This window comes from Lutra lutra, chromosome 10 (genome assembly GCF_902655055.1).
Source record: "Lutra lutra chromosome 10, mLutLut1.2, whole genome shotgun sequence".
NCBI lineage: Eukaryota > Metazoa > Chordata > Mammalia > Carnivora > Mustelidae > Lutra > Lutra lutra.
The window spans coordinates 910,916-1,050,644 of record NC_062287.1 but is presented as its reverse complement, the minus strand read 5'-3'; the positions used below and the strand labels follow the sequence as shown (position 1 = coordinate 1,050,644).

At 49.2% G+C, this 139,729-nt stretch overlaps 7 protein-coding genes across 9 annotated transcripts in view; all 7 read left to right on the top strand.

Annotated features, from left to right (window-relative positions):
• The window catches only part of MMP12 (matrix metallopeptidase 12), a 14,282-nt gene extending 11,600 nt beyond the window's left edge, over window positions 1-2,682 (top strand). The window contains exons 9-11 of the mRNA XM_047691804.1: window positions 1-137; window positions 826-929; window positions 1,850-2,682. The exon at window positions 1-137 is cut by the window's left edge and continues 23 nt beyond it. Of these exons, the coding sequence (XP_047547760.1) occupies window positions 1-137; window positions 826-929; window positions 1,850-1,950 (342 nt within the window). The 3' untranslated portion in view covers window positions 1,951-2,682. The remainder of the gene's footprint in view (window positions 138-825; window positions 930-1,849) is intronic.
• A 15,750-nt stretch (window positions 2,683-18,432) lies between these two features.
• LOC125078732 (stromelysin-1) lies at window positions 18,433-26,149 on the top strand. The gene is made up of 10 exons (XM_047691805.1): window positions 18,433-18,585; window positions 19,132-19,376; window positions 19,471-19,619; window positions 19,750-19,875; window positions 21,379-21,543; window positions 21,726-21,870; window positions 22,684-22,817; window positions 23,202-23,361; window positions 24,460-24,563; window positions 25,763-26,149. The coding sequence occupies exons 1-10, from the start codon at window positions 18,484-18,486 to the stop codon at window positions 25,861-25,863; spliced, it is 1,431 nt and encodes a 476-aa protein (XP_047547761.1). The 5' UTR covers window positions 18,433-18,483; the 3' UTR covers window positions 25,864-26,149.
• A 16,012-nt stretch (window positions 26,150-42,161) lies between these two features.
• LOC125078735 (interstitial collagenase-like) lies at window positions 42,162-49,511 on the top strand. The gene is made up of 10 exons (XM_047691807.1): window positions 42,162-42,330; window positions 42,773-43,017; window positions 43,109-43,257; window positions 43,470-43,595; window positions 44,262-44,417; window positions 44,531-44,648; window positions 46,366-46,499; window positions 48,016-48,178; window positions 48,706-48,809; window positions 48,990-49,511. The coding sequence occupies exons 1-10, from the start codon at window positions 42,214-42,216 to the stop codon at window positions 49,088-49,090; spliced, it is 1,413 nt and encodes a 470-aa protein (XP_047547763.1). The 5' UTR covers window positions 42,162-42,213; the 3' UTR covers window positions 49,091-49,511.
• Window positions 49,512-57,176: 7,665 nt separating this feature from the next.
• MMP10 (matrix metallopeptidase 10) lies at window positions 57,177-67,335 on the top strand. Its single transcript, XM_047691806.1, has 10 exons — window positions 57,177-57,278; window positions 57,892-58,136; window positions 58,231-58,379; window positions 58,510-58,635; window positions 60,024-60,188; window positions 60,390-60,534; window positions 62,303-62,436; window positions 65,042-65,201; window positions 65,863-65,963; window positions 67,024-67,335. Exons 1-10 carry the CDS (start codon window positions 57,177-57,179, stop codon window positions 67,122-67,124), a joined length of 1,428 nt encoding a protein of 475 aa, XP_047547762.1. The 3' UTR covers window positions 67,125-67,335.
• A 12,552-nt stretch (window positions 67,336-79,887) lies between these two features.
• LOC125078737 (interstitial collagenase-like) lies at window positions 79,888-85,505 on the top strand. Its single transcript, XM_047691810.1, has 9 exons — window positions 79,888-80,103; window positions 80,194-80,342; window positions 80,558-80,683; window positions 81,446-81,601; window positions 81,763-81,880; window positions 83,374-83,507; window positions 84,056-84,218; window positions 85,107-85,210; window positions 85,381-85,505. The coding sequence occupies exons 1-9, from the start codon at window positions 79,952-79,954 to the stop codon at window positions 85,488-85,490; spliced, it is 1,212 nt and encodes a 403-aa protein (XP_047547766.1). The 5' UTR covers window positions 79,888-79,951; the 3' UTR covers window positions 85,491-85,505.
• A 3,197-nt stretch (window positions 85,506-88,702) lies between these two features.
• On the top strand, window positions 88,703-107,477 carry MMP8 (matrix metallopeptidase 8). 2 transcript variants are annotated; one of them, XM_047691808.1, is made up of 13 exons: window positions 88,703-88,942; window positions 94,629-94,848; window positions 96,456-96,779; window positions 96,954-97,193; window positions 98,988-99,232; window positions 99,861-100,009; window positions 100,088-100,213; window positions 102,685-102,846; window positions 103,194-103,311; window positions 104,029-104,162; window positions 104,688-104,841; window positions 105,715-105,818; window positions 105,979-107,477. In XM_047691808.1, exons 4-13 carry the CDS (start codon window positions 97,083-97,085, stop codon window positions 106,077-106,079), a joined length of 1,404 nt encoding a protein of 467 aa, XP_047547764.1. In that variant the 5' UTR covers window positions 88,703-88,942; window positions 94,629-94,848; window positions 96,456-96,779; window positions 96,954-97,082; the 3' UTR covers window positions 106,080-107,477. The 2 variants fall into 2 exon arrangements, with proteins under 2 accessions (XP_047547764.1, XP_047547765.1); XM_047691809.1 differs by lacking the exons at window positions 88,703-88,942; window positions 94,629-94,848; window positions 96,456-96,779 and having other exon boundaries at window positions 96,942-97,193.
• Window positions 107,478-110,430: 2,953 nt separating this feature from the next.
• On the top strand, window positions 110,431-121,090 carry MMP27 (matrix metallopeptidase 27). Of its 2 annotated transcripts, none has more exons than XM_047692012.1 (11): window positions 110,431-110,550; window positions 111,340-111,578; window positions 112,661-112,809; window positions 112,902-113,030; window positions 115,571-115,732; window positions 115,912-116,032; window positions 117,274-117,404; window positions 118,234-118,351; window positions 119,138-119,241; window positions 120,552-120,825; window positions 121,032-121,090. In XM_047692012.1, the coding sequence occupies exons 1-10, from the start codon at window positions 110,449-110,451 to the stop codon at window positions 120,794-120,796; spliced, it is 1,500 nt and encodes a 499-aa protein (XP_047547968.1). In that variant the 5' UTR covers window positions 110,431-110,448; the 3' UTR covers window positions 120,797-120,825; window positions 121,032-121,090. The 2 variants fall into 2 exon arrangements, with proteins under 2 accessions (XP_047547968.1, XP_047547967.1); XM_047692011.1 differs by having other exon boundaries at window positions 118,192-118,351.
• The last annotated feature ends 18,639 nt before the right edge of the window (window positions 121,091-139,729 follow it).

Genomic DNA, 139,729 nt, shown 5'->3' with positions numbered 1-139,729 from the left:
AATTTGAGAGCACAGCCACACTATCCCAGGAACATACATTCTTTGGGCTTTCCTGACTTTGTGAAAAAAATTGATGCAGCTGTTTTTAACCCACTTCTCTATAAGACCTACTTCTTTGTAGGTAACCAATACTGGAGGTGAGCTTGAATGACTGGTAACGTGACTCCTAACATTCCTGAAACTGGCAGGGAATGGGGTGTTCGGTAGGTAGTCTTTCTTTGTAAACTCCCGAGGAACCTCGACCTTCCTAGGAGGGAAATGAGGAGGATGCAGATCCGGACTAGCTACTGTCATCCTAGTTCTGTTCCCTGCACTTCGGGATTCTGGTTTGAGATGGCACTTTCAATAAAATGTCACGTCGTGAGTCACAGTGGGAAGCACACTGGGGAACAGGGGCACAGACGGACGAGACCCAGTGTTCACACAGTCCGTTCAGGGGGTGTGGCTTTCCAGATTCCTTTTTATAACCACTGGACCCAAGGAGACAAATGAGGAGACCATCTTGTGAGGGGCAGTGAATCCCACAAGGTCCTCACCTACAGGGAATGGGACCATCAGCCTTCCTAAAGCCGGACCAGGCCCTGGCAGAGGCGTGTGGACTGGGGAAAGTTCCTGACCAGAAGTCGGGACCTTTAGGGTCTGAGCCCTGTAGGGGCTTAGAATCAGTCAGTGAGCTAATTCGGTCCTTGGTTTTCTTATCAGTGCAAAGAGAAGCCTCTCAAGAGAGACTGGGTGGGTTTTGTGGTTCATGTCAGGAAATGCCGAGCTCTTTACCACGAGATCTGTTTTTCAAACGGAGGCTTTACTGATGATTTCCTCGCTCAGGTTCAATGAGAGGAGGCGACTCATGGACCCTGGTTATCCCAAACTGATTACCGACTACTTTCCAGGACTTGGACCCACAATCGATGCCGTCTACTATTACAACAGTAAGTAGATCGGGAAGCCATGAAGATACTGAAAATCCCTTCTTAAAACACAGATGATGATAAAGACTTCAAGGTCAGAGAATAGGGATTCAAATAGGAAAAGAGCAGGACGCTGCGGTTCGCTGTAGGGCTGCAGAGGGAAAATTCATAGCCTGCTTGGTGTAGTGCAGGCGGGCTGCAGGTTGAGTGACACAGCACAAACCCTTGGTTTCTAGTGTGGATTAGCGGGTGGGAGCGTATGATTGTCAGCCCCTGAGCGCGCCTGAGTTTCTGGAACGTCGGACAGCATCAGGGCGGGTGGCGTATGCAGGCGGGCGAGGGGCAAGGCTCAGGCAAGCTGGGCTCGCGTCCTTTTTTACACCTCGCATCTTTGACCTTCCTTGCAGCCCCTCCCACCCTGCATGGGCCCTCGTGGAGTAGGCCTGCGGGTGGGATACGAAACACTTGAGTCTGTTGGTGTCTGTATCTGGGAATATCTTTAGGCAAAGTCAGCCGAAGCGAACGGTCAGCTGGGCCGAGGCATTTAGGTTTATTACCCCCGACCATGTCTTTCTTAATCCTCCATCAAGACCCCTTTGTGCCCCACCGAGCCCAATTTTCTCCCTCCCAGGTGAGTTCTGCACCTGGAGTGCAGCTTTTCAAAATCACATCTTCAGAGTCAGTTTTAAGATGAAACTATCGTCTCAATGACATTAATGAAGGTATTTAGTGGTGAAATGAGGGCCAGTAACCAGATATCCGGAGGCCCCCCTGCCCCGCGCAGGCCCCCAGCATCTACATTCTCAAATGTCTAGTATAGATGCTCTGTAAAATTCTGTCTTCTATAGATAACCCATAAAAGCACAGATCTGTGTTTTCTTCTTTTTCTTTTAAGAAATGCAAGTGAAGAATTAAACGACTCGATTTGTTTTCATTTTTAGGACACTACTATTTCTTCCAAGGATCAAACATATTTGAATATGATGTCGTATCCCAACGTGTCACCAAAGTGCTGAAAGAAAATATCAATTCAGGTTGTTAGGAATGGTGTAGTTGGTGGTCGTCAGTTCCCTTCAGTCAAATAAGTATTTATTGCATCCTTGCTACGTGGCCAGTGTGTGTAATACCACAGGGACATGTGTCTTAAGGTAAAGCCTATAGGCTATAGAGAAACTATCATACAGACAGTGACTATACAAACTACGTAAGATTTTTTTATTTTGAAAACCCTCATTATGGGGCGCCTGGGTGGTTCAGTGGGTTAAGCCTCTGCCTTCGGCTCAGGTCATGATCCCAGGATCCTGGGATCGAGCCCCACATCGGGCTCTCTGCTCGGCGGGGAGCCTGCTTCCTCCCCCTCTCTCTCTGCCTGCCTCTCTGCCTCCTTGTGATCTCTGTCTGTCAAATAAATAAATAAATAATCTTTTTAAAAAAGCAAAAGAAAAGAAAACCCTCATTGTCAACTTTTACTTGATTCAACTATTAAGCTTGGAAACAGGCACTTTATTGAGGGGCAATAGAATATCTTGGTCTTAGAACAACCGAGAACTGAGAAATGATCATTATTTCTTTGCCTTAACTAACATAAAGCAATGACTAGTTTCTGTGGCCATTAAATGCTTCAGCAAGTGTATCGTTTCGATTGTCTCAGGGTAGAAACAGAATATACCAGAAAATGACATTTACTGTAAGTACCATAGAGGTGGATTATATAATTATGGTGATAATGTTTTTTATTTTGTCATCAGTGTTGATTTTTCTAAATCTTAAATGAAGTATATATGTATATTTTTTTTCTTTTGCTCCAATAAAAACTTTGAAAGAAAGTACTTGGCTTCTGAGAATGTTTTCTTGGAAAACAAAGTGTATTTTGAAAATAGTTCTGGACCTGCTCGGGAATAAAGCAAGTCTCCACATAACTACCGTCGCGCGAATGAGGCAGACGGGGCAAGTTGTGTTTGTCTTGACAGTGCGTTGAAGGCCGCCTAGTCTGGGGTCATGGAAGCGTCCTCCAGACCACGCATGAGCCTGAGGAGCAGCCCCAGCGCACGACGATGAGCCCGGACAGAAGACATGGAGCGGGAGCTCTCCATTCTCGTGTAATTTCCACGGCAGCCAGGCTCGCGGTGTAATCGCTGCACCACCTCGACAAGACATTGTCTAAGCTTCCTTAACTTCAGGAAGAAGCAGTAGTGTTAGCTGCCTCGTAGGTGGACAGAGAAAAAAGTGACACATCGTGCGGGTGGCTTGGACTGCCTCTGCCCGTTGTCACTGCCTAGACACCCACACTCCCTATTTTCTGCATCGTACGCACACCTGGGAGAGCTCCAACTAAGGGGATGTGGGTTTGTGGAATGCTTGGAATTTTTGGTTTATTTGCAGACGCTGCTGATTGGCATTAATTGTTTTTAATTAATGGAATGAACTGAGGTCAGAAAATGTGGAGATCAGAGATTCTGCATGGGGTTGGAGTTCTCCCCTCTTCGGAGCTTAGCTCTGTCCTCAAGTACTTGCTTCTTCAATGTAATAGTCCCAGCGTTGTCTTTGCAAGGCATAGGGTCGCGTCATTCTTTTTTTTCTAAATCATTTTTAAAAATTTATTTTCAGCGTAACAGTATTCATTGTTTTTGTACCACACCCAGTGCTCCTTGCAGTCCGTGCCCTCTCCAATACCCACCACCTGGTTCCCCCAACCTCCCACCCCCCCACCTCTTCAAACCCTTCAGATTGTTTTTCAGAGTCCACAGTCTCTCATGGTTCACCTCCCCTTCCAATTTCCCCCAACTCCCTTCTCCTAACTCCCCATGTCCTCCATGCTATTTGTTTTGCTCCACAAATCAGTGAAACCATATGATAATTGACTCTCTCTGCTTGACTTATTTCACTCAGCATCATCTCTTCTAGTCCCGTCCATGTTGCTACAAAAGTTGGGTATTCATCCTTTCTGATGGAGGCATAATACTCCATAGTACATATGGACCACATCTTCCTTATCCATTCGTCCGTTGAAGGGCATCTTGGTTCTTTCCACAGTTTGGTGACTGTGGCCATTGCTGCTATAAACATTGGGGTACAGATGGCCCTTCTTTTCACTACATCTGTATCTTTGGGGTAAATACCCAGTAGTGCAATGGCAGGGTCGCGTCATTCTGAGAAGAAATGTCACTTCCCCGCAGGGAACTGCGTACTGGACATCCTTCAAAAGAAGAGAGATCCCCGCGGGATTAGCATCAAAAGAAAACCTGTGGTATCTGGCTTGAGTTGTCTTTGGCCTTGGGTAGCTCGGGGGGCGCTGTTTTTCCTAAATGCGGAGGGCGCTGGAATGAAAGCCAGGACTGCGCTGGGCTCCGTCTCGTCGGGCTCGCGAGAAAGGCCTCTGGAGAGTTACGAGGGGCCCTTCCTCTGTTGGCCTCTGTTTCCGTTACAGCTTTACGTTTTAACAAACCGTTACGGCGGTCGCCGTGGGCTGGGCACTGCCCTAAGTGACACACACACACAGGGTTTCGTGGCGGGCGTGAGGCAGGTGCCATCCTTCTCATTTTCCGGATGCGAAAACCATGGCCCTGAGAGGTGAACTTACTTGCCCAAGGTCACACAGCCTTGCAGCTGCAACTCAAAGCCGGCCAGTTTGACTCTAGACTCTGTTATTAACCACCACAAAATTCTGCCTTTCCAAGTCCTGAAGTGGAAAACGGTCAGGGTAAACGCGGCACTCCGCACCACGTCGCACTTCCGCTGGGCCGCTCAGTGGAAAGGTCTCTAACACGTCAGAAGGGCTCTCCTGTGTGTCCAGTCCACGGAATATCACTTTGCTTGGGAAATGTAGTGGAAGCTAATGTCTGGAAGAAATTATCCAACATCTGGAAGCTGGAGGGCTGGGCATTTGGACATCAGCCGGAGAACTGCTGATTTTATGAACATGAGCACCTTTGACTTCTCATCAACCAGACGATTTTATAAATCCATAAGGACAGAAATGGTATAAAAATGGCAATAATGCAAATTGTTTCTTCTGACAGCAATACAAATAAATTATACCTATTAGAAGTAGAATTGATTTCTGCCTGATAGAAGAGACAACCCCAAACATTACATTTTATTGCTCTGTAAGATATTAATGCATTTACATCATCAGAAAATTCATTCTAACATTTCTTACTGCACATGTACTTTTAAGATCTTTCTTTAGACCAATTCCCTCATTAGTTAATGAGTTGGATAATATCTTCAACATGTCCATCTCATATGTACATAAAAGTCACTTTTAACTTCTTTGAAAATTACACTTGAGCACCAGTGAGCCAACAGGAGCACAGAGCGCTCCCACCGTCTGGGCCACCAGGTGGGGAAGACCACATGCCGGTCGAGCAACTACTCAAGGCAGACAGAACCAATATCCTGTCCTCCTCATCCTGTCTGCCTTCTACCTCTAACCATGCATCAGAGGACACTGTCCCTTCTGGGTGGCATACAGTTTCCCAGTTTCACCTTTTTTGCCTTTGTTCCTTCATTGAAAAGTATTTATTGAGAATCTACAGATTCTAGACTGTGAAAGGCATGAGGGGCCTAAGAGGACTGAGACAGTCTCTGCCCTCAAAGGCACGAAATATGGTAAAAACATAAAAAAGATACATAAACAACAAATCACTATGTAATTAAGAGGGTAGACTAACAAGTATGTAGCAAATACGGGGCACAGAATACTGTGGAAAATGGTATTCTTGACATGCTTTAAAACGAGAGAAATCTGTCAGGCAGAAAAACGTTAAAGTAAGGGGATCCAAGACAGAAGCAGCAGCCTCTTTAAAGACCCGTAGTACACGAAGAGTAGCGCTGTGCGGACTGGAGCGCGCGGTATGAAGGAAGGCCCGGCAAGGATAAACGCCACTTCATGAGCGACTGTTCCCGTCATGAGTCTGACCCTTGTCTCATAAATGACCTGGCTGTGTTGGAGGGACTTGAGAGAGGAATGACTAAGTTGCTTGTTAGAAGGTCATTCTGATGCAGTGTGGACGTAGATCAGAAGGGCTTAAGGCTAAGTCCGAGGGAGAACAGCTCTTGCTGTAGGTGAGAAACACGTTAGACCTGGGCACCTATCCTAGGTGTGGGTAGGACAGAGGCGATGCTGGAGCGGGGGTCTCTGACTGCTGGATGGGAGAACGTGTAAGGCTTAGTGACTGCTTTGCATGTGGGTGATGACTGGAAAGCAATGATAGAGGATGATATCTTAAGGATCTGGTTTAAGAACTTATCTTGAGTAGGGACTAGGCGAGGAGAAGCAGGTCAGGGAGGAGGTAGTGGTGTGGTTGAGGGAAGGGAGATCATCAGGTCTGCTGGGTCTGGGAGCCTTAGGACATTCAGGTGGGGATGTGCATTAGTTAACAAGGCAGAATCAGGCCCAGTAAAAATAAGTGAAAATACTGTATCCCACAGTGCGTACGGGGAGGGTAACAACTTAGTAGTTAACGGGATGTAGCAGAAGCACAAGTAATAGGCTTTACAGGAAGCATTATTCCTCGGGGTGATTTGCTAGCGTTATTACTAGAATATCAAACTATTCTGTGGTTGTAAGGTACTGAAGGGAAGGACTGTGCTGACTTATCCAAGAAAACGTCCAGCTCACAGAGATTAAAATCCAGGGTTTGTCTTTCTGTGGTTAGCATATAAACATAACTTGCCAGGGTCACTTTTGTTTCTGGTCATGTTGGAGACACGAGTACTGAATTTTCATTCCCGCTGTGATCAGTTCAAAGATTGGGCAAAATGTATGAAGCAGCTGATTCCGTTCACTGGGTGCCGGGAAGTATAGTCCAGGAGAGAAGAGAAACCATGCAGGCTCAAAAATCTTGCTTTTCTATCTTCAGGGAGTTTCCAGAACACAGCACATGGGAAGGGACCCCAGCAGAGCACGTGGTCTCCCTGGGTTAGGAGACTGTCATTGAAGTTCAGGGAGACGGACATGGCTGTACTTGGCAGAGCAGAGTGTGGAAGAAGAGAATGCTGTCAGGCTATGCAGAGGGAACATTCCGGAAATTGAGAGAGGAGTCCCCCTGGGTCTGTCAATGAATGCTAAGCTACATATGTATCTCGAGGAAACCCCAGACTGAACAAGCCCCAGGCGTCGCACAGGACTGGGAGAGCTTCTGCCCCATCCAGCCGGAGGGGAGGACAGAGAGCGCTTGTGGTGACCAGTAAAGCTACCATAAGAGGAGGACTGAAAAGCCCTCAGAAGAAGGCTACACTAAACCCATCCTAAAAATGTTTAAAATCAAACCTTGAAAAAAAGATCATGGTGAGCTAGCTCTAGGTTATGTAACTGCCTGCCCCTACTAAAAATTGAACACTTTTTAAAGAAAAAATTTTAAAATCTAAATATCTAACCATATAGCATCCAATGTCTATCATCCAATTAAAAACTTAACAGATATGCAAGTCTGAAAATGTGACCCATAATACAAAAAACAATGAGTCAATGGAAACATATGCATAGAGATGATGAGATTTACAGAAAAAGGATGTTAAAAACAGTTATAAATAAATTCCAGCATTTCTTGGAAAACACAGACATAATACAGACAGAAATGAAAGATATGAAAAGTGAGTAAATGGAACCAGAGCTGGAAAGCAAGAATTTCCATTGGATTCATTTTCAGATCAGACTAATCATTTCTTAGTCTCTTCTCACTTGCTCGTGTTTGTGGTTTCATCTTTTGTGTCTTTATACCTTTATAGTGTGTGTGTGTGTGTGTGTGTGTGTGTGTGGTAACACACACAGTACATACAACATACACTAATACATTGTATATAACATATGATACATAGATTTTTTATAATCATTTTTTTAATTTATTTTCAGCATAACAGTATTCATTGTTTTTGTACCACACCCAGATACATAGATTTGATAATGAGCACTGGGTGTTCACAACTAATGAACTGCTGGATACTACATCAAAAACTAATGACGTGCTTAACTATATGTTCGCTAACTGAACATAATTTTAAAAAATTTCCAAAGACCTTGTGGATCTAAATGTGGTATTTGGTCTTTCTATCGACTTTCATTCCTAGAATTTGTTCCCTGGTATATTAGGAGAATTCGTGGGATCCATTTTTAAGAATCTTAATTTGCAGCAATCTAGAGGTTCTAAAAAGAGCATGTTGGTTTTTCCCCCTCAAGAATATTGGTTATTGGGGCGCCTGGGTGGCTCAGTGGGTTAAAGCCTCTGCCTTCGGCTCAGGTCATGATCCCAGGGTCCCGGGATCGAGCCCCGCATCGGGCTCTCTGCTCAGCGGGGAGCCTGCTTCCTCCTCTCTCTCTGCCTGCTTGTGATCTCTCTCTCTGTCAAATAAATAAATAAAATCTTTAAAAAAATAAAAGAATATTGGTTATTGCTTCTGTTAGGAAGCAAAAGGATTTTTCTCATCTGAAACCACCTGGGTCTCTTTCTAGGATTTGTGGCAGGAGCTTTTAGGTACAAAACCTCTACCTTGCAAATTGTTCAAGATTTAGTGTCCTCAGGGTCCTTCTGACATAAGCATTTGACCTTGGAGAATTTCCCTTTTTCCCCCCGATTTGCTCTCCACTAGCTGTTCATTCCTCCTTTTTTTTTTTTTTTAAGATTTTATTTATTTATTTGACAGAGAGAAATCACAAGTAGGCAGAGAGGCAGGCAGAGAGAGAGGAGGAAGCAGGCTCCCTGCTGAGCAGAAAGCCCGATGTGGGGCTCGAACCCAGGACCTGGGATCATGACCTGAGCCGAAGGCAGCGGCTTAACCCACTGAGCCACCCAGGCGCCCCTGTTCATTCCTCCTTAATCTAGCTTCAACCCATATGTCTGTGTGTGTGCATGCGTGTGTGAGTGTGTGCAGGGGGGATGGGGAGCCCTGGAGATGTCACACATCTCCTCCAAGCCCAGGGAAGCATTGAAAAGTGAGCTTCGTTGGTCTGAGGCTGTTTCATAGGGAGGGGACGTTTTAGACTGCGTCATCTGCTCCAGCATGGGGGGGACATGTGTGGTATTGATCAGTCGGGAAATTTGCACTGTGGTTCACTGACCTAAAACAGGTTCATGGACCTCTTTGCATCTCAGGGAAAATAGCACACATTTGTGAGGTTTGTTCTGAGGATTCGTGTCAGTGGAGTTCTTGGTACCTCATAGTTACTCGTCTGAAGCCTGTTTCTTCCCGTCCAGTCTTCTCCCTGACCCAGAACTCCCCAGATTTGCTGTTCTCCCCCAGCGGTCTGTTCACATCTCAGCAACCTCTCTGACTTTCAGGGGCTCCCTCTGCCATTTTCTCCATATTTCTTTCCTTCCCAGTTATTAAAAATTGTTCAAAGTTAGAAATACGGTCACATCATTTTTTGCCATCACTCTAGATATCCAATTGTTACGAATAATCGTGTTTACTATGTGCCTAGGAGGGTGTGTGTATATATATGTATATATTTGTTTCTGTAATATATATCAAGCTTGTAGGATAGACGTTTATTGTCTTTTTAAGAACAAAAATGAAAGGGCATAGAGAACATAAGTGGTTTTTCTGTGTCACAGAGCTGGTAGGTGCCAGACTCAAGCTGAGGGCTGTTTAACTCCAGACTCCAGTTGGAAACTCTGACGTTCCTTCTTTTGGCTGATAATCTTTTAACTAACAAGGAGCACGATCTGATAGTAATTGGCCCCATGACTACTGGCAAAATAAAATAATCAGTAAATTATCATCAAACCCCCAAATCCCAGTCTTCGGTACTTTTTTGCAGCAGTTGAATTAGCAAGAAGATATCTTAGAATACAAGTGAGGTTTGGAGACATTTTTCCACTTAAGCCCTAAATTCATAACTTAGAACAGCATGTTCCCATCCCGTAACTGAGTAACATATGACTCTGAAAAGAAACAAGGATTGTGAAATGTGTTTTGGGACACAAAGGTATCAAAGTGGGTATTTATGCTCAGAACCTGAGGATTGGGTTTTCTGACCAGCACTCCGGAATTCACGGCCAGCGAGACTTTGCGAACTGTTTCAGGAATTGGAACGTTGACTAACCTTGGTGAATGAGGAGGCTTTGTGGATTTCTGAAGCTCCATGACGCACTGTGACTGCTCCTAGGTCCTAACTGGATCACATCTGGGCAGCATGAGTGAAGGGCGAGGGCAGGAAAGCCTGGACTTGGAAACAGGACGTGGAAGTTGGGGACTGAAACTGATGAGAGGGGCCCCCCAAACTGCGATAATGACTGAAACTGATGAGAGGGCCCCCCCCGAACTGCGACAGGTTATCGGACAGACACTGGATTAAGAGACGCATAGAGGGATTCAGTTTTTAAAAATGTGAAAGCTTGAGAGACGACATTTGTGGGGACAGTTAAGTCCAGGTGAGGAGGGGGCAGGAAGTGATGAGATGCAGGGACTGGCGTTAGTCTGCAGACGCTGCAACCTCGGGCTTCTGGTTTTCGGGGTTTCAATTGGACGACGTTGGCACCATCCCTATATTTAGTTTGTTCATGGACTTGAGCAAATGTTTGCATTTCCTAAGCTTCCGTTTTTTCACGTGTGAAATGAGGATGCTGATCTTCACCGTACGGTGCAGGTGTGAGGGTCAGACACACCACCTGCACCGTGTGGGACACATCGTAGATGACGGGTATGTGGTTTCTGCCTTCCTGGAAGAACGGGTCTGAATATACATATGTTTGACCATATTACACATGCCGAGACATTAATTACCTAAAACTATATAAATAATGAAAGTTCAGAAACTTGATTCCATTTTTCTCACAATGTAGTTTTAGTGGGGAAAAATCCAGAACACAAATACCAGTGACATTGTGTGAGTTCATCCTTCCTTAGTATGTACCCGACGCTCAGTTTAGCGATGACTACAATATAAACCTTCGGTTTGTTCTTCTTACATAATGCAACACCCTCCCCGAAGAAGTGTCAATTTTAAAAATCATGATTCAAAGAAGATAAGGTGTCCCAGGGCAGTGCCTAGGACCGTTGTAGCAGATCTGTCAGGACAATGAACATTACTGGTTTTAGGTATTTGAGAGAACTTGAAGAAACCTAATTCCCAGGAGAAAGCACTTATGAATTCCCAGGAGAAAGCAAAGAATATATGGATAGTAGAAGAAGAGGCCATTCAGTAAATACCCAAGGCTTTCTTCCGTTACAGAGGTGCATAAGCCATGGGGTAGAGACAAGTTTTCCTGTGCAAGTCTGAATATATAGATGGACAATGGCCAGATCCTATATAAAAACAGAATTTTGACCCACAATCTGTGGCAACATGCCCAGGAAACCAATTCCCTTATCTACACTAAACGGCTCAGGAAGGCAGCCTGCTCTAAGTCAGACTTGCTGGAAGCCATATTGTGATCTCTAGTAACAACTCAGGACGCCAAACAGTAACTTCTGTGGCAATATAAGGGAACATAAGTTCCATACATGGTGGCCGGTGCATAATGGGCTATCTTATTTTACCTAAGAGTAGGAATTTTTTCCCTTAAATTGTACAGCTACGAATAGAAGAATGAAACTTGACCATTCTCTTACACCATACACAGAGATAAACTTGAAATGGATAAAAGACCTCAACATGAGGCAGGAATCCATCAGAATCCTAGAGGAGAACATAGGCAGTAACCTCTTCGACATCAGCCACAGCAACTTCTTTCAAGATATGTCTCCAGAGGCAAAGGAAACAAAAGCGAAAATGAACTTTGGGGACTTCATCAAGATCAAAGCTTCTGCACAGCATAGGAAACAGTCAACAAAACAAAGAGGCAACCTACGGAATGGGAGAAGATATTTGCAAATAACACTACAGACAAAGGGCTGATACCAAGATCTATAAAGAACTCCTCAAACTCCACACACACAAAACAGATAATCATGTCAAAAAATGGGCAAAAGACATGAACAGACACTTCTCCAAAGAAGACATACAAATGGCTAACAGACACATGAAAAAATGTTCATCACCATTAGCCATCAGGGAGATTCAAATCAAAACCACATTGAGATACCACCTTACACCAGTTAGAATGGCCAAAATCAACAAGACCATAAACAACAAGTGTTGGAGAGGATGTGGAGAAAGGGAAACCCTCTTGCACTGTTGGTGGGAATGCAAGTTGGTGCAGCCACCTTGGAGAACAGTGTGGAGATTCTTTAAAAAATAAAAAATAGAGCTTCCCTATGACCCTGCCATTGCACTACTGGGTATTGACCCCAAAGATACAGATGTAGTGAAAAGAAGGGCCATCTGTACCCTAATGTTTATAGCAGCAATGGCCAAGGTCAGCAAACTGTGGAAAGAACCAAGATGTCCTTCAATGGACAAATGGATAAGGAAGATGTGGTCCATATACACTATGGAGTATTATGCCTCCATCAGAAAGGATGAATACCCAACTTTTGTATCACCGTGGATGGGACTGGAAGAGATTATGCTAAGTGAAATAAGTCAAGCAGAGAGAGTCAATTATCATATGGTTTCACTTACTTGTGAAGCATAAGGAGTAACATGGAGGACATGGGGAGATGGAGAGGAGAAGTGAGTTGGGGGAAATTGGAGGGGGAGACAAACCATGAGAGACTGTGCACTCTGAGAAATAAACTGAGGGTCTTGGAGGGGAGAGAGATGGGGGGTTGGGAAAGCCTGGTGGTGGGTATTAAGGAGGGCACGGACTGCGTGGAGCACTGGGTGTGGTACAAAAACAATGAATACTGTTATGCTGAAAATGAATTTAAAAAATGATGGTGAAGGTGTCGTGTGTGATGTCATCAGGAGAGACACAGGTCATCATACACTTATCCAGACCTGCTGGCTGTACAGCACCAGGAGTGGGCCCCATGTCAGTAAGTGATGGGCTTGGAGTGACACTGACAAAGGTACCACAAAGGGTGGTTCATACTGGGGGGCTACGTATATTTGGGGGCAGGGAGTACGTGGAAATTTTCTGTACCAACCCTCCATTTTGCTACGAAACCAAACTACACTAAAAGAATAAAGCCTTTTCTAAAAAGCTAATGTGAGCAAATGCTGTCGTTGTCCACAGTGACACATGGATATGGCCAGTCAAAGGGCAACCGCTCGGGTGTGCTTTAATTTATGGTCCAAAATAGAAATTTGGAAATTATCTGCCTCTATATTTTTACTTACCTCTACAATAAACATCTCCTTTAGAAGGAAAACAAAAAAGACCCAGGCCAGTAGTCACTGAAGCAAGCCCGCCCAGCCTCGCACCTGCAATGAGAAGAAACCCAACAGCTGTGACATTGAAGACAAAGTCTCTAGCTTTAAAATGAATTATCCTGCAGCTTCTGGGGACGGTGAAGTTGTATTGGAAAAGATCTGATGGCCCATCTATGTCTTACAAAACCTTGGGAACTCTGGTAATCAGAAAGAATGAGAAAGAGACTTTGCTCCTTACATGTGCTCAGGCACCAGGACACTTGCTTTCTAGTACTTTCTGCCCACTAGACAGTGCTGAAGCCACGCCTCTACTGGAGAGGTGTTGATTTGGAAAGAGAGAAAAAACAACCTGTGACCTGTTTCATACCCATCCGAGGCACGTCCCGCAGGAGAGGTCAACAAAGGATGTGCTCAGACATGAGGGAGCCAGCCCCAGAAGAAAATTACGTAAAAGCATACTATTGCCAACTGACTCAAAATGAACATTTCCAGAATGTATGAGGCAGGCCCTAAGAAGTGGAACAGAGCTGTCTTTCCAGTGTGCTTGACAAGTCCGTTTCCCATGGAACGGTGGCTTGCAGGTGAGCTCAGCAGTCTGGGACCGTGCCTGCCCCACACTGCTGCTCCCACCAGTCCCCCTTCTGGGCCCACTGTGACCCTCACATCAGAAAACATGCTTCTTGAGTGACACTTTGTACAATCAGATGGAACATGCCGCCTGTTGGAGAACCACTAGAAACATTAATTTGTGTTCCTCCGTTTGCACAATCGCGGTACCTCCGCCAAGAATATTACAAAACGGTCTCCTTCTTTCCATAATATCAGAGTTGCCCGGAGCCACACAAAGCCCGTTGCCACCACCAAGGAATGTCAGGGATGGATTGCGACATTTTTACCACTCCTGTTGAGTGATCTGAGTCATTATGCTCTCATAAACGAAAGAAGACCGAGCCATCCACGTGCTCAGATGATCTGTTCCTAATTCCCTCTTCTGCTCTGGTTCACCTTCCAGCTAAGATGTTTGGACATTTCTGAGGCAAACAGCCATGAAAATTGGCATATGGGGTAGGATTTCAACTATGAAAAACATGGATTAAAAAAAAACCTGTAAGCTTCATCAAAAACTAATGATGTACTATATGGTAGCTAACTTAACATAATAAAAAATTTAAAAAATAAAAATGCAAAAAATAAAAAATAATTTGAGAAATGTAAAAAAGGTGTAAGCAACATGTTTTGTCCTATGATTCAAAGAGGATATATTGCCTGATTAGTCCTCCTCTCTGGCTGGGGAGATTCAGAATTGTGGAAAAACAGATGCACTTTTATAATTTCCCCTGATCACTGTGATATAAAAAAGTAAAAATTAGAAGGAAGCACAGTGAAGTGTTAATCATGTTTTCCTCCTTGTGGCATGACTATTTATGATTTCTTTTCTACCTTCTACTCTTTTCTATATTCTGTATTTTCCTATACTAAAAATATGAAGCTTTACTGAAATATATAAAACGTTATTTAAAATATAGTATGAAGACATGACTTTCCATTACCCACAGAATAAAGAAAACATCTTAGCCAGAGACTAGCGGGTTTTCACGAATGAGTTTCAACCAGTCTGCCCACGACTTCATTTCTCATTTTTTGTCACTACTCTCCACACGCGTTTTACTTCAATAAGAAATGAATTCTGTCATTTTCCTGACAGACATTCAGCTTTCTTGACTCTGTGTCAGCGTTCATGCTGTTCCTGCCTTTCCCTCCACAGCCGCACCTCGGTGGCCTGTCCTGCAGGGGACACTTTCCCTCCGCAGAGCACCGGGCCAGCCCCTCCCTCGACGCCCTGAGCCCGCCCTGCCCTGCCAGATGGCACCCTTCCTGTCTTCCTTCCCTCCTGCCTGCGTTTTTTCCTCCCTCCTTCCTTCCTACTTTTAAAGAGTCATTGGGTCCTGTTCCCTCCACGTTTCTCCGTTACTTGTGGTCTCCAAGCGTTCGCTCTCGGTTTGGGGACGCGAGGATTCGAAGACGGAGACTCAGACACAGGAGAGCGGACCGCGTCCCGAGGTGGAGGGTGCCCGTGTTACCTCGTCGCATCAGTCCTGGAGGAACAAACGGGGGAGGCTGTCAGAGAGCTGCGACTTGGACGGATGCCGGTTCTTGAGTCCAAGCTGGATTCCGACGGGTCTAAGTGTACAGCCGCGTCTCGGAGCCCTGCGGGTCGGCTCTGCGCGTCCGGCCCTTCTCCGGCTCTGCGGTGGCTCGGCCGTGTGACAAATCCTACGGGACGGTCCTTCTCGTCCCTGCGCTGGAAAAGCCTAAGTTTTTCCCCAGTGTTCACAGATGCCCTCTGCGTTTGGTGTAGTTACTCCCTTTCTCTTCCTTCTCTCTCCCGCTCAGCTGCTGTGTAATCTACCTGTTCTCCCTCACGAACGCATTGCCTTTTATTTACTTACTTACTTATTTACTGTAGAGTACATTTATTGTTCAAGTTAGTATGATCCAAAAACAGCACTGGGTTAGATTATGCAAAGATAACACAGATTCATGGACAGTCTTTTACTTTGTATCTTAGGGTTCATGAGTTTCAAAACTAAAATACTCAAAAAATACGTGAGTCATTGATATTATTTAACAACACCCAGACTTTCAATGTAATGAACGTGAACTTATATCAACATGCAAAATAAATAAATAAAAGTAAACAGATATCTCCAAAAAGAGTGTTCCAAGTTCAGAAACCCTAAGATACAATGCATTGTCTTTTAAAATTTAATCTATAAAATGCAAATCGTCTCTCATGCATTGTTGCTCCGATGCTGCTGTCTGAGAATTTTACAGACATGGGGATGAGGAAGAGGTGTAGACAAGCCTTCAATTTATTCTTCATTAGACACAGTTAAGATGGTCTCTTGAATCTTTTTCAAAGGCAAGAAAAGTAAAAAATTCAGTTAATAGGGTATTTGGTAATATCTGGGGATTTAGAAACATCTCCATGATTCAGGAGGTTTTTTTGACTTTTCATTCGCCTCTTTGACTTTTCCTGGGAAACTTTCATTCATAATTAGTAGATTATTAATTCTTTCAGCAATACTAGGGTGTGCGGTTTATGCCAGTGCCGGGTGCCTTGTTCACCATTAGGAGCCCGGGAAGAACCGAAAACTTATGGTGAGGGAGGGGGACATCGCACTGCAGCTCCGCGTGAACAGTCTGCACGAGGCGGTCCGAGGTGCCACTGAGAAACAAACAACGAACTCTTCCTGAGGCGCGACACTTCCAGAGAAGTCTGCATTTATTCCAGGAGCAACAACATAGCCCATTTTGCCTATTGTGTTTGAACGTCTGGGAAAATAAACATGGTATCTGTAATGTTTCCCTCTGAACTTGAAATATATTTTATTAGTCATGATCCTAGAGAAAATGTTCGCAGGAAAAACCTTAATCCAGGAGGAACTGAGAGCGTGGTCCCTAGCGACTTCTGCCTCCGTCCATCGAGCCTTCCCTGAATTCACTCCCAGTACCAGCCCTGTTTCCGCTCCGCCCCCTTGGCTCCCCTCACATCAGGATGGACAAGCATTTCCCCTCGATTTCAGTCGACACGAGACCCAAATTCTTTCCCCTAAAGGAACGAGATGTCTTTAGATAGAATCTAGTCTAAAAACAGATGCTTACCCCTGTCGCACAGCCCCAGGCTTCAGACGGCTGGTCACCTCCAGGCACAGACCTCTCACTGCACCTGTGACACGCGCTGGGTGAGATCGCTCTGGTGTTTATTCAGAACGTACAAAGATACTGAGAAAGAAGGAAAATACACAAGAAATGCAAAGGCAGGGAATAAAACTTGCATTTATTAATTGTTCATTTTTCTTCATCATTTCACTGAGTTTCTCACTCCCGGGTGCTCTGCTCTTTAGCAAACAAATAAGCAAAGAAAAAACGAAGTGTGGTGGCAAATAAAAAGTGTTCACTTAAGACGTTTCGAAAGTGTGAACTTGGCTCTTTCCAATTTAATTTCTTTCTCTTTTTCTGCTCTGTTTTTCTAAGGGTAGGGGAGGCAAGGTCAGTGAGGAAGAGGGGCAGGTGGCAGGAGGATGGTAAAATGTTCTGCCGAGTTCCCTCCCCTGTGGATGTCCACAGTCTTCCCTACGAGCACTGTTGGCGGGAGCAGCGCTCTGCGGGACCGATAGCAGGACGGAAAAGGAAGGAAGTGGAAGGGAAGAAGAGAGAAGAGAAAACAGGTAAGCACCCTGGGGGAGACAACAAAGGGTGGCTTTTGTTTTAAAGTTCAAAGTTCACCCACAATCCGGGCAGCTCAGTCATTAAGCCTCTGCCTTCGGCTCAGGTCATGATCTCAGGGTCCTGGGATCGAGCCCCACATCGGGCTCCCTGCTCCGTGGGAAACCTGCTTCTCCCTCTCCTTCTGTCGCTCCCTTTCCTCTCTCTTTGTAGGTTTCATTCTCAAATAAATAAATAAAATCTTTTTAAAAAAGAAGTTCAAAGTATCTATGATGTTGATTTGAGGGAGGAGGGAGAGAAATGGAAAGACAGTGAGAAGAGCGGCGGGGACGATGACGGAGAAGTTGGTCCTGGCACAACGTGCTTTGTTCCGACCCCGCCAGGTCGCGGGGGTGGTCCTTGCAGGTCTGCTACCCGCTCCCAGGTTGGGACAGAAGGAAGACCAGCCGGAGGAGAAAGGGCACACCTCCTCCCTCACGGTCTTTGTTCTGTCCTGCCCGTGAGCCTTCTCCTAACAAATCCAACCAGAAACCAATAACACAGACTTCAAGTCAAGGGCTCAAAACACAGACTCTCCCTTCCAACCTTATTCTAGATATTCTTCCTTCTGTTACTACAAAATCTAACAGTGTGCACTTGAGCTATGTAAGCACAGCTTGTCATTTACTTACATCTCATTGTATTTGATATTAAGTCTGTTTTTCTTAAAATAAGACCGCATTTCATATGTTCTAACCAATTTTGACTTTTTACCGAGTCAGCCTATTTCTCCTCTCAAACACACAAATATAAATGGTCTAGTAAATTCCGGGCACTTTTTTTTTTTTCCAGAATTAAAAAAAAAAAATGCCCCAGTTCTCTTCTTACGAAGACAGGAAGCATTTCCTGGAGCTTAATCACTGTTATGATTTGCAAAATTGGAAAGGTTGAGAGAAATTAGTAAAGTAGGTTATATCATCCTACTTCAGATTTGGAATTTTTGGACATGGTCCTGCTGTCATTTGGATGAAAGCAATCATGAGTCAAGCTGCGGGCGACCTAACCCACCTCTGTCACCATATAAAAGTCAGGGCTCCAGAGACCGGACCCAGGAGAAGGTAGACAGAGAGCACCACGACGACTTAGAGCCAAGAAGAGCCTGTGGAAATGCAGAACCTTCCAGCTCTCCTGTTGCTCTGTGTGGCTGTGTGCTCAGCCTACCCAGCGGACAGGGCTGCAGAGGACGAGGACAGCACGGAACTTGTTCAGGTGACTGGTGGCTGCGTCCCTCCCAGGGCTCGCTGGGGCTTGGGGTGCGCTAGTAGCAGGTAGAGAGCGTAATTAAATGTGTCTCCCACGGGGACATCTAATCCAATGTGCATGTAGCTGGTGTTTACATTGCTAGTGTCGCGTCTAGACGCAGGGGTTTGTCCAGCTTTCTTCTTAGGGCAGGTCCCCAGGAGATGCATAAGGTAGAAAGTCGAGGGAGTTAATAAATGGGCCTGAAATACAGAATTACGCCCAAAGAAGCCTATGTGCTCTGTGTTCCTCTTTTAAGGTAAAAGACATTATCTTGGTTTTCTGCTTCATTTTCATTGCTTTGGGAGTAGACCAGGTTCCAGAGATTACCTGGCCACAAAGGCAGAACAGAAGCGAGGAGGAGTCTTTAACTGAGAGTTGAGCTGAATAGGACACTCATTTTGATTTCTGCAAACCAGACAGATACTGCAGACAGTTTGAGTCAGCAGCTGCATTTTACTACGAAAGGCTAAAAATCAAAGTATGACAGAAAAACTTTATTTACTACCCCGTTAGCAATACCTGGAAAAATACTACAAACTTGCAAAAGAGACGAAACCGTTTGTTAGAAGAAGGGATGATGGTCCGGTCGTTGAGAAAATCCGAGAAATGCAGAAGTTCCTCGGGTTGGAGGTGACGGGGAAGCTGGACGCGGACACTCTGGAGATGATGCGTAAGCCCAGGTGTGGCGTTCCCGACGTTGGTGACTTCACCACCTTCCCTGGCATGCCCAAGTGGAGGAAAACCCACCTTACCTACAGGTAACGGGTCCAAAGAGGTTTTCACACACTACCCAGATTTTACTAATGACTATCACAGGAGAAAAGAACTTCTTCTTCGATTTTTCTCTTAAAGGATTATAAATTATACCTTGGATTTGCCAAGAGATGCTGTTGATTCTGCCATTGAGAAAGCCCTGAGCCTCTGGCAGGAGGTGACTCCACTGACCTTCTCCAGGGCTGATGAAGGAGAGGCTGACATAAAGATCTCCTTTGCAGTTAGAGGTAAAACAAAGAAACAAAAAACCCCACAAAAACCATGAAATGCATCTATTTATCTAGGTGCTGTTGGGAGAGGGTATTCCAAAGAGATCTGAATTACCTATCTTTCCAATAAAAACACTTTCTCTGTTAGATCACGGAGACTTTAGCCCTTTTGATGGACCTGGCAATGTTTTGGGTCATGCCTACCCGCCCGGCCCCGGCATTTTTGGAGATGCCCACTTTGACGACGATGAACAATGGACAAGGGACACTTCAGGTTGGTTACACATCTCTCGGAATGACGTTGGTGGGGGTTTTCTTTAGATTTAGAAAATTCTTAATAGCTCAGAATCTTCAAGAAGTGGGGTGTCCCATATTTCCTGAATGGTTTGAGAAGTAGTAGAATGTATTTTTGTTTTAACCATTTTTCAGATGTCTGAAAAGTTTATTCTCTGTCTTGGTAAGCACGGTGTGGGGACATCAGTAAGTATTTCTTTGATGACTACGTTTCTAGGGTGAGCTCAGGACCATCCTCGAGAATATTCTCCCATTATATTGAGTTGCAGATACCCAAGGGACGGTGCCCTGGATATTGCTTGTATTCAGTTGGGGCTGTTTCTTCTTTACTCTTCAGAAGGGGAGATGAGAGTTAAATTTCAGGAACTGAGGTTCCTTTTTAGGTTTTCTTTGTAAATCAGCATTTTACTATCTCTAGGTTAACGAGAGTTTCTATAGGGTAGTTCTGAAGGAAAGCACTTGCCCCCTAATACAGTGTCCAGATTTGTTAGGTGGAAGAATATTTGTCAGTTCATAACTGTATACTTTGAGGATTGGCTTCCAAAGTTCTCAAAAAATTGGCTAAAACAAGTAATACTGCTTCTGAAATTCAAGGGGTTTATAATTGAAACTCAAACAAAATAGGGAGTATGAATGTGAAGTTAGTGCTCCGTAAATTTCTTTGATTCTACTGAATTAACAACTTCTTCCTGCAAAGCCTCTAATGAGGACTGTACTAGGATCACAAGTTACACAAATAACACTTGCAAAAGTAAATTCAGCATGTCAAATATAATTACCTGATGACTTCCAATTTTCAGTATTCTGGGTTATTTTTAATAATATGAAGGCAAAAATGTGAATATAGCCAGTGTTTGTGTGGCCCAGATCTCTTTCGTGGCAAACGGTAGCACGATTAGGCGTGCTATCTTTGAGACCAATCTTGCAAACCCTATGTCAATGATCCTTACTAATATTTCCAGACCCAATGTGTGCTTAATTGTAATAATCTTGGGAGGAAAATTATGCAGGCAACATTCCAATGGGGAATCGTAGGAGCGTGGTTGTCTCAGGATTCCAGAATCGAGATGAATAAATTGTGATTCATGTAACGGAGGCCATGACTGGCAAACACTAATATGTTGAAACAGTGTTTAGCTTTTCATTAACAAATGAAGAGAAACATTTATGGATGAGCTACACAAGTGGTTTGGGCCCACTCCAGAGCACAGGACAAGGGAGCTGGCTCTCAGCTAGGATCCTGAGACAGGAGAGGGGGTTGGGGGGGACATGACTGGATATTTTGTCTCAAAGACTGATTTCAAGAAAGAGCCTTGAAAAACACTTGGCCTGCTGTGAAGTGTGGGCCGGTTAACCACACACCAGGCAAAGGAAGCCCTGTGTGCCTGCCTCCAGGGAGGAACCAAGAGAACACACAGCTGACCTGTGTGAGGACGTCCATGGATTCGTACCAAGTAACCGTTGTTTATGATTTCTTAAATAGGAACCAACTTATTCCTGGTCGCTGCTCATGAACTTGGCCACTCCCTGGGTCTCTTTCACTCGGCCGACCCCCGCGCTCTGATGTACCCAGTCTACAGCGCACACACAGACCTGGCCCGCTTCCGCCTTTCTCAAGATGACGTGGATGGCATCCAGTCCCTGTACGGTGAGCGAGGCTGCACACACCAGGCGCAGGAGCTTTGCAGGGCTGATCTCCGGGAGAGCTTGAAAACGCGGCACGACGCATTTGCAGTTCCTCTCAAAGCCCCTGAGAGTGTTGGGAAAGCACTCACGTGGACAATAGCGTCACAGTCCCTCTGTTTGCCTCCCCACATCTGTTCCCTTCAGGATCTCCCCCTGGTTCCCCGGATGACCCCGTGGCACCCACGGAATCTGTGCCTTCAGGACCGGGGACCCCAGCCGCGTGTGACCCCGCTTTGTCCTTCGATGCGGTCAGCACCCTGAGGGGAGAAACCCTCTTCTTTAAGGACAGGTCAGACCAGAAGATTCCACTTCCCTCTCTCTTCTTCTGACGTTCAATGTTTAGTAAGGAGAACGGAGACTTGACGGAAATTTTAAATTCTGAGAGCAAAGCGTTTTCTCTGAACTTGAAATCACTGAGCTCTCGTGACTCACCCTCCATGTTTCCCCAAAAGCTTCCCACCCATTTTCCAAGGCTCGATTCGATGCCTGTCCTCTCGTGTTTGTCTCCAGTCGCTATAAGCCACTCTTGCTTTTCCAAAGGCTCAAGTCGAACTTCAGAATTAGAGTTTTATCTTTGTTTCCTTTAAAGATGACATCGGGAGGGCATGATCCTTAACCAGCTAATTTACGGTTGCAGACTATGTCCATGACAACACGTTCAGGCTGCACACGTGGGAGGGAAGCCAAGAGCCAGTCTCCCTTGCCACACCGGCTCCCTGCTGCCACCCACCGTCGAGGACGCGTGTAGACGCTTCCACAGTCATTCTGGAAATACTGACACCCACACGCACACATACACACACACCAGTCTGTCCATCTGAAAACGTGACCAGCATTGTGATAGCTACACTGGTTTGCATGGACGGTAGCCACCTTCTCTCTAGAAGACCTTATGCCAGAATCCTTGGGCAGGAGGTCGGGGGTGAGCGTCCCAAGAGAAAGAAACGATCTTTTCCTGTTGACAGCATGCCTGATTTCTGCCCGCCCTCGAGCCTAGCAGCCGAGGGGATGGGGGTGGGTGGATGAGGCACCCCAGGGAGAAAAACACCCTAAAGGTGAAGGTCTGTTTCTCAATTTTCGTTTCCCCTTTTACATATTTTAGGTATTTTTGGCGCAAATCCCTCAGGACACTTGAACCTGGATTTTATTTGATCTCTTCGTTTTGGCCGTCCCTCCCTTCAGGCCTGGATGCCGCATATGAAGACACTAGCAAGGACACTGTTTTCCTTTTTAAAGGTAATTATGAAACAATAATTTCTTCTAACCCGTTGAAATAAACCCCTTTTCAGGAAAATTAAATAGAACTTCAATTTTCTCTACTCTGACAAATTGTGTCTCCTTCATCACTCTAAGTTCTGAAGAAACAACTGGGTCTGGTGTTATTTTATTTATATTTTACAGATAATAAAAATGCATGTAGGGATATAAATCACTCAGAGTTGTAAATTCCCTCTTTGCATTTGGTTCATTCATTCAATCCACACATTTTTGTGAAAAATCCACTTTGAGCTGGGGATTAAATCCTTACTCCGAAAATCAAAGGTACTGACAAGTATTTTTAAAACTCGAAGGCTTAACTGTCATAAATTCAGCAAGACTCCGAATGATGTTTCTTAACAGGAAGTCAGTTCTGGGCCGTCAGAGGAACAGAGGCACAAGCAGGTTATCCGAAAAGCATCCGCACCCTGGGTTTTCCCGCAACTGTAGGGAAAATTGATGCGGCCTTTTTTGATAAAGAAAAGAAGAAAACGTATTTCTTCGTAGGAGACAAATACTGGCGGTAAGACGGGGTTGGGATGACTTTGTATGGAGCCTCAGCAGGGAAATTATCTTCTTCCAAGGATACCCCCAGGTCACTCGCAGCCCAGCCTACCACCCGCCCCGCCCCAGTACGGAGGATGGGGACATACTCGCTTTCAAAGGCAGCAGCACTGGTCTCAGGTGGTCCCAGGGGCCTCCGCCTCGGTCCCACCTTGAGCCCGTGAGCTCCCCCCGCAACCACAGCCCCTGCCTGGACAGCCTCTTCTCGCCTCTGCGCCCCCCCTCACCTCCTGCCAGTGCACTCCCTCTTCAAGTCCTGCCTCAAGCCTCACCACCCCGTGGAGCTTCCCGGCTGGACTCCAAATGCAGATGGGCTTGTGTTTTGCTTCAAAAGAAGCCTTGGGAATCCAGGCCACACTTTAGCATTCCTTTCCTGTCCACTCATCGCCTCCCTGGGTGTTTGTCTCATCTTTCCAGCTTTGCTATATGATGCTTCAGGGCCTTCCCTGACCACACCGCTCATTAGTGCTGTCTTTAAGAGGACAGTGAGCAGCAGCATTCCGGGTTTACGGCCAGAACCCAGGACACACAGACACCAATGCCTGGGCCATCTGCCCAATGACTGGGAGGACCAACCAAGGTCCAGCCAATGAGCCCAAAACACATTCCCTGTGCTTTCCTGGTCTCCGCCATCCCTTTCCCTAGGAGGCTGCTGAGGAAACGCAGACGTGCAGGGTGGGGAGGACATGCACAAGCCACATATGGCAGAGGACTTGACATTCGTATTTGAGATGAATGAGCCAACTCATCTGTCCATACCTTCAAGCCTTTGTGATAGAAAGATGATTAGGGTTCTTTCCATCCAGGCTCGAGAAGTATGGTAACAGACATCTGAGACATCCGGATGTTGCCTCTGCTCTGGGGGAGAGACAGTTTTAAGAGCTGTGTTTGCAGTCCCGTTAAAGTCCCATATTTCTGTAGTGTCTGACTGGCTTGACGTTCATTTACGATACTAGGAAAGTTTACTAGAATCCCACAGTAAACCTGACATGACTTAGGGCTTCTGGTCACGTGGCTTCCATGCAATGCCGTGTTGTGTTTCTTTCACTGGGTGCAGATTTGATGAGAAGAGACAATCCATGGAGCCGGGCTTCCCCAGGCAAATAGTGGAAGACTTCCCAGGGGTGGACCCAAAGGTCGACGCTGCTTTTGAAGCATTTGGTAAGGAGATAGTGTTTGTTTGGTCACAGGGCACTGGGAACTTTCTAGGGTATCGGAGGGACAATTGGATTAATTTATAATGACAGATTTTCTTTTTTTATAAGACTTATTTATTTACTTGAGAGAGGGAGAGAGTGGGGGAAGGGCAGAGGGAGAGAGAATCCCAAGCAGACTCCGCACTGAGCGCAGAGCCCAACGCCGGGCCCGTGATCTCATGAGTGAGATCATGACCTGAGCCGAAACCAAGAGTCAGATGCTTAAGTGACGGAGCCCCCCGGGTGCCCTGTGTAATGACAGGTTTTCTCTAAGCAGCTCCTTCCTCTCTCCCCCAAATTGCTACTTACCAATTCTGTGCCAAGTCTATGATGACTTCTAGAACACATTGATGTGATCAGTGGACACTCATCTCTGTTTCGTGCATGCGGAAAACAGCAAACTGCTCAGGGTCGACCTGAGCTCTCAGATCACCCTGCATGCAGAGGAGTCCCCTCCAGCAGTGTGGCCACGTTTCCCTCACCCCATCCTGCCATAACTACTGATTCCCAGGGACATGTCCCCAAGTGGTCAGTCGCTGCCCACGCCAGTCAGTTGCAAATCATCGCTTCTTTGTGCACCCGGGGTTTTAAACCAGTTGTATCTTTTTCCTGCTGGAGGAGAGAGGAGTGGAGGCTGGTGGTTGTTATCGGAAGGTGACCTGAGCACCAGGATGGCTGAGCCTTGAAGGGCCCTGGTGTTCTCAAGGGGTTTCCATGCTTCTCTGGGTCTGGAAGGGACCCTCAGGGAAGGAAAGGGGAGGAGGACTGTTGGGAAAAAAAGAAAACAAAGAATTCATGGTTTCCAAAGAAGCAGAGAGTTTTGCCTGGTTGGAAGCAGAATACCATGGTAAGTGGAGCCTGGCTTTGCCGTCGGACAGAGCTGGAAGGCGGTGCTGTCGCCAGCCGGTCCTCTGCGAGGGACCTTGGGCCAGCCCGCGTGCCCCTCCCCCTGCCCATCTGCAGGGCAGACTTAGATGCGTGTCCCTCACAGGACTGTTGAAGGAAGACGTGAGAAAACAACCCGATCAAACACTTGTTGGAACCCAGCACCCAGTAAAACCCTATAAACACCGAATCCTCCTCGCCTGGCATTCTGCATTCTGTGTGTTGCCAAGCTGGTTTATCTGCAACAGTATCTCATGGTTCCCTCCTCCGTATTTCCAGGATTTTACTATTTCTTCAGTGGACCTTCCCAGTTGGAGTTTGACCCCAATGCAAGGAAAGTCACTCACACCCTGGCGAGCGGCAGCTGGCTGAATTGCTGAGCGGCCGAGAAGCGCCCCACGGGCTTGGGCCACTGCTGCTAGTCCTGCCCAGAGTCCCCGCGAGTGCAGACGGTCCGTTTCTCCCACTCGTGTGGGGACGACGCTCAGGCAACATCTGTGACTTGCCGGCTGCTTCCCATGGTGTCGGGCATCGGGGTGAGCCACTGAGCGGGGGCTGCGTCCCGCGGGGCCTCCACAGGGGAGGGGAGAGCGCTCGTGGCCCAGCCCAGCTACTGTATATAGACTATGTACTTGTTATTTAATAAAGAGAATCGGTCAGTTGTATTATCATCTTATTTGTTTTGAAAACAAGTTGTCCCCATGACCTTGGGTGCAGTGGGGACCAGATTGGAGGCAGGCCGAGATCCTGGGCCCGTGGTGTTAGGATTCAGGTCTCCACAGTGGCCGCGGCCCCACGGGCTTGTCGGGACCAGTAGAGGACGCGCCATGTGCCCTCCATAGGTGTCCTACAGCCAGTGTCCCTGTTTCCACCTCCCACACGTCCTGTGTGTTCCTGAGATGCCCTGGGAGGAAGACCTAGGCCAGCTGTCCCCAAGCAGGGCTGGCTCGAGAAAACACTGTGATGCAGAATCTTACGACTGTCATAGATCACCTCGTTCACACACTTTCTTTGTCAGGTGGAGGAAACCAAACCTGCTCTTCGTCTCCTCCTCCATGTACAGCCCCTCGGCAGGTCCCTCCCACCTGCCCTAGCAGCAGATCTGCTTACATCCATGCACACCTGGATATACCCTCTTGTACTCATTTTCTATTTGTCCGTGCTCGAAGCCCACGGGCAGATGCTGCTGCAAGGAGAGACTCACTGCCCTAGGTCAGGCGCCCAGCACGGCACCTGCCACAGAGTAAGAGCTCGTTCACGCCCTGACGGGTCCATTCATATGAGGATGATGCACTCATCGTATTCCAAGCGCCAGCCAAGGTGTGCTGGGGTGTAGGCATAGGACCCTGCGTGACCCTGCGTGAACGGACACAGCCCCTGCCCTCATCAAGGTCATAGTCAGCGAGAAAGAATGTAGGCAAAGGAGCACACACACATGCGTACGACCGTAAACCTAAGGGGTGCTGAGGGGAAACCATCGACGTCTTCGGTAGGCTAGCAGGACGGTCACCTGCACTGGGCCATGTTAGGACTTCTGAGGGAATGGCCCTGGAGGTTTGGAGGGGAAGCCCGGGAACCAGGGGAGGGGATCACAACTCAGGCAAAAGCGGTCACACTGCAGAGTCAGACGAGAACATGGAAGACAGCAGGACTCGGCAGGGGGTTCGAAGAAAGAGGGAAGAGACCACGCCGTTGCCAGAGAGCTTCCTAGAGCAGGAGGACAGACGTCACCTACCGTGGCAGCATGTGCTGGGCTAGGGGACGGCTTGGAGACACAAAGCTTTGTGAGGAAAGGGTGAGAACGGGGAAGAATGGCTGAGGTTTGCCAAGTTTTGAAACGTCCGTGAGATGCCCAACGAGGCCATGAGTGAGTGAGTCTGAACTCAAACACGGTGACACGGAAACTCCGGGGACTGCTCTGTGGGGACTGTCTGCAACGGGGACACAGGCGGAGTCTTTCCTCATGCACCTCAAACAAACCCAACGGGGTTTGTCGATCGTACCTCATTTTTTTTTAAACAGAGGAGATACACATCTGTGAATGGTCAGCATTTAGACCGTCCTTAAAACGGCGAGCACGAAAGAGACTGTGTGGGAGACTGTAAGACAGAACTCTAATGCATGGCAGTATTTTGGTCGGAATTGAGCATTTCTTTATTTTAAAAATTCCCTGAAATTATTTGGATTATTCTTTTGCAGGGGTACTAAGTGGCTACAAGTCTGAAAGGTAGAAAACACGGTGAGAAGTCAGTTTTCCTCACACCTGTCCCCACCAGCTGGTGCCTTTCCTCAGGGGCTGGTGTGACAGCCCCGTCCTCATGGAGCGCACAGGCCGGGGAGAACGAACGCACACAAGTGCAGCCCTCCGGCCGCCCCGCACACACGCGCACACACGCGCACACACGCGCGTTACGGCTCCGAAGGCGAGACCGGCGGCCGCGAATCTCGCCGCCGTGCTCTTCGCTCTTTCCGCTTGAAACACCGAGCGTCCCCTCCTCGTCAGCGCGGGCGCCGTTCTTCTATTGGCCACTTTCTCCGACACAGTTAATTTACTGAGTCCCCTGCTGGTGGCTGGCGGCGCTGGCTTGTCTCCGCCGGGGGCAGAAGTGGAAGTTTAGGGGGGCCCGGGGACTGCTGCGGTCGCGCTTCACGGAGCAGAGTCAGGAGCTGGTTTCGTTCTTCCTGGTTCCAAAGACCATGCTCTGATTTTGTCTAGAGCGACGGGCAGTGAACCAGCAGCGATGGCCTTACCTTGCCGAGTTTGGACTCGGTCTGAGCCGGGCGTCGTGCTGTGTCCTACCGCACCACCTCGAAGAGGGCAAGTCCATACTTGCTCACTCCGGCAGCTTAAAATCCCCACAGCCCCAAGGCCAAGGTTCTTGTATCTGTGTCTGACACCTGGCCTCTCCCGCCCCCCATGCTATCCTCAGTGATGAGGGACAACGGGGGACCTCCCACTTGCCACTGCTCCCTGCTGCCCTTTACCCCAAGCCACCTCGTTCCAGAAGGACTGGAGTGTGTGTCTGTGTGTGTGTGTGTGTGTGTGCACTGACCAGCCAGGAACCCATGCTCCCTGTGATACCGAGCAGAGGCCGAGCTCCAGGGACCAGCCTTGCAGCCCATGTTGGGGCAAGTCCAGCCCCACGGTGACGTGCTGCTGAATCCCAGGACGATGTTCAAGAACTGGCTTGACTTCGCTTGCCTTGGAAAAGCAGCGCACGCCCTCGTTACAGGAAGTGCCGTCAGATGGGGGGTGAGGGGATGAGAGCGGACGCTGGGGATCAGATGGGAACTGGGCAGGAGAACAACAGAGCAGTGGGTGTCACACCGATGAGAAAATAAGGAATGAAGACGGTACAGAATCACCCGTCTCTCCAGTCTCAGGAGCCAAATGTCACACAAGATGGGCTGTGAGCCCCCTGTGAGGAACGACTGAGCCCCCTGTGAGGAACGACTGAGCCCCCTGTGAGGAACGACTGAGCCCCCTGTGAGGAACGACTGAGCCCCCTGTGAGGAACGACTGAGCCCCCTGTGAGGAACGACTGAGCCCCCTGTGAGGAACGACTGAGCCCCCTGTGAGGAACGACTGAGCCCCCTGTGAGGAACGACTGTGGGAAGGATACACAGAAGGCGCTGAAACGTCACAGGGATAACTGGAGACAGCAGCTCTCCCTCACATCGAAGACACTGGCGGGAGCTCATTCTAGAAAAGTGCTTAGCTTGCTAACCTGGGCTTTGGATAGAATTACTTCAATTCTTGGCTTCGCTATATTAACAAGAATTTCTCAAATGCCTAGAAATACTCGGTTTGATTTCAAGTCTGCACTAATAGATTTGGATTATTTGGAAGAATCGTCTGTTTTAAAATCATAATTGTAATTTGTGAAGTGTTGATGAAAATATTTGTGAATGCAAATAGTATTAAATGTTTCAGGCTATTTCAAATTTTAGCCATGTGAATCCATTAAACAGTAAACATTAAATCCATTAAACATTAGCCAAAGAGCTAATGAAAGTGACTGTAATAATTTTACACACACTTCCTGGATCAATGAACAGAACAGCAAGATGGGAGAGTGGAATGTCAAGTCTTATGAAAGCTTAAGATGTAAGTGGTTTATAAATCGAATGTTAATTATGATACAAGTAAAACCGTGCTAATAAGCATTAAAAATAAAGCTGCCCAGTCCTATTCTAATGCAGAAAGGAAGCAAATAGTTTACATATATTCTCTCTTTTAATTCTCATTTACAAGGCAGATGGTATTAAAGCAGTTTGACGAAAAGGGTTGCTGCCACTCAGAGGACTGAGCCCTGTCCTCGGGTCAAGGTGACAGGACGTGCCAGAGCCAGGGGTCTAGGCACTTGCCTGACCCCAGGCTTACGTTCGACCCTCTCTGCAGCTCCTACTCCGAGTGCTGACATGAACTGACCCGCTGATGTCATTAATGGCAGGGGAAGGGAGCAAAGCAAGGGCCAATGGAGGAAATGGGGCAGGAGCTTTGTCGCAGGTCGGCCGGCCTGACCCACGAGGGGTGCAGGGCACGGACATGCAGAAGTCAACTCATGACTTGAGCCTTCCTGCAAGCGCTCCTGTTTCCCCGTGTAGACACAGGGAACGCTAAGCAGGCACCGGAAGGCTTCACGACCATCCAGGCCCACAGGCACGAGGCCTCCTGCCAATACAGTAGTCCTGTCATTGTTCAAGAACGCCGCTGATGGAGCGTCGATGGCATTCGTCCATTAAGAAATCACCGCAAAGCCCAACCCCCCGGGGAAGGGACATGGGGACTTGTAAACGCACCGCGCTCAGATTCCTGAAGGCCTGAAAATACTTTACTGACTTGTCACAGGCCTGCCATTCAGTTTCCCTGAGACATTGCACATCAGAAAGTGACAGTGTAGTCCTTGAATGTCCCCGTGTCGCCCTCATCTGTCATCATTTTTTTTTTTAGATTTTATTTTTTATTTGACAGACAGAGATCACAAGTAGACAGAGAGGCAGGCAGAGAGAGAGGAAGGGAAGCAGGCTCCCTGCTTCACAGAGAGCCCGATGTGGGGCTCGATCCCAGGACCCTGGGATCATGACCTGAGCCGAAGGCAGAGGCTTTAACCCACTGAGCCACCCAGGTGCCCCATCATCTGTCATCATTTGACCGTGCCGCAGGTGTGTCTGTTTGTCCGTGCCCTCAGCCCGCAGCAGCCACGTGACTTGTCAGCCACAGGTTACATCCTCGTGAGGGAGCGAGGGCAGTCACGGGACCGCAGTCTGAAGACCACAGAAGGTCAAGATCCTGTGGCGCTGGGCGAGGCGGCGATGCTGCCCACGCTGGGGGCTCCCTCCTGGCGAGCCACCGCTGCCTTGGGGCGAACCGGAGGGCAGGCCCAGGGGGAGACATTGGCTGGTTTCCCTGCGGCTCACCCTTCACAACACGGACCCACATGAGGTAACAGATCAAAGATGTTCCCTTCTTAGAACTTGCATTCCCGGAGCAGGCAGATAAGAACCAGAATTATAGACTCTACATACCCTGTACCGCACGTGCGAAGGACATACGCTCTGGAAAGAAGGGAAAACCAAGAGTTAAGGGAATGGCCAGTGCAGGAGGCCGGGGGTGTGGGGAGGTCGCAGCAGAATCAGCGGGGCTTTCCTCCCCGGAAGAAGAACGACGAGACGCAGTTTTTGGGACACAGCAAGTCACTTCCAGCCCCTGGCTGCTCCCTGTGATCTGGGCCGGTCTCCCTTGCCTTGGCACAGTCTGGCTGAGCTTCCTGGGAGCTGTTAGAACAAAGGAGTGGGAAGCCCCATAAGGATCGTAAGGGAACAAGGGGGATGCCAGGAACCGTCTCTAGCTGGCCAGCAAGTAGCCTGACCGAACCAGGGACAATAAATCCGTCGTCCAACTCACAGTGCTCTTTTGAAAGTCCAGAATGACCTGGTGCAGATTCTTGAGTTGCCTTTGCTGGATTGAACCAGGCCGCACAGTGTTCTTGAGATCAAAACTGTCACCGGAAGACTCCCACTGCCCCCCGCCCACCACTGTCAAGAGGATGTTAACCCCATCTCTCTAGAGCAGCGTGAGCGCCACCGCCGACTCAGAGCTGCACGGAAGGACCGTGGCGTGTCTGACAGTCACCTCTACCCCATTGTACTGTCCTTGTCCCCGCCCAACAGGAGCACAAGCCTCGTTAGCACACAACGCGTGTGTAGCCGTGTTGCCCAAGTCCGCGTGCACCGCCCTGTGCCCACCTCCACGTACGATGGCCTGGCACCCCATTCCAAACACTCCTCCTAACCCCGAACCAAAGGAACCCACTGGCCCCGTGGGGGAGACGCGGCTCTGGCAGCCGTTCCCCTCCATCTCCTTCCTCACGGCACAGATGCTTCCTTCGTGGGACCGCTCCACCGCCTGTCCTTGCCGCCTGTGACTCACCAAGGAGGGACCTCACCGCCCTGGGGTACAGAGCTCCGTGCGGCCGTGAAGTGAGGAGGTGGGAGGGGGTGGGAGGTCTAGAAGCCATGGGCAGAGGCGGGAGGGTTGGGGTGGGAGCAGGTGGGGTTGTGGAGGCCAAGGTGAGGCTGGTTTTCACTCTGAAGTGGACGAGACGGGGCGGGTGTGGACCAGAAGGGCATCCCCAGCTCTGCCCAACTGGGCTCCCGAGGGGCGAGGGCAGGTGTGTAGACGCCGGCCGGGAGGCTCCTGTAGGGCTCCAGGTGCAAAATGGGGTGCCTCCCCCAGCACGGTGGCAGAGGATGCGGAGGCTTCTGGGCGCATCTGAAAGGAGAGGCAAGGGCATTTAATGATGGACGGACAGCCGGATGGCCCAGGATGGGAGAACAAGAGAAGCCGTCGGAAGGACGGAGCTGCTGGGAGGGCGGGGCTGGAAGGATCTGCTGGGCCGGTCAGAGGCTCACCTCCAGACGGGCTGCGTATTCGAGGCATCTGTTTCCATCCAAGCACTGACCCGAAGCATCGCGGTTGTCCGTCAGATCCAGCAGGAGAACGGGTGTGTCAGAATCTGTGAGTGTAGATTCCTTCTTCTTGCTCTCAGTGAGAGCCCGGGATTACTATAGTCATATCAGCATGTCTGACACAGAGGGCAGGACGTGGTGTGCTGGCGGCATGGACGGTTTGGGACGGGAGCGTGGGAGCCCTCATAGGTGACCCAACGGTGAGCAGGTGGTGGGTGGGGGAGCTCGAGGGAGGCGGTCAGGGAGAAGTGAGTGAGGAAGGGAAAGGGTTAAGATATTAAGATGACAGAATAGAGAATCATAGGAGGAAAGCTCGAGGGAGGCGGTCAGGGAAAAGTGAGTGAGGAAGGGAAAGGATTAAGATATTAAGATGACAGAATAGAGAATCACAGGAGGAAAGTAATCTATATTGGTCACGTAGGAAGTGGGTAGGGAACCAAGAGGAGGGAGGTGTCTGGAGAGAATTTTCATGCGGGTCCCAGGGTGAGGCTGGAGACCACAGGAGGGCTTCCATTCCTCAAGGACTAGGGATCAAGAATGCTCTGGCTGGTCCACCCGAGAAGCAAAGCCAGACTTGGCCCCTCAAGCAAGGAAAGGGGTATGGCTGTGGCTCTCTGCCTCCTCCAGCCCTCCTGTCCCCACGTTGGGACAAGATTTACAAGATTGTCAAAGCTTGAAACTAGAATTAAGACCATTGGACCTCAAAGTCCTGCACAGACTGACTTACAGGGAAACATCATCCATGGAGCAAAGCTGGTCTGCAGAAAAAGGAAAACCAGCAAATATTCAGGCTCAGACTGAGAACAAGAGGGAGAGACAGAGAGAGAGAGAGAGCCTGTAATCTTCCCATTTCTCAGGATGGCTGTCCTGAGATTCTATTCCATGAGATTCCCCAAGTTCCTTACTATGAATCTACTCTAATTGACCCCCAACGAAATGATTCTTGGCTTGGACATACGTGGGGAGTGGGCTGACAGACCACAGACCTTCAGAGAATATGCGGAGTTGGCTGTGGGGTCCCAGCAGGCAGAGGGAAATGTCCTGTCAAGGTGAAGCCAACAGTCCGTGAGCAGAGAAGCAGCAGCTGGTCCCATTATGGTCTGTGTTTCCGTGAGTGTGTCTTTAGTCTCCACATCCTGCCCTCTGGCTGTGTTCAATCTTCCTTTTCTGTGCACCCATTGACCCACAGTGTGCTCTCACTGTCCTCAAACGTCCCTCCTTGGACTGTCCCCGGTGTCCAGCATGGCGCCTGCCTCTTAACCTTTGCTTATTAATAAGCTTTTATTTAATGAATGAATGAATGAATGAATGAATGAGTTTAGGAAGGAGGCAATGCTTGATCCTAGATGTTCTTCAAGCAGCAAGAGTCTAGCAGGCTGAGCGTGGAGGGAAAGGGAGCATCATGTTCGTGGTGTGACGATAGGACGGGTAACAACATTTGCGGAGCGTCACATAGAGTTGGTTTGACTACAGTGAAGAAAATATTTTTTTTCTGAGTTACGTCATAGAGGGAAGAATAAGAAGAATTCAACTTGCATTACATAACTAAAAACATTACATTTCCATTAATATAGGAGCGGAGAAAACACTCTCCAAACATATTAGTTAATTGATTGATTGATTGATTGATTCCGTCCGTGCGTAATTCAGCGGTACATCCGTTGTGGAAGTCGTCAGTCTGCAATCAAGCGACCTGGTCACATCAGCGAGCGCCACCTCCGGCAGGCACAGTGCGTTTCTCCAGCATTTCGGGGGTGGCTCTCGTGCACGTCAAACTGGGGGTGCAGCGTTTGGGGGAGAAGGCCTTGGCCTTCCAGACTGACCAAAGAATCCACAGTTCCAGTGTCCTTTGACCCCTGTTAGTCAATAGGGAAAAGCCACTTTGGGGTTGTGTGGGGGGAATCGCACCCAGGACAGACCGACAGCAAGAGCTGATTCAGAACGTAACTGTATTTATCGATAAAAGCTCCTCCGTGACAAAGAGGAAACTGGTCCACTTTCCCAAGATAAAACCAAAGGTGAGTATGTGTTTTACATGACTTCCTGGCCATGGTTTATGCAACTGAGAAATCTGCCACCTGGACGTGTGGGATTAGAGACCCGTGCAGCCCATGCTGAAGGGGAGGGTGAAGCATTGTGTAGCATGTCTGCCTCGTGGGCGAGCTTCCAAACTAGTCAAGGAGTCACTCACCGCCACGGCTCTTATGATGGGCATTTAGCCAAAACCTCTATGGCCATTGACATGCTGTACCTCGTGGCATAGCAACAATTTCTTCAAGAATTGCTATTAATCTACATTATCGATGGTTTCTTGTGAGTCATGTTTGGCATATTGCCGTGTTCTCATCAGGACTCATAGTGGCAAGAGTTATGCTTCCAGGAAATAAAACACAGGAAAGTACGGGACCTCGTTCTCCTCATGGCCAGTGCTGGATGGCTAACGTGGATGATTTCAGGTGTCTCTCCCCACGAGGAACAGATGCTCATCGAGCAGCTATTACGAGACAAACATGATGTGTATTTTTATTGGGGGATTCATGTGGCCCTAAAGCTGTCCTGGGAAACCTCGGTATTATTGTTTGCATTTTATATGGGAGAAAATGAGATACCGAGAAGATTAACATGCCCAAGTCTACAGATCTAAAAAGCTGCAACATCAAGTTTGGAATTCAAATCTGCTTTACACAAAAAGGCGATTTCTCTCACGTTCAGAATCCTGACTCCGGTTCTGGGTCCTGTTTCTGTGTCTGCGCATCAGCAGTCCACGACTATAACCACGCTCTCTGGAGGGCCGATCGATGGGAGTCAGTTAAATGTATAATGCATGCGTAGTATTTTGGCTAATATTCTAAGAGAAAATTTGATCTTTCTATTTCTAGAAAATGCTAACTATAGACCCAGAAATTGAGTTTCATGTCTGTGAAGCCCCGGTTACCTTACATCGCTGTGGAGCCTCTGATCATAGACACGTCTTAAGGGGGAGGAGGTAAGGATAATTACCATGTGCAGTCATTCCGTTTACGAGGTACCGACCAGTTCAATCCCATCAGAATCACATGGGCTAGGCGTTCTGTATGTTTCCTTTCTGCAAGTGGTAACAGCCAAGATGGCTCAGCTGTGATTCAAATCCACGTCATTTGACTAAAAATTCTGTACTTTTCCTACCACACCTTTTGGAGGTGGCAGAAAATTCTCTTACACATGCCCTCCCCAGGTACGAGGAAGGTAAGCATGCTCGCTCGGTGCAACTAGGAAGCCGCCGTTGTGTGACTAAACGTTGGTGTTGGAACGCACGTTGGCCTTGGAAGCGGAACTTCCGCTGCGCCCCCTACCGGCGCCTTGGAGAAGACAGTGTGTGTTTCCATGTTTGCTCCTCCTGATTTTGGGTGCATCCAGGCCAAAGGAACCCAGCCTCTTCACCCCACCGGACAGGCGCACCCGGGAGCTTCCAAGGAGCAGGATGGGGAGTGCTGGTCTTTAGGTCTGGGGGGACTGCCCCAATGTTCCGTTTTCCAGTTTAAGGAAACTGCTACTGTCCCTCAGGCTTCCTTCCAAACGTTTTCCTTTCCCTTCTTGGTTGAAGACACGTCACGTAACCTCCCCGAATGATCTCAGGTTTCCCAGAGGCTGGGAAGAGATACCGCCTGTAATCAAGTTGCTTTTGTTTGCAGTCCTAAAGACAGCTCTGAACCGGGGAACACACTGTTCTTAGTTCAGGGGGTGTTATGGGACAAAATACCATTTTACATCCCATCCGATGTATCATCCGAAGACACGTGTTCCCCGTAGAACTGCGTGTGTGCACTCCTCTGCAGGCATGGTGCTGTGTGTCTATGCGTATAAAGTTAATCACATATGCATGTTTATAGATTCTGAGTCACGAAGGTGCGTATAGATCTACCTATAAAATATGCAGTCCACACTGGTCCGCCTTTGTACAGAGCCTGGGCTAACCCTCCGTATAAACGAGGACACAGATTTGTTCTTACAACCTGGACAGCAGGGCCCTGGGAGGGAGGAGAACAGAGGACTCTGGGGATTTGATGGGGCTCTGTGACCTCAGGCTGAGCTCAAGGCCAGGGAAGAAAACACCCCAATGTTCTAGCTGTGTAGCTTTTAGGATAGAAGCTTCTAAGGGCTTCTGGCTCTTCCTTTGGGGTAGATTTCTCTAAAAACCCTTATGCCCTCTCCACCATATGTGTACACATCCTCCTGCTCCTTTTGAGAGCCGTGTGTTCTGGGACATGCTCCTAAGGAGAGTTTCTGTATGGAGCCCACATCAGGCTCAGGCTGCCGCAGGCTCAGGCTGCCGCAGGCTCAGGCTGAAAGGAGTCAGCTACAGGTACCTCTGTGCCTTACGTCGAAATCAGCTGGTTAGGGACAACCGCACCTGGAAACAGTGAGGCTAAGACCTCGCTAGCGCTCAGCCAGTCACACAGTTCCAGGTACCGTCCTGAACGCACGTAATTCATTTAGAAAATAGTCTGATGCGTCCCCAGCACAACGTCTGTTATGTTGCCACCTAAGCAAAACAGGGAAGCAGAAGTTGATGACCTTTCAACTGACCTCTGAGATTAAATTATTTCATGTGGCAATTCAAGGATTTGACAAACTGCCCGCCTTCCGGAACGGAGTGAATCTCCACAATTCTCTGCCGTGTGACGCAAGAAGAGCCTGAAATGGACACGTTGCGTGTCCTTCCTGCTGCACCGAAACCCCACCAACCCGTACTCGAGGTTTAGGGTGCAGAATGGCTGGGGAGCCCTTTACTCTCATCAGCTGGCCGGGACCCAGCAGAAGACCCTCCAAGGAGGCTTACTGAAGGGTAGTCGGGACACATGTCTAAGCAGGCAGCCCGTGTGTGCCCCTCCAGCTGTCTCTCCAAGCGCACCCACGCTAACACGACAAGATGTGTTACCAGTGCTGGTTTCTCAGAACCAAGTACCAGAACAGGAGAGGGGAGCTGACGTGAGTGGCTAAAAGAGACCGCGATTGGATTTGTTTTGGTCATCAGTGGATTTCTGGGTACATTGGCTGAAAAGTATATCCTTGTACTTCAAATTTTATTTTTCCTATTATCTCCCATAAAATTTTTGGAGCTCTATGCCTACATAAACATTCATTGATATAATAAATATTACACCTACAATTTTTAACAGCTACTTCAAGAGATGATTTCACAGCAATCAAGCTATAACCCCTTCACGAGAACTCCCTTCTGAGAGCAAAACTGGGATCTGATTAGTTTTGCAATTCCTAGCGGGGGGGTCTGCACCGTGCACCTATCGCGCCGATTAGTCAACAAGACTGAGATCAGTCGATAGTCAGTTTTTATAGAAAGTTCAGGGAAGAGGTAACTGGCGTGTTCTTACCCACATGCGCTGCGGTGACCTGAGCGTTCCCATTTCTTCCGGAGTTCACTCTGGTCCTTGGGTTTAGCCATTTCAGCCCCCAGAGTGGCCATGGCTCCTCCCAGCCATCCCAAAGTGAGAGAAATCTCTCTGAAAGAAGAGATGCCCTCTGAAGTATGAATGTGTCCCTTTTTCTATCCCATTGAATTTAGCCTAACATGTTCCATATCAAGGAAGTTTGTATCCAAATCTGGTGTGCCCTGGAAAGTGGACGGAAATGCGCACACAGAATGCCAGCCCTCTTTCCTGCAATTTGCATTCCATTAGGGGAGTCAAGTCAAGGTAAGGAAACTATGAAAACTGCCTTAAGGAAGAGGAATGTTTTGTGAAAACTCAGAGTGCGGAGGAGAGAGGAAAAGTTGTAGATGACGTGGCCCTTGACTGGGACCTGGAGGGACCACAGAACTCTGTGACCTCAGAACAGAGGGGCCATGACCCCAGACAGGGCAGAGAACCGGGCGCAGCACACGTGTGGGGAACAGTGTAAGTCGGTCGGCACGGGAGAGAGGGAAGCAGAACCGGGACATCACTCTGGGCCTGAGCACGGCATGTTCTCCACATGCCATCTGCTTTGGTTAATAAAGGAAACCACGGAAGGATTTTATTCAAAAAAAGAATTACTGAGCTGATGTAGTTTCCGCACACCGTGTCCCAGCCACCGGACTCAATACATCCTACCTGTGTGTCTCATCTCAGAAACCTGCCTGGCACGGGCTAGTGTTATTTCCAGTTTTTAGGTAGGAAAATCAAGACATAAAAAGACTGCTTAGATGAAAACAGAGACAGAGACAAACTATGAGTGACTCTTAATCATAGGAAACAAACTGAGGGTTGCTGGAGGGGAAGGAAAGGGGGGATGGGGTGGCTGGGGGACAGACATGATGGAGGGCACGTGATAGAAGGAGCACTGGGTGTTGTACACAGCTGATGAGTCACTGACCTCTACATCTGAAACCAATTAAAAAAAAAAAAAAAGACCTAGAAAGACCAAGTCACAGGCTCTATAGTTGGGGCACAGTCTGAACTCCCGTCTGTGGTTTAGGAAGCTCTGTTCCAGGTAAGAAGTTAAACAGTGAGGAGAGAGTCCGTCTCCGGAAGGAAATGACGCCACCTCCAGGTGGAGCTATCCTGGCGGCCCGAGGAGCCCGGAAGAGGCTGGGGCCTGTGTTCCGGGAGGAACGGTCGTGAGGCCGCAGTCTGAGCTTGCAGGAGGAGAGAGCCCTGCCCTGGGTAGTAAGTGGCCAGAGGTGAGAGACGAGGGCTCCGCGCAGGGCCTAAGCGAACGGAGAGATTCCGGAGGGGAAAAGGGAGAGACCGCGCAGAGAAGAGGACGTGATCAAAAAGTACAGGGAGAAAAAGCAAAGCGCAGAGACTCCTGAGCCAAGGAGAGGAGGGTCTGTCCAAGACAATGCAGACAGGGTCGGGGCACTGTGGACCGAGGAAGCCATTTGACCCCACGTTGGATGTTCGTGGTCACCTCGGAGAGCCCGGGGCCAGGGATCAAAGTCAAGGTCAAGCTTCAACAATAAGGTGGACAGTGAAGAGCAGAGAGATGATTGGGGAGCTGCGGTCATCAATCTAGTCCACAGAGCAGACAGGTTCTCAGCATGAGGGAAGACATTTACACGCAAGGAGCTGCTGACAGCAAAGCGAGAAGGGCCTTCCCGGGGAGCCCTGGACAGAGGAGTGATTTCCGCCAAACTGCAGGCCAACGGGGGCCAGAGGGACGGACGGAGCCCCCAGGGAAGGAGCTTCCGAGGCTGAGGAGCAGGCGACACCATTTGAACTGTCCTGAGCTTCTCGGGAGCTGCGGGAGGCTGAGGCGGTGCCAGGACCCCCGCAGGACTTGACCCCCAGTTTTCGGTCAAGACGGTTCTGTCTTCCTTCTGCTCGGGCTGCAGCACGCGCCCGCAGTAATCGTGGAGTCTCTGAGACCTCCCTGGGAAGTTCAAGACTCAGGACCCCATGAGTCTTTGAGGCCGGCTGCCTACCCAGAGCTTAATTTAAAAATTCCTTTGTCCTTTGGGGAGGAAACCGCACAAACAGCTGTTTCGGGGACCAGTCTGCACCTGAGGCCGCATTCCTGAAGCTGCGCGGAAATGCGTATGTCTCTCAGGCCAAAGCTATGCCCCCAGACTTGGAACAGAAGGTGGGAGCCAAGCTCCTCGCGCTCTCCCCGGGCCGCGACACCCCGTCCCTGCAGAGCTGTGACCCCCGGCCCGCAGGCGACCTCTCTCTGTTCGCGTCTCTTCATCTGGGAAGTAGGGCTGCTGGGCCGGACGCCAGGTTCCCATGTTTCACTGCACGGACATTGGGGGCCTCGCTGGAGGACAGGGGATGAGGGACCCCGTGGGTGGGAGGGAGGCAGGGCGCTCAGGCCCCATTTCCCACTTTCCAGAGGGCACTTCTGCTCTCATCAGCTTACGGGTTGGCTTTCCAAAAGGGATTTTGTTTGTGGACAAACAAAGTGTTTGTTTGAAGGACACGGGGGTCCGCAAACGTTGGAGGACGCACCGACCACAGTCTGTGCAGAGCCCTACCCCGTGGGACATCGGGAGAGCCTCTCACCAGGGTTCCCTTGTAATTCCGGGCCCAGCCCCAGGCGCTCATGTGCCCTTGAGCTACCGCGGGCACCTGGCTTCCCTCCACCCGCTGGAGCGGGGTACAGCCTCCTCGCACCGGCCAGACTCCCCAAGAGTCGGAGCGCGTCTGCTACCCCTTGACTTTAACTGCGAGCTCTAGAGTGGAGGGGCTCTGGCAGGATTTCCGTGGCCTGCACTGAAGTCAGCTCAGTCGCTGGTGCCCTGAGGTCCCCGTTCCACCGTACCACTTGCTCCCGCGGATGCCGGGGACAAGGAGAGGACGCCAGCCTCTTGAGAATTTCTTCCAATTCCTCTTACTGTCTCGAACTCACGAGTTGCTCCACTTAGATGAGGAAGTTGCGGTCAGATAATTAGGGAGGAAGTGAGCCCTTCCACACCAATCCAAAATACACTGAAGCAATATTTATGGACAAGACGTTGTGCTTTGTGTGGCAAGGAGAATGGAAGTCAGAAGCTGGCAAGGTGAGAAAGCCCACTTGACAGGCGGGAAGGCGGGGGGCCCGTCAGCTGCTGGTGGGGGAGGCAAGTGGTACGGACTTTACGTCTCATTCAACACTTTCTAGGCAGGAGGGTGGGGCATGAGTAGAGGAAGCCACAGATTTCAATCATCTTTTCTCACCACTGGTGGAAAGGTCACCCCCCAAAAACACTCTAATATGAAACAGGGATACATAAAGACACAGTTTTCATTTCATAGGCATGAATTTATTTTAACATGCGTGGAAAATAATAAGCCATTAAACCCTGATTTTACAGATAGGAGAGCCTCTAACAAGGCAAAACTTGGGGCACCCAGGTGGCTCCATCATTAAGCATCTGCCTTCGGCTCCGGCCATGATCCCGGGATCCTGGGATCAAGCCCTGACTAGGGCTCCCTGCTCAGTGGGGAGCCTGCTTCTCCCTCTCCCTCTGTTACTCTCCCTGCTTCTGCTCTCTCTCTGTCAGATAAATAAATAAAATCTTTAAGAAAATAAGACAGCAGACTCCCAATAAGACAGTAAGACTTGGTGTCCCACCAGCCCCAGCCTCCCCTGGTACGTTCTGACGGGTTTCAGAGAAGGATCCTGTGTGTCCCATGATGCCAGTGTGCAGGGTCTACACAGGGTGTGAATTACCACATGCCCCACCTGTGGGCAGGGGTTTCTCAGCCAAGGTTCTCACCCCCGGGCATGAATAAAGATAGAGAGCAACTGTGGGACCCTGGAGAAGGTGTTCCAAGAGACTTAACAGAGGAGGCCGGGATAACCACCCCATGGCAAGCACCTGCAGGGCTGTGGACTTGGGCAGTGCGGGCCCTGAACAACCACACAGCACAGCCACAGGTCAACCCCTCTGCCCTCTGCCTGGGGATCAGGAGCTGGGTGCCACCCGGCGCACCTCACGGCCAGCAGGATCAAGGAGCAAAGCCTCCATTTCCAAGTGCTCATGGAGCCCGCTACACGCTGCTCAAACAGGGTAGAAAGGGACTGAAGAAAACAACTGTCTTGTGCCTCCTTCCCACATGTCCTGTTTGGTATTAATCATAAGATTGCAACACCAAGAGAATCTAAATAATCTGCAGGCGTCACCGTTTCTGATAATCGCGGGAGCTATTCATCGCTAATCAAAGAGGATATTATGGAGCATGAGTCAGCCAGCCTCGGGCTTTCTGGAGGCACCGAACTGTATATAAAGAGGGAGCTTCCTCGCCGAGGTGCTGGAACGGCAGGTGGGGAGCCTCACAGTCCATCAGCAGGGCAGGAGCATGAAGGCCAGCATGCCCAGCCTCCCTCTGCTGCTGCTGCTGCTCTGGGGCGTGGGGTCCCACGGCTTCCCCGCCGCGACCTCGGGAGCACAAGAGCAGGATGCGGAGTTGGTTCAGGTAAAAGCAGAATTTCACACGGCACAAGGGCAGGAGCCTTTATTTGCATTTTTGCTCAGTAGTACTGAGTAGCAGTCGTAGTGTAAAGGATTTTACGGAAGGGTGGATTTCTTCCAAAGAGAAATTTTTGGTAGAAAGGGCTCTTTCCCCAAAACTCTGTCCAGCCATGCACAGGGTCTCCTCTTCCCTTCCCAGCTGGAGGTGAGTGGGAGCAAAGGGACATACGCAGATGTCCCCATGAACTGTCATTCGGACTGCGCGCTCGCTAGTGCTGGGGAAATTTCTACCAGGGACTCATCTCCACCTGTCAGGATTTCCACCGTGAAACCGAAACACCATCTTTAGAAGTGGTTCTCCGCTGTAGCTAGAGCTTCTTACTGCCAATCTTGAGAAATGAGAAAGAGTTCCCATCCAGCATTTCAATAATTTTGTCTTTCATCAGAAATACCTGGAAAACTACTACAACCTGAAGAGTGACGGGAAGCAAATCCCAAGACAGAGGAACAGCAGTCTGGTGACCGAGAAGCTGAAGCAGATGCAGACGTTCTTCGGACTGAAGGTGACAGGGAAGGTGGACGCCGACACCCTGGCTCTGATGAGGCAGCCCCGATGTGGGGTGCCCGACGTGGCTCCGTACACCCTTGGTGAGAAGACCCTCCGCTGGGAGCACACCCACCTGACCTACAGGTAAGCAGACGGGGCACCAGAGGGAGGGCGCCGTCTCCCAGCAGAGCCGTGAGCCATGAGTCCTTACGTCTCTGTTTTATTCCGTTCTAAGGCTTGAAAATTACACACCAGATTTGCCAAGAGCAGACGTGGACAGTGCCATTGACAGAGCCTTTCAGCTCTGGAGTAATGTCTCACCCCTGACCTTCACCAGGGTCTCTGAGGGCCAAGCGGACATAATGATATCCTTTGTTAGGGGAGGTAAGCTCTCTGGTCCCACGTGCCCCAAACCCCTTCATCTTTGCAGCTGGAGGAGCTGGTTCAGAAGTGGTGTTGACTTTGTAGGCTGAAGGAGGGAAACTAGATCCCATCTGATGGAAGTCTGTTGTCCTCTCAGCAAGCCAGTGCTTTCTCTCCTGGGTTAGCCTAAATGGGAACCAAGAGGGACATTTCTCGAATTCTGTTTCTGGCAGATCACTATGACAATTCTCCCTTTGATGGACCCGACGGAATCCTCGCTCACGCTTTTCCACCAGGCCCGAATCTTGGAGGAGATACTCACTTTGATGAAGATGAAAGCTGGACCGCGGATTACAGAAGTGAGTCAACTCATCTGGTCTCTCCCAGTCTCCCCGTCCCTTCTTGCTCCACAGGGATCCTGCTTGGCTTAACGGAAAGAACCATTCATAGAAGAAGGCATTTTCTACTGCCACTTACGAAACGAATGATACATTTAGACAACTGGAAGAGAAGGCTATTTCTGTTAGTAATAACGTCTTGTTGGCTGCAAACAGCCCACTCCAAAATTTCTGTTAAGACAATGTTGAAAATCTTAACGTTTTTCTTGTGGGCATCTACAATAAAATTATTTTTTTATTAGAAGGATGCAGCACAATTTAACAATGTTAGTAAGAGTATGTGAAAATTAAGGGAGGAGAGATTGTATTTTCCGAAATTTCCAGCATAGGCATGTATGAGTTTGTAGATAGGAAGAAAAAATCATTACCAGAGCTCCACTGCATCTCCGTGAACTGGTACTCAGGAACTCATACAAGACCAGTCTGCACACGACGCAGAATCGGCTGAGCTTACTTTCTCATTGTATCAGTGCAAACACAGAGCTTGGGTTTTAGCCTGTGTCTTCCCTGTTAATAACAGCCTCCCGTCCTCCCACCTTTGGGAAAAGGCTTTCTAGCTCTTTCATGCCAGGTCTCTCAACGGAGAACACTGCAAACATTCATTAATGGCTTTATTGGACCTTTTAGATTACAACCTCTATCGCGTGGCCGCTCATGAGTTGGGTCATTCCCTTGGACTTTCTCATTCTACTGATATTGGGGCTCTGATGTACCCCAACTACATGTACGAAGGTCATGTCCAGCTGTCTCAGGATGACATCAATGCCATCCAGGCCATATATGGTGAGTGGACAGAAAACTAGGGACGAGGGGCCGTTAGAACAGCCGTTAGCTGCCTCCTTTAAGAAGCTGTGCGAGACCAGGCAGAACTAACCCCAGATCTCTTTTTCTTTTAGGACCTTCTCCCAATCCCGTCCAGCCAACAGGCCCCCAGACACCACAAGTGTGTGACAGTAACCTAGTCTTCGATGCTATCTCTACCGTTCGGGGAGAACTGATGTTCTTTAAAGATAGGTAGGACATCAGTCCCTCCCTGTGCCTTGTGCTTGTGAGAACATGGCTCTCACGGCCATGGGCGCACACACAGTGTTTATCCTGCACTTTCTTGGATGTACAGTTAGAATTACAAGGAACCATAAGCAGTTACACACACTGGCGCGGTACCATAAGCTTGTAACAGCCTTTCCCCGCACGTACTCTGTTGTTCGGTTCTCAGACAAAAGTACCATTGAAGTAGAAAATTCAGTGGATAGAATCTCATTTTACAGATCAGTAAAGTAAAGTAGGGAGAAGGAAAGAGAGCCTTTCAGGGCACAGAGTTCTCTGGTGACGGAGCAGTAGCTGTTCTGACTCCCACTCCCGAGCTCTCCTCGTCAATGCCGCTCTTCACAATGAACCGTGAATGAAGGAGGGTCCTTCTCTGGAGAAACAGCCCATGGTGCTGAGCAGGGCTGTGCAGCCGCTCTGTCCCACTGAAGATGCCCCCAGCCCAAGCCCGTGACCTGCAGAGACCTAGAGAAGGGGAGGAGCCACCGTGGGGAAAACCTCCAGGAGTTCACGAGGACCCTCCTGTGAGCACATACGGGTGGTCCCTGCAGGCTTCTCTCCCCACAGGAGGGCTCTGGTGCCCCCTCCGCAGCATGTGGGCTCAAAGATGCCAGGGTCACCTCTCATGCAAGGCCCAGGCCTGCTCTCTGTACCACTCTGATTCCTAAAGGACCGTGCACAGGAATAGTAGGTCCTTTTCTGGAAGATGCTGTCCCCGGGATGGGGACGGAGGCCGGGCCGGCGCGCCAGCACAGAGAAAGCAGTGGGTTCGGATGGGCTCAACATCTTGGCTGCTATTCCTGGAGTCTGGTCCACACAGTTTTGTCACTCTGTCTGTGGTCAGATCCATGTGAGAATAGAAGGCATTGATTCCAGATGCTTGCCGTCCTCTCCCCTACGAAGGATAAGTCTGGGTGCAAACCCTAGCAGCTGTGGCTCAGAGCTGGGCAGGTGCTATGGAAAGAGTGGGTTTGAAAGGAAAGCTCTTGGTAGGGCAGGACATGCCTCTCAAAGCAAGGACTCGAGAGATTTCTCCAAGGAACAGACACAGGTCTAGGATTCTCAGGAACTGAAAGGACCCTGAGCTCACTTAGTGTGACCAAGTCATGAAGCCATGGGAGGCTAGAGACAGGAACAGCCTTGCCCAGGGTCTCCCAGCAGCCGAGGTGGGATTGGAGCTGCCCGATGGTGCAGGCCTCAGTGTCCCCTGTAGACTGTAGATCCAACCAGAGGAGGAGGAACGGAGTGGCTGCCAACTCTGGGTCTAAATTAACCTTTGCCTCTCTCTTATCACATACGTGGCCGTAAACAGCTCCCTTCCCCTTGCCGCCCTTGATCTCTCATTGGTGAGGTGAGAGTGCCAGGCTCTCGGCGGGGGGGGGGGGGGGGGGGGGGGGGGGGGGGGGGGGTTAAGGCGCAGGGGAGAGGCCCTGCTGCCCCATCTGCACGGGGTGTTGGCAACCAGCGGTGGGCTGCGGCACGGGTGTCTGGCCACTGGCTCCAGATGGCACCGCCAAAGCCAGTGCTTCGACTGTGGAATTCACGCGCTGCCCATCCCTTTGTAACGATTTTGCTACGTGACTGTTTATGTTCTCGAGGTTGGCTGGGCTGTTGTGCTCGTTAAAGGTCAGCCCATCCTTGCATCCAGGAGATCAAAACCTTTGCCGTTTTTTTTCTACATCAGGTTCTACATGCGCCAAAATCCCTTCTACCCGGAAGTTGAGCTGAATTTCATTTCTACTTTCTGGCCGGAGCTGCCGAGTGGCCTTCAGGCTGCTTATGAATTCCCTGAGAGAGATGAAATCCGATTTTTCAAAGGTAACGCTTCCCCCGGGGGTCCCGCTTCTGCATTCCCCTGCTTTGGGGCTGAGATATGAGTGAGCTCTGGCCGCTTTCTCTCGGGGGCCTTCGGAAAATCTGACGCTCTCACTCTCACCACACCGATGGGAGGCCAGCCCCTTACCTAAGCACTGCCTCCTGCATTTCTGAGTCATTTGAGATAGAAAGTGTATCTGTGGGTGCTCTGCGGGGCCACAAACCTGGCTTAGGAAAGCGTTTTCTCTGCAAACTACTTACATACCCATCCTGGGGCCCACAGAATAGAGCAGATGACACAGAAGCACTGGAGTGTCCAGATTTCTTGGAGTCTATTTTCATACCAATGGGTCTCCTGAGGGAGGGAGAGGCCGCCCTGGGAGCCGGCTGTCAAAGTAGGGTCCTCAGACCAGCAGCGTTGATACCCCGGGGGGTCTATTAGAGACCCAGACTCTCACTTAGCACAGTGTGCTCCAGGGCCATCCATGAGATCAGCTCCCACTCCAGACCTTCCGGAATTCTAGCAAGATTCCCAGGCAATTTGTACGCTAAAATACGACGAACCGTACCATGAATCAAGTGGGACAGACTTTTCTTATTCCGTCAGAATGAAACATAATCCAATGATGGGCTCTTGGCTTGGAAGACACTGTGCCAAATGCCGGTACTTCTGCAAACAGATGTCTGGTCTCGTACACACGAGCATTCGAGTGCTTGACACCGCCGAAGGACTGAATGCGGTTTGGACGGGCAGAAAACGTTGACACAGGCTTTCTGGCCCTTCTATCACAAAGTTAAATAGGATTTTAGACGCACAAAATTTCAAGCCGCTTTCTCATAAGGGGCAAATGAGTGTATTTGTGCCATGAGAATCATCTTGGCTTTAAGATCTAAGACCTGTTTTATGGGATGTGGGTTACGGAGTATGAACACACAGATCTGGAACCAGCAACCACTGGCTATTTGGCGCTGTGTTCTAGTGAGATGCGATGGTTCTTATTTACAGAGGTTGCAAGTCGTATGGCCTGTGAGTCATTACAACCCCCTGGCCTTTGGGAAACCACTGGCGTGACTGTGCCCAGCCCCAGGCTGCTAGAGCAGGGAGCCCTGTATCGCCACTGTACGCAGTACGGGCAAGTCTTTGGTCAAGGCCGCAACTGGCTTTGGGAAGACACCCTCAGCCCCACAAGCCAGTTGCCCTCCAAGCTCACTGCAGATTCAAATGATGTAGGAAACTTTAAAGTGTATATAAATTTAAGTGATCTGGGATACGAAACTGGCATCGGTATCTTTTTTTTTTTTTTTTTTAATTTTTTTATTTTTTTCAGCATAACAGTATTCATTATTTTTGCACCACACCCAGTGCTCCATGCAATCTGTGCCCTCTACATGGCATCGGTATCTTTAAGAATCTCCCTAGACAGTTCTCATGTGGGGCCAGGACGCTGGAGTCGGCTCGCTGTCTTCTGGTGTCCAGGACAAGTGTTTCCATCCTTTTTATTTTTTTTTTGATTGGCAGGTAATCAGTACTGGGCCTTTCAGGGACAGGAAATGCTGTACGGATACCCCAAGGACATCTACCGATCCTTCGGCTTCCCTCAAACAGTGAAGAACATCGATGCTGCTGTTTCTGATGAAGAAACTGGGAAAACCTACTTCTTTGTTGCTAACAAATACTGGAGGTAAAGACTGAGCATAGAACATGTTCGCACAGCACCGCTTTCTAGCTAGAGAGAACCTTCTAGATCGAACCATAGCCAAATGAGTCTCCGATGGCCTTGGCCGGCTGCCGTCTCTGTGAGTGGCTGCCAGCAGTCTAGCCGCCAAGTCTGTCCTGGCGACCATCACGCAGCCCCTGCAGCGGGGATGCAGTGAACACACAGGGCTGAATTTGGGAAAGGATAGCTGAGGAGGGGGCATCTACCTTCACGGAGCCCCTTCTGCCAACAGGAATGTATCTTTCATTGCAATTTACCTTAGCAGGACAATGGGCAGCGCCTCCTGGAGAATTAGAATTAGTTGTTGGCATTGACAAGGACCTTAAAGATCTCCTCTTCACCCAGCGTTCTACCTCCCCCTCCCCCATACTAGACAAGATCTATGGGGTTGAAAGTTCCTATAAGAGTCCCGATACCAAAGTCCCCGTAATGCCTTTGAGAAGTCTACACATTTAGCACGTTCTGACACTTTCAATCACTGTTTTGACCAGGTATGACGAGTATAAGCGTTCCATGGACGCAGGTTACCCCAGAACGATCGCAGCTGACTTTCCTGGCATTGGCCATAAAGTTGATGCTGCTTTCCAGAAGTACGGTAAGTGAATGTGTATATTTATTTCCTCCATCTCACTGTCACAGAATAGTGTCAATGCTCTTATTTGGAATAGCGAGTGCCTAAAATATTTGTTCTCACAAATGGCAGGATTTTTCCAGGATTTGGGGCACACCTGGAATCATGTGTGTACAGTAGTGAGTCTCATCTGCTTGTTTCTAGGGTCCCTCTACATCGTGCACGGGACGACGCAGTACCAATTCGATCTTCGGACCCACAGGATTCTGAGTATTGATAGAGTTAATAGTTGGTTCAACTGCTAATGGAGATGACTGACTGTCGCCCCAGAGAAATACACGTCAAGAGCCCAAGGAGACGTCTTCCTAAAGAGCCATTTGGTTACATAAAATCAGAGCTATTAAGTGTTTCTGTCCCAATACCTCCTTCTGCACTTACTCTTTACGCCTGGGAGTGCGATGTGACATGCACTCCTGTAATTCAGCCCCACAGCTGAGCTAAGAAAGGTCGGGCTTAACGGCTCATGGATTCAAATGGGCCAGTTTTGCAAAGAAAAAAAAGCTTTTCCAAAGTATAGGACCCTGACATTGACCCTGGAGTGCAGCTCTTCAAGACAGCAGACCAGAGCAGAAACCGTTCCCAAACATAGAAGCAGCCACTAGACCGTCCTCATATGCAAGGAACAACTTTGATTACAGAAAATAAAGCGCTTGTGTTTCAAATAAAGCCTTCCGTATCGTTACTGTTTAATATACTTTCTAGTACATTTATTACATGATTATTTCCTGATGATAAAGACATACTTCCAGAGATTAGCTTTCAAATTTGAAGTGGGAATAGACAAATACGTAGAATATTCACGTGGGAAGCTAGGATATGCAAAAAGTTGGATTATTCCCCCATTTCCATGGAATTTACATCCTGTAGAAGAGGTTAAAACCTACTTCCCGGGTCCTGTGTAAAGATTTGAAAATTGGCTGTTGGTAGAGACTTCTCCCTCTGAGCACGTCGGGGGCTCTGCTGTCCTGGGGTCCCACTCCCTGCCACTGAGGAGGAGAGGGGGCTGGGGCATGGTGGGGGACCTGTATGGCCCCAGATGGAAACACGTGACCACACGTGCAAATTTCTCTGGCGGCCCCACCTTGCCATGGGGATCGTGGAAGCCCAGAGGGAGATTCCAAGAGACGGAAGAAACCAGAAATCTCAGGCCACCACTCAAGACAATTACTCTGAACCTCAGTAGAGTTTGCTTAAGAAGTAAACTGTGGTGGTTCTAGACCACTAAGAATCTGGATTTTGTTAAGGCCGCACAAGCTAGTTTTTCTTTATGGAGGTTTTCATGCCTCGTCTGGGGGAATATCTTTTTTTAAAGATTTTATTTATTTATTTGACAGAGAGAGATCACAAGTAGACAGAGAGGCAGGCAGAGAGAAAGAGAGGGAAGCAGGCTCCCTGTTGAGCAGAGAGCCCGATGCGGGACTCGATCCCAGGACCCTGAGATCATGACCTGAGCCGAAGGCAGCGGCCCAACCCACTGAGCCACCCAGACGCCCACGTCTGGGGGAATATTAATGTCAGCGGGGTCCCCAGTAGTAGCTCAGCCCATGGGATGGGGGTTGGGGTGTGTTCATGGTGTGGGTGGAATTACCTAATATGAATATTTTAAGGTACTCACAGTTCTGAGGCAAGCAGCTCGACTCAAGAATTTGGAAGAAAGTGTCGCCTGTCCTTTGGCCAAGTCTCCCCTCTTCTAATGAACATTTTGATATTAAAGTGTACGTCACATAAGTATAGAGAAATGTGCAGACCTCAATCACTGAGTTCCTATCACTGAGTTATGACAACGTGAACAACCCATGTAGCTCTCACCCAGGATGAAGGAATGGAGCGTCACCTCGAGATCCTGCCCACCGCTCAACACTGTCCGCTTAGCCCACGAGACTCAGAGCCTGAAACAGAATACTTTGGTGGGGCCATTGGGGGCTGGGGGTTCTCAGGAGAAGATTGGCAAAACATTCCAGAGCATTCCACAGCTACCAAATGTGGTCTCAGATGGCTCCGATCTCATGAGCAAGGGCTCTGGAGCGAAGCCTGCATCATGGTCGGTCCCACCATGAGGCATGGCGCCAGGCGTCTGTACCCCAGGGTTGATCCGTCCTCAGCTGAGGTCCAGTCTGGGGGAGGGGCAGAGCTCCCAGGCAATATGGCTCCCACTGGACAAAGAAACGGGACAAGTGGGAACAGCAAGCCGCCGCCACAAGCCCCCAGAGTAGCAGGAGAGTGCGTGTGCGTGTGCTGGTGCTAACAGGGGCTGGAGACCCAGCCAGCCACGTTCTCTACCCGTTCTCTGTTCCCCAGAGGCAACCAGCACGCTGACCTTGAGCCTCTGAGATGAAACCCGCCTATTCTGGAACTGAATGAGATCAGGTTTATGTCCTCCTGCGTCTACCTTGCTGGTCCGGCACCACGTTTCTGCACTTCGTTCACTGGCGATGCACTTTGACTTCTCACATTTGGGGTTTTTCGTAAGTTATGCTGCTCTTTCGCAGGCATGTCTGCTGGTTTTGTACCTAACGGTGCCCCTGCCGAGCCGTAGACGTCCGTGAACATGATTTGGGCAGATCTGCCCCCGGCCTCTGGGCCTCCCAGCCACAGCAGCAGGGACCGGCTCTCTCCAGCTTTGACGCCAGCTTCTCGCCTTCCAGCTGCGCTCACTGGGCCCATGCTTCCCGCTCCAGGGCCCATGTGCCTCTTCTGCTGGTGCTGGTCCAGCTCTGCCGTCGACCTCACTCAGAACTCACGCAGAGGCAGCCTGCAAGGGAGAAGCCCAGCCGCGGGTGGAGCCGTCGTCTTACCAACGTGAGAGACACAGAGGAGTAAATGCATCTCCCTCTCTTGCCCTGAGCAATGTTGCTACAAAGCAGTTCAAGTGTGTCCTCAACTGGTCCCATTCTAAGCAAGACGTTTCTCGTCTCTGCCTGGCCGGCAATCCAGCTTTGCGTTGTCTCTCCTCCTTTCCGTTTTGCTCTCCCCAACCCTCCGTGCAGCCCTCTCTTTTGCTCTCATGCCTCAGGCTCCACTTTCTAAAAACGCCGGGTTAAGCTTGCTTCTGCTGGGAGTGGGGTAGACAGGACCCTTGGTATCACTGTGTCATCACAGCTACCAAGACTCTTCTCTGCCGTTGATCACGAAGAAGTAGAGATGGCTGAGGAGCGAAGGTCCATCAGCTGGCCATGACACATAGATGGCACGAGAGGGTTGGGGTTGTGGGAAGTGGGGAGTGGGCTTGTCAACCGCACTGGGACTTTGGTGAAAAGAAAGTCAGTCGCTCAAGGCAGCCGAGCATCCACCAAAGACCCACTGTGAAAGTCAAAAGACAAGAGTGACATTACGGAGCTCCTCACCTGAAACTCCTTTCACACTGTGTGTCAACTAACTAGAATTTAAATAAAAATTTTTAATAAAAACTTTTAAAAGAAAGAAAGAAGTCTTATGAAAGTTAGAGATAAGTAAGGCTCTGACTGCAGCTCACGCCGGGTCCGGTGGCCCATGGACCGTCCTGCAGCCATTTCTCTGGTCAGAGTCTCCCCCGGGCTGGCTGACTGCTGGAGTTAGAGGTTTAGAGCAGGAAGGATCAACTGGAAGTTTCTGGAAAAGCTCCTCCCTACATTCTCTGTGAAGACAGTCAATTAGAAGCAACAAACCCACACCATATCTGAAGGACTACAAAGAGCCATCACTCTCGAAGACTTAAAAGCCAAAAAGGATGGGGCTCCCTTTCATGACCCCATTCAGCTTAGCACCAGCCCGTGCGGAAACCAAGTGAACCGCGGCAGGTGATGGCAGACTTCTGTCACCTCACTAGGCGTAGCATGCATCCCGGCGACGGGGTCCGACACGGTTGCTCCCCTGCAGCAAAACAACCAGCCCAGAACCTCGGCGTGCGGTGACTCAGGAGGAACAGTTGAGGACGTCGCTAACTTTCTACACCCAGACGCTCTGAAAAGTAGAGTGTTCGCTGGTTTGTGCTTTGTTCTGGTTTTAAGCAAAGACCTAGCTTTTCTAGCTGGAGGCTTTGGGAAGAATTTAGCCTCCAACACTACAACAAACGGAAATAGACCTTTTTTCCTGGACCCAGTCCATGTCCTGAAGAGGTGCCGTGCTGGCCAGCAAACCCATGAGAGTGCGAGATCCACTACGCCGCGCAGGTCTCCGAGGTCTCATGCAAGCGACCCAGGCTTTTCCGAATCCTCACTTCCTGTCTGTGATAGAGGAAAACTAATGGAATCTCCGAGGGCCTTCCTGAAGATGGACCAGCTACATCACCCAGCACTGAACCTGCTGCATGGAAAATACTGAAGAAATGACTGTTGCCTTTTCTTTCCTACATTCTCCTAAACCCAGAATTTTCATCTTTGTTACTCTCCTTTCTCACAGGCTTATTTCTACCAAAAAAAAAAAAAAAAAAAACCCACCATACTGGTGAACCAACCCAAAAAATGTACCCGAATCCAAACTGAAAATACAGGAACGTTATTCTGTGTATCCAATTATCATTAATGATAACAGCTATCGTAGGTCAGCATACATTATCACGCTTTCCAATATTTATGGGAAGCCCCGAAGCCACGACCCTGAGGTAGCTCTAACCTCTCCTTCGACACTTTGTCTCCTTAGTGGATATTCGTTTTCATGGCAAAAACTTGTGACCAAAAATCTTCCCCTACATTACCAGGAGGGAAGTAAAAATGGGTAAAAATTCAGCAGTAGGTCATCTTCCCATCCAGAAGCAGTCAAAGTGGTGATGAAAGCGTGGGAAAGGAAGTCCGAGACTTTGCGCAAGAGCTCGACCACGAGCCATATCGGGATTTCCAAGGAAAGGAGAAGTTGCACATTAACCATCAGGGTGTCATGACCTGGTCGGCCCAGGATCTTGGCTACAATCTGAGAATCAGAGGTCTTTGGATGCTGAAAAGCGATAGGTAACCAGTTTTCCCGGAATTGGGCTGTCTCTAGGCAGAGAGCCCTGTATGTTTCTCGGGCTTGGTTACAGGACGCCCTGAACCAGAGACCGTGTCGCATCTGAAGGTCACCTGTGAGGGCAGGTGCAGCACGGCTGGCAACACGGACTCCATCGCCGGCCTCCCGGTGTGTTCTCCCCTGCGCTGCCTTCTGATAACTAACAAAGAGCCCCGTGGCTCACAGGTGCCCCCCCTTTGATAACTACCAGTGACCTCACCTACCTGGTGACCTACTCACCTACCAGGCGAGGCCAGCGCGCCCCTCGCTGCTCCGTAAAAGTTGCGGAAGCGGGGGCAGAGTCAAGGCTGGGGAGAGCAGCAGACCGCCCCCCGGGGGTCCAGCCCGCTGCCCCGGCCGTAAATTACCCCGAATCAGCTGTGGAAACGCCGGGGGCTTCGCTTTGTTCGGGCGTTACAGCGCCTTCCCGTCTGGGGGCTGCGTTCGCTGGCCTGGCTCCGCCGCTGACAGCCAGAAGCTGCAGGGACGCAGCAGCGAGACACGGGCCAGACGAGGAGCCTGGATCAGCGGGACGATGAGAGGCTGAGAGGAGAGCAGAAGCTGGAGGGCGAGCTGGAGGCGGTTTCAGGCGTCAATCTCCAGAATGAGGGAAAGCGAACAAAAAGTGTCAAAAGACGTGGGAGAAAAGCTGTGGGAGAGACCCCAGGTTCAGAAGCCAAGAGGCTTTTGGTAAAAATGTAAGTGGTAATGGTTAGGATTCTTTTTATTTTTATTTATTTATTTTTATTTTCAGCGTAACAGTGTTCATTGTTCATGCACCACACCCAGTGCTCCACGCAGTCTGTGCCCTCTCCAATACCCACCACCTGGCTCCCCCAACCTCCCAACCCCCGCCCCTTCACACCCCTCAGATTGTTTTTCAGAGCCCACAGTCTCTCATGGTTCACCTCCCCTTCCAATTTCCCTCAACTCCCTTCTCCTCTCCATCTCCCCTTGTCCTCCATGCTATTTGTTATGCTCCACAAATAAGTGAAACCATATGATAATTGACTCTCTCTGCTTGACGTATTTCACTCAGCATCATCTCTTCCAGTCCCGTCCATGTTGCTACAAAAGGTGGGTATTCACATTTTTATTTCTTTTTAAGATTTTATTTGCTCCTTTGAGAGGGAGAGACAAGCACAAGCAGGGGGGACAGCCGGCAAAGGGAGAAGCAGGCTCCCCACTAAGCAGGGAGCCGGACTCGGGGCTCGATCCCACGACCCTGACACCATGACCTGAGCAGAAGGCAGAGGCTTCCCCGGAGGAGGCCCGCAGGTGCGCGTGACGGTCAGCACCCTGGGTCATCCTTTCCCACTTGGCGGCCGGCTGGCCTCGCGTCAGTAATCAATTTTCCCGCCCCGAGTCCACCGCGTTGGGTTGTTCTAAGCATTCGAGGGCCTGGCGTCCAGAGCTCGTACCTAGAAACATTTCAGCTTTTCTTTAAGGACCAATTCTATGCTTGCCCGAGCACGTGCACACTTCAATGTGCTCCACGTGAGAAATACCCTCCAGGCCAACCCGACGCCCCCGCCCAGGGTCCAGAATTGTGCGCAGGTGCGCCGGCTTGGTGTCGATCGAGCACCCGCCGGCTTCGCTCCTGCGAGAGCCGCTCCTCGTGTCAGTCACAACCACGGCTCGGCTTCCCGCTCGACGGCCCACGGCGTCATCCCCGCACCGCGGGAGCTGTCAGCGGGACGTGCCGACACCGACAGAACCGTGACTCTGATGGAGACCGGCGCCCCCGGCCTGGCTGGCTGGGTGCTGGCGAGCACTGACCACGCGGCGCAGCCCACACGCTTCACCGGGGAAGATCCGGGAGCCGCAAAGAGAAGATCTGTCCCCCAGCAGAGGCCTGCATGACAGCCCATGAGTGAGGCTGCGTCCACCCCATTTTTGTTTAAGGATTTTATTTATCTATTTAGGTGAGAGAGAGTGAGAGAGCGAGAGAGGGGAGAGGGCCAGAGGGAGAAGCAGACACCCCGCCGAGCAGGGAGCCCAATGCGGGACTCAATCCCGAGACTCCAGGATCATGACCTGAGCCCAAGGCAGTCGCTTAACCAACTGAGCCACCCAGGAGCCCATGTCCACCCCATTTTTACAGATGACGAAACAATGGCCCCCCAAAATGATATACTCACTCCCTGTCCGCCTAGGCCGAGGGCTCAGGCCATGCTCAGGCCAAGGGCCATCCACGCCGCCGTGCCCGAGCTAACCCTGTGGCCACAGAACCACCTCCCCCTGGAAGCCCACCTCGTGCAGTCGGCCAGCTTCTGCTCGGGGGTGCACTGAGGGACTGTCCTTGTACACTTGGGAACTGACCGTCCCGTGGCTTCAACGGGACACGTCCTTCAGGCACGGTGGAGTTAATTTCTCTCTAGTGAGAGAAAATCTGAGTGCTACTCTACAAAGATTTTAGCGTTCTCCATATTAGTAAGTGAATTTTGTAAAACTAAGTTACTGCAGACTTAGGATGCGAGAAACACCACCCTGGGCTGAGGAAAGGAGAGGGAAGGCGAGGTGGACGTGCAGAGGTGAGTGGTCACGGGGAGGACTGGACATCACTCCCCATGACCAGTCCCCATCCATCCCCTCCTGGGCACTTGGGGCTGGGGGGGGGGGTGAGGACGAAAAGATTTTATTTAAGCGAAGAAGAAGAATGTATGTTTTAGTCTAATATGCAATTTGATTTGTTGCGAGGTAATGAGCTTTGTGGAGTGGTCACTGTGAGCAAGCCTACCTTTCCGGAGTGCCTGGTGTCCACTCAGAAGGAGCGGACAAGGCAGGACTGTCTGTGTGCTCCTTCCTTCCTCAGCAGACCCTCCTTTCCAGCACCTGCTTCCTCTGCTCGGTGCCCTCCTTCCCCAGGGACAGTAAATCCGACTGAAAATCAGTAAGGGTTGAGGTCTGGAGCTCAAGAAACGAAATCTCTCTTCTAGGATCTTCTAGAGAACAGCGCCCACAGTTAGACCAAAGTTATATCTACACATTCCTAACCTGCTTATACTTGAGTTTAAAATCTAGTCTTTTTAGAAGGAAACTGCCTGCTTTCGAAATGTCTGCTCAGGCACCATTCTGCCAGGTCACCAGCCATTTCTCAATACACACGTGGAGGTGAAGAGTCCGTCCTTCCTCCTCCGTGCAAATACAGAGACCAGTTCTTGGAAATCAGTCCTCCTTTCTTCATCTAAGTTTTAAAGGGGAAGGCTTTACATTACATTTTTATGAATATTCTTGATGTTCATATTAAAAAGAAAACACATGTGTGAATCATGCTGTTCAGATAAAGCCCCGTCTCCCTATAAAGGACAGTCACCCAACGGGAAACACAGAAGCTGACAGCAGGTGTTCTCTTGAGTAAGGACAATGAGAATGGGACATCTCGCCGTCCTCGTGCTGCTGTGTCTGCCCGTCTGCTCGGCATACCGACTGAATGGAGCCGTGAGCAAGGACTCAGACGCAGATTTTGTGAAGGTACTTGGTGATGGTGGCCACCGCAGCCACGGCCCATCCCAGGGGCGGGAACAAATGTTCCGGCTTCGTCTGGCAACCCAGAGGAGGCTTAGACTGGTGGTCCCTGTGTTGGAATGAGTTAGCCCCGGGAAATCGGCAAGTGCTGGAGATGGGTTGTCGGTAGCTTTGAATGGAGAAGGGAAGCAAGGGGCAGGAAGGGCGTCGGACTCCTCCAGCTCCTGTAAGAAGACACTAGCAGCTGCTTTGGGGCCAAATGAGGGGAGCAAAGGAAAAATGCATGAAATGTCTCTGGCTTTAGAATTTCTTTGGTTGCAATAGGGAGGACAGACATACTCATTTTGATTTTCAAATAATCGTAGGTAATAATTTTCATATCGTTACTTGTCATGTGTAGGCAAAAGAATTTATCCTACATCAGTCTTGAACAAGGTCTATATTAACAGTATAAATTTTGACCCCCTTTCTGCCTTTAACCCCCCGCCCCGTTCTATAGCTGGATGGAACTCCTTTACACGTCTTAGATGGGTTGCTGACAACTCATGAACTAGTTAATAAGGCCAATTTGATATTTTATATTATTATGTTGAGTTTCTGTTGTTTACTACTCCATTAGCAATACCTGGAAAAATACTACAAACTTGCAAAAGAGACGAAACCATTTGTTAGAAGAAGGGACCATGGTCCCATCGTTGAGAAAATCCGAGAAATGCAGAAGTTCCTCGGGTTGGAGGTGACGGGGAAGCTGGACGCGGACACTCTGGAGATGATGCATAAGCCCAGGTGTGGTGTTCCCGACGTTGGTGACTTCACCACCTTCCCTGGCATGCCCAAGTGGAGGAAAACCCACCTTACCTACAGGTAACGGGTCCAAAGAGGTTTTCACACACTACCCAGATTTTACTAATGACTATCACAGGAGAAAAGAACTTCTTCTTCGATTTTTCTCTTAAAGGATTATAAATTATACCTTGGATTTGCCAAGAGATGCTGTTGATTCTGCCATTGAGAAAGCCCTGAGCCTCTGGCAGGAGGTGACTCCACTGACCTTCTCCAGGGCTGATGAAGGAGAGGCTGACATAAAGATCTCCTTTGCAGTTAGAGGTAAAACAAAGAAACAAAAAACCCCACAAAAACCATGAAATGCATCTATTTATCTAGGTGCTGTTGGGAGAGGGTATTCCAAAGAGATCTGAATTACCTATCTTTCCAATAAAAACACTTTCTCTGTTAGATCATGGAGACTTTAGCCCTTTTGATGGACCTGGCAATGTTTTGGGTCATGCCTACCCGCCCGGCCCCGGCATTTTTGGAGATGCCCACTTTGACGACGATGAACTCTGGACGGACAATCAGTCAGGTGGGTCACCTACCTCTCAGGACGGCTTTCGGAGTAACGTCTACCACTATCCGAGAATACCTGGATCATTCAGAATGAGCAGTAAATGTAACATACTAATGACCACGATGTGGAATTCGGTCTGTGTTTCCTTCTTCGCTCCCAGCAAGTGCAAACCTGGAGGCACCATTCCATCTTACTTCCACGACTTAGGATCCCAAGGAGGTTTTAGAATGGGCATTTTCACAATGCTTTTGATGATTTTAACTGGAAACGATAAAGGTAGAATGAATTGCATTGAATCACGTCCAACCTAAAATGTGCCCTTGGGTTTCTTCTTGTCTTTCCATTGGACTCTTTCTCTTAAAATATCAGCGAAAATGTCAGAAAATAAAGGAAATTGTTAAGTCCTCTATTTAAGTAAACCTGTAACTACCTCTAGCTTAGGAGCTTTATTTTTTTTTCTTCCTAAGTTAATTCTGAAAGCTTTTACTAGGTTTAAACACAATGACTGAAGCTAACTACATTTTAGTTATTTTTTTCAAGTGGCTCCTGAAGTTTACAAACACACTGTTGAGAAAATTGCTATTTTCAAGATTGTTTAAATTTTTAATGCAAATGCAAAGAGCATCTTTACTGAGAGTAAAAAACTTGTGCTACAAGAAATGTTCTTGTTTTATTCAAACAACTATTCTTTTCTGCATAATTACCTGGAGGTTTGGTTAAATTATTTCTACTATTTCAATAAAAACATTTATCATATAAAGAAAAGCTGAATTCAGCTGTCCTTGGGCTGCAGAAAACTGTTATTGGACATATTTCTGTTTTAAACTAAAGACTGTGTCTATCCCTTTTGGCACCTACTCTTGGAAAGGTTTTTAACCATCAAAAATTATTGGATTATTTTGAAAAGGAGGAAGAACAACTCTGGTTAAATCCCCACAGGAAATGACCAGTTTTTGTTGCATAAGAGTTTGAGGAATAACATAAATCCTCTGTGATTAATTTCAAATGAGGTTACCTCTGGCACATGTTACTAAATTTGAACAATAACCGACTTTGTAGAGACAATGAAGATTCACACATGATGACACGGTAGTCTTGGTACCTCCAAAAAACATATCTTTTGGAAACGGTGTTTATCATTGTCACTATAGGTGAAGTGACCAGCTTTCCCTGACCAAAGAGAGACCTGGGAGAAGGAATATGGTAACTAGCTCTCATTATCTTGACTTCAAGTCAACCTTGAAGAATGATTAAGTAGGGCCTATGCCCATCAATGAGCCCGTCCACAAATAAGGAGATACCCGGTATTCTGAGGGTAGCCCGTATGACTGGCATGTGTTCTTACATGTGCGTTTATGGAACAAACAGCTGTGATGTCTGAACATTTATGGTTCTTCACATAGGAACCAACTTATTCCTGGTCGCTGCTCATGAACTTGGCCACTCCCTGGGTCTCTTTCACTCGGCCGACCCCCGCGCTCTGATGTACCCAGTCTACAGCGCACACACAGACCTGGCCCACTTCCGCCTTTCTCAAGATGACGTGGATGGCATCCAGTCCCTGTACGGTGAGCGAGGCTGGAAACAATGCCTACTCCTTCCTGATGTTTTTAGGAAAGTGTTCCAATGGTGGTCTTCGGGAGAGCTTGAAAATGCAGCACGACGCATTTGCAGTTCCTCTCAAAGCCCCTGAGAGTGTTGGGAAAGCACTCACGTGGACGATAGCATCACAGTCCCTCTGTTTGCCTCCCCACATCTGTTCCCTTCAGGATCTCCCCCTGTCTCCCCAGGTGGTCCCGTGGTGCCCACGGAATCTGTGACTTCAGGACCAGGGACCCCAGCCGCGTGTGACCCTGCTTTGTCCTTCGATGCGGTCAGCACCCTGAGGGGAGAAATCCTCTTCTTTAAGGACAGGTCAGACCAGAAGATTCCATTTCCCTCTCTCTTCTTCTGACGTTCAATGTTTAGAAAGGAGAACGGAGACTTGACGGAAACGTTTTGAGAAAATATTTCCTCTACATTTAACAGATCATTCAGATCTGGCTCTTGTTGCATTTTATCATCTCCTTAGAATAGTGCGGATCGTGTTAAGGATGATTCTGGGTCCCTAGAACGTACACTGGATGAAGGCATGGGGTTTTATGTGTGTGGTTCACTTTTAGGGCCCCCGGGCCTGGAACAGGTCTGGTGCACGTGGTGAGTGAGTTGAATTAGGGAATGAGTAATTGCTACATTTAAATGCCCATTCTAAAACCTCCTTGGGATCCTAAGTCGTGGAAGTAAGATGGAATGGTGCCTCCAGGTTTGCACTTGCTGGGAGCAAAGAAGGAAACGCAGACCGAATTCCACATCGTGGTCATTAGTATGTTACATTTACTGCTCATTCTGAATGATCCAGGTATTCTCGGATAGTGGTAGACGTTACTCCAAAAGCTGCGTCTTTAGAAGTAGGAATGTATCTTTACCTTTGCTGACAAATGCTACTATTTAAATTAATTTCAGAAAAAGTGTTTCTGGCACAATATTAAAATAGCACCAAAAGACAGAGTGAAAAGAAAAATCCCTCTCCCACGTCTGACCTCTGCAGAGCCTCGTTCTCCCCATATGGGCGACCACCTCGACCCACCCTTTGTCCTTTTAAAAGATACTCTATTCTTTGGGGCACCTGGGTGGCTCAGTGGGTTAAGCCTCTGCCTTCAGCTTAGGTCATGGTCTCAGGGTCCTGGGATCGAGCCCCGCATTGGGCTCTCTGCTCAGCGGGGAGCCTGTTTCCTCCTCTCTCTCTGCCTGCCTCTCTGCCTACTTGTGATCTCTGTCTCTCAAATAAATAAATAAAATCTTTAAAAAAAAAAAAGATACTCTATTCCCATACAAACATAAGTAGGTGTACTTTTTCCCGCTACTTTTTTCAAAAATGTTAATGAGTGCATAATATATCTATCATGGATGGGCTTTTAGAGTGCTGTTGGGGCCAAGTGATAGCTGCCCCAAAATGTGTCACTTGGGCATCTCGAATATTTTAAATGAAAGTCACTCAGGAGCCAGCCTGGGCAGGAGGGACACCGAGACTGACCTCTCTCTCCCTGAAAGCAGGGGGTGAATGTTCAGGTGAAAGGGCCCTCCCTGTGCCAGGAGGTAAAGACACGTCCTCATCACCGGAGATGGGGCATTTATTGCTGAGAAGGCCGTGTCTACCGCCCTTGTGACCTGTTACTACTGGGCTCTGCCAGCCCAAGTCTGTTTACAATTCCTTAGCAGCCGAAGCTCCCAGAGTTACGTTTCCTTTGTCCTGCCGGTGCCTCACAGCTCCGTGCGCTCTCTGCCTCGAAAGTGTAACAGCTCCCTGCCCAGGTCATGTCTTCAGGTCTCGGTCTCGTAACGGTGCTCTGTGTGCACGTAATAATATCTGAGTTTTTTTTCTTCCATTAATTTGTGTCATGTAAATTTACTTCTTTGTCCAGCTGGAAGATCTTAAAGGTCAGGAGGAATTTTTCCCTCCCTTTGAACACCGCTAAAGCGTAACAATTACATGGTCATGGATATCATTACCCTGGGATCACAGGAAGGAAGATGGTCCCATACCGACTTCTGAGTTGCCATTGTTTGAAAGAGAGAGAATATGTTCCTTTATATACATATCTAAAGGAGAAAAACAATTGTAATTAATTTCTGTGTGTTCCAGATATTTCTGGCGCAGATCTCACTGGAGCCTTGAACCTGAATTTCATTTGATTTCTACATTTTGGCCCTCTCTACCCTCAGACTTAGATGCTGCATATGAAGTTACAAGCAAAGATACCCTTTTTGTGTTTAAAGGTAAGTACTGTGCAAGAATTTTAATTTGATGAAATAACTTCCATTACAACAATTTCACCAAGACATGAATTTTCTCCATTAAGTTAAATTAATTTTATTTGGTTTATTACTGTAAGGCCTAATGTTGATGCTTAAATAGGATGTGTACAAAGAACACTATAAGTTCTATTTTAAATATCCAGTGAGAGGGTGTCTGGATGGCTCAGTGGGTTAAGCGTCTGCCTTCGGCTCAGGTCATCATCCTAGGGTCCTGAGATCAAGCCCCACATCGGGCTCCCTGCTCAGCAGGAAGCCTGATTCTCCCTCTCCCACTCTTCCTGCTCATGTTCACTCTCTCACTGTCTCTCTCTCTGTCAAATAAATAAATAAAATCTTTTTAAAAAAATTTTAAAAATAAAATATCCAATGAGACCTAATAGATGCTATCCCATGTTCATGAATAGAAAAATAGTAATAACTAATACAGAAATGTAACAATAATAATGTAGTATAGTATAATAATACTGATGTAATATAGAAATGATAGACACATCTGGATACACAAGGAATTTTCCATTCAAATGCCAAAATATTTTTTTTTCAAATGCCAAAATATTTTTCACAGAACTTGACAAATTAGTTCCATAATTTGTGTGGGAGAGCAAAGGCCAAGAATAGGCAGGATGGGTGCCCTGGGTAGCTCAGTCAGTTAAGCAGCTGCCTTTGGGTCCTAGGTCCTAGGATCAAGCCCTGCATCAGGCTCCTTGCTCAGCGGGGAGCCTGCTTCTCCCTCTCCCTCTGCCTGCTGCTTTGCCTACTTCTGTTCTCTCTCTCTCTGTCAAATAAATAAATAAAATCTTAAAAAAAAATAAAAAAGAATAGGCAGGATGCTCCTGGAGAAGAAGAAGATGAGGAGGAATGTCCTGCATCGTAGCGCTTGGGCGGATGAAATAATGCAGTGTCAGTGCAAGGATGGGTGCAGTAGCTAATGGGACAGACAGGGCCTCTCTGCTCCTGTATCAGATTTGTAAACTGCTGTTTCCACTTGCCCCACAGTTAATCTCCTCTTTGAGCTGTTATTACTTCTTGAATCAGTTTTGCTAACATATTTTTCTAAAAATGTATTAACTTGGTCTGTTTTCAAGTCAACTGATAAGGAACTTTCTGAGTGTTATTTTCTTATTTTCATTATTGCTGAAGTTTTGTTCCCTTTGTCCTTCCTAATACTGAATCTTCGTGCTTCTCACTTTACCCGTCTCTGGGACAACAGGATGTGTAATGATTTTATTCATCCTCTCAGAGAACGAATGTTCACCTTTGCTAATCCTCTCTATTGTGTTTTGACGGTCTATTTAAGTTGTTTCTGTCTGCAGCATTGCTGCCCCGTCTGTGCTGTCTTTGAACTAATTCTGTTGTGTTTTACAGCTTAAGCGTGGTCCTTAACTTGCAGCCCTTTCTTCTTTTCTGGTGTAAACTTATACACCTGCAAATACCCCTTTCTTCTCAACTTTTGCTTCATTCCTACAAGGTTTGATATGTAGTGTTTATAATTTTGTTCATTTTTCAGGGTGGTTTTTTTTTTCAAATTCCATTTTTAATTTTTTCCCTTGACTCTAAAGTTGTGCAGAAAATGGTTAAACCTCGACCTGGGTGGGGATTTTTCCAAGTTAGGTATTTCTGACAATCTCACTTTTATGAGGAGTCAACGAAACGTTGTGCCGCTGTGCCCGGTGCCGCAGCTCTGAAGCGCTGCGCTCGTCCGTCGGTTCACCCGGCGCGTACGTGGTCTTGCGACGAGCCGGGCGCTGTGCTCGTTGGCGGGCGGCGAGCCCGAGCGAGGTTCCTGTTCTAGCGAAGGCGGCAGAGATGAAGCTGGGAGTGTGACACACGGGCAGAGCCGGGGTGGAGGGTCCGGCCCCGGCCCCACACCCAGCAGGTGGAGTGGAGGAGGAGGAGCAGTTTAGGATGCGTGTCGAAGGGAACTTTGCTGTGTGGTCAGGGGCTGAGCGTGTAGAGGGTAGAAAAGGTCTTCAGGGCAGAAGGCGCCGTCTGCCCCCCGGGGAGACCGCGCAGGAGCTGGTGGGACGGGATCGCCCTGATCAGCCGGGCGGGACGTGAGGCAGGGCTTCGGGGTTGGCCTGGAGGGGAGGTGTGAGGAGGAGAAGCAGAGATGCTGAGGGGTCCCGCTGCCCTAAGTCGCTGAACTCGGGGTGGCTTCCTAAGGTGTCAGAAGAAGCACAGTCCGGACCTGTGACCACGAGATCCCAGGGAAAGTGTCCTGTAAGCAACCGACTTAGTGACACAGACACACAAACTGCTCCACGTTAGACACTTAGGTTAAGAAGTCACCGGTGACCAGGACCAGTCACCGTAATTATAAACTGTAATAAACTCTCGTATTTATAGATAATAAACATATGACCCAGAAAGGGCAGGGACCAGAGTTAACGGCTCATTGACTTACTCGCTCCCTCGGGGAATATTGGTGAAATACTGGCTATCGCCTGGGCTTTGGGTTAGCGGTTGGAATTAAAACCAAGGCTTCCGGTTTTGCACAAGAATGTACTGAAACCTTTTCTAAAACCACAGTCTTCACTAAAATTTTTTGGCTTTCCTTTTTCAATAGGAGGTCAGTTCTGGGCCGTGAGAGGAACGGAGGTAGTAGCAGGTTATCCGAAAGGCATCCACACCCTGGGTTTTCCTGCAACTGTGGGGAAAATTGATGCGGCCTCTTCTGATAAGGAAAAGAAGAAAACGTACTTCTTCGTAGGGGACAAATACTGGCGGTAAGACTCGGATGGAATGGCTTTGTATGAAGCCTCGTTAGGGAAATTACCCTCTTTCCTGAAGGAACTCCCTCACTCCCACCCTCTACCTTGCTCTAACTTCCAACCTTCTGATTGTGAAGAAGATGACTTATAGTTACTCGGCTTCTCCCATATGATAAAGGGCTCTCAGAATGGCTGGGCACTGGGTCATAGATCCAGACACCAGAAGACATCAGGAGAGGCCACCTGCAGTCGTCCAGACACCAGGCCCCCATGGGAAGTGCAGGTGTGTCAGGCTGTAGAGACACTGTCTACAGGGCAGGTGAGAGAGCAAACCAGGAGCTTTTCAGCCAAATGGCGAACTCACTTCCCATGTCTTGTGCTTGTGGTCCTCATGCATTTCTGGCAGGAAGGCATCAGGGCTCTGGGTCGAGGCTTGGAAACTTGACCTCAGACATATGTAGAGAGAACCCCCATGGCACAGCATGATACTCTGGTCCCTGGAGAAAATGTTGGTTTCTGTGCTAAGCTTATCATCGGGGAAAGTGATAAATTTTTGTAGTCCTAAAGATGTTTGAGACTTGTTTCCCCTGACTTGAGAGTGATCTGGGATCCCACATGGGGGCAGTAACACGACGGCATGCGTGACGTGGAGCTGTGTTTCCTTCACTCGGTACAGATTTGATGAAAACAGCCAGTCCATGGAGCAAGGCTTCCCCAGACTGACAGCGGATGACTTTCCCGGGGTTGCGGGGGTTGACGCCGTGTTTCAGCACTTTGGTAAGGAGGTTTTCCTTTCGTTGCCAATGGGGAGGCTCGGGGACATTTTATGGAATCAAAATCACGTGGAGAATCCGAACGATTTTCAAATCACTCAATCTTATACCCTTTTTATTCTAAACTTCTGAACATTTTAACTTTCTAATTTCTGTAGTTGGAGTTTAAATTTTGTTTTTCCTGAATAATTTCCAAGTCTCTGCTTCATACCTGCTCATACTGCCAAAGGGTGCTTTCTCACACCATGTGACTCAGGTCACTACGTTGCTATAAACATGCAACCAGGTGTGAGCCAAGCTTACAGACGGCGGGTGTCCTTTTCCTTTCTCATCCTCTTGCCTGCTCTCTCCCATCCCATCCAGACCTGCCTGGACTTCTGTGGCAGTCACAAATTGCCTACATTAAATAATTCATTTGTTTAAAAAAAAATAGTAGTCTTCCCGTGTCCTTGAGATAGACAAAATTTTATCCCTAGTAATGGGCAGATGAGAAGGTAACAGCTGTGCTCGTTCTAAGAGAATTTGCAGGGAGATGCAAGGGTTTGATGATCCTAACACACATGAGGCTTATGATCTTATCACTAAGACACTTGATTTTGGTGCATATGGAGTGGGCAGTGGGCCTTTGGGGCTTTTTATGGTTGGCCTGATTCTCTTGGGTTCAACTGCCCCCCACACTGCACTTTAGGACCTAGTGGGGTAAGTAGGAGTATTTAAAATACCATAGAATTCTATTACTTTGGAGACTGCATAATCTAATGTTTTAAGAGCTCTGGCTTTGAAGTCTGAGGAGATGGAGTTCTTCCTCCATCTTTTCTTAGAGGTGATACCTTGGGGAAACCACAAACTCTCCCTAACTCTCACTTTGTTCTCATTAGTGACCTCTCCCATTTTTCCGGGAAGGAGAGATGCCACGAATCATGCAAACACGTAGCACAGTGGCACACGCGTGCAGCCACTCATCAGTGCCGTCCTACACTAGCTCACTCTTGTTCTGAGTTATGTGTGGTGCAGAATGGATTCACTTGAAGATCTCTCATTATTTCCCTCGTCTGTATTTCCAGGATTTTTCTACTTCTTCAGAGGACCATTACAGTTTGCGTTTGACCCCAATGCCAGGATGATAACACACACACTGAAGAGTAACAGCTGGTTGTACTGTTAGATGAGAAAAGGAGATCGTTCAAATAAATATAATAATTATTTGCCTAATTTATTATAAGTCAAAATGATGAGTTTACCCCTCTGTTTAGTGGCCAAAGAGCATGAGCTCCGTAGACATGTTCGTGGTCCTGGAGCATTGATCTGGGCCCCTTTACTTGCTGTCGGATCACGCTGAATGGAAGTGGGAGGCAACGGTGGGCACCAGTCAGACAATGTATCTCCGTGGGCATTTTATTTGGTATTTAATAAAGATTTTTAATTTTGACCCGTTCCTTCTTCCTAGAATAATTCACTTTTAATACGATGACCGCAGTGTGGGTTGAGCCCTTCCCTGAAGTTCTGTCAGTGGGTGCGGAAGGAGGACACCTTCCGTGACGGCGGCAGGGGCGGTCGTGTGCCCTCCCCCACTCTCTGTCCCTCCACCCACGGGACATTCTTTCCACCTCTGGATCTTTACGCATTCCTTACACACCTGAGGAAGAAAGAGCTTGGTCAACAGTAGTCCTGTAGGACTGGGTCTGGACAAAGTCGGGAAACAGTTCAAGAATGTTTGGGTTTAAGAAGCAAATCGTGCAGTGTGTGTTCTCACTTACATGAAACAAAACTAGTCTGAAATCCAGCCGCCTTTTTTTTTTTTTTTTTCTAACCCAAATGTTCTCTCAGTGGTGCTTCTTGACTGCCCTGGAAGCCCAGTTTCTCCCATCATCCTCGTTCATCAGTAGAATGTTCTCTGCCTCCCGTTTTCTCGGAGGTAGCAGCCGAGTAGTCACAGACTCTGAGCACTTGCCGACCTGGGACAGGCTCACGGCCACGGAGTAGTGCCTCCCACCCCGCCACGGGCCCCCAGGGACTTGCTCCCTCTCCTGTCGATTCACTCAGATGACGGACACGGTGTCAAGGACAAGGAGTCGGGCAGTGAGGGAGACTCACGGAGCTCAACCTCTTCGAGTTCTGTCTGGTGGGAGTAAGAAATCAAGCACAACCAACACAAAGCGATAGATAATTATGAGGATGTTATTAAAGAAATGACACAGTGATGGGGAGAGCGGTGCTGGGGCAGGGGGAGCTGCCCGCTGAAGTCCGGCTGCTCAAGAACCCTTCCTGGGACAGTAGCACCAGGGGACAAGAGCATCTTCTTCCGTCAGCCAGCGGGGTGGCTGGGAGGAGGTTCCCTGCTCTGGGGGGAGAAAATGTAGAATAACGTCCAGGCACAGAGGCGGAAAATCTTGGCGTGTTCCAGGGTCTGAGAAGGTGGTGCCTGATTATGTGTCGGGGGAGGGTGTGGCCTGAGGAGGTAGGAGGACTCCGCTGTGTCCTGTGTATTAACGAGCCAGGTCTTACTTTAAGGGCATCATGGGTTTGCTGGAGGAGGTTTTTTTTTAAGATTTTTTTTTTTATTTAATTATTTGACAGACTGAGATCACAAGTAGGCAGAGAGAGAGGGGGAGGCAGGCTCCTCGCTGAGCAGAGAGCCTGATGCGGGGCTCGATCCCAGGACCCTGAGATCATGACCTGAGCCGAAGGCAGAGGCTTAACCCACTGAGCCACCCAGGTGCCCCGTTGGAGGAGTTTCTGAGCAGAAAAGTGACAGGATCCAGGGCGTAGGTAGAACGAGCTCTCTAGCTAGAGAGAACTGGAGGGAAGTGGTGTTGGGCCTTGGAGGACAGGTCAAAGGATGTTCACAGGTGACAGAGATTGGGACACACCATACTTGAGATGTCATCTTAGCATCATTCGGACTCAGCAGCAGGCTGGTCTGGAGGGCAAGGACAGGGTTTGGAACGAGAACAAGTGGGTTTCTGGCCTGAGCACCTGCAGTAGCTGAGGCTCTGGGGTCGCCGAGGGGCGCCTGGGAGAGGAGCAGTTTTGGGGGACATGGTAAGAGTGAGGAAGAACCGGCTCATTTTCCTAATTTAGCGATTCCTGGGAGGTGACCAAGGGAAGGTGTTGTCGGCCGTTAGATGGAGGGTCATGGAGTCCAGCACACGGGACATGAAGCTGTGGGAGGCAGGGGACGTCTGTGAAGTTGTGGGACTAGGTGGGGATGCACGGAGAGGCTGCAGGGGGGGAGAATGCGAGGGACCGGGTCCTCCCACCCAAGTGTCGCTCATCCTGGGCCACGCAGCGGGAACTCCCAGCTCCCCGGTCTCTCTGAGTTAAGACTGAAAGCCCATCACGGGCCCTGGTGGGATTTCTACTCTAGGCTGTCCCTGTTCAAGACCCAGGGGACGGAATAGCCACCCCGGGAGGTCACTGCGCAGACAGAAAGGGTTGTTGCTACATTCCTCCCCGGCTCCTAAGACCCCACGGGGCTGGAACAAACATGCTTCCGGGCACACATCATCGGCCGAAGGAGACATGGTCTGCCTCATCTAATGCCAGGACGCAGCAGCGCCGTCCTGTCAGGAGCCCGAGCGGAGTCAGAAATCCTTATCACAACCACCAACGTAACCAAGAGGATTTTCTTGTGCAAAAATATGTAATATTTAAATTTCTCCTTCAAATATTTTATGTTCTTTCCACAGTTTGGCAACCGTGGCCATTGCTGCTATGAACACTGGGGTACAGATGGCCCTTCTTTTCACTCCATCTGTATCTTTGGGGTAAACACCCAGTAGTGCAATGGCAGGGTCATAGGGAAGCTCTATTTTTAATTTCTTGAGGAATCTCCACACTGTTCTCCAAAGTGGCTGCACCAATTTGCATTCCCACCAACACTGTAAGAGGGTTCCCCTTTCTCCACATCCTCTCCAACACATGTTGTTTCCTGTCTTGCTAATTTTGGCCATTCTAACTGGTGTAAGGTGATATCTCAATGTGGTTTTAATTTGAATCTCCCTAATGGCTAGTGATGATGAACATTTTTTCATGTGTCTGATAGCCATTTGTGTGTCTTCATTGGAGAAGTGTCTGTTCATATCTTCTGCCCATTTTTTGATATGATTGTCTGTTTTGTGTGTGTTGAGTTTCAGGAGTCCTTTATAGATCTTGGATATCAACCTTTTGTCTGTACTGTCATTTGCAAATATCTTCTCACATTCCATGGGTTGCCTCTTTGTTTTGTTGACTCTTTCCTTTGCTGTGCAGAAGCTTTTGATCTTGATGAAGTCCCAAAAGTTCATCTTCACTTTTGTTTCCTTTGCCTTTGGAGACATATCTTGAAAGAAGTTGCTGTGACTGATATCGAAGAGGTTACTGCCTATATTCTCCTCTAGGATTCTGATGGATTCCTCTCTCACGTTGAGGTCTTTTATCCATTTTATCTTTGTGTATGGTGTAAGAGAATGGTCGAGTTTCATTCTTCTACATATAGCTGTCCAGTTTTCCCAGCACCATTTATTGAAGAGACTGTCTTTTTTCCACTGTATATTTTTTCCTGTTTTGTTGAAGATTATTTGACCATAGAGTTGAGGGTCCATATCTGGGCTCTCTACTCTGTTCCACTGGTCTATGTGTCTGTTTTTATGCCAGTACCATGCTATCTTGGTGATCACGGCTTTGTAGTAAAGCTTGAAATCAGGTAACGTGATGCCCCCAGTTTTATTTTTGTTTTTTAGGTGAGATTCTTGAGGTGGAGTCCACATGAACAGGCTGAAGTCCAAAGAGGGAAAACATTACTCACTGAAAAGTGTTTCCCTCCCAACTCTCTGCCATCTTTCCCGGAGGTGAGCACGGCTGCCAACTCCCCCAAGTCAGCCCGTCCATGCTGTGCACTCATGAGCATGTTCCTGAGCCTCGTTTCACCCCCAAATGTAACCAGTATTTTTATTTTGGAAACAACAGTGTAACAAGCATCAACTTTCATCTGCCGTTTCCGAGCGAGCGCTCCCGTGGAAAAGCTGCAGCGCGGAAGGGGGAGGGCTGGGAGAGAGGGGGCAGGGCTGGAAAAGCAGCTCCCTGGTCAGGCCACACCAGCCCTCCCAGGGCCATCCCGACAGCGGCTGCATGGATGGCCACGCTGCAGAAATCCAGTGGTGGGTGTCAGGAGGGCACGGACTACACAGAGCCCTGGGTGTTCCACGCAAACGATGAATCATGGAACACGACATCAAACACGGACGACGTACTGTACGGTGACTACCATGACACAACAAATCAGAATGAAGGAAGGAAGGAAGGAAGGAAGTCTGACCACCACGTCCAGGGATGATCTGGGTGTGGGTGGGCCGAGTGGTTCGCCGACTAACGGGAAACGTCCGAGGACCATCCCCAAGGGCTTCCTCTCTGTGGTTCGGCTCCGCACTCAGAATGACACTGTAGCCTTTAGGCTGGATGTCCGCCAGGGCCTGGAAGCTGCAGCCTTTACCTCTCTTCAGTACGTTGTCTCTGTCCACCAAGTAGGGCGGGGGGGTCAGATGGGACAGAGAGACCGCAGCGTTGGCGTTTTCCACCTCGAATGAGAGGTGAGAAAGGGCAAAGTGTGCACAGTCTTGGGGAGATGTTGGCAAGGAAAACACTTCCAAAAATGGTTCTCTTACGTGTCCGGGCTCCTGAATGCCTTCATTTGGCTGAGGGATAAGGAGGATGTGGACTCTCCATCTATCGGCTCTGTACAAGGTGCGTCCCGTGTGCAGGACTGGCTGGTCCTCGCCGGAGCTGCAGTGGACAGTGCTGTCTGCCTGCCGCAGAAACGGAGGCTCAGAAGGACAGCCTTTCCCGGGGTCAGCAGTGGGCACACGGTCAACTATGACTCGGCTCCAGAACTCTCTGGCTCCCAACATCTTGCTTCCTGATGCTAGAACAATAGACCATTCGCCGGTCAACCCAGTCTCGTTTCACTTTGTCCCCATTAGGCACTAATTAATGTCATTGCTTTCAGAGCCACACAAGTTCGCTGAGCTTGTGCTTCCCCAAGATAGCCGCACGACCTCGCAGCCCTTTCTGATTCTGTGGACCTCAGCCTACCCAAATAGTCAGGACTCTTGGCACCGAGACAAAATCGATTCTGCTCACCCTCGGGGCCCGCGGCCAAGTGCTGGGCACATGACACTGTGCGCACTTCGAGACTCTGGCTCAGCAATACTGACCGGCCTCCTCCAGGCTCCTGGCGATAGGAGACACCTGACTCTAGAAATTCAATCATCCCTTAGCGTATGTGGCCTCGCTGGACTCTCCGTCCCTTCTTCCACCCTCCCTGGTTCAGATAACAGCACCCTCTTCTTCTTACATCTTCACCTTGAAATCTCCGTCAACTTCACATTGTTGTTTGGCTCACAGGCACATCCTCTCGTTGGCCGTGTCCTCTGAACTCTGCCCGTGCCATGTGTGTAGAGACAGTGCAGTAAGGGCTTCGGCTGGAGAGTGGCAGAGGGGAGAGTCCTCACCATCGTCTGACCACATGCTGGTGCTCACGTTCCCCACCTCGCAGTCCTCCCACCTGCCTGACCTGCAGAAGACCTGTCCCCCCGCCATGCCTGGGTCATTGTCCACTTCGTCCGTGAGAGCCTCCCACACAGAAGCGTCTCCCAACAGGGACCTGTAAGTCTTGTGATCCGTTTAAGCATAACCAATTTCTTAGAGTAAGAAATGGTTCCAGATGCGGGCGCTGGTGCGATGCAGCCCGGGGGCAAACACATCCAGAGGGGCACAAAGCCAAGGCCAGCCATAGCGGAGTCGAGCCAGTGAGGTTTGAGGATGGGTCCGTGGAGAGCCCCACAGTGGGGAGGAACTCGGCGACACTGGGGAGGAACAGGCGGGGAGATGGATTTGGACCCCATAGCAGGACAAGACCAGCCCTGGGGTCGGTGGATGAGGGCTCCCAGTGGGGGTGCAGCAGATGCTTTAGGGACCCCTGCCTCTGGTCAGCTGTGGTTCAGGGATCTGGAAGAAGAACACCTTCCCCTAGAGAAAGGATGGAGTGACTCTGGCTTCGGGGAGACAGAGGACTGCTGAGGTTGCAAACAGGCCAGAGCTCATCAGTAAGTCGCCGTAGGATGGTGGGAAGGAGGCGGAAGCAATCAAGTACGGCCGAGTTTGGAAGTACAGTCCCCGCACCTGTGCCCCAGATGGGCGTGCTGCCAGCCACGGGGCTGTCTGCGTGAACCCTGCTGAGCCGCCTTCAGACTCTCGTGCCCCAGAAACTAAAATAAGTAACATATTAGCCCCTAAGTTTGTGGTAATTTTAAAATCAGCAATGATTATGTAACACAGAGAGCGATGTTAGGTGGGGTCACGGGCGGTAACAAGGATCCAGATAATTCGGGTCAAAATCCAGTTCTGCTAAAGGTTTGGAGGCAGAACCGTCCCACCCCCCAGGAGCTCCGTTTATCAGTGACCCCTTGACAAGGACAGATGCGCAACTGTGTCCAGCGTGAGCCTTCAGGCACATTTTTGAAGTAGGGAAAATCGGTCAGGGAAGCCCGTAGGTGGTTTTGGGTATTGTCCTTTCTCTTCCTGCGTTTCCCGGCCTCCTTACCGGGCACCACGCGGCACTATCACACAGCGCTCCGAGGAGCTGAGGAAACTATGAGTGACACATGTTCTCACAGTCGTTAGGTCCACGTGTCAAATACCCTGTGCAGAGAAATCAAGAGACGTAGGAGTCGGAGCCAGATGGGGAGAGAGGGAGGAGAGAGGTGAGAGACAGTGAGACAGAGGAGGGGGTCAGGGAGAGAGGGACAGGGGGCACAGTGACAGTAGGAGCAGGTGTGGCTGAGAACCCGTGAGCCGTGCTGCGGACGCACAGAGATGCCCCGGTCCAGAGCAGACCAGCGAGGAGAGGTCTGGCTTGGTGGGGGACTGAGGGGACACTGTGCAGGGCTACAGCGGAAAGTGACCTGAAAAGTCACTGGGGGACCGGAGAGGGGAGAGGAACCTCGGAGCCGTTTCATCCCAACCCTGGCGTGAGACACAACACCTGGTGGGAGGTGTTTATGTCTCAGACGGGAGGGACAAGAGTGGCAAGCTGGTCCGGGAAGAAGCCGTGTCGCTCTCCTCGTGGGAGCCAAGGGCCTGGCCGAGCATCCTCCTGAGGTTGGGTGGGGTCCGCCTTCTTTCTCCTGCACCCCCGATGGACTCACAGGCCCTGTGAGGTCCGCCACAGCGTGCGCACTGGGCTGGAGATGTTGTGGACACGGCTCTGCGCTCCAGACTTCACATGCCCCACAGCGGGATGGAGAAGTGAGCGGCCTGGTGACTGGGTACCCAGCGCTGTGGCCATAATGGGGAAGCTCATGGAGCTGTGGGGCCGCCTACAAGGGGCAGTCCCAACACCCAGTAGGGAAAAGCACATCACGCTCCCCAAACACTTGTCACACTGCACCGTAATGCCCGTCCCGTTCACCCCGTGTTGGGCTGCAGCCTTCCCGAATTGTTTACCGCTCTCACCTCCTCAAGGGCGCCACGATGGACGTGAAGTAGGTGGCCGAGAAAGGATCGTTGAGTGAAGCAGAAGCGGGTCGCTGATCCTGGGGAGGAAAGGACGTCGGACCTGAGAGTGGAGAGTGGGGGTCGCTGGTCACAGGACAGGGGAGGGAGGGTGTCCTCAGGGCAGGGGACAGTGTGCGCAGTGGCACAGAGAGGCTAGAGGACATGTGATGCTTGGGATCTCCGAAGATGTCTGCTGAGACTCAAGAAAAGAAGAGGCCCCTTTGGTCCCCATTTTGGAAGTGACTGTCTGCAGCTTCCCCTTGTGAACCCATCATGAAGAGTGGGAAACTTTGTTCAGGATATGAAATAGCAGAGTCCAAACTCTACAAAGCTCACGTCACACCTGACCTTGTCTTTGTCATGATTCATTTGCCACATTCTTTCATGCATTTGTTCGACAATCATTTGATCACAGCAGCAAGCGCATTTTTTGACCTGCAGAATGTACATCAGAAGAGAAGGCCGTCCGCTGGGAGGCACGCCAGCGTCCCCTCTGCTGTGTGCCCGTCGCATGTCTTCAGCAGCCCGGGGAACACACCTCACGTCTGTGCGTGTGCAGGGGAAGGAATGACGCAGCCTCCAAAAGATGTAATCAAGGGAGATTTTCTGTTCTCTATTGCTGTATAACGAAAAAACACTCTACAGCCTAAGGGCTTAAAACCACAATCCCTCGAGGTCCGGTGGGCTGACGACTTACAGCTCCCCAGGTCTTGTCAGCCCCTGCCTGTGCTCAGATGATGCCTGGGGCTGGGGACAGAGACCTCATCTCACCCAGGCTGGGGACAGGGAGGCAGGGCTGGAATGGGTTTGCTTATCTGCCACATTGATACCTAAGGACTCCCACAAACTTGGTCCCTGCAGAGTCAGCAGGAAACACCGCTGTTTGGGGGAGAGTCCTTGAACTTGATAAGTAATAGGTCAGTAACAGCTGAAGCTGATTGGTAAATGTATCGGTAAGCTTTCCTACCAAGATTACAGGGTCGGTATTGCACTGTCATTAGCAAAACCACAAGTTTGATTATGCAAGATTCATGACTCGGGGCACAGTTTATCGCCCTTAGAAACATGCCCGTGTAGCAATCATTCTTCGAATTGTATTCAGCTCACCGTGGTGACGGTCACAGTCAGGAACACCTGGCCACTGGGCTCCTTCTTGGACAAGGCTCCTAAATCCATAGAAGACACAATTCAAAGTGTCGTTTGCAATGTGGATTCAGCTAAAAATACTTTGTTGCCGAGACAGTGTAAGTCACATTTCCTTTGAGGACTTGAAATCTACTGAGTGATCTCACCCATCCCTCAATCAGTTCCCAGCTGTTTTCTCCAAGAGAACAGCTGAGCCTTTCTGGATATGGTTCCCCTTCAGTCATGTGAGAGCGTTTCAGTAAGTTATTTCCCAGCAGAGCTCTCTCGAGTCTAGAAAGAATCAGCTCTCCCTGAGCAATGTGTTTCAACATGATAAGCATTGATAAATACACATGATTCCTCTTAATTCTCCCAAAATACATTTCTGGGAGATATTACTATGCTTATTGTCCCTGTTCTCCAGCAAAGGAACCAGTCTCCACGGGGAGATCCTCCAGTCTTACAGGTAGGTACGGAAGCCACCGTCCCCCTCTCTCTCTCTGCGGCACAGCTCATTCAACAGCCAAGATGAGCGCGCTGTTCCCTGATTTGCACTTAGAGCTCGGTGGCCTGTTCGGGGAGCACTGTGTGGTGTCTGTGCAATCACGGGCATGCCCCCTGCTCCCATGAGGAGCTGGCTTCCTCGTCTCTCCAGTCCTCTACTGGACTGCTGCACAGACAAGTTTAAGCTCATTTTGTAAAAGCCCTACAGATGCTAAGTATTGTTCTTTTCATACAAAAGCTGACTCATCCGAGAAAAATCAACCAATCTCTTCTTAATGGACTTTTTTCTCTTTCTTCCTTGCCTCCTTTATGCCCTTTCATCTTAAGAGAAACAACGTTCTGGGCTCAGCCTTCCCCTTCACAAGCTACTGCTCTCTCTTCCCTTCATCACTTCTTTTTTTTTTTTTTTCAAGGAGAGCATACAGTCACTCCCGCTGTGGCCCGGCGGACACTCAGGACAAGATCCGTGAGGGCGGACCAACTGCAGGAACACGTCCAGGATCAATTTGCAAAAATACTTCACTGTCTGATTAGATCCGGTTTATTTTGCTCTCTTTGGGGTGACTAATTACTTCAAATATCCTAGAGAGAGGGGTGTGTGTGCAGCTCAGTGGTTAAGCATCTGCCTTCAGCTCAGGTCGTGATCCTGGGGTCCTGGGATCGAGCCCCACATCGGGCTCCCTGCTCAGCGGGGAGCCTGCTTCTCCCTCTCCCTTTCCCACTCCCCATGCTCCTTCTCTCTCTCTGTCTGTCAAATAAATAAATAAAATCTCTTAAAAAAAAAAAAAAGCTAAAAAATATATTTTTTTAAAATATCTCAGAGAGAGGAGGAGTGAGTGTTGAGGGGATGTTTCGAGTGCAACGCCGGTGCTTAAGGGTGGGTACACCCCGCCAAGGTCCTTTCCTTTCTGCTTTGACATCACGCTGCATCTGTCGGCACGCCGGGAACGTCTCGTGTCCGGTGTAGTTTATGGGATAACCGGTGAGCTGTTCCGAGCATGGCCCATCAGCCACAGAGAAGGCAGCTCTCGTGGGAACCAACCTGCTCTCCAGGGCGGCTCCTCCGGAAGGAGCTTGAACCGAAACGCTGTGGCTCAGCGGAGATGAGTGAGAACCCGGCCCCCAGCCCCCACCCCCTGCATGGGGTCGAGGTGCGTGCGGGTGCTCGGGGCGATCCCAGCCACGCCGCAACCCAGAGGATGAATTGCTTGCTTGTGTGTCTCTAAGGTGTGTTTATTCCCTGCCTTAGATCCTTTTTCTGTGAATCAGGTTCCGATTAGGAAACAGATTGTGTTCTGATTTGCTGGATTTGTCTCTGCTTCGGACAAAGAGGAGCTTTCATGATGGCAGACCCACACGGTTCTTCTGCACTGCGTTCTTAGTTTTCTAGGTCACTCCTGCCTCAGTCCTGCTTTATTATAAGGCCAACTGGTTGGACCCGTTGCTTTTGTTCAGTGAATCAGCGCTTCGTCGGCTCTCCAAGTCGTCCACCTGTGGAGCCGCAGGGGGTGAATGGGAGCCCGCTCGGGGGTCCCACTGTCCGGGACCCCGCCTCGCTCAGGAAAACCAGAGCTGGACGCCGGCTCAAGTGCCAGAATCCGAGTCTACTCCACAGCTATTGCGACGAGGAGAGAGACCCAGTCCAGCAGGAGGTCACTTCCAAATGTGGTGTGGGAGAGTGGCCGTGTGTGGCCCAAGAGCGGGGGGTGGGGGGAGGGCGTGAGATGCTACAGGAAGTGTCAAGGTTTAGGGGAGACTCTGGCTGGAACAAACTGGCACGTTCTTGCCGAGTGTGGACCAGGCGATGAGACACAGAGATAACAGGGCTAGTGAAGGTCAGGGAGCTCAGGCGCCAGGGGTCTCCCGGGAGATCAATGTCTCCATCTCTCTGCACCTGTGGCTCCTGGTCCCCGGCTCTTACAGCACAAACCTTCGCTGACCCGTTCCTCCTCTGCGCTCCTAGGAGCCGAGGCAAAGAAGGTGCTGCGCAAGCTCCGTGGCAGGGAGAAAGGGCTCCGACAGAATGGGTAACCGTCCGGTCCCACGCACCCAGCAGCAGCCTCCGGCAGAAGATGACCCCCAGCCGCAGGTCTCTCAGACACGTCTCTACCTGGGACCTGTGCACAGCCACCCTCCGCGTCCCAGGAGCCAGACAAAGCAGGATTGAAACTGAGAAACAAGTTAAAACACCCGCCTGTGGACCTGGCAACTTTCTCCTCAACAACGGCCCTTCGAGCTGATTTGTGATTTAGGCAGTGTGTGGTCACTAAAAAAACAAATTATATCAGGAAGCTGAAAAGGGCAGGAGGAGGGGCTCCTGGGGGGCTCAGTCCGTGAAGCCTCCGCCTGCTGGTCTCAGCTCAGGCCACCATCTCGGGGTCCTGGGATCGAGCCCCAGGTTGGGCTCTGCTCTCGAGGTGGAGTCTGCTTGTCCCTCTCCCTCGGCACCCCGCTCCTTCTCTCTCTCTTTCAAATAAATAAATAAATAAAATCTTAAAAAAAAATCAGGAGGAAATTCTTTGAAAATGGAGAAGCCAGTGATTCCTAGAGCCAGTCGTGGAGGGTCGAAGCGGAGGAGCAGGAGCCACACTGACAGCCATTTTCCCCTCAGCCAGGAGCGGGGCAGGACCAGCAGAACCAGCAGCGACACCCAGTTGTTTAGAAGCGCACGGACTGCCCTCCAAGCTGTACATTCTAGTGGAGATAGTAAGGCTCACTCTTAAGACGGCACAGAAGTAGTTTGAGAACACAACCGTGTGGGATGAGGTGTGTCCCTTTGGGGATGCTTGACCATAATCATAAGATTGTAAAGACAAGAGAAGATGCAAGATTAATCTACTTCATGTCCCAAGTTGTTTTTTTTTTTTAATTTATTTATTTGACAGAGAGAGATCACAAGCAGGCAGAGAGGCAGGCAGAGAGAGAGGAGGAAGCAGGTTCTCCGCTGAGCAGAGAGCCCGAGATCATGACCTGAGCCGAAGGCAGCGGCTTAACCCGCTGAGCCACCCAGGCGCCCCCCAAGTTTTGAAAGTTAAGACCACACATTGCAAAAAAGAGGGTGTAGCCCCTCTAGTCAGAGGTGAGTCAGAGAGCCTTTGTTGTTCTGGGGATTCCAGGGCCCTACATAAGGCAGAGGTTGCGCCCGAAACCTGCCTCAGGAGGTCAGGAGCCACTGGACGCTGTGGGCAGGGCAGGAGCACGAGAGCCAGCATGCCCGGCCTCCCTCTGCTGCTGCTGCTGCTGCTGCTCTGGGGCGTGGGGTCCCACGGCTTCCCCGCTGTGAGCTCGGGAGCACAAGAGCAGGATTCGGAGTTGGTCCAGGTAAATGCTGAATGCCACATGCCACAAAGGCAGGAAACTTACATTCTCATTTTTCCAAGGTCAAGAGTAGAAGCTCAAGCAAGGGTGGGATTCCTTCTAGGGTGACCAGAACATGACCAAAGCAAAGATCGACTTCCCCACCCACAGACTTTCCTTTAGAAGACAGAGATAGAGGGGTCCAGAGAGAGAGAGAGCCCTGCCTGCCTGCACACCGACCTCCCGGGAAGCCAGACTCGGCCACCATGCCAGCAGTCACCTGTGGGATCAGGGCGCTGCCAGACAGGTTTTTTTTTCCCTCTTTGCCTGAATCTTCAAGACAAAAAAATTCTCTGCCACCACAGCGAAATCCTAAAGATTCTCCAGAAGAAATAAGGAAGATTTCACATCCCGTGTTCCATGTTTTTTTCTCTTGATCAGAACTACCTGAGGAAATACTACCACCTGAGGACTGGAACCAACAAGCCCAGCAGGCAGAGGAGCAGCAGTCTGGTGACCGAGAAGCTTAAGCAGATGCAGACGTTCTTCGGACTGAAGGTGACGGGGAAGGCGGACGCCGACACCCTGGCTCTGATGAGGCAGCCCCGATGTGGGGTGCCCAACGTGGCTCCGTACACCCTCGGTGAGAAGACCCTCCGCTGGGAGCACACCCACCTGACCTACAGGTAAGCAGACGGGGCACCAGAGGGAGGGCGCCGTCTCCCAGCAGAGCCGTGAGCCATGAGTCCTTACGTCTCTGTTTTATTCCGTTTAAGGTTTGAAAATTACACACCAGATTTGCCAAGAGCAGACGTGGACAGGGCCATTGACAGAACCTTTCAGCTCTGGAGTAATGCCTCTGCCCTGACCTTCACCAGGGTCTCTGAGGGCCAAGCGGACATAATGATATCCTTTGTCTGGAGAGGTAAGCTCTTCTGGTCTCCCAAAACCATCCTGAACTTGGCCTTCCCCTGGCTCCACTGTGCTGAAGAAGGAGCGTTCCTGTTCCTAACGGGCTGTCGGTTTTACTGGTTGAAACGGGAAGAATGCCGCTGGGCTCCTTGTCACTGTCCTCTCTCCTCCCGTCTGGGGAAGGTGGATAGAAACGGGAATTAGTCTTTTCCACGCTGCTTCTCACAGATCATGGCGACAACAACCCCTTCGGTGGGCCTGGAAACATTTTTGCTCACGCATTCCCACCGGGAGGAGGCCTTGGAGGAGATGTTCATTTTGATGAAGAGAAAAGATGGACCAAAGATTTCAGAGGTGAGTGCACCAACTTTTCCTGTGTTTCGCTTTCATAGGTCAATATTTTATATGAAAGAATCCCTTCAGTAAAGCAAACCAGCTATGTGATCAGCTGCAAATACTTTAATAAACACAAGCTTTTATTAAAACTATAATTGCTTAGAAAGGTAATGGTAACTCCCTTGTGTCTGTATATTTAAAAATGTAGGGAATATTATTTCTGCAAGTAGTTTTTACCAACAACATATGTTACTCGGAAAATGGGATGTTTTAAATCACATTGTCCCTTATACAATCCCATACCAAAATTTTAAAATGGTTATTTTTGGTGAAGTGATTTTGGGGAATTCTTCTTGGTACTTTCCTATATTACCTAAATTTTCAAATTGGGCATAACGTAATATTTGTGAGCAAGAAAAAAATGATAAATGTTAATAGAATACTATTATGCCTCTGGCGTGGAACACTTTCTGCCTCATTTTGTGATATTTGTTGACCAATGGGATTTTTCTGTCTTGGCGGACTTCATCCAAGAATCAGACTAGCCCTCATCTCAGAAATTCAAACTTTAACCAAGGTATCTGGAATTACTAAAGCCCTCTCCTTTCTCTGCTTAAACTAGCACACATTGCTACCTCACGCAGACCTAGACCACCAGAAACACAGCAACGTTGCACAAAGCCAACAGCAACGCTGTGGTCATCTGGAAACTTCTGTTTTCTGCTGGTTCCTCGGAAGTGCGTTCCAGGACCCGAAAACACGTCTTACTGCTGTCTTTAGATTTCAACTTGTACCACGTCGCAGCACATGAAGTGGGCCATTCCCTCGGACTGTTGCACGACGGCGACATTGAGTCCCTGATGTTCTCCAACTACAACTACTATGGGGATAACCTGCTGACTCAGAGGGACATCGATGCCACCCAGGCCCTCTATGGTGAGCACAAAGTGGGGCACCTTGGATTGGCGATCGGGGCTCTCTATGTGGGGTTGAAATAAAGAGTTTTTAGCTTTGTCCTTTAAGAAAGAGCCTTCACTCTGGGTGATTTTGTGTTATTATCATAAGCCAACACTCCAGAACCTGTGTTTATGTTTTAGGACCTTCCAAAAATCCCATCCAGCCAAGAGAACGTCAAGTACCACAAGCCTGTGATAGCAAGTTAACATTTGACGCGATTACCAAAATTCGTGGAGAATTGTACTTCTTTAAAAACAGGTGAAAAGAGTGGGGAGCACCTGAGTGGCTCAGTGGGTTAAGCCTCTGCCTTCGGCTCAGGTCATGATCTCAGGGTCCTGGGATAGAGCCCCGCATCGGGGTCCCTGCTCATTGGGAAACCTGCTTCCCCCTCTCCCTCTGCCTGCTGCTCCCTCTGCTTGTGCTCTCTCTCTGTCAAATAAATAAATAAAATCTTTAAAAAAAAAAAATAAAAGCAGAAACACCTGGTGGCTCTCGGTTAAGCCATTGCTTTTGGCTCAGGTCATGGTCTCAGGGTCCTGGGATCGAGTCCCACATCAGGTTCCTTGCTCGGCAGGGATCCAGGTTCCTTGCTCGGCAGGGATCCTGCTTCCCCTCTCTGCCTCTGCCTGCCTCTCCGTCTGCTTGTGCGTGCTCTCTTCCTCTCTCTCTCTCTCCCTGATAAATAAATAAATACAATCTTTAAAAATAAATAGATAGATAGATAAAAAGATTTTAAAAATTACCATGAACACTGACTTATGTTTTTAAGGTGTTCTGATATTTTGTTGAACGTGCTGTATGTTTCTTTAGTAATATATTTGTAATTTGTAATTTGAATAATCACGCATTTACATGAAATGATTGATCCTTCAAAACTTTTAATCACAGAGCAGGGGCCTGGCCGGCCCCGTGGAAAGAGCTTGTGACTCTCAGTCTCGGGGTCATGAGCTCAAGCCCCACGTTGGGTGCAGAAATTACTATAAAAAAAGAGTAAGAATATTTTTATCATAGATAAGTCATTCAATTGCCAGAAAGTTGGTGGAATAAAAGGCGTAGTGAAGCCCCCCTCTACGACTAACACACATGCAGATCTGTGCAGCCAGGCAGACAGACAGAATTCCCCTTGTTGAGGTCGCAGGCTCGTCAGTGATACAGCAAGACGTGGTCTTCTAGTCCCTTTTGCGTCTCGTGTCCAGGATGAGAAATGTCAGTGAGTTAGAACAAACCAGTTCCTCTGAACACCACCGCTCAGCTGTCTACACCAGGCCTGGGCAGTGTAGCCTGGAGCCCAGGAGGGAAGGGCCGGCCCAGCGTGCTCCCCGGGCTGGATCTCTGGGGCCCGGGGCCGACGCTGCAGACGACTTTGCCGTGGGATGCGAGCATGGGCCGGGCTGCTGAGGGGCCGACGAGGAGGACCCTGCCCCCTGCGGTGGCCTCCGGTCCCTCCCAAGGCTGGGAGCTCGCCGTGTGCTTGCGTCTGGGCTCCGTGGTCCTGGTGACCGTCCGTCTGCCCGTGTGGACATCTGTGCCCTCCGTCCCCCAGGCTGCTCGGAGCAGCGCTGACCCCTCCATTAACCTCAGCTCTTGTCTGCTCCCATGGGGAATTCTGTGAGACGAGCCACTATGTAGGGGAAGGGCCCGGCCTGTCGCTGTGGCCCCGGGGGCGTGTGCGACTCATCTCCTGGAGAAGACAGGCTGGAGATGGGCCGGCGATGTGCTGCCAGCTGGACCGGCCCTTCCTTTTAAACCAGGTTCTTCCTACGCACGAGACCCTTCTACAAAACAGGGGAGCTCGGTGCCATTGCTGACTTCTGGGTCCCACTGTCAAGGGGAGTTGACGCTGCTTACGAGGTTGCTAGCAGAGATGAAGTCTTCCTTTTTAAAGGTAAAGCTTCTGGGGTTTGGGGGTCAGTGTTTCTGGGTTCCATTTTCATCAGGTGCTTTGGCTGAACATTAAGGGGGCCGTTTAGATAAGTCACAACTCTTGAAGCAGATCTAACACGCGTGCTGTGAGCTTCGGGAGGATTTATGCCCCTGGAAAGTGTCCCATGGCCTTTCTGCAGGGGACTGGGGGGTGGCATATGGTTGTGCAGACAAACCCCAGCTTCGTGAGGGAAAGACGAGCTCCCATGCTGGAGGAGGTCCACGAACACATACAAAGTCCTCCGTCAGGACCCAGGCCAGCCAAGAGCTGGCCGTCCAGGGAGGCTCACTAACCCATAGGAGTGGATGTGGCCTGGCCACCTGACCACGTGCGACCCCAGTGCTGTGCCCTGGGGAAGGGGGCCCACTGCGCTGTAGAGAGGCCCAGCCCAGGGGCACCTCCCTGGGGAATCAAACTCTCCCTGCTCCACTCGTTCCCAGCATGGGAACCCTGCCAACTGTCTTCCAGAGTCCCTGGCAAGTTTTCATGGTCGATTTTTTGGTTGACAGATAGTAAAGTCTGGGCCTTCAATGAAGCTAAGATGAGGCAAGGCTACCCCAAGCACATCTACCATTCCCTGGGCTTCCCACACACAGTGAAGAGCATCAATGCTGCTGTTCACGAGGAGGAAACTGGGAAGACGTACTTCTTTGTCGCCAGCAAGTATTGGAGGTAACGACCGACCCTTGGAAGTCAGGGTCAGATCCCTCCGTGGAAGGAGAGTTGCCTTTTAAAATTGTTTTCAGGGCTCCTGGGGGGCTCCGTTGGTGAAACATCTGCCTTCGGCTCATGATCTCAGGGTCCTGGGTTTGAGTCCCACGTCGGGCTCCCTGCTCAGCGGGGAGCCTGCTTCTCCCGCTCTCTCTGCTGCTCCCTGACCTCAGTCATTCTCTCTCTCTCTCTCTCAAATAAATAAAATCTATAAAATTGTTCTCAGACCGTGCCAAACCTCCATCCTCCCATGGTGGATGGACGCAGCCAGACTGAGCGTCTGTGAGTCCCCTACCTGGTGTCAGTCCCCTACCTGGTGTCACCTCACCGTACCTGTCCTTGGAAGGCAAGGGACTTGTAGGATGGAATTTAAAAAGGAGAATAAAAGGAGAGCACCGAAAGGAACCTTCTTACCCGCATTATTTCTCCTTGATAGGACAGGGAGTGGAGTCCAAGATGAAATTTGAATCAGATTTTTAGTTGATGCTACTCTGGGAGGGGTCTTGTCACTTCCAGTCTTCCATAACCAAACTGGGACCCTTTTCAGTTAAAAGCTCCTATTATTTTCATGCTGGTGATGGGCCCACTCAGAACTATTTAAAGCAAATGTCAGTTTCCTCCAAACCGAAAATTAAGGCAGCCCCCACCCCTCAGATTTGTAGGGAAGATTAAATGAATCCATGCACTCAAACCACACAGAACAATGACTTACCGCTTAATATTGAGTGTTTTTATTTCTTTTCAGCGTAACAGAATTCATTGTTTTTGCACCACACCCAGCGTTTTTTTCATTTTTGTTACATTAATCACATGTTCTTATTTTTCTAATAATTATTTTTTTTTGACCAGGTATGATGAAAACACACAGTCTATGGATTCAGGTTTTCCCAAAGAGATAGCTCATGGGTTTCCTGGAATCGGCAAAAAAGTCGACGCTGTCTTCGAAGAAAGAGGTAAAGACCGTCCAGTTTCTCCATTTTCCCGCCATAGAAATGAAACACGAGCTGTCCCTTAGACATGAAAGCAAACTGCGTGTGTGAAAATGGGTATTGTTTGCACGAGTTCGTGTGCAAAACCGATGTATCTTTGTCAAACACGATCATCATTTTCATTTCATTTCCAGGATTTTTCTATTTCTTTCGTGGAAAAAGACAGTACAGATTTGATCCTCACACAAAGCGGATTCTGACTATCCTGAGTGTCAACAGCTGGTTCGACTGTAGAAATAAATGAGGCCTGACTCTCCCCAAGGAGAAAAGAAAAAGAAATACTCCTCATGAGCTCTGGGGAGGTGCTTTCCTTCAGCGCTTGACGTTCGCCTCTCAGCAACACGGAGACGTGGACGCTCGGGCGCCATCTTGTTCAAGCTCAGCCTAGCCGAAGCCTGCGTTCACAAGATGGCCTGGCCTCCCCGACTCTCACTATTTAGCGTTAAGGGAGTGCTGAGGTCATAGTCCGTCCTCGGGCTTCCACAGTGGAAAGCTTTCTGTCCCTATTCTCTGCTGTTTGAAGGGATTAGACGTCTCATAATAACCACCTTCTCAAATGTTCTGAGTAGGGGAATTCACAGTGCAAGTGCGTGGGAAGGTAGGCATGTGCGGAATTTCTAGCACTTCCCATGGCATACGTGTTACATGACGGGAAGCGGCTGGTTACTGACCTTCTTCTCTTGTTTCCAGTTCAAACTAGCCCTTTAAGTCAAATAGTGGAAGGGACTGGGGTGCCTGGCCGGTTCTGTTGGTGGAGTGCAAGACTCTGGGTATTGGAGTTGTGAGTTCAAGCTCCATGTTGGGCACAGAGCTTACTTTAAAAAATAAAAAGAAAAAAATAAAAATGAGCCACTTAAAAAAAAAAATGATGATAATAATGGAAGAGACTTACTGAGGTTTGGCAAGGTCCTGGCGGGAGCACCGGGTGAAAACTTCTCAGCTATTCTCTTGGCTAGTTCCACCAAGTTCGGAGATCATCCCTGAAGATCAGCCTGATGGTCTTGTCCCCCAGGGAGCTTCCCTCCAGAACACCCCGGGGGTTTCAGGCTATGTTGTTCAGGCGGAAGTTTACAGGGCCTTGCTCATGCTGCTGAGAAAGAATGACTGGGAGGCAAATCGTCTCTTTGGCTCATACTTATCATTTCTCATGGGTTTTCTGGTGGAGCTCTGGGGTTAAGAGTCCCTTGATTTTAGAGTGAATGATTTGTGTACTGTGTGTTGTTGACTATTACTTTTTTTCTGTTTGTCATGAGAATAAATGCACGCTGAGAAACTCTGGGCAAGATGCCAAGCCAGGTGTGTGAGCTCCTTCCTCTGAACCAAAACCGCAGAAGAGGAGGTTGGTAGGTGCATTCTAGAATCAGACACAAACGGGAGAAAACTTGAGTGGGCAGACAGACCCAGCTGGCATGGGGGAGGAAAGGCATCCTGTATGGGGGAGGCCCAGTGGCCCCCAAAGTGGGGGCAGGCTCTGGGAAGCACGTTCTGCTGATGTCCCTTCTCTCCCCCTGTTGCTATATCGCTGGTGTCTATATGGGAGGCCTGGAAACATCAGGACCCCAAGAGACAAGGGATAAGGCCAGGGCAGTGACCCTACGTCACACACAGCAAAAGCTCAGGTCCCTATAAGGTCCTACAAGGTCTGTCACCTTTGTCCTCCTTCTCTAGTATCCCCCCTTGGTGGTTTCATTCCAGGCGTACCGGCTCCTTCACTGTTTTCCAGCACGTGAGGGGTATTTGGGCCTCAGCGCCTGCTCACTGGGGTTCCCTCAGAGGTTTGCCTGGTTCCGTCGGGCTCCTCCCCTCCAGCTTTGCTCAGATGTCCTCCCCAGTGAGACCTTCACTGGCTTCCTCTTTCAACATGACCCCATACGCCTCCCTGCCACATAGACGTAAACATATTCGCAGCTGTTCTGCACAACTCTGCCATTATCCCGTAGCCCCTAACACCTTCTAACACGGTCGGTGTCACCTCTGTCTGTGTTCATCGCCTCTAGTGTTCACCCCCCGGCAGCCCCCTTCAGCAGAGGGTCCATGAGAACAAGGGCCACCGTTTGGGTTAAACTTTGTTGTTGTTTTGTGCTGTTTGTCTGACTTACCGATATAATTCAAGAACCAAGTGAAAGCTCAAAAAGTTAATACATTGAGACAGAATGGATGCAGGATGGCAGCAGAGCTGGGAGGCCGGTAACAAGGTGTGTCACCAGCTTGACCGGCAGCTAGAGGACCCCAGCCTTCCGTCCTCCCCAGCCTTCCATCCTCTCTTAACCTCAGAAGGTCAGGCATAGCAGCCGCTCCCAGAAATGCCCAGAGCCTGAGACAGAATGTCTGAGTGGTCCCAGTGGGGGAGGCCCTGCTGGTGAGGATAGGAAATGACAGTGGTTTGTGCTGACTTCCTCACCAAACACGCTGCCCCAAGTGGTCTTGAGTCTATCTTGGTCCAGCTCACAGAGAACAAGCCAGGACCCAGGCCTTAACCCACCTGCAGAGGCCAGGGAACCTGATAGTTCCGTGGGAACATTTGTAATACACATATCTCACAAAGGACTTTGACCCAGCATATATAAAAAGTCCCTGCTAATCAATAATAATATGACAAATAATCCAATTAAAAATGCACAGAAGCTGTAATCAAATCAAACTAGTCATAAAGATAAAAATGGTCAATAAACACATGAAAAAAGTACTTCATATCATTAGTTATCAAGAAAGTAAAATTCCTATAACGTATTACTACAAAACCACTAAACATATTCCTATTAATGACTGACAATACCAAGTGAGGACCTGGAATATTTGTGCCTCTCGTATGATAGGGAAGTTGCCCACAGAGTTAAATATTTACCTACCCTATGACCTCCTCTGCCTGTTCTCCTGGAACAAGTAAAAAACATACAAGAAACTTGTTTAAGAAGGTTTATAGCTTGATATACGAGCCCAAATCTGGAAATGACACATTCAGACAATTTAGTATTATAGACAAATGGAAGTGAGTGATTTACTAGGACACACAACAGCATAGATTAATCTAAAAACCGTCTTCCACACAAGAGTTCATTCTCCTGATTCCATGCATATGAACTTCATGATTAGGAAAAGTAATTGATAGGGAAAGAAATCAGGGCAGTGGTTGGCTCTGAAGAAGGATTGGGATTGGGTGAGAAGGAGCCCAGAGAACTTGCTAAGGTGATGGAAACGTTCTGGTTCTTCATGGGCTGTGGGTCACATGAACCTGTGCATCTGTGAAATTCACTAAATTGTGTGCCCTTAACACATGTACACTGCACTGTATTCAGTATCTCAAAAATATAGAAACAAAAGAGAAACTAACAGAAAAAGGAGGTTTTAATCATTATATAACTACTAAAATAGTTACATTAAATTTAATTAATTTAAGTTAAATTTATTTAATGTAAACAATGAAAAACAGTGGTTTGCAAATCTTCCCACAAACACTGGCCTAGACAGTTCTGTCTGTCTGTTTTGTCAGAAGTCCCTTTCAAGGAATCGATCGTTCCAGTCTCGTGCAAACTCTTCCAGAGAGAGCGCGTTCCTTCCGTGCATAAGGAGAAGCCGAGTCACCGTCCCGTTGACACTGCAGAGACAACAAGGCTACCTACATCACTGACACTTGGTCCACACAGTACTGGAGTCTGGCTAAGAATCAGAACGAGAGGAATAACAATGGCAAAGAAGGTAAAAGTCACATCAGGTGGAAGGGTCAAGAGGGAAGGGCCCAAATTACTGTTATCCGAAGACCGTTCGGTCGCTTACCACGAAGAGCCCAAAAGAATCAAAACTCTTTGGACAGGACAGACATTCCAGGGTTTCCAAACATAACATCAATATATCAAAAATCCTTTATATTCCTATACTCTCACAATAAACAAGTAGATAAAATATAGAAAATAAAGTACTAACAGCTACAGCAAAATCTACGATCTATGTAGGAAATAATCTAGTGAAAACAGAACGAGGCTCCAATAAATAAAATTTTCAGACCCTATTAAAGGAGAAAATCCGAACACCATACAAGTGTATGGAGTGATCTAACACTCTAAAGATGAAAATTTCCCCCAAATTAATTTATAAATGTAATGAAACTTCTATTAAATCCCAATGGGATTATTTAGGAAACTTGAAACCCTGATTTTGAAGTTTTTTACGAAGGAACAAATACACACAAGGAGCTAAGAGTTTTGACAAAGAACAAAGACAGAGGGAGTCCCAGCAGACATGAAAACACGTCACTGAGCCACTGTGACATCAGGGCATGGGCCGATATAGAAGGGGAGACAGACGCTAACGGAACCAGAAGCATGCCCTTGGGAGGACAGAGATGGCATCACAAGTTAGAAGGAAGAACTCGGATTATCAGGTTAATGTCTTGGAGAACACCTGCGTGCTATCTGGTCAAGCAGAGATGGGTTCTAGCTCTCACCACGTTTTCATGATTTCTACTCTTCCCCACATGTTTCCAGGTCTTGCTGGACACATGCAAGGGTCGCATTCTAGCCCAGTGCAATGGTTTGGGGTCGGATCGGTAGTTACGGACAGTGAATTGTGAGTGCAGGTGATGTGGGGCTCTTCTGGGCTAAAACGTTCACTTGCCTCAAAAACCCTAAACATTCCAAAAACACAGCAGAAGTCGTGTGTAATCGCATTACCCAACAATAAACACCGTTAATATTGTGTGTCATACGCCTCTGATATTTGAATGCTTGTTTTTCTCTCTAAATATGAAAATATATTGTACACACATTTTTATCACCTGGATTTTCCACGGAGCAAATGTCATATTAAGTAGTCTCTCTATTGTAATAAAAGAAAAAGTACTTTTTGACCACCACGTACGTGACGCTCTGTTTTAGGCGTTTTGTATTCATCAGCAAAATATCGAGAGCTGTGTTCGTGGGGATTTCCGCTCGGGGAAGACAAAGAGTAATACAATCTAGAAACAGAGCATGCGGGAAGACGGTGACATTCTGGGGACCCACCCAGGGTGAGGGGAGTGAAGCTTGTCCCCAGTGTCCCCAGCTGTCGGGTTGACACTCCGGACAAGGGGGCCCTGGCAGGGACGCCTGGGGGAGGAGCAGGGGCAGGGCACCTGGACGGCCGGGGAAGAGTGCTGCAGGCAGGGGTAGCCAGCCAGGGCGCAGGCGCCCGGATCGGGCATGCACCGCCGGGGCAAGGAAAAGCCGGGGGACAGTGTGGCTCCCGCTGCGTGGGGGGCGCCAAGCTCAGGAATGGACGGACAGAGGGGCCTGAGCAGAAAGTTCCCCAAGGCCATTGTCCTGATATGCTCAGTGCTGAGGAGCAGGAGGACGGGCAGGAAGGCCACAGACACTGGGGGCTCGGCAGCCCCCTCCTTCCCTTCCCTGCACCAACACCAGCTTCCTGCAGGGGCCACAAACCCTCCTTCCTGCGGACAGCAGGTGGTCAGCAAGGCTTCAACTGTCCTTGGATGAAGCTTTTCCTTCTACTATTTCCGCAGCAAACGGCAATGCGTCTGGACTTTGGGGTGCATCCTCCCGCCCCCCATAGGCGGTCCAGCTGCCCTCCTTCATCTCCTGAACTCCCTGAGAAGCTGCTCGGCAGGGACAAATCTCTGTGGGCTGGTGCGTGGTCCTGTGGCCTCTGGACGGGTCCGAGCCACGGTGGGACATGCCATGCATGAAGCCCGTTCGACCACATGTGGCCTGTCCGTCAGACCCACGATGGGACATTAAGAAGGTGTGTTTAAGCGCATGGAGGACGACCCCGGTGCAGAGGGACTCCGGCCCTTCAGGGAGCTTTCTCTGTCTGTGTTCTAGCCTGCGGCAAGCCGCACCCAAGGAGCGCTGGCTGGGTGGTGATGCCCAGGGGTCCCTCGAAGCTGCCTCGTTCCCTCCTGGCCGGTGGCCTGCGTGGTTTCCGCTCAGGCGGCCGCCGGCCCCACAGCTGCCCTGTGGACCCGGAGCGCCCCCTCCTGGCCTTGAATGGCCCAGCCCAGCACCAGCTCAGCGCCGGGCAGATCCCCGTCTCCCAGGACGTGGGTCACACCACTGGCCTGCCAGCCCAGCCTCGGGGCGTCTGAGTTGACACTGGGGACACCAGTCCCCGACACCTCACCTGTATCCAGGAATGAGCTTTCATCCCTACGAACACCGGCACAGAGACATCCCAACGCTGACGTGGTCGCCTCTATGGGGCGTCCCATTCCCTTGTCATCCTTCTGGGTGTTTGAAATTGCTCTCTTTCTCACAGAAACGTGTGCAGGGCTGTATTACGAGACTCTCACATGATGTCTAAAGTAAGTCCTCGGAGGAGCACGACGGTTTATGAACTACTTGTCATCCGCTGTCTCGTTGGAGCCCATGCAGTCCCGCGAGAGGGTCTCACAGCCACTGTCTGGCCGCTGGCCTACACCGTGCAGGCCGTGGGCTGGGCACTTCCCATGCCTGCCTCCCGGCGTCCCTGGGATGTGGGTGCTGTTGTCCCCACCGGGGACACTTGGGGAGACCGAGGCGTCGGGGGTGTGTGCCGGACCTCACAGCAGCGCGGTTCCTCGGGGCTGTGCACCTGCAGCGCGGAGACCGTGGAGCTTGTCCAAGGTCAAGAGAGGAGCACAGAGGGTGACAGGTCGAGCCCGGGGCTCCAGACGTCAGCCCCATGTGCGAAAGAGAAAGTGGCCGCCTGTAACTGCAGCCTTCTCAGGCTTCTCCGTCCCCGTGTCCTCTGCAATCACACTTGGGAATCCGGGAGAAAGATGACCTAGAATAGTCCTACGGTGACCTCAGCGTGACGTTTAAAGCAGCAGCTCCTGGGGTGAAAGGTCAACCCCAAGCTGTGACCTTGTTGAGCTTTAACAGAGACGGCTTCGGATTATAGTTACATATGGGTCCCCCTATCCCCGTACAGGACATGCCTGTTGGCTGTGTGACCTTGGGTCATTCACTTGACCTCTCTGATCCTGTTCCTGCTTCAGACTCGGGAGACTTCCCGAAAGGGACTTCGCAAAGGCACGTAGGAGCACACCCGACTTACACAGGGAGTTGAGTAAATAGTGGAGCGACACCTTCTTGGTGCTAAAAGTCAGAACAGGGACCACAGCATGTGCAGGTCGCCCCGGGATTCTGGGACAGGCAGACCGCAGACTCTCCGCACACGTCCGGACCACCCACTCCCTTCCCACTGAGAATGACTGCCCGTCGTAGGCAGAGTAAGGACCCGGGGAACCTCGTCCTACTCCCCTCGGCCTGTGAGTAGTTACCTTACGGGGCAAAGGAGCCTGGACAGGTGCGATGGAGGTGGAGGACGCTGGGAGCAGACGGGATGATGCAGGCGCGCCCAACGCAATCACACGAGCCCCGGCACGCGCAGGACGCCGGCTGACGGCAATCAACGCGGGGCGGGAGGCGGGGAGACGCGCCGGGAGACGACCCTCGCTGGCTTTGTCGCTAGAGGAGGGGGCCGCAGCCCAGGCACGCCAGCCCCCCAGAAGCTGGAGACAGCAAGGAGCTGGTTCTCCCCCGGAGCGGGGCACAGAGCCTGCGGGAACCTTGACTTCCGCCGGGGAGACCCATACCAGGCGTCCGCCTGCAGAACCATGAGCCGCCTCGTCCCGGCAGCCGCAGGAGGCTCGGGCCCTGGGCTGGCCGGTCACAGGGTGTAGGGCCTGTTTTTGTGGTATTTCAGGTTAAAAATGAAGCCGGTTGGGAAGCGCTGGCGAGGCAAGAGAGAGCAGGGCCCGGTGGACCGTGCGGTGAGCGGCACGAACCCCTCGGAGGACAGCTCGGAGCCGGCGGGGCAGCGCCGTGAGCACCGGCTGCAGTGCGCGGGGTGGGCTCTGGCGTCGAAATACCGAGAGGTGCCTGGACCCACCACAGGGTGCTCACGGGGGCTCCAGGAGGACGGATGCCACAGCACACTGTCCCCTAGGGGAAGAGGGGACGTCCTCCCGTGCCGCGGGCTTCAGGCACCGTGGAGACGGGGCAGATTGAGAAAACCCGCGGCTCAGGAAACATGAACAGTGAGACTCGCAGCGCAGGCTGGAGGGACGGACTGGGGACGAGACAGAACTCTGCAAAGTCACGGGCAGCTTCCTGTCTCCAGAAGCCCGAGCAGCCTGGCGTGGATCGTCAGCCCCCTCCGGCTGGGAGGGGAAGACACGGGAACTCGGAAGCTAATGAACGAGGTCAGGAGAGGCTGGTCACCGCTCAGGGCAGCGACCCCTCCCATCCCCGCCAGCATGGGGGCCACCACACCCGCTCGTCGGCTTCATCTGCCTGTCGGACCCGCCCCCACCTGCCACCCACAAGACAGTAGCTCCCACTGGGTCCCTGTAGTTGGTGGGAGCCATGAGGACTGCCCATGAACACTTCTCTTTCTGGGAGAGAAGAGCTTTCAGCAGTGCTAACTCGGCCCGCAGAATGGACACACGGCCTCCCTGCCTCCATCCCACCAAGAGGACAGCACACTGGTGGGTTCACACAGGCTTGGCCCTGGCCTGACGCCCCAACCTCCCAATGCCCGCGAGGGAGGCGCCAACGTGCTGGGCCGATGCGGGTGGCACGGGAGACTCAGAAGGGCCCAGGTGAGTCGCTGGAAGTTGCACGAGTAGAAGTGGCAGAGCAAAGACTTGAGCCCAGGTAGTGTGATTTCAAGGGCCGTATTCTTGACCCCTCCGCACAACCGACCCCAGTAATGATCCTGTCGACTCGATCACAGGGGAGGCCCCATCCTGATGGGCTGAGTTCAAGCATGCACAAGGCATGGGACGTTTTTCCTTCGCTTCTGGGGTTCATCCCTGGGGATGTTCCCAGGCTTGGCACACCCCGCTTCCCCGGCTGGGTCGCAGGCCTCATTGTGACCTCTGACTCCCCCTTCAGGATTCAGGCACACGTCCACATGTCCAGACAGCTTGGCGAGCTGCCTGTGCCCATCTCACGTGGCTGGGGACTCCCCCACACTTTATTTTAATTAAAGAGAAAACAGACTAAATTTTGCAACTAAATCTTGGGCCTAAAAACAGACTAAATCTTGGGTCTTAAAAGCAAAGCTGAGTTATAAAAATCCAAGTTGGTCTCTCTGCTGTGGGACAGCACAGCAGATAACTGGGCCAGGTTGCTGTCAGAGGGGGTGGCGTTCCCCAACTAAAGCTCCTGCCTTGGCTCATGCCCGTCCAAAACTTTATTTCTTCCATCTTCTTACTTGGTCCAAAACTCCTGTTATATGGAAAAAAGCCTTCATTTTTAATAAAGCATTTGCTTTTATTCTCTCTCTTAAGTTGACTTATGTCATGTATACTAAAGTGTACATGACTGGTGGTGTGTGGTGGCCCCACGCTGGCGGGGACGGGAGGGGGTGCGGCCCTGAGTGGGGACTGATCTTTTCCCCGTAGCAGGTTTTCAGAGGCGAGAGGGCCTGAGGGACCCTGGGCTCTGGGCATCAGAAGGTGGGAGGAGCAGACGTCGTGCAGGCACATGGTGGCCTGGCGTGAAGAAAGGATTTGGAAATCAGGAACGGGAGGCTCTGGAAACGCGCCCACGGCCTTCTCCACCTCCTGCTCCAGAGCCTCCTGTCACCGCGGAGGACCTGGCGCCATCTGTCTCCACATGCCGGTACTACACTCTTCCTGTCTCCCCGTCCTTGTCCTCTTGGGGACTCAGTTGGTTTATACCTGCCAGCTCAGGCCTCTCACTCCGTCCCCCCTTTTCTTCTCTCTCCCTGGCCCCCCTCCCCTCCGGCAGCCTCACGTCCCCCAGAGGTGGATGTTGTTGTTGTTGTTTGTTCATTTTGTTGTTGTTGTTTTCCTCCTTGGGTAAATGCCCAGAAGTGGGTTACTGGGACATCTGGTAGTTCCACTTTTATTTTGGGACAGTTCTGTCTAATACAACATTTACAGAAACAGCACCAACCTTGGGTTCTGGTCTAAATCATTATGTTTGGAAGCAAGTGCCTTTATGACCTTGTGAGGAAGCCAGTACATCAGCGTAACTAAGGGTAGACCAAGGTGAAGACACTCTTCTTCAGTCGGACGAGGTGTTTTCACTGAAGACCTAATGTGGAGGAAGTCGCAGCGTGATTGAGTTGGGGCCCAGGGACGGCTGCCGTGATCACGACCTTAGGGCAGCTTGAACAACCTGGCAGGGAGTTGGGGAGCATCCGCACGTGTACAGGGAATGGATTGCCCCGTCTCAGCATGTTCACATCCCATTTCCCCTTCAAGGTCCAGCTCAAAGTCGACCTTCTAGGAAGCCTTCCTTGATTGCATCTACCCCCCACCATAGTTTTTTCCTCCAGACTCCTACAGCATTTTGTCTCAACTGCTATTATTTTTTTTAAAGACTTTATTTAGAGAGAGAGGGAACACAAGCAGGGGGAGTGGAAGAGGGAGAAGCAGAATCCCCGCTGAGCAGGGAGCCTGATGCAAGGCTCGATCCCAGGACCCTGAGATCACGAGCTGAGCCAAAGGCAGACACTTAACGACTGAGCCCCCCAGGTGCCCTGAACCACTATTAACTTACCTCCAGGAATCTGGTACTCATGACAGCACCTGGAGTGTTTTGCATTTTTAGAAATCACGTGAGACACACCAGGAGGGACCTGAACTACTGACCGTAGCATCTCAAAGGCATCATTTACATGCTAACACATGTCTGTGTCACACATGTTGAGGCACACATTTATACCCGAAACAGCCGCCCTTGCAGAACATGTAAAGGTACAGAAGTGAGCACACGCAAAGATCATTCAGTGACATCATCTTGTGCATGTAGTCAGATAAGGGGGACCAAGGCACAGGAATTTAAGCCCGACCCCCGGTCCCTGACCAGGGCAGCCACCTGGTCTAAAAACCCTCTCTGGAGGATTTCCATTCCTCATCTGTGAGCCGGACTTGGGACCCGCTTGGGTTGTCCCCTGCTTGGACCCCACCCCGCTCCGTCATGGGCCAGCTGGGTGCCCCGGTGGGAGAGCCTGATGGCTCAGGCTCGCCGAACACCACACTTGGGCTGAATCCTAACTGCCCCCTTCTTAACCTGTGACTCACACAAGTCCTCTCCCTTCTCTGGAGGTGATTTCCCCTGCAGAATACAGGAAGCCAGCCTCCCAAGGCTGCGTGAGGTTATAACAGATGCACGGCAAGTTATGTCCAGGACGTAATAAATATGTGACTGATTGTTTATTATTGTCACCGTTCGCATTGCTCTCCTCGTCCTTCCCACAGAGCGTCCAGCGCGCAGACTTCTCTAATCCCCGGAGGCCGGAACCCCATTCCCCAGCGGCTGTCCCAGGACGCCCACACCAACCCTGCTTGCCGACCCCCGACCCAGACGCGCTCTCCTCCCAGCAAGGGTGGCTGTGCACAGAGCTGCTCAAACGGGGCCCCCGGGTCCCAGGCTAAAGACGGCTAACCCGGCCATGCCCCTCCATGAACCAACACAGCCCCGGCGACGTCCCTGACTAGAAGACGTAAGCCACAGAAAGCGGCTGACTGTCTCCTTCAGGAGTAACCCCCGTGCCTTCTCCTAGACCACACAACTGTGCCAAAGTCAGTCTCTAACCAAAACCCCAAGAACAAAGAAGAGCAATTTGCGCTTATTTTTTCTACTGAAAGTGACCCCCCCCCCGCCCGCCGGTTCTGGGGGACTAAATCACTGGAACGTTGCAACAGCGTCGGAGCGTAATGTATTGCTTCACACTCCCGATGGGGCAACTGTTGCAGATGCGGCTTTTATAAGGGACCGGGTGAGAGAGCAGTGACTTACCCACTATCTGGGGAGCTGGAAACACCCACAGCGGAGGGGACCCCTCCCGGAGGAAGGCCAGGAGGGCAGCGTTTGCAGAAAAGGCCATGTTCCGTCTGAAGACGTTGCCTCTCCTGATCCTCCTGTCCGTGCGGCTCTCCCAGGCCTTCCCAGTCCCTGGGGGGTCCCCAGAAGAGACGGACGCACAAGTCGTTCAGGTAAACGAGCTCTCCGGTGGGTCGGTGGTCGACTGCTGCTTCTTAGGCAACTGTGTGGCTTGTTTCTACTTTTTAATTAAATCAGCCTGAAAGGAGTTATGTGGAAGCTGTGTCTGAGCTCAGACATCTCGTTTCCGGGGTCTGGAGACCCACTGAGAAGGAGCGGCTTTATTTTATTTCATTTCTTTTTGTGTCATGTTAGTCACCGTACAGCACGTCATTTGTGTTTGATGTCGTGTTCCATGATTCATTGTCTGCGTATAACCCCCAGTGCTCCGTGCGGTCCTCGCCCTCCTTAATACCCACCACGGGGCTCACCCGTCCCCTCCAAAACCCTCAGTCTGTTTCTCGGAATCCGTAGTCTCTCATGGTTCATCTCCCACTGATCCCTCCCCCTTTGTTTTTCCGTCCTTATCCTAGTGTCCTCCATGCTATTCAAGAAAGAATGGTTTTAACTATGAAACTAAGTGGTTTTCTTTCTCACTCACCTAAGATTCTCCCCATCCGTTATATGCAACCCAGTTCCTCCATGTCTGATGCTTTCTGTACTGACTATCTCTGCAGTCAGAAACCTCCGGGGAACCAGAGAGCACGAGGACGGGCTTTTAGAAGGAACTAGAAGTCAGTTCCTGGTACAATGGGATTTCCTACAGCAGATTCTGCTTCTAAATACATGTTTATAAATGTTTATAAAGCAAAACCACTAGTTATTTTCCATCATTACACGAAAGTCAGGCCAAATTTTGAAGAAACACCAGGGAATGCTGTCACAGATTTGTCACACGTCATTTCCTTAGCATTGCAGTTGTAGAAAAGCATTGTTCTTTTTGTTTTGTCCTTTTCCTTTTTTCTTAAATACCTCTCACAGTGGGACTAGTAATAACCCCAGGGCTAACAGCGAGGGCTCCGCGAGTGCTGACCGTGTGTGGGACGCCCCGCTGGGCACCTCGTCCATCCTCCCTGCAACCCTGTGAGGTGCTAGTTTTACTCTCACTTGAGAGACCAAAGTGAATCTTAAGTCCTTTAAATGACGTGTCCAGAAACCATAGCAGAGCTAAGACTGGAGCCCAAGCCTCTGAGTCCCACAGGTGGGAAGAGCACAGAAGTGCCAGTCCTGTGTCACCTGCCTGGTGACAGGTGTTCCCAGGCTGGTTGGGGCGAGAGAGACCACTGACGTAGCCCCTTCCCCCCACCTCTGCGGCCTGAGCAGCGTGGCCCCTTGCAGAGGTGGCAGGTGGGGAAAAGGCTAGTGTCCACGAGGGCGCCGTTCTTCCTGAGACACCGTCAGTTCTCATTTGGGAAGCCTCCGGGACAGTGGGGACCCACATTGTCACCTTGGCAGTTTCCCTGCATCTGGGCATGCCCATGTCTTAGTGAGGAGGATGGAACGTTCTCTTCAGGAGCAGGAAGATGGTTAAAAGAGAATCCACTTCGGTGCAGTTAACACCCCAGACATCCGCGCGCACCAGCGCCCCTTGTTCTTTGTAAGGAGGAGCCAGGCTCCCGCCAGGCTCCTGCCTGCTCCCGCCTGTGCACCAGCACTCCGCGTGGGGACATGGGCCTCGTCCCTTACGAAATACCTGCTTTTGTGTATCAACACTGACCGGAACACCGAGCGGAAGGGCTGTCCTGTCTCGCCGTCCCTGCTCTCTCAGAGCGGACCCCGAATCCGTGCTGCCCTCCCACGGGTCATTAGCCGGTTAGGAGCCCGCGGCGATGCGGAGAGCGTGCGGGGTGCCCAGGGGTGGGCGGCGGCGCCCCAGCAGGGCCCCTTCTGTGTCTGTCTGTGCCCAGGATTACCTAGAAAAGTTCTACCAGTTACCAAGGAGAGGACTGCGGTCACAGAGGCAGAACAGCCCTAGCGTGATCGTTGAGAAGCTCAAAGAGATGCAGCGTTTCTTCGGGCTGAGCGAGACGGGGAAGCCAGACCGGCAGACGCTGGCGGTGATGCGGGAACCTCGCTGCGGGGTGCCTGACAGCGGGGACTTCACGCTGACCCCCGGAAACCCCAAGTGGGAACAAACCAACCTGACCTACAGGTGAACGTTCGAGCCCAGAGCCCGACAGGGGTGTTTGTCAAGGCTTTGTAATGGGCTGGGTGCTGTCCCAGGACGCGGGATACATGGGAGACAGGTGTCCCTGCCCGGGGCGGCCAGAGCTGGTGTGAAGGAGCAAAGACCCCACAGGCTTTCCTCCCCCACAGCCTGACGCTCCAGTTCTCCTCCCCCAGCAGTCTCAAGAGGACAGGGCAACACTAGGCAGTGTCTCTATGAACTCCACTGAAGACCCCAAACAGCCTCACTCGTAGCTGGGCAGACCAACCCCAGTTCCGTGTGTCCTGATCACAGCAACGATACCCAGGATTGGTTCAGTACTGTGGTTTGCTGAGGTCTGGGCTGAATACTTAACATGTCCTTAATCCCCTCAACCCCTCTACGAGCTACTATTCATGATGCTCTTAGGAATAAAGACACTGAGTTTAAAGATCAGGAATGACCTGTCCAGAGGCAGGTCTATCTGCAGCCCCAACTCCTGTCCCCCTCCCGCCCCAGACCTTCCCCACGGCTGGTTCATCACATACACCGCTCCGTCCCAGAGGGAGAACCATGGTCTGCTGACAGCCGGCCTCTAAACCATGAGTCCTCCTCCCATCTTCTCATTTTTAAGGATTATTAAGTACACCACACAGTTGTCAGAGGCCGATGTGGAGGAGGCTATTAAGAAAGCCTTTCAAGTGTGGAGCAACGCGTCACCCCTGACCTTCACCAAGACCTCGCAGGGAGAAGCAGACATCAAGATCGCTTTTGTCCAAGGAGGTAGGCTCATCGTGCTCAGATTGGCCCTCCTGGCTAACCCGGGACTTGGCAGGGACCCGACAAACTGTCTTGTTTCAGATCATGGCGACAATTCTCCATTTGATGGACCCAATGGGATCCTGGCTCACGCCTTCCAGCCGGGCCAAGGTATTGGAGGAGACGCGCACTTCGATGAAGACGAAATATGGACCATAAATTCCAGCAGTAAGTTAACCAGGATTGGGTCAACATGCAGCTCCTGACCAAGCTTCCTTCCATCAGAAGCCCCTCCTGTACGCATGCACACACGCACATACACACACACACACACGCGCGTGCGCGCCCGAGTTACTGTAACCTTTCACACTCACGTGGGCTGATCGTTCTAAATTTTTGAGACTTCATAATGCTAAGTAAATTTAGGTCTTAAAAAAGCCCTAAGGCTAATTATTCACCTTGTTTTCCTAGGACAGCCATCGAAAAGCTATAGACTGTGGCTAAATCCCGCCCTGTCCTGTTCGCATAAAGTTTTATTGAAACAGGGACGCCCTTTCTTGTTTATGTACCGTCTATGGCTATTCTCACGGTTCAACAGCAGAGCTGAGTACTTGCTACGGAAAGCACGCGGCTCACAGAACTAAAATACTATCTAAAACCTCACAAGCTTGGGAGCCGCTGCTTCAGGGCTTCTGTTTCTTTGTAATAATCTGAAATTTAATGATGTTTGGAGAAGGTCCTTATTTTGAAATCCAGAAACAACTGGGTTCATTGAGAAAACTACCCCACTCAGAAAACAGCCACCCTATTTTTCATTGAGCTGTTTCATTTCACAGAGCTCGTTTTTGGTGGTTGTTCCTATGGGACAAACCACCCCTCTCAGGAGAAGACTGACAATGAGAAGAGTCAGACCACGTGAAGGAAGAACACGTTAGAAAATAGGAAAGGAACCTTTAATCTTTGCTTGGAACCTGCTCCTCCCACCTTTTTCTCAATGTCTGTGTTGTGAGCGTTTGCCCCACCCGAGTCCCTGCGCTAGGCGCTGGGATTAGCCAAAGATAAAGAACATTCTGCAGGACTTTGAATTCCTCTTGCCCGCCCCGCTGGTGCACGTGGTGGTCCCCTCTTACCTGAACTAAGTGATCCAGATTCCCACCTGGGCTGTTTACCTCCAGTTCTGCTCTAAGCTTTCCCAGCACCGCAGCAGAATTTACACTGGGAGAGCCCGTGGTGGACCACGTTACCCTCTGGTGTAAACTTCCAGTATTATGTTTCTGGACCACGTAACATCTGGAGGGCTCGTGGGAGTCAGCCAACTCGTCCTTTGTCCTGTCTTCCTGTTCCCCCTGCAGCAGCCACGCTGTGCATGGACTGCTCCCACGTCACCCCACATGCCTCCCGACCACCCCCTGTCTGCTCACATGGCACCCCAGACCTTCCTTCTGAAATCCCTCTCTGCCCTGCCCCACACCACCCCTGTCTCGTGTTTTAGCTGGAAGTGAGGACTTTCTGCTCAGAATCCCAACAGCCTCTGTTTCTCTTTCTCGGCCACTGCTCACTGTCCTGCGCCACTCACGTCGTTGAGCTACAGCTCCCCTTCTAGACTGTGCATCATGACCCACCCCCCAGAGCCCCTCACAACGTGCTCCAGCACTCAGAGCGGCTTTTGAGATGCGCTCAGAAATGCAAAACTGCAAGGATGTGATGGTCAAGAAAGAACGTCTTGGGGCAGTGGTAGAATTTCGGCAGACTAGCTGTCAGTAGGACAGGGCATAGGTCTTGCCATCAACCTGGATTTGGCTCCAGCTTATTGGTCGCAAGACCTCTAACAACATACCCAAAATCTGTGGGCTTCAGTCCCTTTACTGCAGAAATATTTCTAAATACTTGACACAAATGTGGCAAGGACTGAATCGTATCGTACAGCCCTGCATGTCGAAAGTGCTCTTTTTTAAGAGGTGAGCATGGAAGACAGGGCACATTGTGTCCGCAGGACGGCCGGAGTGAAGAGTTCCCCTCTCACAGCAAGTCCTCAGGTGTCCGCCAGGCCAGGGAGGGGTCCTTGCTCTCGGCCAAGGAGCTTGGGCTCTGTCTGACCGAAGTGTGAGCCTTAGAAGTCGGGTTCCCAGCTGGGGAAGGCACTGTGCTCCTGGAAGCTAAAGCTGGGGGAAGGAGCAGGTTTGTCTCTTTCCAACAAGGGGGAAGGTGGAGAGTCCTTGAAGCTGCTGGGAGAACTGGGAATCTGGGAGGAGCTGGTGCCGGCTGACGGGGTGTCAGGGAGGCCAGGCAGGTCTGTCTGCATCTAGGGCTTGTCGTGACCCAGCAGGGCTCTTCTCTGGACCTGGGTGGCTGAACCGGGCTGCGGAGCCCCACAGGACGATGGAGTCCCCCGCCCCGCCCAGTCCCTTCTCTCAGGCTCTGGTCCACACCCGTGCAATACCAGAGTCAGATCAAAGGCTGTATTTGTATTTCTTGCTTCTGAGCTCTGATGAGGAGCTTCCCGCACCCAAACCCCCAGCTCCTACCTTGATGCATCCAGCCTCCATCTCTTCAGGTGCCTGAAGGGGAAATGCGGGAGAGAGGCAGGGCGGCGGTTTCTCCAGCTCTGCTGGCCTGGAAGCCGTGTTCCTCGAGGTCCTACTGTCCCCGCCCTTGCCGCCACGTGAAGCCACCACCCGTCATGCATGCTTGCATTTCAGGTTACAATCTGTTCCTTGTTGCCGCCCATGAATTTGGCCACTCCTTGGGGCTCGCACACTCCATGGACCCCGGAGCCTTGATGTACCCCAACTACGCCTTCCGCGACCCCAGCACCTACACCCTCCCCCAGGATGACATCAACGGCATCCAGGCCATCTACGGTGAGGTCCCTGCTGGAGCCCCGGGCACCCGGGGAGGTGCCAGCTTGTCTGGGGCGTCCTTGAGAAGAGGGACGGACGGGATGAGGAGTTTGAAGTAACGCGTGGGGAGGGGGGAGGCACGGAATTTGAACTATTTTACTTCACAACTGAACCTGGAGCATCTCTGAAAACCACCATTCCGGTTTAAGGTAACTTGAAGGGGGCCACGTGTATGGTTGCTTTGATCCCTTGTGGGAGGGTCTGGCAGGCTTTCTCGTCCTGTGAAAACCCTCCGCTTCCTGAGGAGCGTCCCACGTACTCCAGCAGTCACACTGGACGGAAGTTGATAAAAAGCTTTTTTTTTAAAGGTCCTTCAAACAACCCCATCCAACCAACCGGACCGAGCACGCCCACAGCCTGTGACCCCAGACTGACGTTTGATGCTATCACCACACTCCGTGGAGAAATACTATTCTTCAAAGACAAGTATAAGATTGAACTGTTTCTTCCTTGGACTTAATTTACCAGCGTGACTTAGAGCTGGGTTCTAATCAGTCCCCGGGGGACACATTGTGTGCTTTTTCCTCCGGGTCCTGGGTTTGTGCAGCCCCTTGCAGTGGGTTGTGCTTTCTGAGTAACTCGAAATGTCCCGGAAAATTAAAAAAAAAAAAAACAAAAAACAAAAAACAAAAAACGCAAACACACGTAAACATTCAGATTTGGGTGATAGCGTGGGGACACGGGCTCCGGCTACCCGTGGGTTTACCAGACACCGAAACCTCATCCACTCCCGCCCACATTCAGTCCAGGGAATGGACTGAGCCCAGGATAAGCTGGGGCAGGTCACCTCAAGGGTTGGGGTTTTCAGTCTTCCACTGGCTGCTTTGTGACTGTGGGATCAGGGGTGGATTTACTCTTTTGCTTTTGCTGGAAAACTCAAAAGAATCTCGGCATTCTGTAGGAACAAGAGCGAGCCTTGCCAGGGCATGTCGGGGGGACAGGGCACATGTGATCCTAGAAGGTCATTCCTAGGAGCTCCCCTAAAGCCTGGGAAGCACCCCGGAGGTGAACAGCATCACGCACGTTGGCCACGGTGCTAGAAATTGCCCCGGGATGGGGTCCCACCGTCCCTGCAGTGTCGGCAGAGCGAGCGCACACGGGGGCCTGGGGACGCTGCCCGCTCACAGCCCTGTGCTCCTCTAGGTACTTCTGGAGGAGACACCCTCAGCTGAGAAGAGTCGAACTCAACTTCATCTCCCTCTTCTGGCCGTCCCTGCCGGACGGCATACAGGCAGCCTATGAGGATGTGGACAAGGACCTTGTTTTCCTATTTAAAGGTAACTGCCTACAGTTTTCACCCTGTTTTTGTTGTCTCCGAAGTGAGGGGAGGATTTCTTTGTGGTCCCTTCTGGGCTGAGAGGAGCTGAGCCGATGACAGCATGTCACCCCAACTGGACTTGCTCAAGAGACCTGGGCTGGGTCGGGACCCGGCCACTCACTGCTCCGGGAGCTGGAGCAGCTCTTTCTGCCTCAGCCCTGCTTTCCCACCCCGTCCCACCCTCCTCGTCCCAGGTCTAACAGTGTCCGAGCCCCCGTGGCTGTAACAGCATCTCTGCTTCGAGGGCTCATGACCTGACGGAGTCCCCCAGCCGTGAGGCCCTGCTCGTCAGGCTCAGAGTTGTTAGCGGGGGCTGGGGAACCACGAGGGCTGATACAGCCCGATGAACTTGACCACCTCGGTCTTTTCAAGACTCCTGTTCCGTTGTTTCTGTGAAGAATTTACACCAAGACTAAGAAGGGATACCACATGATGTTGCAGAAGCAGAAAACTTTATCTAACGTGTGACCCGACTCGTTGACAGGTAGCCAGTACTGGGCTCTGAATGGCTATGACATTAAGCAAGGTTATCCCAGGGACATCTCAGACCACGGCTTCCCAAGCAGCGTACGAGCGATCGATGCGGCTGTTTATTACAGGAGAAAAACCTACTTCTTCGTAAACGACCAGATCTGGAGGTAAGGCAAACTGTTTGAGTTGGAGGTGGACATCTGCCTGTTTACTGTCTACAGACCACTAGCAAGCAGCCGTCTGAAGGTTCTGAAACCCGGTGATCTCGGGTAGGCATTCTTTCTCACAAAACGACCGATGTTGCCATGGCTTTGTAAAGTGTCATTTTTATAAAATTAAAAAGTCTTCACAATGGTATTGAAGATTCTATGTCAGGAAACAAATCAAACCTTGAAAGAGCCCCGGGAAGGGAAGCAAAGAAAGAAGCTGATTCTGGGGCGCCTGGGTGGCTCAGTGGGTTGAGCCTCTGCCTTCGGCTCAGGTCATGATCCCAGGGTCCTGGGATGGAGCCACGCATCAGGCTCTCTGCTCAGCGGGGAGTCTGCTTCCTCCTCTCTCTCTCTCTGCCTACTTGTGATCTCTGTCTGTCAAATAAATAAATAAAATCTTAAAAAAAAAAAAAGAAGCAGCTGATTCTCAGGAAATGAATTCTAACACACTCAAGAGAGCCCACAAAATGTGGGGGCCACACTGGACTTGTTACCTCACTACTGGGGGTGTGCAGGGGGTGAGAGGAAGAGAGACTGACTCTGTACCCATTGAGGAAATCTCAGAAAAGCAAACCCTTCTTTCAGAAAATAACATTGTACTAGCCATCAGAAGCCTGCTTCAGTGTTGATGCTACCCACATATTTTATAAATGGGATTTTGTACCCTTAGGTAGAGAACTCCGCCGTTCGTAGGCCCAGGACATAAGACATTATGAAGACCGAATGAGAAAATATGTGTGAGGACACTTTATAAAGTATATGTAATTTAAAGAAAACTGTTGTCGTCAGATACTTTACTAATTTTAAAACATGGGATTTTTTTCCCATCAGATATGATAACCAAAGACAATCCATGGAACCAGGTTATCCCAAAGCCATAGCAAGTATCTTTCCAGGAATAGAAACCAGAGTTGATGCGGTTTTCCAGCAGGATCGTAAGTAAAATAATAATAATGATGATGATGATGATAATAATAATAAATTTGTTTAAAATTTTAAAATAGCACATTTGCATTTAAATGTTATATTAGAAACAACTGAAAACATCTGAGATCTAAAAGCTAATTCAATATTTTATCTTTTTTTTTTTTACAGATGTTTTCCTTTTCTTCAGTGGACCAAGATATTACGCATTTGACCTTGGTGCTCACAGGGTCATCAGGATCGACAGAAGCCAGCGGTGGCTGAACTGCTGAGAAACCAAAGCCAAGTCGCGCTTGCTCGCACCCCTCGCTGCCCACAGAGGGAAAGCCCAGTTTGCACGGCCATTTTCCTGCGTCCTGTTTAGACTCTTCCTAACATAAGTAATGCTGTTTGCTGTCACTGTCCTCACTGGACCTGCCTTCTGTGAACATACATCTGGAGTACCCGTTGTCTCCAGGTTCCTCTGATTCCATCTCGAGAGGAGATGAAGCTTCCTTGTCCCCTCAATATCCACTCTACCAGTACTTGCTTACCTGACTTCTGCAATGCTTGTGTACAACCTCAATCTCCTTTCCCTGCTGTATACAGTTCAGCACTGGGCTTTGGTGAAGGGTAGAGTCCAGGAACAGCATGAACCGTGCCTCTCACCTTTACTAAAAACGTAGTGTTATTCTCCACCCTCGGAAAAAATACTGTGGATCCATGTTGTGGCTTGAATTGTGTCTCCCAGAAAGAGAGGTTGAAGCCCAGTGGTAGGTACCTATGAGAAGACCTTATTTGGAACTAGGGTCTTTGAAGGTGCAACCAGGTAAAAGGAGGTTATGCAGGAGCAGGCTGGACGTAAGGGCTGGGGTCCTCGCATGAGGAGGAGCCACGCAGACACGTAGCCGACAGAGACACATGAACATAGAGACAGACACGCGAACGGCGCACCCGCAAGCCAAGAACAGCCAGCAACCACCAGAAACCAGGAGGAGGCGAGGAAGGATCCCTCCTAGGACCTTCAGAGCAAAGAATTTTATCCTCCCCACACCTTGGTTTTAGACTTGTAGCTTCCAGAACTGGGATCTAGCAAGCTAGGCTGGAGTCTGCGGAGCTTCCTTCCGGCAGTCCTGGGATATCTGACAGCTTAGTCAACAGGAAAGGACAAAGTTGAACCCTCTGTGAGGGTTACTGTCCCCTTCCCCAACAAGGAGAAAAAGGGGAGGTACCACATTCTCTTCTGTCTCCGCCCTACTCTGTCCTTTTAGAGTCTAAGCAAGTGAGCTAGTGAATGGACCTGTCGTTCCTTATTTCTTCTTCTCCAGGGATACACAGGAGGGCACAGTCTCCCCCAAGGAAGATTTACTGCACAAACAGAACAGCACTAGGCACAGAATTCAGTGAATCCCATTACATTAAAGTAAGCTGAGATGCATACCTTTGATAGTGCTTCTTTTCTGTCAAGAACTTTAGGGCTCTGGGACCACAATGGCTAATCCAGATATCAAAAATCATTAAAATGTCATATCTGCAGTTGTTAGACTATAATGCAGCTTATTACTCATTAAGTAAGCGAATTGTAGAATATATGTATTACTAACACATTCTATTTCCTTTTTCTGTTTTTAAGCCTCACAGATAATTTAGTAATTCAGTACCTTATTCTGGTTCAAAAATTACTGGGTTCAAAATAAATATATTAAATAACTAACTAGTGATCTATAATTTCTGACGATGTTGCCCCCTAGTTCATATAAGGTAGAGAGACGAATGGCAAATTTCACTATATTTGAAGTTCTTTGTTTTCTTGTCAGAATTATAACATTGACATTAACTTTTTAGAAACTGTTTCCATTCACAAAATACTTTGTAAATACTCAATTTCCTTCACAGGCTCCCTCAAATATGTCAGCACATTTTCTTCTCAACTTATTTCATGAGGTGAGAAAACAAACTTGGATATACTATCATTTCATTCAGTCACTCATTCATTTATTCAACAATAACTCATCACCTGCATGTCCCAGGTACTGTGCAGACCTGGGAAAGTGAGAGAGAGAGAGAAGGAGTTCATTGTATCAATGTAATAAGTGCAAACATTGGAGTCAAGTTCAGACTATGCTATTTTCTGAGACATCTTGTGTCCACTTTTACAGGCATGAAGATGGGAGATTCAGAACACTGGCTAGTTATGCTAGGTTCTTGGCCCAAACCTCATCTATATACACATTGTTGAGATGAGAACTGAATTCATAGTATTTCTTTAACCACATTTCAGAGAGTCCTTGAAAGCGAACCACAATAAGAAGTGAAACAAAGAAATCAAAAATTACTCCTTTTTAAAAGTCCTCTTTGTGTGGTATTTTCTGGCTGTTACACTGACATTTTACACTTGATCTTAGCCAAAAGGCCGAGAAGCGATACACTGACATTTTATGTAAATACAAGAGCTCCAAGAATCTGAGCTCAGAACTTAAGTCATGAGAGGACTTTTTACCTTGGGTTAAATTTCTTCAAAAGCAAAGCCTAACTCCAGACCTTGGTGTGGTTATTTTTACTGGGGACACGTTCCCAGGAAGCAGGAGTGAGGCAGCAGGCAGAGTGAGTAAAAGGAGAAAAGCCAACACAAGGGCGCTGTTGAGGTTTCTATGATGGGCAACAGAGGTTTGATGCCAGCCGGACCTCCTGAGAAGCCTACCCAACACCTTTGTCTGTTGAAATCTGGAAGGGATGGGAAACTGGGTATTTGTGCATCTGTTCCCTCCTGCCTAGGGTGGGTCTAGGTGACACTTAGGAAGAAAGCAGAAGCCATGCCAGAGATACCTCCTGCATCTTGTTGATGGGAAGTTAAAATGTTGGGAAACTGGAGAAGTCTTCTCTGGAGGAATTTAGCAGCCCACTGACCTCTGTTAACACTTTCTCCCCCCCTCCTTTGTTGTGACAACACCCCAATTTCACTTGTGATCGCGATACATCCAACGAACGGAATACATTCTGTGCTCCTGCTGGCAGATGCGGCCAGTGTTTAATTTCTTGCCAAAATGCATATGCAGAGTATTGTGTGGGCTTCTGGAAAGACACTGGGAACTTGCTTACTCTGCCGTCCTCCTTCCCGCTGCCTGTAACACACAAAGTCTCCAAACGTGTGAAAAAAATCTTCTAATATGAGAAACAGGCACCCAGAAAGAAACTTTGAAGAAATAGAGACAATTCTGGGAGCAAAGCAAAATGTCAAGATACAGTTAAAAATACTATACATTCTCAAAAGATAGGGCATATTCTACATCCAAAAACCACTAACAAAATGCAAGAAAATAAATAAAACATTCAGAGAATTATAAAGAACTCTTGGAAACTAAAAACACAACTGGGCTGGAAAATAATGTTGGCAGAGAACAGTGAAAGAAATATTGGAGCACAGAGTTTCAATCAATGAGGTCCAAAAGATGTGCATTCCAGAAAAGGGAAGGGAAAATTGAGTGGGAAAAAATTATCGAAATGACAGAGGAAAATTTTCTGGAAATTTTCATAGTGAAAGGGTCTGCTTACTGCCCAGCAACATTAATGGGAGAAGAAAAAGAAAGAAAGAAAGAAAACCACAAGAGACTTCAGTATGAAATTTCAGGATAGCTGCATAAAGAGAATATTTCCAACATCTTTCAGGAGAAAAAAATGAAGAATCAGAATAAAAGACTTCCCAGCAGCAGCACTAGATTCTAGAAAACCAGTCAAGAGTGCTTCTAACATCTGAAAGAAAATTTACTTCAGTACACTCTCGATCAGGTGTCAGGATGGAATAAGGGACGTTCTTAAGCACAAGAAGATTGAAAACACTCATTTTCCTTGCACGCTTTCCAGCGCCTGCCCCCATCTCCCTTGGCTGTCTTCAAGTGTATTGGCTCTAATTGGCCAGACCTCCCAAAGTGCATCTCTGCTGAGCTACCTGCCTCCTATGGGCTCCCGCCACACACCCCCTGTCCCATCCCCATCCTACCCATTTCCTTCTTCAGGACCCATTGGAAGCCCCACCTGGCCGAGCCGCTGGGGCACGCCCATCAGCAGTGACCCTCTCTTTGGCTTTTCTCCACTCTGGAATCTTCCATGCACATTTTGCCATCCGTCTCAGTTTTGCCTGATATTAATGTCTGTACGTGTCTGAATTTCCCAACAAGATGGGAACTGCATCTCATTCATGCTTCGGTTTACGGTGACAGGCTGATAGCAGGTGCCCCGCAAACATGGGTTGTTTATCCTGGTTAATTACGGCAATCTGACGCTTGATTCAATTGTATTTTCATGATACCTTTCTAGCAAAGATATCCTGGTGTTTCGTTCAAAAGAAAATTACTTTATAAACTCTCCAGAATGTCAAAGATAAGAAGAGCTCCAACTTTGCAAGGACAACAGTAACTTGGAGGCTGGCTCCCTACTCTATGCAATTCAGTAATCAACAGTGACTGTGTTTCCTCAGAAACTGCAGATCATGATTGCAAAATCAAGTTAACCTAAGGGGAAAGGGCTTATCATGACACACTTCATGGCAAATGTCCTTTTCTGGTATTAATTAAGTGACAATACAAGCCAAGTCATGCCACGTCTTACTCTTGTTTTCTGAATTCCGTGGAAACAGAAACAGGCTTTGGCAGAAAGGAGAGCGGAATGAAGAGACTTCTGCTTCGATTTTGGCTCCTTATAACGTTTTCTTCTGCATTTCCTATAGACCGAAAGATGGACACGGACAAGAACGCACGGCTGGTGCAGGTATGTGTCTCGATATATGTTAATAAGGGCTATCGATAAAAAATTAATTTTCTTGGTTGCCTTGGAACCTAACAAGACAGCAAATTCCTGCAAAAGATTCTGGTACTTTCCCCTAACTCAAGGACACCAAGTAACCGTGTGTGGGGCGGAACCTGGGGGTGGGAAAGGAAAGGAGATTTGCTGCCACTTCAAACCGTGGGTCCCGGCAGAGACCGAGGGAGGAGAAAGGGAACAGCCCTGGGAGAAATGGGGTCTCTCCACAGGAATATCATACCAGCTAGGGGGACCGACCTCCAACTCTAGGTCCTTACCCCTCCATGCGTCCAAATACTTGGCCTTGGAGATTCCCTCTAAAAATCAGTCCAGTCAATTTACCATATTTGGTTAAATTAATCACATCTGCAAAAAGAACAACCACATACCTCTTCTAGAATTTGTTTCAAGGGAACACCCAAATGCAGGGGCAGGCAGTGGTGTCTAAGCTGTGCGGTCATTTAACACATAGAATCCACTGATTGTCCTCCCTGCAGGCGTGGAGTTGTGTGGGCTGCATGGGCTGAGTAACCCCGGTCCCACGGGCTCAGCCACTCGTGGAGAGCTGGAAAGGCAGGCTGACTCTGCTTCCTTCCTTTCTCCTTCCCTCCCCCCTCCTTCTCTCCCCTCACTCCTTACGTCTTTCTTCCCACCCACTGCCAAAAAGGATTTCAGGTGATTCTGTTTTATCCGGAGATACAGATGTGCTGTCCTGTAGTTTGTGTCCTCCTTTATTTTTTCTCTCTCTTTGATCAGGCATATCTCAACCAATTCTACTCTCTTGAAATAGAAGGGAGTCCTCTTGTTCAAAGCAAGAACGGGAGTCTCTTAGATGGCAAGATTCGGGAAATGCAAGCATTTTTTGGACTGACAGTGACTGGACAACTCGACTCACACACCCTGGAGATCATGAGGACACCGAGGTGCGGAGTGCCAGATGTGGGTCAGTACGGTTACACCCTTCCAGGATGGGGAAGACACAACCTCACATACAGGTAACACCTGCGCATACTGTCTCCCGCAGCACCCCGGTCCAAAACCACAGGACCGTAACAGTTTATTTTACCGAGCACTTCCTAGGTCCACTGATCTCATTTGCTCCATCCTCCCTGCGACGCTGGGATGTAGGCAGCCCTGCTGGGACCACCTGAAACAGACACTGAGACAGAGGTTATCGAAGCATCCCCAAGTCTTCCCAGCAGACTGGCTCTGGCAGATACGCTTCAATCTCCCGCCTGGGCCACTCGAATACACACTCAGGACTGGGGGCCACTTGCATACACACTCGGGACCCGGAGCTCGGCCGTCGGACTGCTGACGGCTGAAGCGACGGCTCAAGCATGCTCGGGAGAAGATGGGAAGAGCCTGGAGTTCAGCCAGTTCATGTTAGAGATGCCTCCGGCTAGCATCGTCAAACCTCAGGTGGAGCCCGGGCGGAGAGGGGAGTCCACCCCAGGCGTGCCGGGGACAGGGGGCCGGCTCACTGGCAGAAAGAGGGTGGCGTGTGCTTCCCACCTGAGTCGGTGGCCGTGACTGTGGCTCTCGAGCCCTCCCGCGGGCCCCAAAGAACACGTCTCCTAGCTCTTCCTTCACTGTATTGAGTCTTAGGAATTAAAATAATCATAGCTCTAGCAAGACAGGGAATGGAAGCCAGAGGGAAGTCTTTTCCTGAGGAACTGAGTCTTTCAAGCTCTCAAGGGAGACTCTTTGCATATGACGCGAGCGTGAGACTGATGTCCTTGAGCCGCTGAGAACGCCGAGAACGCAGATCTCCGCTCGTGAACCCCAAGGCCGCTCCGGAGAGGGGTGCTCCCCCGTCAGGATGTGATCTCAGGGAAGTCACAGAACCTCTCTGAGGCTTGTTTGTTGACATCTTGTTCCACTCCGCGATGCATGAGCAGATGACAGGATCGGGTCACAGAGCATATGGAAATATACTTTGTTTAAATACTAACATAAGAGCGGCATGATGCTATCAGTGACCGCTGTGTGTGATTTATAAGAAACGATCATTTTGTCTTTGTGTGTCTACATGCATGTGCCATCACCGACGCATCTGTTTCTGTAATTTTTGAAGAATCGTCAACTACACTCCAGATATGGCCCGGGCAGATGTGGACGAGGCCATCCAGAGCGGCCTTGAGGTGTGGAGCCGAGTGACTCCGCTGACGTTCACCAAGACTTTCAAGGGGGTTGCGGACATCATGATTGCCTTTAGGACCCGAGGTAAGGTTTCCGGCAGAGGGAAAAGTCTGGCTATTTCCATCTCAGGAGATTTGGACAGGCTGACCTTTCTCCCCCTGTGACCTGTGTCTCAGTGCATGGCCGGTGCCCTCGTTATTTTGATGGCCCCCTGGGAGTCCTTGGACATGCCTTTCCTCCAGGTCTGGGTCTGGGTGGAGACACTCACTTCGATGAGGACGAAAACTGGACCAAGGATGGAGCAGGTGAGCCCAATTCTCTTCGTGAGCAGAATCTTGTTCAAAAGAATCCCTGAAATGGCTTCACAATTAGTTGTTTTTTACTTCCCAGTTGCCCCACAGTTTCCATATTCACTGATGGATGTTTCGGTATCTATTAGATAACGGTGCTCTTCACGTCAGGACCTTATTACCCACACAGTGTCCTCATGAAGACGCTGATCCTTTCCGGATCTGGGCCTTCTCCGCGTGCTCACACACGCACGCATGTGCCCACAGTGCCTGAAGGTCTGCCATGTGCCTGGAACCATGCAAGACCCTGGAGTTGTACTAGACCGACCACAGAATTGTACCAGACAAGTTCCAGGCCTTCACAGGTTCATGACCTTGTGTGCTGAGGGGCCCGGACCGCACCCTACAAGTCAGTGTGGGCCGTGTGTTGTAGCAAGGGTAGAAGTCACCTGTGGCTTCAGGACAGAAGAAGACTATAGGGGCTGGGATTCTGAGTTCGTGACTGAAGGATGGCGTGTGGGCTCGCAGCGCCTGGAAGGTCGATTCAAAGGCATGAACTTCCTCTTCTAACACTTGCCCACCTGCCGAGGAATTAGACCCCAAACCTTACTCAACCTATTCCTTTAGACCAAATGAGTTGATTTCATCTCATGCCTGCCTGGTACTAAAATAGGAATTTTTTTTATTACTTCTCAAACAAGAAACAAAACTTTACTACAGTAAAAATATGTGTATCCTACAAGGGAGCAGGTTCCGTAGACTCTGGGTTCTCTCCATTTCATTTTCTGTCATTGACAATAGTTGCCTTGGGTCTGGGGTCTGGTTTCCAGGGTCCCAGGAAAGCAGAGGCTATGGCTCTCCTGATGTGTGGTCTCTCCGATCACACAGTTCAGTCCAGACAGTCTGTGAGTCGTTCTGTAGTTTCTGCAAACCAGCACATGATAGATGCTCCACAATTTTGGTAAACAAAGTCAATCAGAAATCCTTTACCAGACAGCCGTCATGAGCCAGCTCGGCACTACAGCTGGAGCACACAACTGACCCTTGCCTTCAGGGTTTTACAGCCTAGAGCACACGTAATCTCAAACAGTAGTTAAATCAGCGTGACCCACCCCGGGGTAAAAGAAATGATAGCAAAGCGGTAGGAGCACGGAGAAGAAATGGGAACGGGAACACAGGTCGAGGAGGAAGTGACGGCAGACCTGAGCTGGAGGCTAAGCAGGCACTCGGCTGCGGAGCACTCCTGAAAGCACAGCCCAACCGACTCAAGCAGCAGAATTGTGGTGGAAACGGTGAATAGGGTCCAGACCACGCAGTGTCTGAAAAGCCAGGATAAAGGTTTGAAAGTCATGAGATGACTTGAGTTTGAATTATCTTTTCAAAGAGTCCCTTGTCCCATCTTGTCCAAACGCACACGCAGCGACACTGCCAGCCAGACGAGGGGCACCAGCCGAGGCCAGAGCAGAGAAGCCCGAAGGACCGTAATATAATCCCTGGTCATTCTGTGCTCATTTGTGCCGGCATCATTGGACAAGGCTCCATCAAAAAAGGCTCGGCCTTTTCTTTAGGGTCCATAGGCTGAATTGCAAGTCCAAGGACAGCCTTTTATGTTTAGAACCTTACAGGCTAGTGGGAGAGACAGAGAAAAGGGCAGTTTCGCCTGCATGCAGAGACTTCCAGTATGGGTGTGTAGGAGGCATATCCAAGCATTCTTTCATCCACATAAACACCGGGACATCCAGCCACCATTATGAAGTGCCCACTACTGACAGGCAGGTTAGCAGTCACCGGAGAAAAACGGTGGCTAAGATGCAGTCCCTGAAAAGATGCACAACTTCATGGAAGTGGTCAGTGCAGCCCTTCATGTGCTATGGCAGAATTCAACACCGAGTCTATGGAAACGCAGAAAGGTGCCTTTAACTCAGCCAGGAGAGGAGGGGCGCCTAAGAAAAGCCTCACACACGAGCTGATTCTAAAGGGATTTCCTGAGCAACAAGTGAGAGAGCTCGGCACACAGGGTGGGAGAGGTGATGTTCTGGGTAGAGGGGATGGAGGTAGGAAGCCAGAGAGATTAGAAGGAGCATGGCATGGATGAGAGATGAAAATGATTGCATATAGTTAGCTCATGAAATACGAAAACAAAGTATGAGCCTGATACAAAGGCAGGGACTAGATCATGGTGATGGCAAGGACTTGATCCTACGGCAGGGAGGACTTCCGCAGGATACAAGTAGGATAAATGTGACCAGACACACAGTATAACCCATCAACAACCAAAAACTGGTGGCTTCTCCTTTTTTATTTTTGGAGTAATATCTACTTCTCACATACCTGTTTCCTGCCATCTTGTTGTTCTTGATCGTATATGTTCATGATCATATGATCATGATATGACTAATGTTGAAATACTCCCCAGACAAATGATGGCACATAGACCAATTATCCACTCTATGGCAAGCCTTTCCTTCTCTCCGCTTGGCTACTTCTTAACCTCAGATGCAACCATTCTCCTTTTGACTGACCCAAATACCCATGTCTTTCCTGGTTTTGTTAAGGATTCAGCTTATTTCTTGTGGCTGCTCATGAATTTGGCCATGCACTGGGACTCTCTCACTCCAATGATCAAACAGCTTTGATGTTTCCAAATTACGTCTCCCTGGATCCTAACAAGTACCCGCTTTCTCAGGACGATATCAATGGGATCCAGTCCATCTACGGTGAGCAACCTCAGAAATCAGAATATAAGTGAACTCAGTAGGAAGATTTCCAGAAAGGAAGTGAAAAAATCACTTCTTGAAATATCACCATGAAGAAAACACCCACTTGGGTAAGATCCTTCTCTAGGTATTTCCACATGCCTTCTGAATTCACGGTGCCCTTTCTTTTCTCATCAAAGGGAGTCTACCTAAGACATCTGCTAAGCCAAAGGAGGCCACTGTACCCCATGCCTGTGACCCTTATTTGACTTTTGACGCTATCACCACCTTTCGCAGAGAAGTAATGTTCTTTAAAGGCAGGTAAACCCATTCCCTTAAATACCTCAACTTCCTATGAATATTTTACTTTTCAAGAGATTTGGGGGTAAATAGGGAGGAAATCACAGATATGGAGGAGAATGTGTTCCTTTTCATTTTCATTTTATAACTGTCCATACTCTTTGGAATACTTTACTATGTGTATATATCTCTTGCTTGTTCGATAAATTAATTTTTAAGTGTTGTTAAGCAAATTTTTAATTGCCGTTGTATAAGAAGGTGAAGTAGGATCATTTTCAGTGACCTCTTCGCTAAAACCGTACACCCATCCCAGTGGTGCGGGAGCTGACCATTTCAGGAACCAATTTCATTTCAGGAGCCAATGGTTAAAGTTGGGGGAGGATTGCAAACCACTTCGCATCGCTTCTGTAGCCTGGAACTGGCCATGGTTGGGGCATTTGCACCCTGGAAAGCAGCAGATGATAAAAGTTAGGTCTTTTTTCCAGCGAGAGCGCCAGCTGGGAAACATGAATGATCAGACCGTTCCTTCACGTGGCAGCAGGGACGCGATCGCCGGGGTGGGAGCACTCCTCTCTCCCCTCGGACAGCTCACTGGGCTGCAGTGGCAACGTGGCCTGTCGGCTCTGTGTACCATGACTGCGTTTTCAGAGCTCAGTATTGGGACACAGACCATCTCACAAGCACAGGGGCACAAGGAAAGAATATTTGAAATCTGTCCCCTTCCACCCACAGCGAGACAGCCCTTGGATGCCATGCTCCACGCCGTGGGGGCTGAGGCCACTTGGCCGGGACGTCAGAGAGGGGCAGCCCAGCACGGGAAGGGCTTTTCGGTCTTGTTCATAGACTCAGAACTTTACAGCCTGAGGGGAACATCTGAGGAAATATTTTACCGCGCAATGCTCACAAGTCTTTATTCTAGCGAACATCAGACTGAAAGCTTCTTCTGAGATGCTTGCTGTTGCCTTGGAACTTTGAGCATCGCTGATTTGGCAAAAACAAGGTCCCTGAGCTCTGAGCATCGATATTTCTATGAGCGGTTGCTACTCTTGGTTCCCAGGAGAGCAAGCTCACAGGCGTGTCTTGACCTTGGTAGTGCCATAGGAGACGTGAACTCACAACCACCTACATCGGCTGAGGAGAAGTGTGTGAATGCTCTAAATTATTTGAGGGGAATCTAATCAAAAGAGAAGCCTAGATTACAGTGTTTCCACCACAATATACGCTGTTTGTGTAAAGTGCTTTTTTGTTGTTTTTTAACACAGGCATGTGTGGCGGATTTACTACGATATCTCGGACGTTGAATTTGAACTGATCTCTTCATTCTGGCCCTCCCTGCCAGTGGATATCCAAGCTGCATACGAGAGCCCCAACGATAAGATTCTAGTGTTTAAAGGTAACTTTGCCCATCGTGCTTTTTCTTCTGTCTCTGGATACGTGAACCGGTCGGTGGGTGTTTGGGGCAAGGAACACAAAATCCATGTGTGAGGCAAATGGAGAGTTCTTTGGCCGTAGGTTCCTACAGAAAGAAAAACTACCCAGGGTTCTCTGTGGCTGTGAAGACGAACATTGTCCCAACTACACCACAGCTAAAAGAAACCTGTATGGTAAAAACTAAAATAACGATCTTTTTTCTGCCAAATAAAGAGAACCCATCCCTCTTTTATATTTCTTTTTTACTAGGATTATCAGATTTGGCAAATAAAAATACAAGACACATTGAATTTTAGATAAAACACACAATTTTTTTATTATGAGCAGGTCCCTTGTAATATTTTAATATCCTTATAGTAAAAGTCAGCCAGTGTTCATTTGAAATTCAAATTTACCTGGAATCTTACATTTTTTCAATGCTGTTTTTATATGGATTTCATCAGATTACTTGCCTTTGCGAATAGCCGAGGGCTGGAATCTAGGAGATTGTGTACAAATGAAGCTGACTGGGTTGTCAGAGTCAGAGACATCACCAGTCCGCACACTAGCGAGCCTGTTGCTTGACTGTCGGTGTGTGTCATGCGTGAGTCGGAATGATAAAGGCAGCTCAAGAAGGCAGTAAGAATAAGTGGGACAGGAGATGACAGAATCCCAAGAAATGAGACATCTAGTTATTTTCGAGTTTCTTAGGACACCTGTTTTTCCCTCTAGGTAGCAGATGAGAAGATAATCACTTTCTCTCTTCCTAGATGACAGCTTCTGGGTGATCAGAGGATATGCTGTCTTGCCAGATTATCCCAAACCCATCCACACGCTCGGCTTTCCAAGACATGTGAAGAAAATTGACGCGGCTGTCTGCGACCACAGCACCAGAAAAACCTACTTCTTTGCGGGCATTTGGTGCTGGAGGTAAGTGTGCAGACAATCGACCTCTTCGTTTTATTCTGCGGAAAACATCCACACACCATCACTTTATATTTATGGGCAGAAATAAAACTCACCTGTAGTCCTCCAAAATCATTTATGTTCAAGCCCACCTGGGGGAGATGGCATTCACCAAACAAAAGAATGTTTCAGGGAGTCCGAAGCTCTTTCTCTAACATAAAAAAATAAAATAAAATAAAGATAAGATAAAAAAAAATAAAACTGGTGATGCCAACCAAATTGCTGATAATACAAATATACCCTATCAAAATCTGGGAAAGCTGCAAGCTGAGCCTTACTTTGTGTTTTGTTTTTTTTTTAATTGCAACATACTTATGATACAGTGTCATGTTGGTTTCTAGTACAATACAGCGATTCGACACTTCCCCTCATCGCCCGGTGCTTGTCACGACAGGTGCCCGCCTTCCTCTCCTTCCCGTTTCTGCGTCCCCCGCCCGCCTCCCCTCCGGTGCCCAGCAGTGTGATCTCTGTAGTGCAGAGTCTGTTTTGAGAGCCCGCATTCTGATTTGATAGCATCAGTCTGACGAAGGATGCGGCTTGCTTCCACTCCTCGTTTTTTCTTTTCAAGACACTACAAGTGATTCAGCCACACACAATCTTTGACGTGTTTTTCATCGTTGACGGAATTAGTTTTCCTCTACCAGGGCTGCTGCTTCTCCACATCCCCCTTTGACTCCGAGTGGGGCAGTGGAAGGACTCAGCTCCCCAGAGCAAAGATCCCCTGGGGACGTTTCCAATCCCTGCTTGCAGGTATGACGAAGTGACCCAGAGCATGGACAGAGGGTACCCACGGAGAGTGGTGAAGTTCTTCCCAGGAATCGGTCTCCGAGTCGATGCTGCTTTCCAGCACAAAGGTGAGCATCACTGCCTAAGCCTGTGGGTACTCAGGAGACCTCAGTGGCTGGGAGAGAACATAGACAGAAGTGGAAATGCTTCCATTTTCCTTGGTTGGGTTTTTTGTTTTTTGTTTTTTTGGGTTCTTTGAGGTTGGCACTATTTTTTTTTATTATGTTCGGTTAGCCGACATATAGTGCGTCATTAGTTTTTCAGTAGCATTCAATGATTCGTTAGTTGCATATAACTTTTAATGTGATTTTACTCTTCTCAGGTACCTATAATAATAAACTCCACCCAGGCTGGCATTCCCACAAACCGAATTCTAAGTTCTGTTACACTCTTTCAAATCTCTGTAAAAGGTACCAAAATTAATTTTACTTATCATTGATCCAAGATAGCCCCTGAAAGACACCCCCTGAAGAGTTGTTTTCATTTTTGTTTCTCTAAGATTTTCGTTGTCAGAGACAGAGAGAAAGAGAGCACAAGCAGGGGAACAGTAGAGGTGGAGGAGGAAGCAGGCTCCCCGTTGAGCAAGGAACCCCGTGCAGGACTCCATCCCAGGACCCTGGGATCATGACCTGAGCTGAAGGCAGATGCTTAACGACTGAGCCCACCAGGCGTCCTGCACACCCCTGGAGAGTTTTAAGTGTGAGGAATGACTAAGCACACGAACTGGACAGTGACTCTCGAACTAGCATGTGTGTAGTTAATGTGTGCACTTGGGGGTTGTGTGGGAAATGACAAATCCTTCAGAGTTTTTGAGGCGGATGTAGGACTGTGGGTAAGAAGCAGAAGTCTACAGCTTTAGAAGCACCCCGGTGCTCAGAATGCTGCGATAGCCTCGGACTTAGACCATGGATAACCCCCTAGAACATGGGGTAAACAGAGCCTAAAAAGTTTCCTGAATGACACCACCATTTATTGCAGTGAAATCTCACACAAACCTTAACACCTAAAACAGAGCAGAACAACTCGAGGAAAATGAGGATATAGGGCCCAAGACCAAACCCACAGGGGCCTTCTCCTCCCCCTTTGCTAAGACACTGTTCTGAAACCTAGTATGAGAACCTCTGGCATGAACCACAGTCTGGCGAGACAAGGGGTAAGCCCCTTGACATTCATGTTCAGACCTTGGCTTCTTCCTTGGGGAAATAAAACTAACAATATTTCTCATGTGACAATAGTAAAGTAAAATGTATCTCAGTAATACACGAGTTCCTTTTCTCTCCACAGTGTGCAATTATTTTTTCTATATATGCCTATAGTCAACAAGTGTGGAGCCATCATAGAGTTGCACGAGATAACTAATGATGTTCTCTCTCTCTAGGGTTCTTCTATTTCTTCCGTGGATCAAAGCAATTTGAATATGACCCCAAGGCAAAGAACATCACCAGAATAATGAAAATCAATTCCTGGTTTCGGTGTAAAGAACCATTAAACGCATCATCCAATTTTCGTATCAGTGAGGAAGAAGTCCGTTCAGGAGGAGTAGAGATGTTTTATCATAAGCATTTGTACTTGCTTATTCTCAGCATTGTTCATGTGCTGAAAAAAATCTATAGTTATCAATAAATTCATAAACCTAAAATAAACCACCAGAGGTCTTTTTTTTTAAAGATTTTATTTATTTATTTGACAGAGAGAGATCACAAGTAGACGGAGAGGCAGGCAGAGAGAGAGAGAGAGGGAAGCAGGCTTCCTGCTGAGCAGAGAGCCCGATGTGGGACTCGATCCCAGGACCCTGAGATCATGACCTGAGCCGAAGGCAGCGGCTTAACCCACTGAGCCACCCAGGCGCCCACCAGAGGTCTTTTAATCTGAACTCTGCTTCAGAGTGGAATAGAGTTGTTCTGTCACCCAAGTTGCTGGTCCTGACTCTGGATATCTGTTGGACAAAGATCCCATGGGTATCCTGAGCTGCCTGATGTTTTTTGCAGGAAGTTGTGATGTGCAAGCCAAACTCTCACTGTACTTTAATCCTATTTTATGCTTTGTGAACTTGAAGAAGTAAGCGTGTCTTATAACTGAATACTGCAGACGTTATTAAACCAATCTTCAGCACCCTATTTTGTCTGGACCTTTGCAGTTGGAGACCCTACAAACTACAACCCTCCTTCCTACCCCTATTCTGAACCCACTGAGAAATAGTGCTCAGTTCGGACAGCAAAATGCTACCTTTTTTTCCTGATAAAACTTACATTAGTGAATGTACCTATGGACAAGCTAGTTTCCTAATCTCAAATTCTAGAATAAGACGTACTTACACACAAGTCGTGGGGAGAACTGGAAGGAAGCAGGTGTCCACAAGAAAGTGAGCCTTCTACAGGTTGCTTGGAGCCCAGAGAGAAAGAAAGAGGATAGAGCTGCATGTGCCACATTTCTGTTCCCAAATTCGCCGTCAAATAAATTATTCCACCTGCCAAAGGGAAGAGAGAGCCTAGAGAGATACTAAAGGTCTTACATGACAGGTGGTCCCCCAACACTTAGGAAACCAGTAGGAGAAGGAAAGTAGTGTTCCCTCCACCCTCCCAAGCATAAGCCAGTGCATTTAACCATTCCTTAGAGAGTTTAAAATCAGATTTTATACACACTGATCTCGTATACAAGAAATGTATACTTTTCTTCCCTGTGTTTGAAATACTGGGTTTCACCTGAGCTGAAACCCATAGATGGGAAGTTCCTGTCCTCTTTGTTATACCATGTCCTTGCTGAATTTCTAAATTCTTAATGGTTAGATTTTACCTTTCCACCCTTACAACTAAAAGCTTGGTTAAGCTCTTCATGACTTTTCTGACCCAGGAGAGGGGAGTAGTCAGTTGAACTTGTTCTGATGCAGTGATAGATTGAGCAGGTGTCAGCTAATAGAAAATATGCATGGAAAAATCTTGGGAATTCCTACAGTCGCATTCCCTACCTTGAGTTCATTGTTCCCAGATTCCTTTAGAAAGGGATTTAGGAAAGAGTTATTGCATATTTGAAATAGAAAGTAAACTTTAAAGAGTACAGCTTAATACTTACAATACAATAAATACTAGGTCAGTCATGTAAAAAATAGTGTTGGAATAACCAAATGTTCATATATACACACAAAAAGAACCTTGACCCCTACCTCACATGGTTTACAAAAATTAATTCAAAAGGAGCCACAGACCTCTAGTAGAAGAATCAAAAATACAAAACTTCGAGAAGAAAATATTTAAAAATTTTTGTGGCCTTAAACAGAGATTTTGAGATAGGACGTAAAAAGCATGAACCATAGAAGAAAACCCTGATGAATTAAATATCCTGAATATAGAAAGGATTCTTATAACCCAAAAAGAAGACAAACAACTCCCTTTTTTTAAATGGCCAGAATATTTGCTATCTGAGTGGCAAGTAAACACATAAGGAGATGTTCAACATCTTAATCCTTTAGGAAATGCTAATTCAAATCACAGTGACTGCTGCATACTCAGTAGAATGGTTCAAAAAGACTGAAAGACTTAAAGTAACTGAAACTCCCTTGGAGTGAGAACAAAACATTAGACAGGCACTTCAGAAAAGAGTTGGGTAACTCCTTGTAACACTAAACATTTGCTTGCCATGTGACCTATGACCCCATTCCTAAATGCTAACCGGAGAAAAATGAAAACATTCTCATGTGAACGGTCGTACATAAATGTCAACGATCGCTTTCTTTATGATGGCTGAAACTGGAAATGACCCAAGTGTCCGTCACTCGGTAAATGGATAAACTGTGGTCCATCCATCCAGACGACGGGAAACCACACGTGCAACCATAAGGAGGAAACTCAAAAGCCTTTGGTAAGTGAAAGAAGACAGACACAGAGGTCTCATTATCACACGATTCCCTTTACATCACAAATTAGAAAATATAGAAGAGAAATGATAGAAAACATATCACTGCTCGCCACTGGCGGGGCATAGGGGCAGAGACTAAATGTGAAGGGACATGAGGATGGAGATGTTCTGCGTCACAACTGTGGACATGAGGATGGAGGTGTTCTGCGTCACGACTGTGGACCTGAGGATGGAGATGTTCTGTGTCATGATTGTGGCCATGAGGATGGAGATGTTGTGTCACGACTGTGGACATGAGGATGGAGATGTTCTGTGTCATGATTGTGGACATGAGGATGGAGATGTTGTGTCACAACTGTGGACATGAGGATGGAGGTGTTCTGTGTCATGATTGGGGCAGTGGCAACACTGCTGAGTATATTTGTTCAGACTGCATAAAATCAGTGAATTGTGTTATATGTTAATTCTGTGTCAGTGTCACGGATTAACAAGAGCAGTGGGGTGTAGTGCTTAGTCAACCCTCAAACGCTGGTTGACCATCTTTTGTTTCCTTGCGTCTGTTCTCAGGTCTGTGGCATAAATGCCTGTGATATTATAATTTGGGGGGGCATCCGAAATTGCACTCAGATTTGCTACAGGCAGGTACTTTCTCCACGATTTTCAGGAAAAATATTGATCCATAGGAGAGGACACGATTCAATTATAAAAACAATCGTATTTTACACCCAATGGAACATCTAAAAGCACGGTTTTCTGAGGAATACACGTTGACTATGGGAGCTATGTTAAACATTTATAAGAATAACCCAGACGTCAGGTGATATCACTCAGCCTTTACAACTTTACATAAGTAAACTTGACTTCCAAAATCCTAGACGATTGTAAGACCCTCCACCAACCAACTGTCCCTTAGCCAAGCCCCCTCCCGGCCACATCCAGGCCTTTAGCCCCTGCTCCTCGGTCTGACTCCCTCCCTGCTTTGCCTTCTATGACGAACCCATGTTCCTATTATTTTTCCCTTTGGAATGTGTAGCAGTGAAACTAACTTTGTTTTGTTCTCTTCATGGTGCCATCAAGGCCTCTGCTTTCTTGGAAAAGCAGCTTAGGTGATGTGTTTTTCTCCTAGACAAGAGCACCGGAATACATGCTCACCGTCCTTCATGCAGAAAGTGTCTTGATTTCCCTCAGCATGCTTGGAGGCTGGGCAGGTCATGGGCTCTGGAGCCGGACGGCTCAGGCGCATGGCCCACCTTGTCCACCTAGCAGCTGTGGGACTTTGGGCAAGTTCCTGAGCTCTCCGTGTCTCAGTTTCTCCACCTGTGGAAGAGATCCAGGCTCAGAGAGTTGTTCGACTCAGGACAAGGGGTGACGTTAGGATTTCAAGCAGAGCATGTGCTGGACAAGCATGCACCATCGTTACTAGGGGAGCTGAATGATTTATCCCGAGGTACAAGCGATGGGAAATAAGAGAAGCCGATCTCAGAGTTTCCCCGAACTGGAATAAAGCAGGAAGCAGTTCCTTCCCAGCCGTGCCGTCCAGTTACTGGGAACAAATTTACCAGACCGGCAGACTTCATTTCAGTGTGCTGTGTGAGCCGGTCTTCTCCAGGGTCTGTAATCAGGTTTGGAAACAAAGAAAGAGCTTCAAAAGCAACATGACAGGACCGTGTGGACAAGAGCTATGCATTTTGGAGATCTGAACCAGGGACAGGGAACATGAGTGGATTCACACAGACAGAAGGTGTTGGAACATCCTCTCACCTGCAGACGGAGAGGGAACTCGCTGTCACCTGTTTGTCGGGTCGGCTCTCCGTCCACTCTCAGCTGAATGAGTCCCTTGTTCCACAGGGAAATGGAAGAATGTTTTTCTTTCGGTCTTGAAGATCTTTTAAACACATGACCTATCTTTAGGCTGAAATTCAGTCCCTTGTTTGTCTTCAGGTATAAGGAATCCTAAAAAGGAAGTTCAGTAGCTAAAAAATACCTTTAACTTTCTCAAGCTGGTCACAGGGTCATTAATGCTAAGTGTGCATTCTCAGTCCCAGATACCACTACCTACCTGAAGTTTCCACAGGGAAACAAAAACCCAGCTTTCCCTGACAGAAGTCACTAGAGGAGATCAGGAAAGCCTGGACAGAACAGGCAACCGTGAATGAAGACTCCCTTAGAGGGAGAAGTTTCCAGAACAGAGAAATGTCTCTGTCTGACCACACTTCATAGTTTTGCGTGGCTTTTATTGCTTAAGTGACCATAAAGCCAGACTTGGTTTTCATCTTGAAAGTTGATAAACTATTTTTGTCTATTTATTTCTGAACTATGGTGTTCAATTTTATTAGCAATAAATAGTATAAGACTTATTTTCAAGCTTGTTTTATTTACTTATTCTTTGACAAATTGAGTTCAGTGTTTCAGGTTCCCTGAACTATTTTTAAAACTTAGAAAGCAAAAGAGCCCAAGAGGGAGGACTTGAAGTGGACAAACCCGCGAGGAAGAAACAGAAGTATCAGGCGTGGAAAATGCACGGGAAGTAGGAGCCCGGGGTCTGAAGGGTCACATACGAAAGTGCATCACACGCTACAAGGTTCTCAAGATGAACGTGACCTTCTGGGAGCCTCGTGTTAGAGAATGTGCCAAGTTGGGTTATGGCTAAGGCGTCTCTGGTTTTCACGTAACACCCGGCTGGTGGCGCGGCCGTGGCTCAGTCTCGTTGGATCGACAGGAGCTATCTTCGGGGCCTGCTCCATGCCGTCGCCCAGTCTGCGAGGCCTGCGCTTCCCCTCGGACGTTCACCGCGGCCCTCCTAGTGCCACGCTCTGCTCCGGAGCCAAGGATGCCGGCGTGTTCCCAACCGCAGAGCCCCAGGCTTCCTGCGCCCCTAGTGCCGGTCACGGTAGTGAAACCACAAACAAACCAGAAACTGGGAGTATGTCCAGCTGACGGGAGCTCTGAGACACCCTGGAGCAGGCTGGGCCCCGCTGGGCAGGAGCTGGGTCAGGGCGGCTGGGGGGGGACCCCCGCAGGTTGGGCCGCCTCTGGGTGCGTTCCTCCAGGGGCTGGCGGGAGAGCAGGACCGTTTCCCCTTCGTCGCCTGCAGCGTCTCTCCTGGTGGCTGCGTCTGCAGGGCCCCAGCTTCTGCTCTGGCCAGGTGATACGGTCCCTCTTTCACCTCTGGGTTCTTCACTGTCCCCTCTGGCTTCTCGGCCTCCTCCATCGCTCTTAGAATGAATTTGCTGCAGTCAGTCCCCTGTTTCCAATACTCTGTGATTTCTGTTTTCCCATTGACGTGTCACTAGTACTCAGTACGGTGCACACGTGTGGGATGTCTGGGGTGAGTTACGTGGAGCTCTTGTTGAAGACCTGAGTCCTAAAATCTGAAGGACAAAGCAAGCAAACCATGCCTCGGGGAAAAGAGTGTCACAGGAAGAACAGTTCCACGCAAAGGCCCTGAGGCTGAGTAACTGTGAAGAGGCTCCTGGGACTGGGGAGAGACTTGGGTAGGAGGAGACAGAGGGGAAGGGATGAAGTTGGAGCAGCCACAGGGATACCGTCATGGAGGGCCTCCCAGGTCATCCTATCGACCTGAGAAGCTAGAGAGATTCAAGAAGAGAGGCGATGTGATGATCGTCTGACTTGCGTTTAGAAGATCCCTGCAGACACAGGAGGCGGACGGGAAGCCGTGATGCTGGCCACTGAAAGAGCGTGAGGTGTGCCCTGAGCGGGGCACGACAGGATGGGCTCTTCTGTCTCATGGCCGCAGTGTGACACCAAGACCGGAGTCAAGGGCAACCCAACCTTCTTCCCAGACAGCTGGGAGAACGGAGCGTGCATTCACTGGGCCACCGGCCCGGGGGAGGAGCAGCTCTGAGCAGAAAATCCAGGTTCCAGCAGGCAGAGGATACGTGGTCGGAGGTTCAGAGGTGAGCCTGAGTGTGGGGTGTCCATCCAGTCCAGAATCAGGTCAGCCCCCCGGGCGGTGACCCAGAGAGGGATGAGAAGCGGCTGGAAACCCATCCCTCGTCATTAGCAGCCTGAAGGTGAGCCGTGCTGTACGTTTGGGCCCCACGGCAATCGCACGGGGGCACGTGGGCACGGGGTCCTGCTGGGATCGGTCCCCAGACAGCCTGCCCTGAGAGGTTCACCGCCACTCCCAGCCCATCGGCCAACCCTGCTGGTCAGAGCGGGCACGTCTTATAGGACAGGGACAGACAGGCAGGCAGGCACAAGCTCCCCAGCTGCCCAGATTGAAGTAAAGGACGGTCAGAGTCGGGGTCAGTCCAGGATGCGAAGTCAGCCGTGCCAACCGTACGTCACGGTTTCACTTAGTAAATTTGTGGAAAGATAAATACATTTGTCCTTAATGCGGGAAAATTTACCACGAGAGGAGGCTTCCGTCGTGCCCTCCTGAGGAGAACTGTTTTCCGTGATGGAGGGAAGCTCTGCCCGCCTCCTCGCTACACGGTCTGCAGCCGGATTCTGGCCTGTGGGGTCGCTGAGACGTTGTTTAGTAAGTATTACTAAGTTCACTGACACTGTTTCTACGAGGATGGGACTTCAGGAACCACAGAGAGAATCTGTTCAAGAATTTACGAGTAGAGGTCATCGAGGCCCACCGCAGCCACCCCAGAGGAGGAGCCTCTTTCCTTGCTTACCCAGTCTTTTATTTTTTTTTTTTAGTTTTTTTTTTTTAATTTTTTCAGCATAACAGTATTCATTATTTTTGCACCACACCCAGTGCTCCATGCAATCCGTGCCCTCTCCAATACCCACCACCTGGTGCCCCCAACCTCCCACCCCCCACCCCTTCAAAATTCTCAGATCGTTTTTCAGAGTCCATAGTCTCTCATGGTTCACCTCCCCTTCCAATTTCCCTCAACTCCCTTCTCCTCTCCATCTCCCCTTGTCCTCCATGCTATTTGTTATGCTCCACAAATAAATGAAACCATATGATAATTGACTCTCTCTGCTTGACGTATTTCACTCAGCATCATCTCTTCCAGTCCCGTCCATGTTGCTACAAAACTTGGGTATTCATCCTTTCTTTTTTCTTTTTTTTACAGCTTTATAAACATATATTTTTATCCCCAGGGGTACAGGTCTGCGAATCGCCAGGTTTACACACTTCACAGCACTCACCATAGCACATACCCTCCCCAATATCCATAACCCCACCCCCCTCTCCCAACCCCCCTCCCCCCATCAACCCTCAGTTTGTTTTGTGAGTTTAAGAGTCACTTATGGTTTGTCTCCCTCCCAATTCCATCTTGTTTCATTTATTCTTCTCTTACCCCCTCAACCCCCCATGTTGCATCTCCTCTCCCTCATATCAGGGAGATCATATGATAGTTGTCTTTCTCCGATTGACTTATTTCACTAAGCATGATACCCTCTAGTTCCATCCACGTCGTCGCAAATGAGGAGCCTCTTTCCAACCTGCCTGCGGGCACAAGGCAGGAGCCCCAGGCCTGCCCGCGTGGGACGGTCTCTGTCCTTAGCAGAAAATGCGATTTTTTTTTTTAAAGATTTATTTATTTATTTATTTGACAGACAGAGATCACAAGTAGGCAGAGAGGCAGGCAGAGAGAGAGGAGGAAGCAGGATCCCTGTGGAGCAGAGAGCCCGATGTGGGGCTCGATCCCAGGACCCTGGGATCATGACCTGAGCTGAAGGCAGAGGCTTTAATCCACTGAGCCACCCAGGTGCCCCAGAAAATGCGATTTTTAAGTCCTTCATTTCACTGATACTCATCTGAAGCCAGTTCTTTTTCTTTCTTTCTTTTTTTTTGTAAGATTTTATTTATGTATTTGAGAGAGAGAGAGCGAGAGAGCACGAACAGGACGGGGCGGGGGGACAAGGGGGAAGGGGGACAGAACGTGAAGCCGACTCCAACTGCGTGGGGCCCTCCGGGGCCTCGATCCCACGATCCTGAGATCATGGCCTGAGCAGAAACCAAGAGTCAAACGCTTAACCCACCCCTGAAGCCGGTTCTGTAAGGACACTTTAAGTGACTGTACTGGTGACCATCTCCAAACACAGGACGCTGCTTGCCCGGAGCTGTCTCATTTGTCCTGTAGGAGTGGCCGCTGCTGTGTTTCACGCATGTCAAGGCTCTGAGGCCTTAGCTTGCCTGCCCAGGATCACGGCCAAGTGTCAGCCCCCACGGCCCCTCCCACGCTCCCAGGTCTGCCGTCTCCTCGCAGAGAACCGGCCTCGGCGCGTTCTGCACCCGGCGCGGATCGGGCTCCCCCTGCGCAGTGGTCTGTGCACCTGTAGGAACCGGCTCGACCCACCCAGGCTTGCAGCAACGGCAGGCTCAATTGCGCAGGCTTCCTGGTTCTTCTGCAACACGCTTCACCAAAGCTGGCTTTCATGATTCCTGTGGTTTCTTTTCTCAACGCGCGTAGAGGAAAAAGAAGGAGCATGGTGTGTTCCCCGTTAAGCAATCCGACGGCACAGCGAGCGACAGGCGGTAGCACCTGGGGTGCCCGTCCACAGAGATGTGCCCTCAGCATGCAGTTTTCAGAGGAAGTGGGGACCCGGGGGCTGGTCTCAGCTGTCCGCCTGGGACCCCACTATTCCATGGTCATAAATGCGGCCCCAAACACTGGCCTGGCGTCGAACTCCATGAGCAGGAGACAACGCCGTGACCGTGAGACGTTACTGTTTTACTGACCACCTCTTGATCTTACTTGGTTCTCAAGACAAGGCTGAGGCCTAAGAAGAAAATGCTGGTGAAAGGGATGCTTTCTACGAAGAGGAAGGCAAAGATCCGGGATGAGCTGTGTCAAAGGAAGAATTTGTGTTCAGACTCCTGCCTGGCAGTGTTCTTCCGGCCGGTGGGGGGCCCTTGGTTGGAGCCCAGGATGATGCCCACTGCCCCTCCCGCCCTTCCTGGCCTCTCTCCCTGAGCTGCAGCTGAATCTTGTCCTATCTGCCCTGTGGTGTCTCGTGGCCCTCCGCCCGCACTGACGGCATCTCGGTCTGAGCTCCTGCTCATGCGGTGCCACTTAGAATTTGTGGCCTGAGCTCCTGGATCCTGTGCCACTGCTGACCCCTGAAACCTGCCCCCTCTGCAGAAGGGTGGGGGAGCGTCCTGCCCAGGAAAACCGTCCGCACCTTGGGACCACCTTCTCTCCTGGAAAACATAACATGCATTTCACAGTTTGTTTGTTTCTTTCCTTCTCTTTTTGGATGGGTGGCTTCAACCCCAAATGTTTATTTCTCACAGTCCTGGGGGCTGGACCATGGGGGCCAGCCACTGCCTTCCAGTGACAGTTGTCTTCCTGGTGATGTCGTCACAGGACCTTCCCTTGACAGTGTCCAGAGAGAGCGTGCCCCCCTCTCTGGTGTCTTTTTATAAGGGCACTAATCCCATCACTGGGCCCCGTCCTCTGATTGATCTAAACCACCCCCCACCCAAAGGCCCCACCTCCAAGTTCCATCCCACTGGGGATTAGGATGTCAACACAGACACCAGCATTGGCTCCACACCAATGTACAGTGAGAATTACTCTGGGAGCTTTTAGAATTTCTGATAATTAGGCTCCTTTCTGCTGGACCAATTGAGTCAGAGTCTGGGGAGGGTGAGGCCTGAGACCCTGCTTGATTTCCAGCGAGCTCCCCCATGAGGCCGGTCGAGTGTCTGGGCAGCACTGACTTCCTGCCACAGAGGTGCCCCAGGGTCCGGTGGATTGGAGCAACCTGGAGGGTCTGTTGGGTAATAATTCCGTGTGGGGCCTCCCTCCTGCCTGTTGTCCTGCTACGGCCTCTGAGGCTATGCGGGTGGAGGGAGGGCCCGTCGGAGGGCCAACGAAGCTGTGTCCTCCTGCTCATGCCCCCGTGACCTCACCCCAGGTGCGTGTGGCAGGCCGTCCCCGGGGGCGGGAGGTCTTGTTCTCATGGTCCCTGACGCGCTGCACAGACGACCCCACTTTCGGTAATGAGCACAGGCGGCCCAGCACACATGCGGCCGCTTCAGCTAACGCCCTGTGCCCGTGTGCCCAGGGCCCTCGCCCTATAAAGCTGGGAGGAAGCGCCCCGCTGTGGGAGAAGGGGGGTGCGGTGGGGAGAGGAGCTGGTTCCGCCTGCCTGCGGCCCTGCCAAGGCCTGTGCAGCAGCTCAGTTCCCAAGTGCCTTCTCAGCCAGGGAAGACGATCCTGGCCTCGGCCCCACCCAGCAACTCCCCGCCCTTGACTGCTCTGGAGCCTGGTTCCATAATGTGGCTGCGGTGGGGAGCAGCAAGGCGTTGGAAAGACCCCATTTGGGCGCCTTCTGTTTACCTCACCCAAGCCAGCACCTCAGGGGTCCCATCCCCAGGACAACAGGCCTCTCGCTTGGCTGACGTCGGCCGGAAATGCCGGATTCAGGGATTAAAGCTAGTTGTGAAACAGCTTTTCCAGAAAGGCCCCAGCCCCGCCTGAGCTCCGAGGGCTCCGAAGTCTGGCGGAAGCGCCAGGACCCTCACGACGCAAACTGTCCTACAGACGACTCCGCAGGCAGCTGGCACAGATGTCGCATTCCTGTCCCGGAGCCGTCTGACCCGCTGGGGAGGGAAGAGGGATTCCCAACTTAGTCTTCTTGCCAAGGAGGGCTGCCATGGGTCTCCTCCTCTGTCTTTGCCCCCCAGGCTCTGTGTGACAGGTAGGGTTCTGGCGCTGGTGGCAGCCCCGGGCAATGGGGGGAGGGGCGTGACCAGCCTGTGGCCAGCCTTGCCTCTCTGGCCCACTCCGTCCTCCAGCTCCTGCGGGCGAGCACACGGTGCCTTAACTCCAAGCTGCTCTTATGAATAAAACACACTGGGAAAAGAGGGGGCGGGGGGCGCCTGGCAGTCGTTAAGCGTCTGCCTTCAGCTCAGGTCATGATCCCAGGACTCTGGGATCGAGCCCCACATAGGGCTCCTTGCTCAGCGGGAACCCTGTTTCTCCCTCTCCCGCTCCCCCTCCTTGTGTTCCCTCTTTTGCCTTCTCTGTTAAATAAATAAAATCTTTAAAAAAAAAAAAAAGTAAAAATGTTAAAAAATAATAATAATAAAGGGCGGGGGCGTACCCTGACAAGGCTGATCTCCTCAGAGAAAGTTCTAGAGTTTGATTGCACCCGGTGAGGTTCTCCTCCTCTCCACGGCGTTTATCGGGGGAAAAGACCAGGTTCGGCCCGTAGGAGAACCCTGAAGTCAACACCCAGAGGAGAACCCAGCCAGGTGACAGGACCGGGCGCTCTAGGATCCCCGCTGGGGAGCACATAACTGCTCACGCTCTCTGAGCCTTGCCTGAGCTGCCAGCCTGTCAAGTCTGGTTTTCACCATTTTCTGAATTTAAATCTTTGAATCTTCAGCATTATTTTAAAAATTTAAAAATGCCCGTGCACACCCTGCTGAGAACCCAAGTGAGCTGAGACAGTGCTTGTGTGGACCCGCTGCCTGTTAGAGAGAAAAATGCAAACCCGCGTTTCTCTGATTTCAGCCTTCAGGTGGATCCCCTAGGGAGAAAATGTGGCTCCTGATGCAAGACGGGACGGCGGGCCTGAGATTCTCCCAACAACAGTGAGTAAAAAGTTTCTGTTCCTCTGGGGTTGGCGTAGGCCACACAGCCCGTGAAGGTACCAAGAAGACATGGGAGATTTGTTAAAACCTTTTTTTCTTCCCACATAAGGCACAGACCCAGAAATTACAATTAAAAAATTGAATTTGGGCACCTGGGTGGCTCAGTCAGTTAAGCAGGTGCCCTCGGCTCAGGTCATGATCCCAGGGTCCTGGGATCGAGGCCCACATCGGGCTCTCTGCTCAGCAGGGAGCCTGCCTGCTTCTCCCTCTCCCTCTGCTGCTCCCCCTGCTTGTGCTGTCTTGCAGTGAAGAATTCTAAGATGTACGCTCGTAGCAACATTCAAATACACAATATACTTTTACTAACTACAGTCCCCATGCGGTACATGAGAGCTCCGTAACTTACTTATTTTATCACTGGAAGTTTGGAACTCCTGACTGCCTTCACCCGTTTCGCCCATCCCCTCCTCCCGCTGCGTCTGGCAACCACCAGTCTGTTGTCCTGTATTTGAAAGCTTGGGTGGGGTGTTTTGTTTTGTTCACCTTCCATTTAGAAGTGATAAAGCAGCTTTACTCACAGTAACCACAAGCTGAACATAACGTAAATGACGTAAATGTCCCTCGATAGACAAACGGTAGGTAGACTTGGGTGCCTCCGTGGATAGAACACCAATCATCAGCTTAAAGGAATAAACTACCAACAGACACAACAACTTGGCTGGCTCTCAAGGCATTACATTAAGTGGGAAAAAAAAATCTCAAAAAGTCACAAACTGTGATTACCTTCTCTAAATGACAAAATTATAGCGATGGAAAACCAATTACTGGTTGCCGGGGATGTGGGATGGTGGGAACCCTACAAACGTTGTGCCAGCATCATTTCCTGGCTTCCTAAGATGGAATCATGAGGGGAAACTGAGGAAAGGTACATAGGTCCTCTCTGTACAATCTTTCCAACTTTGTATGATCCTTTTACATTTTTTTTAAAAGATAATCCATGTTCAATTTAATATTTAACATTTGATTTGTATGTTGCTTCAAAAAGTTTCAAAGACACTGAGGGAGAAGAAAATAAGGTCAAGAATAATATATAACAGGACGCCTGGGGGGCTCAGTCTGTGAAGGTCTGCCTTCCGCTCAGGTCATGATCCAGGGTGCTGGGATCGAGCCCCGCGTCGGGCTCCCTGCTCAGTGGGGAGCCTCCTTCTCCCTCTGCCGCTGCTGCCCCTGCTGTGCACTGTCTCTCGCTCACTCTTGCTCTATCTCAAACAAAATCTTTTTAAAAAGATTTATATTTATTTTAATATATATTATATAATGTATATGTAGTATATATAATAATATATAATATGCGCCTTTTTTTCCCTTTAGAAAGACTAAATTGTGTGTATAGCCTTATATACCTGCAGGAGTTTCCTCGGTGATGCTCGAGGCACTGGGAGCAGAGACCGCCCCTGGGCAGGAGCCAGATGGCGGGAATTCAGAGCGGGGACACTTGCAAGGGATCACTAATGACTGCACAGGGACCACAGGTCGGGGCTGGGACAGGCAGAGCTGCTCAGTGACCTCACAGACTCCCTAGGCCAGCAGGCGTACTTCCTCCCTCGGCCACCAGATGGCAGTGGCTCCCCAGAGCATTTGAGCAGAAGGTCTGGGAAATCCCCAAGACGCCTCCAGGCGGGCCTCCATCTTACAAATCAGGCCCAGAGCCTTCTGCCCCCTGGCCTGCCTCCCTGGACCCGCTGCCCCGGGCATCTATGCACCCCAGCCTCCGTGCACGTGTGCGCAGGTCCCCGGTCAGCGGGGGCTGATCTTGCACCCCAATGCACACCCCCCCAAGAGCACAAGAACAAACCTTTTTCAGATGAAAGTAAATGAACTCACCAGCTCTCTCTGCTTTTCCCAAGAAAGCAAATCCCAAATCAAGCCAACCAGAGAGTCGGTGCAGGGTCAGATGCGACCCTCTTGGCTCTCAGACCTCACTGTACCGCATGGAGGCTTCTCTGCTAGCCTCTAGTCCTCTCTCGTGCAGTGAATTTATTTTTTATTAATTATTTTTATTTACATGTAATCTATTATTTGACCCAGGGGTGCAGGTCAGGCTTACACACTCCACAGCACTCACCATAGCACATACTCTCCCCAGTGTCATTAACGCAACCACTCTACCCTACTCCCCTCCCCCCAGCAACCCTGTTTGTTTCATGAGATTAAGAGTCTCTTATGGTTTGTCTCCCTCCCAGTCCCATCTTGTTTCATTTTTTTCCCTCCCTATCACCACAACCCCCAACCCTGCCTCTCAAATTCCTCATATCAGGGAGATCATATGATAATTGTCTTTCTCTGATTGACTTATTTTATTAAGCATAATACCCTCTAGTTCCATCCACGTCATTGCAAATGGCAAGATTTCATTTCTTTTGATGGCTGCATAGTATTCCATTATGTATATATACCACATATTCTTTATCCATTCATCTGTTGATGGACATCTAGGTTCTCTCCATAGTTTGGCTATTGTGGACATTGCTGCTATAAACATTCGGGTGCCCGTGCCTCTTCACATTATTAGATCTGTATCTTTAAGGTAAATGCCCAGTAGTGCACTACTGGGCATTTACCTTAAGATTGTGGAGCTGAGGTCGAAGAGGTTGCTGCCTGTGTTCTCCTCTAGGACCTTGATGAATTTCTGTCTCACATTGAGGTCTTTCATCCATTTGGAGTCTATTTTTGTGTGTGGTGTAAGGAAATGGTCCAGTTTCATTCTTCTGCATGTGGCTGTCCAATTTTCCCAGTACCATTTGTTGAAGAGGCTGTCTTTTTTCCATTGGACATTCTTTTCTGCTTGGTCAAAGATTAGTTGACCATAGAGTTGAGGGTCCATTTCTGGGCTCTCTATTCTGTTCCATTGATCTATGTGTCTGTTTTTGTGCCAGTACCATGCTGTCTTGATGATGACAGCTTTGTAATAGAGCTTGAAGTCCAGAATTGTGATGCCACCAACTTTGGCTTTCTTTTTCAATATTCCTCTGGCTATTTGGGGTCTTTTCTGGTTCCATATAAATTTTAGGATTATTTGTTCCATTTATTTGAAAAACATGGATGGTATTTTGATAGGGTTTGCATTAAATGTGTAGATTGCTTAAGGTAGCATAGACATTTTCACAATATTTGTTCTTCCAATCCATGAGCATGGAACATTTTTCCATTTCTTTGTGTCTTTGTCAATTTCTTTTTTTTTTTAAGATTTTTTTTTTTAAATTTATTTGACAGATTACAAGTAGGCAGAGAGGCAGGCAGAGAGAGACAGGAGGAGGAGGCAGACTCCCTGCTGAGCAGAGAGCCCGATGCGGGACTCGATCCCAGGACCCTGAGATCATGACCTGAGCCGAAGGCAGAGGCTTTAACCACTGAGCCACCCAGGCGCCCCTCTTTTTCAATTTCTTTCCTGAGTACTTTATAGTTTTCTGAGTACAGATTGTCTCTTTGGTTAGGTTTATTCCTAGGAATCTTATGGTTTGGGTGCAATTGTAAATGGGATCGACTCCTTAATTTCTCTTTCTTCTGTCTTGCTGTTGGTGTGAAGAAATGCAACTCATTTTTGTGCATTGATTTTATATCCTGACACTTTCCTGAATTCCTGTATGAGTCCTACCAGATTTGGAGTGGAATCTTGGGTTTTTCACATAAAGTATCATCTGCAAAATGTGAGAGTTTGAACTTTTCTTTGCCAATTCGCATGCCTTTAATTTCTTATTGTTGTCTGATTGCTGAGGCTAGGACTTCTAGTACTATGTTGAAAGGCAGTGGTGATAGTGGACACCTCTGACCTTAGGGGAAAAGCTCTCAGTTTTTCTCCATTGAGAATGATATTTGCTGTGAGTTTTTCATAGATGGCTTTGATGATATTGAGGTATGTGCCCTCTATCCCTACACTTTGAAGAGTTTTGATCAAGAAAGGATGCTGTACTTTGTCAAATGCTTTTTCAGCATCTATGGAGAGTATCATATGGTTCTTGTTCTTTCTTTTATTAATGTGTTGTATCACACTGATTGATTTGTGGATGTTCAACCAACCTTTCAGCCCTGGAATAAATCCCACTTGGTCGTGGTGAATAATCCTTTTAATGTACTGTTGCATCTTATTGGCTAGAATTTTGGTGAGAGTTTTCGCGTCTGTGTTCATCAAGGATATTGGTGTGCAATTCTTTTTGATGGGGTCTCTGTCTGGTTTTGGGATCAAGGTAATGCTGGCCTCCTAAAATGAGTTTGAAAGTTTTCCTTCCTTTTCTATTTTTTGGAACAGTTTCAGGAGAATAGGTATTAGTTCTTCTTTAAATGTTTGGTAGAATTCCCCTGGGAAGCCATCTGGCCCTGGGCTCTTTGTTGGGAGATTTTTGATGACTGCTTCCATCTCCTTACTGGTTTTGGGTCTGTTCAGGTTTTCTATTTCTTCCTGGTTCAGTTGTGGTAGTTTATATGTCTCTAGGAATGCATCCATTTCTTCCAGATTGTCAAATTTGTTGGCGTAGAGTTGCTCATAATATGTTCTTATAATTGTCTGCATTTCTTTGGTGTTAGTTGTGATTTCTCCTCTTTCATTCATGATTTTATTTATTTGGGTCCTTTCTCTTTTCTTTTTGATAAGTCTGGCCAGGGGTTTATCAACCTTATTAATTCTTTCAAAGAACCAGCTCCTAGTTTCGTTGATTTGTTCTACTGCTTTTTTGGCTTCAATTTCGTTGATTTCTGCTCTGATCTTTATGGTTTCTCTTCTCCTGCTGGGTTTAGGCTTTCTTTGCTATTCTTTCTCCAGCTCCTTTAGGTGTAGCATTAGATTGTGAACTTGAGACCTTTCTTGTTTCTTGAGAAAGGCTTGTATTGCTATACACTTTTCTCTCAGGACCACCTTTGCTGTGTACCATAGATTTTGAACAGTTGTGTTTTCATTTTCATTTGTTTCCATGAATTTTTTCAATCCGTCTTCAATTTCCTGGTTAACCCATTCATTCTTTAGTAGGATGCTCTTTAGCCTCCATGTATTTGAGTTCTTTCCATTTTTTCTCTTGTGATTGAGTTCTAGCTTCAGAGTATTGTGGTCCAAGAATATGCAGAGAATGATCCCAATCTTTTGGTACCAGTTGAGACCTGATTTGTGACCCAGGATCTATTCAGGAGAATGTTCCATGTGCACTAGAGAAGAATGTGTATTCTGTTGCTTTGGGTTGGAATGTTCTGAATATATCTGTGATGTCCATCTGGTCCAGTGTGTCATTTAAGGCCTTTATTTTCTTGTTGATCTTTTGCTTGGGTGATCTGTCCATTTCAGTGAGGGGGATGTTAAAGTCCTCTACTACTGTTATATTATTGTTGATGTGTTTCTTTGATTTTGTCATTAATTGGTTTATATAGTTGGCTGCTCCCATGTCTGGGGCATAGATATTTAAAATTGTTAGATCTTCTTGTTGGACAGACTCTTTTATGGTCTTTGGCTTAAAATCTAATTGATCTGATATAAGGATTGCCACCCCAGCTTTCTTTTGATGTCCATTAGCATGGTAAATTGTTTTCCACCCCCTCACTTTCAATCTGGAGGTGTCTTTGGGTCTAAAATGAGTTTATTGTAGACAGCATATTGATGGGTTTTGGTTTTTTATCCATTCTGATACCCTGTGTCTTTTGATTGGGGCATTTAGCCCATTTACGTTCAGGATAACTATTGAAAGATATGAATTTAGTGCAATTGTATTGCCTGTAACATGACTATTACTGTCTGTTGTCTCTGTTCCTTTCTGGTCTGCTACTTTTAGGCTCTCTCTTTGCTTAAGGACCCCTTTCAGTATTTTCTGTAGGGCTGGTTTGGTGTTTACAAATTCTTTTAGTTTTTATTTGTCCTGGAAGCTTTTTATCTCTTCTTCTATTTTCAATGACAGCCTAGCTGGATATAGTATTCTTGGCTGCATATTTTTCTCATTTAATGCTCTGAATATATCATGCCAGTTATTTCTGACTTGCCAGGTCTCTGTGGATAAGTCTGCTACCAATCTAATATTTCTCCCATTGCATGTTACAGACTTCTTGTCCTGAGCAGCTTTCAGGATTTTCTCTTTGTCACTAAGACTTGTAAGTTTTACTATTAGATGACAGGGTATGGACCTATTTTTATTGATTCTGAGGGGGAGTCTCTGTGCCTCCTGGATTTTGATACTTGTTCCCTTTACCATATTAGGGAAATTCTCTACTATAATTCACTCCAGTGTACCTTCTGCCCCCCCTCTCTCTTTCTTCTTCTGGGATCCAAATTACTCTAATATTGTTTCATCTTATGGTATCCCTTATCTCTCAAATTCTCCTTTCATGGTCCAGTAGTGTTTGTCTGTCTTTTGCTCAGCTTCTTTATTCTCCATCATTTGGTCTTCTATATCATTCTCTCTTCTGCCTCATTTATCCTAGCAGTAAGAGCCTCCATTTTTCATTGTACCTCATTAATAGCATTTTTTTATTTCGATAAATAAATGGTTAGATTTTAGTTCTTTCATTTCTCCAGAAAGGGATTTTATTTCTCCAGAAAGTATTTCTCTAATATCTCCTATGCCTTTTTCAAGCCCAGCTAGCACCTTGAGAATCATCATTCTGAACTCTAGATCTGACATATTACCAATATGTATTGTATTGATTAGGTCCCTAGCCTTTGGTACTGCCTCTTGTTCTTTTATTTGTGGTGAGTTTTTTCACCTTGTCATTTTATCCAGATAAGAATATATGAAGGAGAGAATAAAATACTCAAAGGGTGGCAAAGAACCCAGAAAAATGTATGCTAACCAAATCAGAAGAGACCCAAATCTGGGGGGATAAGTAAGGGGGGGAATATATATATATGGAGAGGGAGAGATTAGACTGGTGAATAGAACAGAGCCACACACTCGATTTTGGGTGTATTTTCATCTCTTACAAGAAACTACCTCCCGAAATTTTAAAGAAAGAAAAACATATATAGATAGATAGATAGATAAAAATAGGGGTAAACATGATGAAGGGATGGAATAGGACTGTAAAGATGAAAATTTAAAAAAATTCTAAAGGGATTGATAAGTTGGTTGGAAAAAGAAAGAAAAAGAGAAGAGAATGTGCTCAGGCAAGATACTAGAACAAAGCCATGCACTAGATTT

What these genes read in the sequence shown, in the direction of transcription:
- MMP10 (XM_047691806.1), top strand. Translation starts at nt 57,177, where the DNA reads ATGGGACATCTCGCCGTCCTCGTGCTGCTGTGTCTGCCCGTCTGCTCG. An exon ending in TACCCTTTTTGTGTTTAAAG is followed by an intron (nt 62,437 to 65,041) that starts GTAAGTACTGTG and finishes CTTTTTCAATAG; the next exon opens with GAGGTCAGTTCTGGGCCGTG. An exon ending in GTAGGGGACAAATACTGGCG is followed by an intron (nt 65,202 to 65,862) that starts GTAAGACTCGGA and finishes CACTCGGTACAG; the next exon opens with ATTTGATGAAAACAGCCAGT.
- MMP8 (XM_047691808.1), top strand. Translation starts at nt 97,083, where the DNA reads ATGTTCCGTCTGAAGACGTTGCCTCTCCTGATCCTCCTGTCCGTGCGG. An exon ending in ATGGACCATAAATTCCAGCA is followed by an intron (nt 100,214 to 102,684) that starts GTAAGTTAACCA and finishes CTTGCATTTCAG; the next exon opens with GTTACAATCTGTTCCTTGTT. An exon ending in ATACTATTCTTCAAAGACAA is followed by an intron (nt 103,312 to 104,028) that starts GTATAAGATTGA and finishes GTGCTCCTCTAG; the next exon opens with GTACTTCTGGAGGAGACACC.
- LOC125078735 (XM_047691807.1), top strand. Translation starts at nt 42,214, where the DNA reads ATGAAGGCCAGCATGCCCAGCCTCCCTCTGCTGCTGCTGCTGCTCTGG. An exon ending in TGCCATCCAGGCCATATATG is followed by an intron (nt 44,418 to 44,530) that starts GTGAGTGGACAG and finishes TTTTTCTTTTAG; the next exon opens with GACCTTCTCCCAATCCCGTC. An exon ending in TGAAATCCGATTTTTCAAAG is followed by an intron (nt 46,500 to 48,015) that starts GTAACGCTTCCC and finishes TTTGATTGGCAG; the next exon opens with GTAATCAGTACTGGGCCTTT.
- MMP27 (XM_047692011.1), top strand. Translation starts at nt 110,449, where the DNA reads ATGAAGAGACTTCTGCTTCGATTTTGGCTCCTTATAACGTTTTCTTCT. An exon ending in AGAACGCACGGCTGGTGCAG is followed by an intron (nt 110,551 to 111,339) that starts GTATGTGTCTCG and finishes CTCTTTGATCAG; the next exon opens with GCATATCTCAACCAATTCTA. An exon ending in AGACACAACCTCACATACAG is followed by an intron (nt 111,579 to 112,660) that starts GTAACACCTGCG and finishes TAATTTTTGAAG; the next exon opens with AATCGTCAACTACACTCCAG.
- LOC125078732 (XM_047691805.1), top strand. Translation starts at nt 18,484, where the DNA reads ATGCAGAACCTTCCAGCTCTCCTGTTGCTCTGTGTGGCTGTGTGCTCA. An exon ending in GATCTCCTTTGCAGTTAGAG is followed by an intron (nt 19,620 to 19,749) that starts GTAAAACAAAGA and finishes TTTCTCTGTTAG; the next exon opens with ATCACGGAGACTTTAGCCCT. An exon ending in ATGGACAAGGGACACTTCAG is followed by an intron (nt 19,876 to 21,378) that starts GTTGGTTACACA and finishes TTTCTTAAATAG; the next exon opens with GAACCAACTTATTCCTGGTC.
- LOC125078737 (XM_047691810.1), top strand. Translation starts at nt 79,952, where the DNA reads ATGCAGACGTTCTTCGGACTGAAGGTGACGGGGAAGGCGGACGCCGAC. An exon ending in GATATCCTTTGTCTGGAGAG is followed by an intron (nt 80,343 to 80,557) that starts GTAAGCTCTTCT and finishes TGCTTCTCACAG; the next exon opens with ATCATGGCGACAACAACCCC. An exon ending in TGAAGTCTTCCTTTTTAAAG is followed by an intron (nt 83,508 to 84,055) that starts GTAAAGCTTCTG and finishes TTTGGTTGACAG; the next exon opens with ATAGTAAAGTCTGGGCCTTC.